A 144179-nucleotide genomic window follows, 5' to 3' on the forward strand; every position below is an offset into this window, starting at 1 on the left:
ATTTTAACTACCGCTTGGGAAACAGACCTTCTCCTAGGAGCTTGGCCAACCCCGCCCCGCCTCCCGCCCAGACCCGCCCCGCCTCCCGCCCAGGCCCGCCCCGCCTCCCGCCCAGGCCCGCCCCGCCTCCCGCCCAGGCCCGCCCCGCCTCCCGCCCAGGCCCGCCCCGCCTCCCGCCCAGGCCCGCCCCGCCTCCCGCCCAGGCCCGCCCCGCCTCCCGCCCAGACCCGCCCCGCCTCTTCAGCACTAGCCTCGGTCCCGCCTCTTCAGCACTAGCCTCGGTCCCGCCTCTTCCGCTAGGAGTTCCCGCCTCTCGGCCGCGCCTGGTCGGGGGGCGGGGCATCGGCCAGCCGTGACGTCACTGCCGGCTGGACGCCATCTTGCTGGTTTGCGGCCGGTGTTGGATGTGGCGGCAGTGGTGGTGAGGGCGTGGGGAAGGGTGGGGTGAGGGGGCGAGGCCGCGGCGGGGGCGGCGAAAGTCTCCTCCGCTCAGCCCCACCGCGTGGGACGGCGCAAACGCGGTGCCGGAGGGATGTCCGCTTTCTCCGAGGCGGCGCTGGAGAAGAAGCTGTCGGAGTTGAGCAACTCGCAGCAGAGCGTGCAGACCTTGTCCCTGTGGCTCATCCACCATCGCAAGCACTCGCGACCCATCGTCACCGTGTGGGAGCGGGAGCTGCGGAAAGGTGAGTCGGCCGCTCCTCGCCCCCCGGCCTTTTCCCTGGCGCCTCCGGGACCCCCCTCCCCGCGCTCCTTGGGATCCCCACTCCCCCAGCGACCCCAGCCCCCGGGTGCCCTGCACCGCCCCTACCCGGCGCCCCGGGCTCCCTGGCGTCGGTGGGCTGCCGGCGAGGAGGAGCGGCGTGCACCGCGCTTCCTGCGAAGCGATGTTTAGTAGGTGTTGTTGGATAAGATATAAAGGATTAGTGCTATGTTTAACGTGGAAACAGTAGCCAGGGGCTCAGGACTCCACTACTAATTACACTCAGAAATTTAGCAGTCAGGTTTTTTTTTTTTTTCATTGTGTACAGTCTAATGGAGGATAGGGGGAAGGGCAAAATTGGGAAGTATGGAAAGTAAAAGATTGTTATGGGGTTGGGAGATGATTTTATTTCTATAACACAAAACTATCTTGTAAAATCAAGACAGGAATCAGTTTTTAGACTGGGGGAGTCTAAAATAAGATGCATGATGTAATGGAAAGAATCCTGAATTTGTGGATTTTAGAGGACTGTAGATTCTAGGAGGACCTGGATTAGGGAGATTTCTTAATTTCTGGATTGCACGTGGCTCACCTGAAAATGTATTAGTTAAGTGATCTAAGGTACTTTCTTGGTCTATTATTACACGTCTTTAGGGTAGTGTCTTTATTTTACAAAGCATTCGATAGTGCTTCTGTAAGTGAAGTTAACTTTTTTCCAGCTGAAATCTGCTGTCACTAAAATATCTAGAAGAATCATTTCATTACTGCAGAGCAAATTTTTCCAGGAGAACCGACTGTATGATGGTGCGACTGAAAATTAAAATATTTGATCTGCTTAGTCTGGATTTATACCTTAATTTATTGGATAAAGAGAGTAGACTCTTTAATTATTGTTTCAGGCATCCGGATGTACCTGATATTATGAATTAAGCATTTTAGCTAACAGTTATTAATCAAATAAATGCTTGTGTACTGATCCATACGAAAGCCATATGTTGTATTAATACCCTATCCAAATTATTTATATAGAAAGGAGACAAGCTGTGATTTTCTTGTGTATTTGCTTGTTGTTAATTACTTAGAAAAAACTGATGTAGAGTCCTGTTTTTCACTTCATATGTTAAGTGTGTGTTTATTGGCCCTCATGGAGAAATTCACTTGTGAGTGGCCAAAAAGGTTTGAGAAACACAGACATAAATGTCTGGAAAATAGCTATGAACTTTGAGAAGGCAGGAATTATCTTTGCTTATCTACCTTATTAGATATGAAAATCAGCAACAGTTTTATATTGTTTATGTTGGAGGGGAGGGAGAAAGAGCAAAAGGATTGTTACCCAGACTATTCTTAAGAACTACCACAGATCAGTAGAAAAGTGGCCATTACTGTTAAAGGCATTTCACATAAGCAGAATCGTGAAAGACCAGTAAACGATACTCATCTTACTAATCAAGAAGACATAAATCAATGAAGTACTGCATTAGACCGTTTGGTTTGCAAAGTTTAAAAGTATGACAGAGAATTCCCTGATGATCCAGTGGTTAGGCCCCAAAGCTTTCACTGCGGGAAGTGGGGAGAGTACTGAGTTTGATCCCTAGTCAGGGAACTTAAGATCCTGCAAACGGAGGGAGAATGGCCCTGCAAAATGTATGACAGTGCCAAGGATTGGTGAGGAGGACAGGAAACAAGAACTCTCTTATACTGCTGCTAGTTGTGAAAAAGGAGATGAACTTAGTAACCTCTAATGAAGTTGAAGGCATATGTCCTTTGACCTACTAGTTCTATGACTATATCCTGGAAACTCAAGAAATTATTGTAGCCTGTTAATAAAAATAGATAAACAGTGTAGACATCTCATTAGAGTATGGACAACTGTGTTTTTACATTCATACAATATTAATATAATACAGTTTTCATGAATTAACTAGATCTACATGAAACAACATGACTGAATTAAAAAACAACAAACAAGGAAAATGTTGAGCTAAGAAAGCAAGGTGCAGACCATTATGCCATGTAGTGAAAGTCTGAAAACATGCTTGACCCCATAGGCCAAGATAGTGGGAGAGAGGAAATGAAAACAGATCTGTGTAGCACATAGTACATATATTTGAAACATGTATTGAAAATGATAAGATTCTCTGTTAGCTGAGTTTGGGAATGTTTTCATAGGTTTAAATATTCCATAAATAGAAAAAATTAAAGGCATGTAAATAGATGCTTTAGGGGAGAGAAGTGTTGGGTGTTGATGGTGAAGATAGAAATGATGGTAATTGTGGAGGTGATCACGCTGCTGCATTTTTCAGTGTGATGTGGGATTTTCTGCCAAGTGTTTCCTTTCCGTGACATGATTGTGCCTTTGTAGGGCACACATAACCTTTATGTCCTCCCCGTTCTCTGCAGTTTTGCTTATCAACTTTAGGATCCTTTGTTTTCTTTAGTATAATGATGATGACAGTAATTTACTGAGAACCAGGCATTATTTTAGACATCTTATTGTGATATCTTGAATCCTCACATTATCTCTGCAGAATAAGTATTTTACAAAGGATTGATCAAATTTGGAATGTCAAGAAATAAACTAAGGAAAATTAGTTGAACATTTTGTATTAAGCTTCGCATTTTTTAGTTTCTTGAAGTGGTTAAATGACATTGGTAGGGAAAAGTACTGATGAAAATGTAAGAACCAGTAGGTGAAATGCTATGTCAAATGCAGTTATGACGGTTTCCCCTGCTTGTCTGCTTATCTTTGTCTCCCTGAAAGAAAGATAATTTCTTTTTGGAGATATGTACCCCAGGGCCCCTAAGAAGAACAAAGTAGCTATATCCTTGATACATACAACACAGTGTAACCAAAAACAGAAGTGAGCATTTTCTTGTTTTGTAACAGCTCTGTTGAGATATAATTACCAAAATAATTAGAGCTCTATTGAGATACAATTACCTACCCTATAAGCATTCAGTTCAGTTCAGTTCAGTCGCCCAGTCGTGTCCGACTCTACGCGACCCCATGAATCACAGCATGCCAGGCCTCCCTGTCCATCACCAACTCCCAGAGTTCACTCAAACTTACGTCCATCGAGTTGGTGATGCCATCCAGCCATCTCATCCTCGGTCGTCCCCTTCTCCTCCTGCCCCCAATCCCTCCCAGGATCAGGGTCTTTTCCAGTGAGTCAACTCTTTGCATGAGGTGGCCAAAGGACTGGAGTTGCAGCTTTAGCATCATTCCTTCCAAAGAAATCCCAGGGCTGATCTCCTTCAGAATGGACTGGTTGGATCTCCTTGCAGTCCAAGGGACTCTCAAGAGTCTTCTCCAACATCACAGTTAAAAAGCATCAATTCATTGGCGCTCAGCTTTCTTCACAGTCCAACTCTCACATCCATACATGACTACTGGAAAAACCATAGCCTTGACTGGAAGGACCTTTGTTGGCAAAGTAATGTCTCTGCTTTTGAATATGCTCTCTAGGTTGGTCATAACTTTTCTTCCAAGGAGTAAGCATCTTTTAATTTCATGGCTGCTTACCATCTGCAGTGATTTTGGAGCTCCCCAAAATAAAGTCAGCCACTGTTTCCACTGTTTCCCCATCTATTTCCCATGAAGTGATGGGACCAGATGCCATGATCTTTGTTTTCTGAATGTTGAGCTTTAAGCCAACCTTTTCACTCTGCTCTTCACTTTCATCTTGAGGCTTTTTAGTTCCTCTTCACTTTCTGCCATAAGGGTGGTGTCATCTGCATATCTGAGGTTATTGATGTTTCTCCCGGCCCAGCATTTCTCACGATGTACTCCGCATATAAGTTAAATAAGCAGGGTGACAGTATACAGCCTTGACATAATCCTTTTCCTATTTGGAACCAGTCTGTTGTTACTAAGAACAAAGCCAGTGGAGGTGTTGGAATTCTAGCTGAGCTATTTCAAATCCTGAAAAATAATGCTGTGAAAGTGTTGCACTCAGTATGCCAGCAAATTTGGAAAGCCCAGCCGTGATCACAGGACTAGAAAGTGTCAGGTTTTCATTCTGATTCTGAGAAGGGCTATACCAAAGAATGTTCAAGCTACCATACAATTGCACTCATTTCACATGCTGGCAAGGTAAAGCTCAAAGTCCTTCCAGCTAGGCTTCAACAGTATGTAAACTAAGACCTTCAGATGTACAAGCTGAATTTAGAAAAGGCAGGGGAACCAGAGATCAAATTGCCAACATCCTTTGGATCATAGAAAAAGCAAGAGAATTCCAGAAAAACATCTATTTCTGCTTCATTGATTACAGTAAAGCTTTTGACTGTGTGGATCACAACAAACTGTGGAAAATTCCTAAAGAGATGGAAATGCCAGATCACCTTACTTGCCTCCCGAGAAACCTGTATGCAGGTCAAGAGGCAACAATTAGAACCAGACGTGAAACAAGGGACTGGTTCAAAATTGAGAAAGGAGTACATCAAGGCTGTTTATTGTCACCCTGCTCATTTAATTTATATGCAGAGTACATCATGTGAAATGCCAGGGTGGATGAAGCACAAGCTGGAATCAGGATTGTGGGGAGAAATATCAGTAACCTCAGATATGCACATACCACCACCCTTAATGGCAGAAGTGAAGAGAAACTAAAGAGCTTCTTGGTGAAAGTGAAAGAGGAGAGTGAAAAGGCTGGTTTAAAGCTCAGCATTCAGAAAACTAAGATCATGGCATCCAGTCCCATCACTTCATGGCAAATAGATGGGAAAAAAGTGGAAACAGTGGCAGATTTTATTTTCTTGAGTTCCAAAATCAGTGCAGATGGTGACTGCAGCCACAAAAGTAAAAGACGCTTACTCCTTGGAAGAAAAGCTATAAGAAACCTAGACAGTGTATTAAAAAGCAGAGATAATACTTTGCCAATAAAGGTTAGTATAGTCAAAGCTATGGTTTTTCCAGTAGTCTTATGTACAGATGTGAGAGTTGAACCATAAAGAAGGCTGAATGCCAAAAAATTGATGCTTTCAAATTGTGGTGCTGGAGAAAATTCTTGAGAATTCCACAGACATCAAGGAGATCAAACCAGTCAATCCTAAAGGAAATCAACACTGAATATTCATTGAAAGGACTGAAGCTGAAGCTCCCATACTTTGGCCACCTGTTTTGAAGACCCAACTCATTGGAAAAGACCCTGATGCTGGGAAAGACTGAAGGCAAAAAGAGAAGCATGGAGCAGAGGATGAGATGGTTAGATAGCATCACTGTCTTAATGGATATGAATCTGAGCAAACTCTGGGACGTGATGGAGGACAAAGGAGCCTGGCGTGCTGCAGTCCATGGGATCACAAAGAATTGGACTTAACTTGGTGACTGAACAACAGCAGCAATTGTTTTAGAATTTTTAAAAATACAGTTAATATGCTATAGCATGTAGAAAGCTTTTAATGATTAAGAATAATTTCACTTTATATATTTATAATTGATGCCTTAAAATATGTTTCCTGCCATCACTGTGCTGATGATTCAGTAATTTTTTTTTCTTTTTTAGCAGTCTAAATGCCACTGAATGGTATTTCTTGAGCACATCAAGCATGTACAAAACAACAGTTTATCGTCTTTTCCCCGCTCTTGTCCCGCTTCCCTGTTACTCTTCCTATATTTCGTATTTTAGTGAAAGGAATTACTGTCTACTAGTTGCCTAAACTCAGAACTTAAAGGTTGTCTTGACGCCTTTCTTCATACATGCCCCACCTGCAACTTTTTTTATTACTGTTCTAGCAGTATTTTTGTGTGTGTCCTATCCCACCCTACTGCCTAACTCCTCAACTTTTTTTGTTGTTGTTAATATTTATTTATTTGTCTTCATCGAGTCTTAGTAGTGGCATACAGAATCTTCTGTTGCAGGGCTGGGCTTCTCTCTGGTTACGATGGAAGGGCTCTAGAGCCCACAGGCCTGTTTGTTATGGTGCGTGGGCCTTAGTTGCCTCACGCCGTGTGGGATTTTAGGTCCCCCACCAGGAATCAAACCCATGCCCCTGCATTGGAAGGTGAATTCTTAACCAGTGGACCACCAGGGAAGTCCTGTCCACCTCTTTTACTAGCACTCTTGAGGTAATTTTACGTCTAGGTATGTATTCAGTAGAATTGAAAGCAGGTTTTCAGACGAATACTTTACAAGAATACTCACAGCGGTACAATTCACAATACCCAAAAGGTGAAAACAGCCTGACTGTCCATCAGTGCATGAGTAGATTCATGTGGTATATCCATGCCAAGAAACAGTATTCTGCCATGAAAAGGAATGAAATGCTGATTCATGTGCAGTGTGGGTGAACCTCAAAAACATGTGAAGTGAAATTTATATGAAATATCCAGAATAGATGAATCCACAAAGAGAGAAAGGCATTGCCAGAGACTCGGAGAGAAGAGGAATGGGAAATGAATGACTTGAATGGGTATGAGGTTGTCTTTGAGAGTGACAAAAGTGTTTTGGAATTAGATATAGGTGATGGCCGCACAACTGTATGATAAATGTCCCTGGGTTATATATATACTTTAACATTGTTAATTTAAACTTATATGAATTTCCTCTCAACTCAGAAAAGATACAGGGAATTCCCCAGCAGTCTAGTGGTTAAGACTGAACTTTAATTGTTGAAGGTCCAAGTTTGATCCCTGATTGGGGAACTAAGATCCCACAAGCTGCACAGTGTGGCCAAAATAAAATAAAAAGTAATAAAAAAGATTTAAAAAATTTAAAAAGATGATTTAACACCTTTTTGTATGTCTTTATGTTGTCTTCACAAACTGCATTTTGTATACATTGTGTGCCCATCATAAGATTTTTAGGAACTTCTGATGTGTTAAGGCCAATAATGAACTCCAGTTACAAACACTGACCTGTTTGAGGAAGACTTGGGAGAATTTCTAGCTTTTTCAGTCTGTCATATTGTTCTGCTCTTCCCATATTTATCCATTCTTAGAGAAGTGGTTCTGAAAATGTGGTCGCTAGATCCCCTTTGGTGGATCACCAAAACCCTTTTAGGAAGCATATGAGACAAGGTAAAAATTATTTTTCAAATACTACCAAGATATTCTCTCTCTCACAGCTCTTTTTGCTGTGTTGGTATGTTCTTTGATGGCGTAAAAGGAAAGGTGGGTGAAAACTGGTAGTGCCTAATAATTAATCAAGGCGGAGGCACCAGACTGTACCAGTAATCATTGTATTTTTCAAACTGCATGTTCACAGCTAAAAAAAGTCACTTTCCTGACTGCTGATCACAGTAGCTCAGCTTACTGATTTTGTTAAATCTTAACCCGTGTGTGTGTGTGTCTGTGTGTGTGCGTGGGCTTTTTCAATTATGGTAAAACATATGAAACATAAAATTTAACACTTTAACCTTTTTTCCCTCTTTATTTTAGTAAAATATACATAATGTTAATTTACCATTTTAACCATTTTTTAAGTGTACAGTTAAGTCAATTCGCACTGATTTGCAACTGTCATCACCATCCTCCTCCAGAACTTTTTTCATTTTCCCAAGCTGAAACTCCATTCCCATTAAACAGTAATTCCCTATTCTCTCCCACCCCTGGCAACCACCCATACTTCTGTGAGTATGAATTTGGCCACTCTGGGTTGGCTCGTTTAAGTGAAATCATGGAATTTATTCTTTTGGGAGTGGTTTATTTAACTTAACATAATTTTCCAGGTTCATCCATGCTGTAGCATGTGTCAGACGTTTTTCCCTTTTTAAGAGCTAAATAATAGTCTTGTATCTATATACCAGATTTTAGTTAATCATCTGTTGATGACAGTAGAGTTGCTTCCACTTTTTGGCTGTTGTGAGCAACACTGGTATGAACAAGATTGTACAAATATCTGTGTTTGAGTGCCTTCTTCAGTTCTTCTGAGTGTGTGCCCGGAAGTGAAGCTGGAAAATCCTGTGGTAATTCCGTGTCTGGTTTTGTGAGGAACAGCTGCACTGGTTTCCGCACTGACTGCGCCGTCTTATGTTGCCCCTTGCAGTGCGCCAGGACTCCAGTTTCTGCACATCTTCTTCAGTACACAGTGTTTTCTGTTGTTGTTGTTGTTTTTTGGTTTGTTTCGAGAAAAGACATTCTAATGATTATGGAGTAGTATCTGTGGTTTAATTTTCCTTTCCATAATAACCAGTGAAGACTATGTATGCAGGTGTTTGTTTGTGGGCTCTTTATTCTATCCTGTTGGTCTGTACATCTGTCCTTATGCCTATACTATACTATTCTGATTACTGTTGTTTTCTCTTAAGTACTGAAATCAGCAAATAGTCTTTTAACTTTAATTTTCTTTTTAAGATTCTTTTGGCTATTTAGGATCAGTTGGAAATCTATCTGAATTTTAGGATGGGTTTGGCATTTTGACAGGGATTCCATTTAATTTGTAGGTTAATTTGAATATGGTTATCTTAGTAGTATTAAATCTTCCAGTCCATGAAAATGAGATATATTCCAATTTATTTGTATCTTTTATTTCTTGTTATGGTTTTCAGTATACAAGTCTTATACCTGTTTGGTTAAATTTATTCCTAAATATTTTATTCTTTTTGATAAAATTATAAATAGAATTCTTAGTTTATTTTTTCTATTGTTCATTGTTAGTTTATAGAAATGCAGTTCATTTTTTAATGCTTTATATGCTGCACGTTTGCTGAATTCATTTATTAGCTCTAACAGTTTTTTGTGGACTCATTAGGGTTTTATTTACAACAAGTAACATTGATGATCACAGATAATTTTACTTCTTTGCTTCTAATTTGGATCTTATTTCTTTTTCTTGCCTGATTGCTCTCCCTAGAAGTTCTAGTAGTATGTTGAATAAAAGTGGTGAAAGTGAGCATTCTTCTCTTTTTCTGGATTGTAGGGGAAAAGCTCTCAGTGTTTGACTAGAGAATCGCATTAGATGTGATTACATGTCTTTTAAATAATCTGTGTAACAAAATGAGAAGTATACATGAAGTTCTGTATACTGCACATTCTGGAGGAAATACACCTGTGTGATTGCGTTCTGAGCTAAACCAGCTGCTTTTTCCATGGAATATCATTTTATTTGAAAAAACTGACTGATGAGAGAAACGGCGATTATTGAGACATGGATATTTGCCAGATGTTTTCTCAAAATGACTGTAATGAGTCTGTTTACTCAAGAAAGAAAACTGACAGTATTTGTTGCCCATTATACAATTTTCAAACAAAAACAAGAATTTTGGAAAATTTCACGTGCCGTCTTGAGCCCGACACCTCAGAGCTTTTAAACACTTTCCCAATGAAATCAGTAGTGATACTTTTGCAAAAGTAATTTTTAAAAATAATCACCTAATAAAATGTTGAGCTTTTGGAATGCTTTTGTAACTCAGTAAACCAGTGTTTATCAAGAAACTAATTTGTGATTTACAAAATGATAATGTAAGTCAAAGATCCATTCAAAGAGCATGATAGATTAAAGTATTTTAATGTAAGAGAGTTTTAGAAGTTCGCTGATAGGGTTTTAGATTCCATATTGCAATTTAGAATCTTTTAAAAAACTATGGCTTTTTGTATTTTGGTGTAGTTTCAAAGAATATCCGAAACTGTCTGTAACTGTTGAGACAGTTTGCTCTTACCAAGTTTATCTGGGTGTGGTCTGCTTTTTTTCATTGCTTTCAGTAAAACAATGTATTGTAGTATATTCTATAGGGAGACAGATAGGAGAATCCATCTATATTCTATTGAGGTGGAGATTTGCAAAAATGTAAAACAGTATGACTCACTTAAGATTTTTGGGGAGAAATGTATTTTTTAAACAAATGCTATTTGTATTAACATGTAACTTTAAAGATTATGTTAAGAATTCCTCTTTTAATTTTTAATAAGGTACATATTGATGGGTATAAGAACATGATGGGATTGAGACCAGAAAGTGTGAGAGCTGTTTTCAGATTAACAGAGACCATGAGTTCTTCACATCAATTTTATTTTAGCTCATCTTGCCTAATTCAGTGTAGTAATTGTTTTCATTTTTAAAACTCTAGCTTTTAGATTCTTTTGGAGTTAAGTAACTGAAATTGATATTAATGTCTATAAATAAATATGTAGAGTGAACACTAGATTTTCTTCTAACCACCCTCTTCTGGAAGTGCTGGTGTAGTGATTTTTTAGCCCCCAAACATGACATTTTTAAAAATAGTGTTTATTTTTCTATAATTATAGATTCACAGTCAGTTTTAAGAAATAATACAGAGAGATCCTGCTTACCTACTGCCAGCTTTCGCCAATGGTAGCATCACAGAAAACTAGTTTTTTTAAAAAAATCTGATATTATGGATCCTGCAAAACATCACAGCTATGGGATTGATATTGATATAGTCAAAATATGGAACATACCCATCACCACAAGCAACCCCTCGTGTTGCCTTTTAGCTACATCCACCTCAATCCCAACACACCACTGTTTAATCCTAGTTGATCAAATTTTTCTTTATAAATTATGTTTTATTAGACCTGTTTTTCCAAACAGTTTGTTGGAAAATATTTATAGTTTTGCATGTAATAGTTAATTTTTATATAAGGTGTAAAATTTAGATCAAGGTTTAAATGATCTAGTATCATTTGTTGAAAAAGCAGAGTATCTTTCCTTTATTGAATTGCTTTGCTCCGTTGTCAAAATGGACTTGAGCGTATTTGTGTGATTCTGTTTCTGGGTTCTCTGGCCTAGTCCATTGATCCACGTGTGTCTCCTTTCACCAGTGCCACAGGTGATCTTTATTACTCTGTTAGCTATATGACAAGTCTTGAAATTGGGTACGTTGATTCCTTACAGAATTGTTTTAGCTCTTCTGGTTCTTTTGCCTTTCTCAACAGATTTCAGAATAATCTGGTCTATATCAATAAAGATTATTTTGCTTAGAGTTTTTGATAAGAGTTGCATTAATCCAGTTTAGGGAGAATTGACACCTTAATTATGTCACTTCTAATCCAGGAATAGAGTATATTTCTCCATTTATTTATAATTTTTGATTTTTTTTATAACTGTCAAATAGCTTTCAGTACTCAAGTCTTGTGTTTTGTTATGTTTACATTTAAATATATCGATTATTTGGAGCAATTTTAAAGGATATTATATTTTTGATTTTACTGTTCACGTATTTATTGCTAATATATTGAAAAACATATTTCACTATGAAAGGCTGTATATTGTCACCCTGCTCATTTAACTTATATGCAGCGTACATCATGCAAAATGCCGGGCTGGATGAAGCTCAAGCTGGAATCAAGATTGCTGGGAGAAATATCAACCACCTCAGATATGCAGATGACACCACCTTTATGGCAGAAAGTGAAGAGGAACTAAAAAGCCTCTTGATGAAAGTGAAAGAGGAGACTGAAAAAGTTGGCTTAAAGCTCAACATTCAGAAAACGAAAATCATGGCATCTGGTCCTATCACTTCATGGGAAATAGATGGGGAAACAGTGGAAACAGTGTCAGACTTTATAACAGTGTCAGAAAAGTTATGACCAACCTAGATAGTGTGTTGAAAAGCAGAGATATTACTTTGCCGACTAAGGTCCGTCTAGTCAAGGCTATGGTTTTTCCAGTGCTCATGTATGGATGTGAGAGTTGGTCTGTGAAGAAAGCTGAGCGCTGAAGAATTGATGCTTTTGAACTGTGGTGTTGGAGAAGACTCTTGAGAGTCCCTTGGACTGCAAGGAGATCAGCCCTGGGATTTCTTTTGGAAGGAATGATGCTACAGCTGAAACTCCAGGACTTTGGCCACCTCATGCAAAGAGTTGACTCATTGGAAATGACTCTGATGCTGGGAGGGAGTCGGGGCAGGAGGAGAAGGGGACGACAGAGGATGAGATGGCTGGATGGCATCACTGACTTGATGGACGTGAGTCTGAGTGAACTCCGGGAGTTGGTGACGGACAGGGAGGCCTGGCATGCTGCAATTCATGGGTCGCAAAGAGTCGGACACGACTGCGCGACTGAACTGAACTGAACTGAGTGGTCTGGGGTGAAGTTTGAGCTTTGGAAGAGCGACTGAAGTGAACTGAATGTATAAAATGATGACTGTAATTAACATTGCTGTATGGTGGCTCAGGTGGTAAACCATCTGCCTGCAAAATGGGAGACCCAGTTTGATACCTGGGTTGGAAGATCTCCTGGAGAAGGGAATGGCTATTCTGGCCTGGAGAATTCCATGGACAGAGGAGCTGGCAGGCTACAGTCCATGGGGTGGCAGAGAGTTGGACACGACTGCGTGACTAACAGTTTAGTATGGTATATATGACAGTGTTAAGAAAGTAAAGCCCAAGAGGTCTCATCAGAAGGAGGAAAAAAGTTAAAAAAATTTTTTTTTCTTTTATTGCATCTATATGAGATGACAGATTTTAACTTAATTGTGGTAGTCAGTTCACGGTATATGTAAGCCACTGTGTTGTACTCCTTAAATGATATAGTGCTTTGTGTCAGTTGGATCTCAAAAAACCAGGGTGGGGAAAGCAGCTTTATTTTTGTGTATCACTTTCATTTTTTTCTGCTTCTACTTTTTTTTATTTCTCCTTATTACCTTGTTTTATGAATTTATTTTTATTTTGTTCTTATTGTAGGTTTTTGAGGTGAGAGCTTAGATTATTGACGTTAGACTTGTTCACCTTTTCTAGTCTGTGCATTTAGTGCTGCAAGTTTCTCTCAATACTGCTTCAGCTTTATTCCAGAAATTTTGAATTTTCAGCATATTTGCATATGCTAGTTGAAGCATTTATATGATGGCTGTCTTAAAATTTTTATCAATTCTCAAGTCTCTGTCATCTTTGTATTGGTATCTGTTGATTGTCTTTTTTTCGTTCAGTTTGAGATCTTGATGTTTGGTATGGTGGATTTTTTGCTTGATACATAAAAGAGCCGTTTAGACAAGGCTGTGGTTTTTCCAGTGGTCATGTATGGATGTGAGAGTTGGACTGGGAAGAAAGCTGAGTGCCGAAGAATTGATGCTTTTGAACTGTGATGTTGGAGAAGACTCTTGAACTACAAGGAGATCCAACCAGTCCATCCTAAAAGAGATAAGTTCTGGGTGTTCATTGGAAAGTGAAAGTGAAGTCACTCAGTCGTGTCCGACTCTTAGTGACCCCGTGGACTGCAGCCCACCAGGATCCTCCGTCCATGGGATTCTCCAGGCAAGAATACCGGAGTGCGTTCCCATTTCCTACTCCAAGGAATCTTCCCAACCCAGGGATCGAACCCAGGTCTTCTACATTGCAGGCAGACGCTTTAACCTCTGAGCCACCAGGGAAGCCCCGTTCATTGGAAGGATTGATTCTAAAGCTGAAACTCCAGTACTTTGGCCACCTCATGCGAAGAGTTGACTCATTGGAAAAGACTGATGCTGGGAAGGATTGGGGGCAGGAGGAGAAGGGGACGACAGAGGATGAGATGGTTGGATGGCATCACCAACTCGATGGACTTGAGTGTTAGGGAACTCCAGGAGTTGGTGATGGACAGGGAGGCCTGGCATGCTGCAGTTCATGGGGTCGCAGAGTCGGACACGACTGAGTAACTGAACTGAACTGACTGATGAGACTTTGGACCTTATCTAATTCTATTTTAGCCGGGTATCTCTGACACTACCCCGTCAGGAGAGGGAGGTCTTTTCCATTACTGTTGGGTGTGAGTGGGGGTTTTAGCTTCCCGTGAGACTCACCCTGCTCCCACAGACGTGTAGGAGTGAATGTGTGGGCCCAGTAGTGCTGGACCATGGTGGAGGTCCTGGCTTTCCCCTAGTCCTTCTGTGACACCACCCCGGTAAGGGGTGCCTCCCTGCTGCTGGGTGGGGTGGAAGCACAGGCTCTCTGCTTTGCCTTCTCTGACAACACTCTGGAGAGGTGTTACACTCCACATTACAGGCTTTGCTGCTGTGGGTGTGAGTGGGGCCACTGATTCTGTTTCCTTTTCCTTTCTGTAGTGTGTTTGGTTGGAGTAGGTAGGTTAGTTTCTAGAAGTTTTCTGTCTTCTTAGGCTGCCCTTTTCCTACTCTTTTGACTAAAGCGAGAAAGCTTTTGTTGGGGTTTTTTATATTTGCACCTGTTAGGACTTCTGGGTTGCTGGCCTTGTCAACTTTGAATCTGAGATATCTGAGGCAAAATGAAAACTCTGGGAACCCACCTTGTGTTGAACTCCCAAGGCCTCTAGCCAGTCTACCTTCTCTTTTTTTTCCTGTGTTTGATTTATTTATGATGTCCAGGATTTGTAGTTTTACTTTGAGGAGGACTAGAAAAACATGTCTGCTCTATCTTCTCAGAAGCTGAAGTCTCCTACAAATTGGTCTCTATATTGGAATTAGGACACATCATTTGTTACTGAGACTAGTGTTTTCCACCAGTGTTTTCTTGTCTTTGATATAATAGGATATTTTCAGGTTTATGTGTTGTGTTAAGTATTAACAAGTTTATTTTAATGTAGCTGTATGCCAGGCACTTGTGCTTTTTATTGCTTTAAAGCATGCCTTTATTGTATGTGTTTTAAAATACAATAGTAGGTAAAACTGCTAAGTAAATTTGATTGCAAAGACGTCAGTTACCCTCACATTAATCTGTAAGTTCAGAGCAGTCTGAGAAATTTAACTCTTAATTCTGTAAATCTTTGGAAAATATGAATGTGCAGGATGAGCTATGGCAGTTTTTGTCTTGAGAATTTTGACAGTTTTGACCGGAAAACAGTAATAGAAATAGTATGTCCTTCTTGGTATCCATGGAGACTGTAAAGACATGAAATGAGCCGAGTATGTTATTGGTACAGGAATAATAATATATATGGAAGACACAGAGTGGAGATTTGTGAGACCTATTTTATGTGGGCATTTGGCGAATTAGATGCTTGAAATTCATGGGATAAGAGATAGGAAGTGCTGTGTACTCAGCTGCTTCATGCTGTGTACTGAGTTGCTTCATTCACATCCAACTCTTTACGACCCTATGACTATAGCCTGGCATCTGTTCATGGGGATTCTTGAGGCAAGAATATGGAGTAGATTGCCATGCCCTCTTCCAGGGGAACTTCCTGACTGACCCAGGGATTAAACCTGCATCTCTTCAGTCTCCTGCATTGGCAGGCAGGTTCTTTACCACTAACATCACCTGGGAAGGCCAAAGAGGATATTGACAAGTAATTCTTAGATTCCTAACTAATATCATCTATGCAATTAATTCAGTTGAATTACAGATACAGCACTGAAAAGATTCAGCTATAGAGTCATATAAGAAAAAATATATATTTATAATTTCTAGTTTTGGATCATGAATAAAGTATAGGCCATGAGTCATATAGGAAATAAATAGATTTGGCCACATAAAATTATAAAATCCCCAAATGCAGAAAATACCAAGTTTTGGTTTTAAGCAACAGGTTCAGAGAAAATATTTGTACTACCTAAAATAGGAAAAAGCTAATATTTATAACATATAAAATGCTCTTGTGAGTTTTGATAAGAAAAAGCTCAGTAGAAAAATGAGGAATGTGATGTGAATAGGCAATTTACAAAAGAAGGAAAATAAATAAATCAGTTTTATTAGTATATAGGGAATTACAAATGAAAACACAATCATTTTACTCTGGGGAGATTGGCAGAGATCTTAAATATTAGTAGTAGTATCTTGATGATGTAGAGAAATGAACATTTTCATGTGGGAGAAATTCAAACAGTTGACCTCTTTGGTGGGCAGCCTGACAATGTCTGTCAAAATTTAAACAACATACCTTTTAACCTATTACCTCTGCCTGTTAGAATCTATCCTGTAGACATACTTGCTCAGGTTTACAAAGATAAAAGATATTAAAGATTTGAAACAACATATATATGTCTCATGTGACTACAGTTGAGTCACTCAGTCATGTCCAACTCTTTGCGACCTCATGGACTGCAGCACGCCACGCTTCCCTATCGCCAACTCCCAGAGTCTACTCAAACTTATGGCCATTGTGTCAGTCATGCCATCCAACCATCTTATCATCTGTCGTCTCTTTCTCCTCCTGCCTTCAATCTTTGCTAGCATCAGGTCTTTTCAAATGAGTCAGTTCTTCCCATCAGGTGGCTAAAATATTGGAGTTTCAGTCTCAGCATCAGTCCTTCCAATGAACACCCAGGACTGGTCTCCTTTAGGATGGACTGGTTGGATCTTCTTGTAGTCCAAGGGACTCTCAAGAGTCTTCTCCAACACCATAGTTTAAAAGCATCAACTCAGTAGTTATTAAAAGGAATGAGGCTCCTAAAGAGTTTGGTGACAGATCTGTTTATGAAGACAAAAATGCTTTGGATATTTGAAGTGTGAAAAAACTGCAAAACATTATGTATAGTGTGATCTTATTGAAGAAAAAAATCCTCTGTATGGGGTATCTGTGGACATGTGAATGAGTATATGGTATTTGCAAAGGCACAGTTAATGGTGTGGAAACTATACACTATAATAATGAGCTCATTCATGATAAGGGGGTGGAGATGAAAGGAGATTTCACTTTTTACACTCCAACTTAGATTTTTAACTGTTTATGATAGACAAAATTGTATACAGAAGTAGGAGACAGTAAGATTTTGAACTTCAGTGAACCCATCATCCAGCTTCAACATTATTTATGTAACATTATCTTTCTGATTTCATCTCCCTAAATCTTCCCTACCCTGATATTTTTTTCTGTGTTTTTTTAAAGCAAAACCTAGACTTCAGAGCATTTACATATATTTATAATTGATAAAGTAAGCTTTATGTTAAATTTTTAGTATAATTGTAAGAGCTCTGTCACACTTAACAAAGTTAACTTCGTTGACTTAAAAAAATTTTTTTTGAAACTAGTTCATGTTCAGTATCCTAGATTCCCTAAAAAAATGTCTCTTTGTAGTTAATGTTCAGAACAGAATCCAACAAGGTCCATTTATGACATTTGGTTAATAGGTCTCTTAAATTTGTGTCTCCCACACACACATTTTTTCATGCAGTTTATTTGTTGAGATTATCAGATGCACTATATAATTTCCCTCCTTAGGCATTTGACTGATTCAATCCCTATGGTGTCATTCTCAAAGAATACTTTCTTGCCTATTTTATGCACTTCTTGCTGCATCACATTAAGAGATCTCTAATGTCAAGTTTGTTTTCTTTTTAAAAGTGAGATTGTTCAGTGGATTTAGTTGTTGTCATTGTGACTCTGTTAAAAAGTCCCCTGTCACCTTTCAAAGGCTTCCCAGATGGGGCAGTGGTAAAGAATCCACCTGCCAGTGTAGGAGACTCAGGAGATGTGGACTCAATCCCTGGGTCGGAAGGATCCCCTGGAGGAAGAAATGGTAGCCCACTCCAGTATTCTTCCCATGGACAGAGGAGACTGGCAGGCTATAGTCCTTGGGACCGCAGAGCTCAAACGTGACTGGGCGCGCACACACATGCACCATCTCCTTTCACCACGTGGTTTTAGCAGCTTGTGATGGTGGTGGGTTAGACTCTTTATCAGGAGTTACAAAACTATGAATTTTTAATTATTTCATTCTTTCTGTGTTTATTATCCAGAGTTCTTTTCTAACAGTGGTTCTCAAAAACATGGGCCTCTGCAGAATCAGTATCATGTGAGTATTTGTTGAAAATGCAAATTCTTGGGTCCTGTCCCAGAAACTTTGTCAGTAGGAACCAGTTATCTGCGTATTAACAGGCCCTCTAAGTGATTCTGAGCATGCTGAAATTTCAGCATTTGTGTATAAGAACTTCCCTTCATCAACCATTGACTCTGGAATACAGTTCACACAGAAAAGGAGGCTAAATGGCTCATTTTCCCCGCTTTGTCAACTGAATCAGTTACTTAGCAACCACTTTTTAAAAGTATTTTTTATGAACTTACAGATTTTTAGATGATTATGTTTTAGATCACTGAGTCATCTTTTTGATCGTGGAGCATTGCCTATGTCCTCTGGATACAACTGTGGTAGTTTTTAAAATAGGTTTCTTACTTTCTATCACGACAAGATGTTACAGGCTTATCTTATGTAGTTCCTGGTCTTGTTAATAAAATATTATTTAGGGATTGTAGTAGGTGTTGATTGACTTTAGTGCATTTCTCTGAGTGCATTTAATTCAACACTTATTTCATTGGTAAATAGGGATAATTACTCTGTAGGATTGTTTTGAAGATTAAAAGAGATATATAATAAACTTCTAGAATAGTGCCTAGGTCTTAAGAAACTTAGTATTATTTTAAAGATATTATTTTTAATAGACCAAAAAAGTTTTAGTTTCAGTTCCACTCTGTATGCATAATGTGAACAAACAATGTGACATGTATTCTTGAGATCTTTTCCAGTTCGCATTGTCTTTTATAGTGGTATAGTGGTCTGGGGACATGGAACAACAGACTGGTTCCAAATAGGAAAAGGAGTACGTCAAGGCTGTATATTGTCACCCTGCTTATTTAACTTAAATGCAGAGTACATCATGAGAAACGCTGGACTGGAAGAAACACAAGCCGGAATCAAGATTGCCAGGAGAAATATCAATAACCTCAGATATGCAGATGACACCACCCTTATGGCAGAAAGTGAAGAGGAAGTAAAAAGCCTCTTGATGAAAGTGAAAGAGGAGACTGAAAAAGTTGGCCTAAAGCTCAACATTCAGAAAACGAAGATCTTGGCATCTGGTCCCATCACTTCATGGGAAATAGATGGGAAACAGTGGAAACAGTATCAGACTTTATTTTTTGGGGCTCCAAAATCACTGCAGATGGTGACTGCAGCCATGAACTTAAAGGACGCTTACTCCTTGGAAGAAGAGTTATGACCAACCTAGATAGCATATTCAAAAGCAGAGACATTACTTTGCCGACTAAGGTCCATCTAGTCAAGGCTGTGGTTTTTCCAGTGGTCATGGATGGATGTGAGAGTTGGACTGTGAAGAAGGCTGAGTGCCGAAGAATTGATGCTTTTGAACTGTGATGTTGGAGAAGACTCTTGAGAGTCCCTTGGACAGCAAGGAGATCCAACCAGTCCATTCTGAAGGAGATCAACCCTGGGATTCCTTTGGAAGGAATGATGCTAAACCTGAAACTCCAGTACTTTGGCCACCTCATGCGAAGAGTTGACTCATTGGAAAAGACTCTGATGCTGGGAGGGATTGGGGACAGGAGGAGAAGGGGACGACAGAGGATGAGATGGCTGGATGGCATCACTGACTCGATGGACGTGAGTCTGAGTGAACTCCAGGAGTTGGTGATGGACAGGGAGGCCTGGCATGCTGCAGTTCATGGGTCGCAAAGAGTCGGACACGACTGGGCGACTGAACTGAACTGAACTGAGTGGTCTGGGGTGAAGTTTGAGCTTTGGAAGAGCAGCAAGTCCACACTACCCAGGAGCCCTTTTCAGTACGTGGCTCACGTGCATCATTTAATATATAGCTCAAGTGTTCCCCTGTTATGACAGTTCTTTTTTGGTAATTCTGAATCCCCTTCAGATTCTTGATCTTCCCCCAAAGTAAAGCTATCTACTGTGTGTGTGGATATGTTTTAATTCAATAATATATCTTAGATATCTTTCTATATCTATATATAAATATATCCCACTTTTTAATAGCTATTCAGTTTAGTTCAGTCGCGCAGTCATGTCCGACTCTTTGAGACCCCATGAATTGCAGCATGCCAGGCCTCCCTGTCCATCACCAACTCCCGGAGTTCACTGACTCACGTCCATCGAGTCAGTGATACCATCCAACCATCTCATCCTCTGCCGTCCCCTTCTCCTCCTGCCCCCAATCCCTCCCAGCATCAGAGTCTTTTCCAATGAGTCAACTCTTCGCATGAGGTGGCCAAAGTACTGGAGTTTCAGGTTTAGCATCATTCCTTCCAAAGAAATCCCAGGGCTGATCTCCTTCAGAATGCACTGGTTGGATCTCCTTGCAGTCCAAGGGACTCTCAAGAGTCTTCTCCAACACCACAGTTCGAAAGCATCAATTCTTCGGCGCTCAGCCTTGTTCACAGTCCAACTCTCACATCCATACATGACTACTGGAAAAACCACAGCCTTGACTAGATGGACCTTAGTCGGCAAAGTAATGTCTCTGCTTTTGAATATACTATCTAGGTTGGTCATAACTTTTGTTCCAAGGAGTAAGCGTCTTTTAAGTTCATGGCTGCAGTCACCATCTGCAGTGATTGAGCTATAGAGTATGGATTATATGAATATATCATGATTTATCTAATTCTGTCTTTTGTGTTGTTTCGTGAATATCCTTTGTGGTTTTTTTGTGCATTTATGAGAAGATACCATAGGATAAACTCCTAAAAGGGAAATTTGCAGGGTGAAGGGATTCGTGTATTTACATTTTTCATAGGTATTGCAGAATTATTTTTGTAAAAAGTCACACTAATTTAAATTTTAATCATGTTTGGAGGTATCTAAAGAGGATAATCTTAACTCATACTCTTGCCAACTTTAGTGTCAGACTTGTCTTGATCAATCTAATAGGTAGAAATGGTAGTTGGCTTTAGTTGATTAACATTTGTAGTTCTTTGACCTTCCCATTCACACTGTTGGCTTATTCTTCTGTGGGGTTATGATTTGCGAGAACTCTAAAATGGAGGAGGGGGGAAAGGAAAATATTGGAAGTGAATACATTGAAAATAAAGAGTAGCTGTATCTGTAAGAAAGTTCGTCTTTTCGTAATGTGAATTTGAAGTGGAGGTTTCTGAGAGTAGTGTAATTGCATTCCCCTTTCAGCTGGGTGAGGTTAAGACCAGAAGCTAAGTTAGTAGAACAAATAATTACAGACATAAAGGTTTAGCGCAAATTTTATTGATTTAGTAAATGTTGAGTAAATTATGACTTAGCTGCTGGGCTTGATTCCATAGATTGGTGCATGAGCCTGGCAATTGTTACTTTCGATGGGATTTAGTTGGGAAGCACTAGATTAAATAAAAACAGTTAAATGGTTGGAATAAATGCTCCATAGGAAAAGTATGAGGTGGCATGAGAGCATATCAGGACTGCCTCACCAATGTGTGGTGGGTGGTCAGAGAAAAACCAGAGGAACCCGTTTCACTGAGGTCTAAAGTAGGCGTAGGAGTCCAGGAAGTTCGGGCTTGAAGAAAGAATAGTGTTGAGGTGGAGTTAGATCTTTCTGGGCCTTTGGTTGTGGTAAGGATTTAAAATGTTATCTGGAGAACAATAGAAAATCTTGGAAGGATTTTAAGCAAAGGATGGGCTACCAAAAGTCTGAAGCATCCCGGCAGTGATGCAGGAATACGCCGGCACTATCCATTTTCACCCACCTCACCTGTTAAGAAGCAGTCATCTGTGTTTGACTGAACTCTTTGTCCCATCTGGGATAGATAGAATCTATTCAAGAATCATCTGCTGGTTTTGTATTTTCTGTGGCAAAGAGTATTACTAAGAGGTTTCTGCTTACAGCCACCTCAGTCAGTCAGTTCAGTCGCTCAGTCGTGTCCGACTCTTTGCGACCCCATGAAGCACAGCACGCCAGGCCTCCCTGTCCATCACCAACTCCTGGAGTTCACTCAGACTCACGTCCATCAAGTCAGTGATGCCATCCAGCCATCTCATCCTCTGTCATCCCCTTCTCCTCCTGCCCCCAATCCCTCCCAGCATCAGAGTCTTTTCCAATGAGTCAACTCTTTGCATGAGGTGGCCAAAGTACTGGAGTTTCAGCTTTAGCATCATTCCTTCCAAAGAAATCCCAGGGTTGATCGCCTTCAGAATGGACTGGTTGGATCTCCTTGCTGTCCAAGGGACTCTCAAGAGTCTTCTCCAACTCCACAGTTCAAAAGCATCAATTCTTCGGTGCTCAGCTTTCTTTACAGTCCAACTCTCACATCCATACATGACTACTGGAAAAACCACAGACTTGACTAGATGGACCTTAGTCGGCAAAGTAATGTCTCTGCTTCTGAATATGCTGTCTAGGTTGGTCATAACTTTTCTTCCAAGGAGTAAGCGTCCTTTAATTTCATGGCTGCAGTCACCATCTGCAGTGATTTTGGAGCCCCCAAATATAAAGTCTGGCACTGTTTCCACTGTTTCCCCATCTATTTCCCATGAAGTGATGGGAGCAGATGCCATGATCTTCATTTTCTGAATGTTGAGCTTTAGGCCAACTTTTTCAGTCTCCTCTTTCACTTTCATCAAGAGGCTTTTTACTTCCTCTTCACTTTCTGCCATAAGGGTGGTGTCATCTGCATATCTGAGGTGATTGATATTTCTCCCGGCAATCTTGATTCCAGCTTGTGTTTCTTACAACCACCTAGCCATCCATATGAACATGTTTTCTGGTCTGTGAATCAGTTTATCATGGGAATAAGTGAGGCTGTCGGACAGTTAATAAATCTTTAGTAGATTTTTGTTTTCAAGATAATGGGTTTTCTTATTTCCTCCTGTAAGAATTGCACTGGTACTCATTATTTTGTGTGTGTATGTATACATGCATGTGTATGTAACATTTATTTATTTTTTTTTTTTTTTGCTGCTTCTCTATATAGAAGACGTCTCTTAGAAAGTTCTTAACATTTATAGATGACAAAAAATTTTTTTTAGCTATTTGTTGTATTTATCAGCATTATCATCTACTGTGGTTGTAAGTTTCAGTCTCCATAAAACACCGTGATTAAATTAGATTTTAATATTCCGTATATATCAAAGCAAGTAGGCCTGTGGTCTGAACAGTGTAAGAAAATAAGTAATGATATTACCATTATCCTATCTGATTATGAAGAAGTAAAATTAGATTTTGAATTCATTATGTGTTAGACTAGATGCCATTTCTGTAATTCTTTGAATAGGTTTGTTTCTTTTTCTTTATTTAATAGCCTGGTCTCATCTTTTTGAAGCTTTGTAACTGATCTTCTATTTGAATTATTTGTTGGTTTTTTTTTTTTAATGATTTTTAAAATTTAATTTTATCGGCTGTGCTGGGTCTTCATTGCTATACAGGCTTTTCTCTAATTGCAGCAAGCAGGGGCTACTCTGTAGTTGCTGTGCTTGGACTTCTCATTGTGGTGGCTTCTCGTTGCAGAGCATGGGCTCCCCGATAAGTGCTTCAGTAGGTGCAGCACTTGGGCCCAGGAGTAGTTGCGGCTCCCAGGCTCATAGCTGTGGTGCTCGGGCTTAGTTGCTTTGAGGCTTGTAGGATCTTCCTGGATCAGGTATCGAACCTGTGTCTCCTGCATTGACAGGTGCATTCTTTACCACTGAGCCACCAGGAAAGCCCTCTTTCTGAATTACTGTGTAACTATTTCTTACTTGTGTGATGAACTGAACTTGCTTTGCCCTTTTTTGAGGTGTATGCTCAACTTTTTAGGTAATACTATGTTTTCACAGATTAGCAGCTCTCAGAATTTAATTATTATTTGTTTTGATGTACCTGTTCATATACAAGGGCCCTGGACAAAGGGCTATGCTTAGTACCTGTGTGTCCGCATGTGCATGCTCAGTTGCATCCAACTCTCTGCACCCCATAGACTGTAGCCCACCAGGCTCCTCTGTCCTTGGGATTTTACAAGTAGAAATACTGGAGTGGGTTGCCATTTCCTTCTCCAAGGGATCTTTGTGGCCTAGTGATCGAACGCATGTCTCCTGCATCTCCATGAATTTTGACCACTGCGCCACCTGCATCATGGGGAATGCCAGGCAGGATGAAGCACAAGCTGGAATCAAGATTCCCCAGAGACATATCAGTAACTTCAGATATGCAGATGACACCACCCTAATGGCAGAAAGGGAAGAAGAACACTTTCTTGATGAAAGCGAAAGAGGAGAGTCAAAAAGTTGATTTAAAACTCAACATTTAAAAAACTTAAGATCATGGCATCCAGTCCCATCACTTCATGGCAAATAGATGGGGAAATAATGGAAACAGTGAGAGATTTTCTTTTTGGGGGCTCCAAAATCACTGCAGAGGTGACTGCAGCTATGAAATTAAAAGACTCCTGCTCCTTGGAAGAAAGGCTTTGACCAACCTAGACAGCATATTAAGAAGCAGAGACATTACTTTGCCAACAAAGGTCCACTAGTCAAGGCTATGGTTTTTCCAGTGGTCATGTATGGATGTGAGAGTTGGAGTATGAAGAAAGCTGAGCACCGAAGAATTGGTGCTTTTTAACTGTGATGTTGGAGAAGACTCTTGAGAGTCCCTTGGACTGCAAGGAGATCCAACCAGTCCATTCTAAAGGAGATCAGTCCTGGGTGTTCTTTGGAAGGAATGATGCTAAAGCTGAAACTCCAATACTTTGGCCACCTGATGCGAAGAACTGACTCATTTGAAAAGACCCTGATGGCTAGGAAAGATTGAAGGCAGGCGGAGAAGGGGACAACAGAGGATGAGATAGTTGGATGGCATCATTGACTTAATGGACATGAGTTTGGGCAAACTGCCAGAGTTGGTGATTGACAGGGAAACCTGGCATGCTACAGTCCATGGGATTGCCAAGAGTTGGACCCAACAGAGCAACTGAACTGAACTGTGCCACCTGAGAAGCTTTATGCTTAGTACCTACAGGAGCTTAAAATTTTGTTTGGTGAGGTGAGATATAAGAAAATGATTTCTCGCAATATGTTGACTGGTCCTTATTTGGCTTATACTTCACTGGTACAAACATGGTAGGGCACACACAGACTAAGTGAAGTGAGGTGAGAGTCACTCAGTCGTATCCGACTCTTTGTGACCCCATGGACTGTAGAGTCCATGGATTTCTCCAGGTCAGGATACTGGAGTGGGTAGGCTAACTGGGATATAATACTGAGTTTATGGTTGCTGTCAGTATTGGTGTCATATATCAGCAGAGAGAGAATTTAAAAAAAAAAAAGACTCACGTAGCTACATGACCTATCTTGTGCCAGTTTTTATGTTGCAAAGTCCTGATTGAACAGGACAGGTTATTTTTGGTCTGAACACAGCATGGCACACAGCAAATATTAAATAAACACGAGTTAAATTGAATGGAAGATTGGGAAAATTGGTGTCTTTACAGGGAGCCCTGTGAACAGTAAAAACATCGGAATTGATTAGGTCGGACCCATTATTTAGCCTTATATTCTGTTGCCAATAGAGTTATTTCTTTAAGAATTTATGAAATGGCTTGTTTGCTCTCGTTGTTAGCTTTGTGTGTTTTAGAAACAATTTATGGATCTGTTATTTACAAAAAAATTTATTTGAAAATAATGTGATTTCTTCTGGAATTGCTTGTTGTAATTTGTTCCATTAGTTTATTATTTGTTCTACACAAAGTTTTAAATGGCAGTACATTTTTTTCCCCTGAAAATCTGGAGAAGGGTATAATTTATGGCAGTTTCTAGGTATTTCTCATATTTTGCTGTGGTTTCCACAAGGGAAAAAATGAAAATAATGTCTTGGTATTTGGATCCCATACTATAAAGTTATGCTGCTGGTTCAGAGTTTATCCTTTGAAATATACTGGGAAATATATGTTGAAATCTTGTAAATTTTTTCTTTAGTGTACATTGCAGAAAATGATTCTGAATTATTTTCAAGAGGTTAGGCACTCACAAATTTTAAAAATTGTGAAATATATACTTTAAAATTTTTGTGGGAAAATAAACATAACATTGAACACTTTAATCATTTTTAAGTGTGAAGTTTTAGTGGTATTAAGTATATTTTTGCTCTTGTGCAACTGTCACTAACATACATCTTTAGAACTATTTTCCTGTTATGAAAGTGCAACTCTGTCCCCATTAAACAGTAATTCTCCGTATCTCCCTCTTCTTAGCCCCTGACAGCCACCGTTCTACTTTGTCTATGAATTTGACTATTCTAGGTACCTGATATGAATGCAGTCATACGGTGTATGTCTTTTTGTGGCAGGCTTGTTTACTTAACATAACATCCTCTGTGTGTGCTTAGTTGCTCAGTCGTGTCTGACTCTTTGCGACCCCATGGATGGTAGCCCACCAGGCTCCACTGTCCATGGGGATTCTCCGGGCAAGAATACTGGAGTGGGTTGCCATGCCCTCCTCCAGGGGATCGTCCCAACTCAGGGATGGAACCCAGGTCTCACGCGTTGCAGGCGAATTCTTTACCATCTGAGCATTGTAGCTTGTGTCAGAATGTTCTTTCTTTTTCAGACTGAGTAGTAGTCTGTTTGTATCTATATACCATGTTGTGCTTATTCATTCATCTATTGACAGACACTTGGATTATTTCACCGTTTAGCTGTTGTGAATAATACTGTTAACATTCTGAAACATTTTGGTTGAGCTGCTATTAAATCTTCTCAAAAGTCATACCCACTTGCATTTATGACAGGAGGCATAGTCCAGTTGTTAATGTTAAGAGGAAATCCTTTGCAGTTGGACTTTTGGGATTCAAATCATGACTGATCCCTTCCTGGCTATTTCACTGTGGGCAGATAACCTTTTTGATGTCTATTTTTGTTCAACTGCCAAATTCAAATAATAATGATACCTTACATTATTTGGATTAAATTAGGTTTTATATATATATAAAGTGCTAAGAACAAATTTGAGTATTTAAATTCTTTTTGATGTCAAGAATGCAAATACTTGGATTAATACTTTTAATATTTAGATTAAGGCCTTTTCTTTGTGTGAGGTTTTCTGTGGGCAAAGGTTAGGATGTTTTTTTTTAAAGATAAGGTTGAATACTGGAAATTTACTGTTATAATCTTCACAAGAAAGGATCTTGGTATCTTAATCAGTTGTCCTCTATGGTTTAGCTGACCAGACAAGAGCCAGAAGAATCAGAAGTTGGTCTCTGTTATTGCCATCTCTCCCTTTATCTTCATTCTGTGCCAGCAACTTTCAAAAGCCCAGTAATTGGTAGACTGCAACTTTAGACAGGCAAACCAGGTAATGTAGTCAATGGGCACTACAGGTTTGTAAGGTCTGATCAGTTGTGACTCAATATTTTACAGTCTCTAAAAGAAAAATGTGAACTCAAAAGTGGCTTGAATTTTAAATTAAATACTTGTATCTTGAGGACTAAATGCTGTCTGCCCAAATATTTGCCTTAAATCCAATAAACTGGCCCCGTGAATAGTACACTGGATTATCAGTCCTTAGAGTAAGCCCTTACGCCAGTGTAATGTGGATGTCACAAAGTATGCTGTTTGTGAATATAATTGTACAACTTTGAATGATTCCAATTCTAGTAAAATACTACTGTGAAAATAGTATAAAAGGTTGTGTTCAACTAATTTTTCCACATATATATATATATATAAATTTTAAGTCATGTTCAGTACTTTTATGCCACTTAACATTTAATGAGTAATAATGTATTCTGGTTAGATTATTGAAATCTTGTCTGCTCTTTTAGGAGGATAATTGTACCCACAGAATGTTGTGAGTATGGGGTGTATTTTTGTCGAGATGAATCAGTTATTTAAGGCCATGTAATCCAAAGTAGGGGGACATCTAAACTTTGTCCACTTGGTTTCTCTAACATTCACTCTGTTAGCTTGACAAATATTTATTTAGTAAGTGAAAAAATCTGTAATTGATCGAAGTAATGCCTCTTTCAACCTGTCTTACATTTTGTTCTCTTTTGTTTCATGGTAACTTAATGATTGATGTTTAAATGAATATATGTATTGTCAATAAAGTAGTCATAAATTCAGTTAAGATTTAAGGTACCATTTTAATAACATGACCAATCACCATCTTATTTTAAGTGAGGTTTTTCACTGTATTTTATGTAGTGTTTAATAGTTTTAATAAAATTTAGTACAGAATAGTCACAGAAATACATTTTTACACAGATGTGATGATTTCCATGTATAAAAATTTGTAACTAATGATAATACTACCCATCAAAGATAAGTGCTTTAGATGACTTAGTAAACCTGTAAGGAAATATGTTATTGGCTACCTCTGCCTCATGAATTCTCTTTTTTCTCTCATGTGAGTGATCTTCAGAAACAATAAAGTAGTTATCCTTTAAAGAATATTGACTTGCTTTGCTGAATTTAGCAGTAGAATGAGAAGCTAGGGTTGAACCTAATATACAAAGGCTAGTAAGTTTGTTGTAGTTCTCAAACTACTTAATTTCAGGTATTGAGAAAGTTTGTCTCAGTTAAGTTGAGGGTATTTTAATTAGATTTTTTTTTTTTTTCCAGCCAAACCGAACAGGAAGCTTACTTTTCTCTACCTAGCTAATGATGTCATTCAAAACAGCAAAAGGAAGGGGCCAGAGTTTACAAAAGATTTTGCACCTGTTATAGTGGAGGCTTTTAAGCATGTTTCCAGGTATGGTCATTGTTTTGGGTACTAGGTAATCTGTTATAAATGTCTAATATGTCCTTTTGCTAAAACTTGTCTTAAGACATTAAAATAAAAAAATAAGCTGTATTTCTTTGAAGTTTTCATTTGAGAAGACTTACCAATGATGGCATTTATAAATATGTTAAATACTTGTATGAGGAAAAGGTTTTGCTCAGGTGGACATTTGGAGTTCACCTGTTTCTTAAGTGACCAAAAGCAACTGCCATATTGAAATGAAGTTTATTAAGAATTAATAAGTGTGTTGAATTGAAAATTTGTGTGCTTATAATGATCAATCTTCCAACTAATATTTCTGGAAAAACTTACCCCTTTCTGTCATATTGCATATAATAATTTTAATGTTTTCTGGTGTGTGGGTATATGTCACAACATTTTTAAATGCTTTGATAATACAGAATATTTAAAATAATCACAAGCCTGTTGAAAATTTTGCTATAGAAAATTTCTGAAGGTAGAAGTCTGTGCTTTTAAAATGCTTATTTCCAAATATTATGTGCAAATATTTGGTAGATTACTTTGTAAACATTGGGGTAGGCAATTACATCAGTCTAATTTGTAGAATTCAGTGGTGAATGATGATCTGTGTTGAATGAATGATTTAAGGATGAAAATATACTCACCACATGCCCTGAAGTTTAGTCACAGCAGATGTATTTTTTAAAAGAATTACAGAGTGTGAAACACTGCTGTATGTTGCTTTCTTAAATTAATATTATTTATCCTTCAATTTAGATACTGTCTATTACCATCTTTTCAGGTGCTGGTGTTTCTTAGAATTCAGTCCAAGGCCTCCTGGTGTCATATTCTTTACTAGTCCTCTGGGTGATTTCATACATTTCATATGTTTAGTTATTATCCACACCCTAAAAGCTGATAATCTTTGCTCCAGTGCAGTGTTTTTCCTTTCAGTTTTGTAGGTATATCCAATTGCGTATTGATTTCTAGTTGTATGCTTCCACACATCTGAGACTTAAATATGTAATTGAATTCACAGTATCCTTCCTCCCTGTCAAACTTGCTCCTTCTCTAGGTTCACTTTCTTGATGAATGGCAACTTCATCTATCCTGATGCCCCTGTGAGAAATTAGGTGTTGCTGTGAACTCTCTGTGATACCGTGATTTATAATATATGCACTGTCCTTTCTCCTTGACTCGCTGTATCCCATATAGTACATAGAGTTCTATTGGTTCTTAGACTTCCTGTCATTCCAGTTACCATAATGTCATTTCTGTATAATTGCAGTAGCCTCCAGTATTGTTTAATCCATCTAGGAAACTGTAGCCATAGCTGTAGAACTGACTAAACAGTCTTCTGTCTTTGAGTGGTTCTCGTTTCTCTAGAGATCAGGTCTGAAGTGCTGAGTAAAGCTTCAGGTGTTCCTCCCTGGCCCAGTGTACTTCTTCAGACTCCTGCTCACATTTCTCCACCTCCTCAACCCCTCTCCTCCCCCATGCACACTATAGTTTATGTGGTTTAAGTTAACTGGTTAACTTATGGTTATGTGGTTAAGTTATTTAGTTCTTTCTGGCTTGGGCTTTTTTAATTTATTGCCTCTTCCTAAAATTCCATAAAATATTTATTGGCCATCTACTTTGTGCTGGGCAGTGAGGATACCATAATGGATGAACTATAAAGTTCTGTTCTAGTGGAGCTTAAATTTCAGTGGATAACAGAATAATACAACTGAATATATCTAAAAATGTCAAAAAAAAAAGAGATAAGTACTACGAAGAAACATAAAGCAGGGAAGGAGCTAGAGAGTGTGATGACACTCAGTTATTTCATGAGGTGAGGATTGACAGTTTGGGGGAGCAGAGACTGAAGGGAGGGATAAAACAGGCCATTTGACTATCTAGCGGGAAAGGGTCCTGGGTAGAGAAAACTCGAGGTAGACACAGGGAGATACCATGTGCTGGGCATATTTGAGGATCAGCAAGATTTGCATTTAGGAAATGTGGTCTAAGAGGTAGCCAGGAAGTAGAACATGCCCAGTTTGTGGCCCAGGGTAAAGTCTTTGCTTTTATCCTTGGTATAATTGGTGGTTCTTTCATACTGAGAGCAGTATGAAGTGGTTTACATTAGTAGAGAATAGGATGAAGGAGTAGAGCCTGGGAACCCAGTGAAAAGGCTGTTGCAGAAATCCAGGCAAGAGATCGTGGTGGTTCAGTCTGCAGCGGGAGTGGTGAAGGTGGTGGGAAGTGTTGGGAGTAGGCTGTTTCCCACTTCTGTGTGTCCAGATAAGCATATCATTTCTTCAAATACTGTTCCTCCCATACCTTTCCTGATCTCTCTTGAAGTGGGCCATGTCTCTGTGAAACCCATCTCTAATGCTCTGTTCTCTTCTGTGGCTCTTACAAATAACAGCTGCCACAAAGCTCCGTCTTATCTCCAGTGTTGGAGATCGTACATTGGTCAGGAAATATCTGTGAAATAAGCTTCAGAGTCACCTGTTAGCAGTCTTCCTTAGCTTTATGTTCCGCCCCCCATGAGGCTAGAGGCACTTTCTTGATGACCCCTTGTCACCAGTCCTAGCGCTGTCATCCTTCTTTGGTGGTTTTTTGCTTACTAGTGTGTCTCTAAGTTCTTTAAGGGAAGCAGAGAGTATGTCTGTCTTGGTCACTTCACCCTTGAACTGCTGGTCACATAGTGAAACTCAGTGAACAGTTGGGCAGCTTTTTTCAGGGAGTGGGTAACCATTGTATTTAAAATCACCAGTATCTTTGCAATGGCACTGTGCATTTTACTGTTAATGTTTTTATCTTCTCTTTAGTGAAACTGATGAAAGTTGTAAGAAGCACCTTGGAAGAGTGCTGTCTATTTGGGAAGAAAGGTCTGTGTATGAAAATGATGTATTAGAACAACTTAAGCAAGCTCTGTGTAAGTATATAATCTTTTATCATTATCTCTTCATTGAAAGGTGTTCTTTCATTAAAAGTTAAATGTTCTTTCAACTCAGATGGTGACAAGAAGCCCAGGAAGCGAACGTATGAGCAGATAAAGGTGGATGAGAATGAAAACTGTTCCTCTCTAGGATCTCCAAGTGAACCACCACAGGTAGCAGTTTTTCTCTCTTGAGAGAGTTATATTTCTAGTATTTCATGTAGCCACCAAGCTTTACTAATTTTGCTGTTTTATTTCTGTAAATTGACTTATTATAATTCTGGGTATAGGAAACAAGCTATGTGAATAAGTCTTATTTTCTGATTAACCACTTAATGTTTAATGTGTGTTGTATACTAGGCAATTTTATTTCACATAAAAAGTATTTGATTGCCAGGTATGATAAGATCTGGTGAGATATCTACCATTTCAACAGTTTGTTTTTTTTTAAATAAAATGTAGACTATTATATTGTTTAAGTATGCAAAAAATTCCATGCCTAGAGATAAACAATCTTCTTAAGTATTTTCGCTTTTAAACATGTAAAAATGCATGTTAGAGTTAACAAGTACGTATTCATATAGTTCTATGGAACCATATGGAACCATGTAGTTCCATGGTAAAAACAGATTAATTAGAATCATTATCTTAATACTCCATGTCCTCCCAGGTTGGTACAGTATAGCATTTTCTAACCATCAGATGATTCCAAAAAGACATTTTAACCTTAATTATGTGGGCATTGAGTCTTAAAGCTTCCTCCTTCTATGTTTCAAACATATAGGAGGGACAGATAGAATTTTAAAGGAGAAAATGAAGACATAGCCATACTCTTAAAACAAGGTAAATATCTTCATGGGCTACAAATGGTACAGAAACGTAACTCAGTGTGTGAGCCAGAATGTGGTCCCTGCTGAGCTTTGTCTGGAAGCAGATGTGGTTTGCAGGAATTAGTATCCTGTAGAGTAATAAGAACTTAAGTGCTCCATGGACTTGGAGACCTGGACTGAAACTCACTCCAAGAACAGTATTTTACTCCAGTTTTAATTAAAGGGTCTGACCCTTTCCTATTCTCCCTGATGAGAGAGTAACCTAAGTTGTACTTCTAGGAGTTTCTGACGTGACTCCTCCCTAGCACTTGTTGTATACAATGCAATTGCTTTTGGCTTTATAATGACCATTTTCTGGTTAGTTGTGTTGCTTAATTCTCAATGGTTCAGAATGGCAAAGATTTCTCTTCATAGGACCTAATCATTTCATTCTCCTCTGTCAGGAGGTTGTTTCCGCTTGCTTTCTTCATGTAGGAGTGTGAAGGTGTAATGAGAGTAGTTTGTAATTAAAGCATGCATACATTGTCAAAACCATAAAGCCAGGTTTCTTGTTAGTAATCCAGAAAATTTTAGAACTTTCTAAGTCTGATTAAAAAATAATAATAATGTAAGTTATTTGGGGCATCATGAGAAACAAGCTTCCTTGTCATGTCATTGCTGTTAAGCTCACTTTCATTGTAGTGGTGAAATATAACAAAATAACTTTTTTTTGTAATACTTGGATTTTAAAAACAGTAGTGAATTAAAAGCACACTGGGGATAGTATATTTCTAACTAGGTTCCATTCATTCTAATCTTTGATTATTTGCTATATGCTAGACCCCAGTAATAACATTTTTTGTAAGGGGATAGCTTAAAGAAAAATTCGAAACTGGCTGGCAGTGTCATCTAAATATATACAGAGTTAATAATATCCTACACTTTTCATGTATGTGTGTAATTTCTTAGTGTTCCAGAATCTAGGCTTAGAGATGTAAAAAAGAAAACAAGTGAAAAAGATGTGGATGGGAATGGAGACTAGGAAAAAGAAAATTTACTCAGTTTTCTTTGGAATAATTTAGGGATGTTATGAATTATGAAATTATCAGCAAATACTTGCCCATCCCTCCTAATTATAGCTGGTATGAAAACAGTGCAATGAAAATATTGATGTTAAAATGCTGATTAAGCATTATATAAATATAAGTCACCAGATATATGGAACTTTGTAACATTTTAATGATCTTAGTAACAAACCATAGAATAATTGAAGGTATCATATGTGAACATACATATTCCAAAAGTACATTTCTCTTATGCTTTAATTACTTCATTGGGAGATGGAATTTGGGGGGCTCTTCTGTGTTATGATAGATGATGATTTATGTTTTCTACCCCCCAATATCTAATTTAATACTAGAAATTCTTCTTATATATTAGTATAATGATTCTACAATGAATATGTCATTCATAAAACTTGTATTCTCCAGGTTGAAGTTATAGCCTGCCTTCCGTCTTCAGTTCAGTTCAGATCAGTTGCTCAGTCGTGTCCGACTCTTTGCGACCCCTTACCACTGTATATGTTTGGCTTACAAATGAATCACATCATTTTAATAGTCGAATAGTCAGATTAAGGAATATGAATGAATTTTAGGTCTTTTATATTTGTTTAAGCTTCACTACTTTTGGTTCTAAAGTTGTCTAACTTTTTAGACTCTAGATCTCGTTAGAGCATTGCAAGATCTAGAAAATGCAGCTTCTGGTGATGCAGCAGTTCATCAAAGGATAGCTTCTTTGCCTGTTGAAGTTCAAGAAGTGTCCCTTCTAGATAAAATAACAGGTAAGAAGAGCAAGTCTGATCTGAACTTTTCAGGGGGACAGGGTAAGGAAACAGCATATGACATTGTTTTTGTTGTGTAATACTTGTGTTATCCTGTGCTTTTCTTAGATAAAGAGTCTGGAGAAAGACTTTCTAAAATGGTAGAGGATGCTTGTATGTTGCTGGCAGACTACAACGGCAGATTGGCGGCTGAAATAGATGATAGGAAGCAGCTCACTCGAATGTTAGCAGATTTTCTTCGTTGTCAAAAGGAAGCCCTTGCAGAGAAAGAGCATAAATTGGAAGTGCGTAACCTTTTCCTTATTTAGTGCTTGTTTATTAAATTTATTTTTGGTAGGAACCTTAAAATAGCTTAATATTCCTGCACGTTTTGCTCTTTTTGAACATAGAGCCCTTTAGACAATGGCCCAGGTAAGCTACTCCAATTAAGCTACATTAATTGGTTTTTTACTTGAACCAACTCAGTCTGCCTAAGAAAATTTAGAGATTTTGAATGAGTAAAAATTGGTTGTGTTTTTAAATTACTCATGTGAAATTCCAGTAACAGTAATTCATCTTATGCGTTTAGACCCTTATCCTCAATAACAAAAATAATGGGAAAATAGCAGTTAGTATAAAGTCTTGTCTTAGCTATAGTAAATTATGGTTGGACTTAATTCCTGTTCTGAGTACATGCAGTCTTTTGGGTATACAATTAAGAAATAAAGACTTTTTGTTACGGGTATACTGGTTCCCAGTTTCCCTGTCCCTGAGCAGTTTATCAGTTTTGCTTAGGAAGGTAGTTGTCAGGTTACTTCATTATTCCATTCTTGAATTTTAACATATTTCTACTCCACTCTTGGGTTGGACACCCCCTTAAGTAGAAGGTTATTGCTTCTTTAAATTGAATGATGATTGATACTGTTGACAAGAAGTCTGGAGCTACAGGGGTTAAAAGAAGAAACTCAAATTTCCTTTGAGCAGAGTAGCCATTGTCAGGGGTAGGGAATGAACCAGACTTCATTTTATTTAACAGAATCTTTAATTTGATTAGTTCTTGTTAAAATTGTTTGCTGCTATAGTAATTTCTTGTTCTAATAATACATAGAATTTCTAAAGTCTGGATCCCTTTTTTAAGAGAGTCCTCTTTAAATTTCTAGGTATGTTATGATGCTGCATCTGTTAAGTTGCTTCTATTTATTAGAGTTTAGTTCTTGTTTCAGCAGTCCCTGATTGTGCCAAAGATGATTACCATTGCTACCTGTGAATGCAGTTGACTAAGTACCAGCATCAGAGCTCTCCCACCCCGTATTGTCAGCACTGTGTAGCATTACCCCTTTTCAGTCCTCCCCTCCTCTGCTCACACATACACACTCAAAGCATAGTTGTTGGCATTTTGCTCACCTTTAGAGAGGTTGCCCAGTTTTACATATAACAGAATTTTCTAAAAAATAAGTTTGATAATTAACTTACTGGTTTTTGATCTTGTGATGGAACCTCAGTCTTAAACACACTGTTACTTGTTTTACTGTTAGCAGAATTAAGGGTAAGTAATGCCATGTAATTTTTGTCTCTAGTCCTTGGTATGCTTTCTTTAACTTCTGTTGAGCTTCTGTTGCAGGTATTGGACATGGGCGTATCTTCTAATGATGTCATCAACCTTAGCATATTCTTCCTGCTAAAAATAAATATCAAACTCCAAAGCCTGAATTGTCTCATGTTTTTGAAAACTGAAGACTGAAACCTCATTATTCCACTTCATACTGCTTTCCCACTTAAACTGGTTATATATCACTGGTTACAAAAACAGCGTTTATGTTTGAAATGTATAGAAAAATGATCAGATACCATCCAACCTAACCCCCTCTTATCCCAGTGTCTTCCAGGAAGGCAGATTTCATGACAGTTACAGGTAGTGAGGCTGATGATAATAATGGCAGTGAAATTTACCATATGTCAGGTACTATTCTAAGCGCTTCACGCATATCAACTAATTTAATCCTATGTAGCAGGAAACATACGAATTTTATAAATAGAGGAAATGGAAGGAGATTAAATAATTTGTTTAAGGTTGTAAAGAGGTAGTGACTTGTTTAGAACCCAAGCAATCTGCCTCCAAAATGAAAATTTTGCTTCCAGTTTTTGCATCAGTGTAAGATTATAGCAGCAGCTGGTAGTCACTTTTCTCAAAATAAGGTGTTCTAGGAACTTTTTTGTTGTGTTTTAGAATAACTAGATTTTTGTTATCATAAACCACCTAAACTATGTCAGATGTTTCTTAGAAGTAAAAAATATTTAGATTTCTAATAAACTAGGAAGTTGTTTCGTAGCACTCTTTGTAAATATCATTTATAACTAGGTGATTCTGTTTTCAGAAGATGTGAAAATAATTTGAGTTTTTTAGACATGTTTTGTGCCAAATAGATGGCATCCCTTTGAAGTTGAGACTGAGTGGTCAGGATTTAGACCATATCAGCATCACATAGTTTTTACTTGTCAGGCATCCTTGAACATTAAGTGTGATTGACCAGGTATTGACATGTCCGTAATTGCTCTTAAGAAGAAGAGGGGATATAATGGCTGTTTCATATTTCTTAAGGAAGCCAGTATTAAAACATTTGTAATGAATGAAAACATGAAGTGTTTAAAAAATTTTTTGGAAATTATGAATCGTTTTTTAAACTTGTAACTGTAGCTGGTTATTAAAGCAGGTGACTTTTCATGATACAGATGGTATTTAAAAAAATAGGCTTTTATGAAGTACGTATTTACCTCATGCAACATTGATCAGTTTTAAATTGGTAGACTTCCATAGAAAACTGGAAATCATGGTTTGATGGCTCTTAAAAGGAGAAATCAAATCACAGTTCCAAGTTTTAGAAGTCAGGGTGGGAAAGCTGTCAGAGAGGATAGTGTTTATCCTTTGCAGTCCTTTATCAGTATATTCAGATTTACCTAATTTTTTAAAATGAGGGAATAATATTCATGGTATGACTATTGTTTGTTTGTTTAAGTCTTTCCCTTATGGTGTCAGATTGTACCCATTGAGGTGCTTTTATTAGTTTTGTGCATTACAGCTATATTACAGAGGACATCCTGTTAATGCAGGTTTGTTTAGTAGTGCTAGTATATATCTATAGGATTGAGTCTCAGAAGTAGAATAGAATAGCTAGGTCAAGAATGACTGGTTAAATGTTGATTTTGCTTTTTTCAACTCCTTGAAGTATGAGTGCATCTTTTCCTGCACAACATCATCCAGTACTGAAGTCAGTGATCTTTAAAATTTTTGTATATCTGGTACAAAATCAGATGGTCCAGTGGTTAAGATTTAGGAAACTTAGGATCTCACATGCCTCCTGGCCAAAAAACCAAAACAGAAAACAGAAAAAATATTGCAACAAATTCAATAAAAACTTTAAAAATGAAACACATAAAAATATTAAAAATTTTTGTATATTTTATAGGTTAAAAATATTTTTTTTGTTTGCTTAGGTTGGTCATTTTAAAATATTTGTTAGCCACTTCACTTCTGCTGATTTCCTGTATCTCTTTAACTTTGGTTCTAGGTATATGGTTCAATGACAAATTGTCTTTGCCTTTATAAATTCTAGGCTTTTTGGATATAGTTAGGATTGCCTTCTCAATTTTCATAACTATAAAAATACTATACAAGTTCTCTGTAGTTTTTTTCCTAATAATTTTATCCTATAGGACTTTTTGTTCATGATATATATGATATAGGGATATAACTATTTGAAAGTGATAGTAAATGTCCCCTTGTCATTGATTAATGATTAGTCATTTAATGTTAGTCTATTTTGCTATATTGTAAAGTATAATTTTGATCATATTTATTTCTGTATACATGTATATTTGTGAATGTAGTCATTTTTCTATCCTGCTGGCCTGTTTGTTTTACACATATTTAATTACGCGGTAGATTTTTGTTTTTTATTACTTTTTGTTATTTTTGTCTAATTTTTTCTAATGATTATTGTGCTTATGAATTCTTTTTCCCTCTTACTATCTTATTTGTATTTGCCTCTATTTATAATTAATATTTTAAATGACATCTTCCTAAGTAGACATTTCTTAATTTACTTGGCGTTTTCAAGAGTGCTTGCTTTTATAAAATTTTTTGCTTTCCAAAAAGTTTAATTTCCATTTTTAAAAAGTGCATAAAGGTAAATTTTGTTTTGCATGAAACATTTAGTGATTAGAAACACATATATCTCTCAATATAGGAAATAAGAATATTTTAAATATATAGCACTGAAGATGCAGAATTAAACATTTTAAAATGCTAAAAGTGTTTGCATGTAGCTTTTTGATTGTTATTTACTGATTTATCAAATTACAAGTATCATTCAAGGGCATATTAGTAAGAGTATGGAGAACTGCTTATGGAATCTTTAGTTATTTCTTTATACTTTGTCTTTCCATTGAAATCATACTGATTTCATTTAAATTTAAAATTAATAAGATGGAGCTATATGAATTTTTTTTAAAGAAGCAAATGTTACTAGTGTCTTAATTAGATTATTTTTTGAGATCAAAATATCATTAAGTTTAAAACTTTGTTATGGTTAATATGTCCATTTTTCAAGGATTATGTAATCTTTTAATTATTTTTGATAACTACTCCAGTAAGCTGTTTTCATCATGGGAAAAAAGCTACATAAGCAAAGGCTTATTAGCCGTATGTATTGGGTCCATGTATTTTGTGTGTTACCCTTTTCATGTGATATATGCATCTTATCATGTGACTATTTTCTTTTTTAATGTATGGATATTTCTGTTCTTTATGACTAATTGTTTCCATTTGTTTGATACTATAAACAGTATTGCAGTGGACATTTTTTTTTCTGGCCATACTGCAAGGCCTGTGGGATCTTAGTTCCCTGACCAGGGATTGAACCCAGGCCCTCAGCAATGAAAGCACTGAGTCCCAGCCACTGGACTTTCAGGGAAAGTAAACATCTCTTTTATTAACTCCCTACTCACCTCTTGTGATAAATTCCTAAAGATGAACTTGCTCATTCATGTTAAAGACTTTCAGTAAGATCCTATTAGGTCATTGCCTTTGATGATCCTCAAATAATCGTTAATCTGTATAGGTCTTCTCTTCTGGGCCATGGCTTTTCTCTAGACAAAATGGTTCACATTTGCTCAGTAGCTAACATAGGACGTCTTTGTTCAGAGCAGGGCCTCATTCTTATCTGTGTGACTCGTATCTTCAGAAGCAGGTCTTTGGCTTTGTTTCTTATCCCTCATCTGTTGGCTCTATGAGATGAGTTTTAACAGATTGATGGAAAGATGTATGTATTTGGTCTTCATTGTCAAAACAAGGCCCACCATTACATTTCAAGGAGCTTGGTGCCTCAGAGTCCTCAGAACGTCCAGAATTCCTCAGGATGAATTACATTACCCTTGGTCATTATCCCTTGTTTCATTTTTTTCTCTTTTCTAAAACTTCCAGGACATCTGTATACTGTGGTTCCTTCTTTTTCGTGGTGGGCTTCTGCCTTGATAACTTGTTTTATTATTTTAGTGACTTTTGGGGAGGAAGTGGAGTTCAGTTTGTTATGTAAATGGAAGACCTTTTGTGTCTAATTAAATAGAAGTAATAATATATGTTTCATAACTCCTGCCAGACCACACTGATGTCTGTTGCCTCTATTGTTTTAACAGCTGAGGTTCCTGCGCCCTCTGTTAACTCTCTGCATCACAGGAGCTAGATTGGTCTTTTAAGAGGAAAACAGATCTCATCAGACCCCTGTGTAAAACTTTCCAATGCTTCCTATTACACTTTTGGATCTTAGACGCCGTACATGGCCTGTGAGATGACTAGTCTCGAGTCTCTGTTAACTTCATCTTGTAACCGTCTCAGAGGCATCAATTTAAGCAGATGAAGCAAGTTTTCACACCAGGGCTTTTGCTTTGCCAATTGCTAACAAAGTGGCTGCAATGCTGTCTCCTAATCTTTACTTCCGTGCTAAGTTGCTTCAGTTGTGTCAGACTCTGTGCGACACTATGGACTGCAGCCTGCTAGGCTCCTCCGTTCATGGGATTCTCCAGGCAAGAATACTGGAGTGGCTTGCCATGCCCTCCTCCAGGGGGTCTTCCCAGTCAAGAGATCAAACCTGCATCTCATGTCTAACCTGCATTGGCAGGTAGATTCTTTACCACTAGCACCACCTGGGAACTTGGTTCCTTTTTCTTCATTCCTGTATCACCTCCTTAGAACCCTTGTCTCATTAAATTCCACCTACCCTTCTCCTGATTACATTGCTGATATATTGTTTTTTCTTCATGGAACTTAAACCACTGTTTGAAATTTAAAACCTTATTATATACTTATATCTGTACCTGACTGGAATGTGAGTACCAAGAGAGGAAGAACTTTATTTTTCATGTTTATTGCTGTATCTTAAGGGTTTGGAGCAATAGTTTTTCTCCTAGTAGGTAGGTGTTTCTGTTGAGTGAGTAAAATGATAGTTGGCTATCAAATGATGAATGAATGAATGAATGAATACTGCTGCTGCTAAGTCGCTTCAGTCGTGTCCGACTCTGTGCGACCCCATGGATAGCAGCCCACCAGGCTCCCCTGTCCCTGGGATTCTCCAGGCAAGAACACTGGAGTGGGTTGCCATTTCCTTCTCCAATGCATGAAAGTAAAAAGTTAAAGGGAAGTTGCTCAGTCGTGTCTGACTCTTCGCGACCCCATGGACCACAGCCCACCAGGCTCCTCTGTCCGTGGGATTTTCCAGGCAAGAGTACTGGAGTGTGGTGCCATCGCCTTCTCTGGAATGAATGCTAGTACGAATGTAGTTTGCAAGAAATAAGTAATCTTTGTATTTTAAATTTGTGATTTCTTCTGTAATTAAATCAGAAAGAATGATGCTTTGATAAAATGATTAAAGATACTTGAGGTTTTTGAAGAAAATTATATTCAGCAGAAAATAAGTTAATTTTTAAGTCATATTAGTATAAGCCCAGTACTTTTTCAAAAAGGGATTTTGTGTTAAAGGACTGGATTCTAGAACTGCAGCTGAGAATTTTGAACAAAAAATGAAAGACCGTTTTGGAATTTTAAAATTATTTTACGTGTTTACTTTTTGTCTTTAGTAGAATAACACTTCAATGATAGATTAGAAAACATGAATAACGAGCAGTAATACTCAGCAATCCATAAGGGCTGAATTTATAAGCATCACAGTGCTACCTGGTAGAAGAACTGTAGCTACCAATGAAATCAGTCCTCGTCTACATTTGTTCACTTAGGTAAAAAGAGGAATTAAACTCTATTTGCTCCTCTGCTTGTTAACTCCTTTGTGGAATAGAACTCATACTAGTAATACCCTTCAGGAGAAGCATTGTGATTATGGAATTTATACATATAAAGCAGTTAGCACCCTGTGTGTAGTAAAGTGCTCAACAACTGACAGCTGCTACAATTATTGGTTGTTACTGTAGCAGCTGAGAATTAGGAGTGAGATGAGATTGAAAAGTAGGTTGGAATCAAATTGTGACGGGCACTGAATGGCTGGCTGAGCAGATGGTTGGTTATAACAGCCCAGAGGCCAGAGAGGACTTGTAGCATTAGCAGTGTTTGGAAACCCGGTTGCAGTTGCCAAATGGATTAGAATGGCAAGAGATTTGCGATAGGGAGACCAGATAGGACTTTACTGGAAATTTTATATTATGGGTAATGAAGGCCTAAACCATAGTTGATGATAGCAGTGAGAAAATAAAGGGATGGGCAGGTGAGGGGAACAATTGAATCACCATAATTTGTTAATTGGATCAGAAGAGTAAGAGGAATCAGTGATAAATGAGATTGAAAACCGTGGTGGGAATGATTCTGACATTGAGTAAAAGGATATTAAACTAGAGAACTAGCTTGAGGGGTCAATAAATATTAGTTCTTTAAAAAAAGATTTTATGAGTAATACATGCTTCTCATAGTTTAGAAACTGTTGGTAAGCACAGATATCACCTAAAGTCTCATTCCTCCTGAAATAACCCTTGACAAGATTTGGAAGATGGGGTCAGTCATTGTATTAGCACGGATGACATTTTTATACATTGCCCTTTTTACACGTGTACTGTAAACATTTTCCTGTGATTACAGAGATTCTCATTTTAATATCTAGATCATATTCTGTTTTAAAGAAGTATTTCTATAGCCAGCTGCCTGCTGTTTAGCGGTTATTTTTTCCAGTTTAAGAATATGCTTATCTGTAATCATGGTTTCATAAATTCTTAGAAGTAGGGGGAAAATGAAAAAGTAGTAAATGATATGATTTTCATGCTCATCTTAGCTACAAGTTTAAGGAAAGGAAATGGCATCCTGTGCAATGGCAAGGGAAGATGGGAGTGGGTCTCTTACACTGTTGATGTAAATTCATGTATCACTCATTCTTTGTGAAAGACAGTTGGCAATAAATACCAAAAGCCATTATTTTACATAATTTTTGTTTTTTTTTGCTTTTGCCCTACTGCCAGATCCTTTAAATTGCATAATACCCAGAAAAATCTTAAGTGGGACAAATTCTGGGAGCAGTTAAAGTCATGGTATAGTTTTTTTTTTCTTTTACACTTAAAAAAATTGTAAGATAAATATACAGTTGACATCTTAACCATTTTTAAAAGTGTGCAGTTCAGTACTGTTCGGTATATTCATGATGTTTTGTAGCCAGCCTGCAGAATTGTTTTCATGTAGCAGAACTGAAACTATACCCATTAATCAACTCCCCATTCCCTACCACCCCTGACAAACTGACTCTATGAGTAAGTCTATGCTGGATATATAATATAAGTAACCATGCAATATTTGTCTTTTTGACGGCAAGGGCTTCCCAGGTGCCTTAGATGGTAAAAGAATTCTCCTGCAGTGCAGGAGACTCAGGTTTAATCCCTGGGATGGGAAGATCCCCTAGAGAAGGGCATGGCAACCCACCCCAGTATTCTTGCCTGGAGGATCCCATGGGCAGAGAGGCTGCCAGGCTCCAGTTCATGGGTTCACACAGAGTCGGACACGACTGAACAACTACCACTTTCACTTTCATTCACTTAGCATTATATTCTCTAGGTTCGTCCATGTTATAGGCCAGAATTCTTTTTTTTTTTTTTTTTTTTAATTTTGTCTGTGCTGAGTGTTCATTGCTGCTTGAGGGCTTTTTCTAGTTGCAGTGAGTGGGGCTTGTCATTTCAGTGGCTTCTCTTGTTGCAGAGCACAGGCTCTAGGGCACATGAACTTCAGTAGTTGTGCACAGAATTAGTTGTCTCGCAGTGTGTGGGATCTTCCCAGACCAGGGATTGAACCTATGTCCCCTGCATTGGCAGGTGGTCTCAACCACTGGACCACCAATTGTCTATCAGTGAACACTGTAGTAGCTTCTGCCTTTTAGCTATTGTGAATAATGCTGCTGTGAACATGGGTTCATAGCAAGTATCTCTTTGAGTCCCTGATTTCACATCTCCTGGGTATATACCCGGGAGTGGGATTGCTGAATCGTGTGGTAATTCTGTTTTCCATTATTCTGAGAAATTACCATACTATCCCATCTATAATGGCCACAACTATTTTGCATCCTACCAACAATGCACAGAGCTCCCCTTTCTCCACATCCCTTGTCAACATTTGTTTCTGTTTTTGTTGCTCAATAGCCATTCTAATGAGCATGAAATGGTATCTCATTGTGGTTTTGCTTTGTGTTTTCCTGATAGTCATATTGAGCATCTTTTCATATGCTTGTCTGTGATTTATTTGTCTTCTTTGGAGAAGTCCTTTGTGCATTTTTTTAATTTGAGTTTTTGCTTTGAAAAATGGTAGTTGTAGTAATAGATTGATGTTTGGTTTGGAGATCATCTAATTTACCCAGTGCTGGAAATTATTTTAGCACACTTCTCAAAAGATAGCCTATGTTTGAATAATGTTTCTGATGTGAAGGGAGCACATGGTTTTGAGACTAGTAATCTCCATTTTCTGAACAGTAGCTAGAAATTTACTATATACTTTTGTTAAGGAAATTTCACAAAAGTTTTTGTTCATTTATGTGTTTATATATTTGTGTGTGTATGTGTGTGTGTATACATTCACATACATTCCTGGGGAAAATGTAGATTATACCCAAAATCCAGAATTATAAGTAAAAACCACAACCTACTATTGATATTGAAATTACTTATTCTGAAAGAATAGCTCTCTATTTAGTTTTCTCCCTCTTTGCTCTTTACCGACCAGTGTCTTTTCAGTGGTCTGTAGAAAATCATATTTTTCTTATTTTTTAATTTTATTACATTGTTTGTATATTATTTGTCATTTAAAAATTTACTTGAAAAGCTGTTCCAGTCAACTATGTCAAAAAAAGGACAAAGATGTGGAAGTCTTGACGAATAGCAAAATTAGTGCAAGTCTTGGTATGTCTGTGAGTGGCTTTCCTTTCTGCTCTCATATGAGTGCTTGGCTGAATGTAGAATTCTTGGGTCACTTTCTTTTTTCATTTGGCCTACTTACCGTGGTTTTTTTTCTCTTCTCCTACACATTTAACACTTTGACTATCACATATTTAGGATATTGGCCTTTTATTAATTTGGCTTGACATTACTGTGCCCTTTTATCAGAAAAATGTATGTTGCCATTTATTTTTGTTAATTTTTTATTAACGTGTTGTTTAGTCGTGCCCAACTCTCTGTGACCCCATGGACCCTGCCAGGCTCCTCTGTCCCTGCGATTCTCTAGGCAAGAATACTGGAATGGGTTGCCATGCCCTCCTCCAGGGGATCTTCCCCACCTGGGGATTGAACCTGCATCTCCTGCATTGCAGGCAGATTCTTTACCATCTGAGCTGCCATGCTGCTGTTGCTGCTGCTGAGTCGCTCAGTCGTGTCCGACTCTGTGCAACCCCATGGACTGCAGCCCACCAGGCTTCTCCACCCATGGGATTTTCCAGGCAAGAGTACTGGAGTGGGGTGCCATTGCCTTCTCCATAGTTTCTCCTTAAATTCCCTGTTACATATATTGATTCTCTTGAATCTTTATGCCACACTGTTTATCTTTTCTCATCGTTTTTCCTCATTTCTGTTTTCCTTTAATTGTCCCGTGGGTTTTTGTTGATGTTGCTATTTCTGTTGTACTTGTTCTCCCTCACAGCATGGTTCTCTAATGGGGGGAGTGGAGAGTTTTGTCAGTGTTTTATTGATCTCTGTTGAAAAAAAGAGATTTAATACTGGCTTTTAGTTGGCCAGTTCACAGATGCTACAACCCTGGGGCAGGTGGATAGGGAATTGGCATCCGAAGAGATGTTAGCACCAAGAGTTCTGCGAGTTTGCCCAGTCGGCCCAGACCTGACTGGAGCGTTGCCTCTGCTTTCCCAGCACAGGAGCCACGCCACCCTAGGACCCCTTTAGTTACGGTGGTCCTTGGACCCTCCCTGTGCTGCCAGGAGTCGCCACAGGCACAGGTTGCTTGCTAAAGTGACACACAGGAGAATCTGCATTATAAATGTCTAATAACTGGAAAACAGTCCTCCCCATAGAGCTTGGTGAAATGTATAGGAGTATTTGGACCTATTTAATGTAAATGTTAAATACCGCTTAATCTGCTACTGTCTGCTTTTTAAAGAAACTTTCATATGTGTTCTTTGTAGGTTAGCTTCTTACATGTTTTATTGCTTACAGTTAGTGTTTAAAGCATTTTCTCTCTGCTTTTAGATTATTTTTCCTAATCTGTGGGTTTAGGAATTGTACAAATAAATAGGTATTTGAAAGTACATGTTTGATGAAAGTAATGAGCTCTGAGAAAAGATCACTTCAGTAAGCAAAGTAAATAATTAGATTTCTTTTTTTTTATTCTCTAAAGAATGTTGAAGTTAATTCCAATAAATAAAATATTATTTTAGCATAAATAATTTAGAGCTTTTTTGAGTGATAATTGCTCAGTCATACCTGACCCTTTGCAACCCATGGACTGTAGCCTGCCAGGCTCCTCTGTTCATGGAATTCTCCAGGCAAGATTACTGGAGTGGGTTGCCATTTCCTTCTCCAGGGATCTTCCCGACCCAGGGATCCTGCATTGCAGGAGAGTCTTTACCGTCTGAGCCACCAGGGAAGCCTACTATTAAGAGACATTTCTAAATATAAAGACAGGTCAACTTAAAAAGTATCAGCAGATACATGCTTGATTTTATCTTATAATCTATAAACAATACATTAGAATATGTAATGAATCCATACACCTTTTCCAAAGGAATACCCAGATGGAAGTAGCAATAAAGTTATAAATGCAGCAATAAAGTTATAAATGACAGTCATCAGTCAGAAATAGATGAAGCTTTTCTCTCTCGAAGAGATGGGGACTGGGCAAGTGGTCAGGAAGGAAATACAATGTGCTTTTAACTTTGTATGAAAAATAATGTTCAGTTCCACATTGCTGAACATAGTTCTGTTTTTGCCAAATAAATCCTCTACTTCAAGTTACTGTCCAAATGCTTTATTAAAACTCTGCTTCTGGCCTTTGTTTTGGAATCTGTTACTTTTGTTGCCACCTCCTGATTGCTGTCCTCTGAAGCTTCTACTTCTTTCCCACTGTCCCCTGACACTTCGGTTGCCCTCGCGCTGTCCCCTGAAGCTTCGATTGCCTTCCCACTGTCCTCGGAAGTTGCGATATCCTTCCCGTGGACCCTCTAGCTCTGGTTGCTCTGTGGCCACAGAAAGCTGCCAGCTGCGAATCATGCCACTTTTCCTGTACTTCTGTTACTGATGCAGCAGGGATATCAAAGCAAACACCCTGCTTTCCTTTGAGAAAGACCATTCCGTTCACTTTGGAGCTTTTTTGGCTACATATAAACTTCGAGCTCTGAGGGTTTTTTTTTTTTTTTTCAGTGGAGTATATTTTTGACAGTGTAGCTCTGGCATTTTTTTGCTCATGCTAATTTGGGGACTGTTTCAAACTTTTTTTTTTGAACATCAGCCAATGTTGTTAATCTTGGAGTTGTTTGTCAGATTCTTATGTAATTAGTTTTTAAAATACATGTGTCTGTATTATCTTACTGAGTCAGGGTTTCAGTCTGTAAGAGTTTTTCTTAAAAACACTTTGTTACTTCTTGTTTTGGCTTTTGTTTCTTCTGCAGATTTCTTAAGAATATATTTAAAATTACAAATAAAAGTATTTTTATCTGTTTGAGAGATAAGGCTAGGCTAGAAACATATGCCTGTGATTAGATGTTTTCCCCAGTTAATCAGCTTGGTCTTGTATCAGTGAACACATAGCCAGGCACTTTAACTCTGTGCTGAAGAGTAGGAACTCTGGAACCGGATTACCTTAGTTAAGAATCTGGCTTCACCACCCACTAGCTGAGTGGCAAATGGCAAGTCATTTGATCTTTCTCTACCTCATTTTCCTTGTCTATAAAGTAGAGATAATAATTATACCTGCTTTATATGATTATTACGGGATTTAAACGAGTAGGGGTGCTTAAACTGCTTAGCATATAGTAAGTGCCCCAGAAGTTTCAGCCTCAAAACAAAGAGACTTGGAGGTTTTCTAGATAGTTTACATCTGTTTTAACTCATTTAATTCATTTAACCAGTGAATTTATGTTTTATTTATTGGGATACTGTAAAAAGAGTATACGGTGTCTGCATGTTTTTGTATCTGTAGTGTGAGCTCTCAAAAAGCAAGTGTTTATATTCCTAGTTATATTCTTAGCATCTCAGTGATTGCAGCTGGATTCCTAGGTTCTTTTAAATAATATATTCAATCTTTCTTTGAGATTTGGACTTACCTGCCCCATACTTAACTTCTCTGTTGTTTTTAGAGTCTGGTCAAGTCAAGTGAAGTCGTTCAGTCCGACTCTTTGCGACCCCATGGACTGTAGCCTGCCAGGCTTCTCTGTCCATGGGATTTTCTAGGCAAGAATACTGGAGTGGGTTGCCCTTCCTTCTCCAGGGTTAACCTTTTTTCAAAATTAGGTACAATAATGCTGGCGTGCACCCTGTTGGTAGTTCTTTGTGATATCTGAGATGTAATTGTCTCAGAAATGAAGTTGGTCTGGGATATAATTGATTCTTTTAGGAGACTTGGGTGTAATTAAAGTGTGATATTCACATTATTTCTTGCCTGATTTAGATTTTCACTCTCTTCTGTAGAGAAAATAAAAGCAGAGTAGATTTCTTTTTTTTAACGATGTTAGACTGAGTGGCAGCTTTTCCCACCTCCTAGAACTTATAGAAAAGTTAATATATATTAAAGTAAAAGGAATTATTAAACCTAGCATGGTCTATCTTTATGATATAATAAAGATGTATATGTATATATATTACACAAATATAAAGGTAGATACAGTGAAGAGGGGGATGAAATGAAATTTGAGGAAGAAAAATGAATTGGAGACACACATGGAGTTGAGGTGAAATGTAAAGAGATAAGGAGCTGCACTACCCAGTAGCCACTAGCCACAGTGATATTTAATTACAATTGAATAAAATTTTAAGTTATCAGTATTAGCCATATTTCAGATGATTAGTAGCCACCTGTGGCTCTTTGGTACTCTGTTGGATAGTGCAGATATAGAACATTTCTATTGCAACAGAAAATCCTATTTATAGTGACTGATAAAGATTGCTTAAAAGATACAGATAGATACAGTGCAGAAGTTATATTTATTAAATATGTATATGATAGTTCCACTCTAATAAGATAAATGATATGGGTGCCCTCCCCCCTCAAATGGCAGTCTACTTTGAAGGTGGATCACTGATAGGAATTGAAGAAATACACCACATCTTGGCATGTGCCCTCCGCAAGATGAGAGCGTTTGCTCAAATATTCTAAGCTCCGAAGTGGAAGCAGGAGGTTGGAACAACACACAGTGACTAAGGGTGCTGCCGTGGAAACAGGAAGGTCACTTCCCCCACTCCCTGGGCCAGGTAGCAGCGGTGAGGCATTCGTGTCTGTATCGGAGCTTGGAGCAGAGGGAAAGGGCAGTGTTTCCTCCAAGCTGGTGAGGCCCAGGAGTAATGGGGATCACCTGTTTCTGGAAAATCATTCACTGGGATAATTGATGTTGGGTCTTGTCCACTTTAGTGACAACCCAAGTAAGTTGTACATAACAGTCTAGTCACAAAGACAGTAACATCACTGGAATCACCAGGCATTCCTTGAAGGGCAATACATAAAACAGCAGATTCAGACAGAAGAATTTTCCCCTAAGAAATAGTTAACAGAAAAGTCCAACATAGTGATGTAAACTACTGAAAATGCCTACACATGTGGAGATCCTACCCCATCCCTACTTAGTATCCATCAGAAAATAGGTTGTCTTCACAGCCTCTAAGAGCTTATTAGTTTTTATTTAGATTACCAAAATCTTTGGCCTCTTGCATGAAATATCCCAATCCTGAATAAAGGAAACATTTTCCATTACATGGGTGAAAAATGACCAGTGTCTAACCTGAAACCTGATACTACAGTTAAACACCATTCTAAGGAGACAATTTATAATTTTATTATAAAATAATAACGAATACTTAGCATTTACTCTTTGTGAAGGTGCAGTTCTAGGTACTGATCCTATCTTTATTTGTGACTATATGAGGTGGATACTGTTTTATGAATGAGAACACTGAAGCACTGAAGTATTAGTTAATATTCAAAGGAAATTTGAAAAATATATTAAAATAATTACATTAAAATGAATATATTAAAACTACTTAGCTCCTGATAACATTTCAGTGTACTTTCTTATAAAAATCACAGATTAAAAATACCATTGTAAGCATAAGTACAAAAATGTTAAAAGAGTTACAGCTATACTCAATGTACAGATTTACATCCAACTTGGATATTTATCTTGATTAGCCTTCAGTGAGTATGAAGTTTGGATTAGAATAATGAACCAGAGAGTTATGGGTTTTAGAACTTTTGGTTTGAAGTTGTGTAATATAAACCTCTTTTCCCCCTCATCTTCAAAATGCAGATATCAAACCTAATGATCTATGAGATCTGTTTAAACTCTTAAAATTCAGTGCTTTTAACTTTGCCCCCATTCTTCATCATGGAAACTTCTAAGTAAGTTTGTATGCAGAGTTAAAAGTTTTTCCTTACCTTTTATTCCTAAAATGCTTTCCCATCATAAAAACAATAAATGTTTATTATAGAAAATTTGGAAAGTACCGAAAAAATTCCAGCTTCAAGAGTTCATATCAGCCTCTCTGAAAAGAATGATTTTTAATATTTCAGTGTATTTCACTCCACTGTTTTGTTTTGAATAGTTGCATATATTCAGTCTCATCTTCTAAAAAGTGTTTATGATAGTGACTTTTTAAAACAACATTATAGGTGGCCAACATTTATTGTCAGAGAAAGCAATGGCACCCCACTCCAGTACTCTTGCCTGGAAAATCCCATGGATGGAGGAGCCTGATAGGCTGCAGTCCATGGGGTTGCTAAGAGTCGGACACGACTGAGGGACTTCACTTTAACTTTTCACTTTCATGCATTGGAGAAGGAAATGGCGACCCACTCCAGTGTTCTTGCCTGGAGAATCCCAGGGACGGGGGAGCTTGGTGGGCTGCCGTCTATGGGGTTGCACAGAGTTGGACACGACTGAAGCAATTTAGCAGCAGCATTTATTGTATCTTTTGTTTCCTTTATTAAAAAGACAGCTGAAGCCTTAGGAAAGAGGTCCATTTATCCATGTAGGATATATAAGTTGTGGATCTATTGGAAGACCTAGGTCCATGTGAGATACTGGCTGGGGGAGATATTTACTATCAAAAATACTAGAAGTTAATCTGTTTAATACAAGTCCTCACTGCCTCTCTCAGCTCAGTCCTTCAATGCACCATTGTAATTTATTGGGGAAGTGGTATTTTTGGTAACTATACCTTCTAATTTATTTGTCCACTCCTTTTTGAAGTAAGATTCATGTTAGAATTTGTCTTGCTAATTTTGATACCATTGCACATACCATTTTTGTTAAAGTAAAATATGAACTTCTTAGGTAATGAAAATTTTAAAGAGAGCCTTATGTCATTCATACTAATATAATCCCACAGAAAGAATTTGTCTGGCATAGCTTCCTAAAGCAAAATTTCTTTGTAAAACATGTCAAATTTGGTCATGCTTACTTAGATCAGGTTCTGAAGAAAGGCGCTGCTTCAAAGCAAAGCCAATTTCATTCTTGGAAGCTTTCTAATATACAGTGATATTATTCCATCATAAAGTAGTATTCTTGGGTGTTTTTTAGGACTAATACTTAGTGCATTTTAAAATTGAGATAATTTTACATATAATGAAATACACATATTAATGAGGCAGATCATTATCAGTAAATTTGATAAATTTTATAACTTATTGGATGCTGAATACATTATGCTACAGTAATGTGTTCTGTGTTCTAAAGCCTAATGAGATTTCAGTTACTTTTTAACTTTTGGGACCATAGATAAATGTGTTCAGTTGTCTTTGATTAAAGAAAAAGTGTTTAGGACATCCCTGGTTCCCATCTGGGATTAAAACTGTGCTTCCACTGTAGGGGGCGCTGTTCTGGCAACTAAGACCTCATATGCTGTGTGTCCCCCCCCCAACCCCCCCAAAAAATTTGTTCATGAAATATCAGATTATAGAATATGAGAGCATTGTCATTTTTAAATTTTCTGAGTGGCCAAAAGTTTTGAAAAATGCACATTGCCCAGATTTGTTCACAACTTTAGTTGAATTAAAGCTGCCTCTAATATGCATCTGTAGCTCACAGTTTAATAACCATTGGTCCATAACCAGTGCAGATTGAATGGGGAATCCCTGACTCTTGCATTGCCTTCATTATCACTTAAAAATTTCCGCTGTCAGTTCCTGCATTTAGATTTCTCTCAGCTAACTGCATCAGTATGGCTTGGCATCATTTCTTGAGAAAACAGGGGTCATGTAGCTGTTAGCGTGGTGATAAAGCTGTAGTAACATAAACAGTGTTAAGCTACACTAAATGTTCAGAATATGAAAAATAAGTTCTGTTTCATTGCATGCTTGTTAAACTACAGCTGGATTTATGTATTTAACTTGGGCTGGATTCTACATTAGCAAAGGGAATTACCACAGTGTATTCAGAGGCAGGGGTCAGGATGGCAAAGGAAATAAAGACAAAGTACATTGGGGACAGTTGAACAAATGGGGATATCAGAGATCAGACTTAAGGACAGGCATAATTTATGTGCTACTTGTCTTCAGATGCTTTGAAAGCCATTGGGAGAGAAGAGTTTGATTTATATAAGAAGGCCGAATTAGGACCAGTGGATGTATTCCAAATGACAAGACCATTCTTCCAATTAGACCTGGCCTAATGTGAAAGGACTATGAAAGTAATGTGTTTCAAAAAGCCTCAGCTATCTACATCTGCAGCAAACCTTCAATACAGCCCAAATCCTGGCCAGACCAATGTAAAACCTCTATTTACCTCAGTTTTTTATTGTCTGGCTTTTGAAAAATTGCAAAACATGCCAAAAGGCAAGGAACAGCCTAAAGAGACAAAACAAGAAGTCAGAAATAGATTCTTGTATGACACAAATTTTAGAATCACCAGTTCAGGAATGTAATTGATTAATATGTTAACAACTCTAATGAAGAATAGACACCATGCAAGAACAGATATAAGTAGAGGTGTATGCTTAAAGAATCAAATTTTAAATGCTAGGAATAAACACTGACATGAGTGCTTCTGATGATCACCTCAGTAGACTGGACACTGCTGAGGGAAAAAAATATATGGGCTTGATAACCATCAGTAGAGATTTTCTCAACTTAGATGCAAAAAGAAAATAGAACAACAGCAACAACCTTTTCTCCAAAAACCAAACCTAGAACATTCAGTAATTGTGGGCAGTTTGGAAAAGTGTAACATAACATTTGCTTGGGATATCAGAAGGAGAACAAATGAAGCAGAAGAAATTCTGAAATTAATAACAAGACATCAAACTGACTGATCCAGGAACCTGAGAGGACAAATACTTGACAGGATACAAAAAATGTAGCTTGCACTTAGGCGTGTTGGGGCTTCCCAGGTGGTTCAGACAGTGAAGAATCTACCTGTGATTTGAGAGACCCCAGTTTGATCCCTGGGTCAGGAAGATCCCCTGGAGAAGAAAATGGCTACCCACTCCAGTGTTCTGACCTGGAAAATTTCATGCATTGTATAGTCCGTGGGGTTGCAAAGAGTTGGACATGACTGAGCGACTAACTCTTTCAGTTTTCGTGTCATATTCAGATTGCAGAAAATGAAATGCAAAGAGAAAACCTTGGGAAAAGTTGAAAAAAAAAAATTCTTACCTGTAGGAAAAGAATTACAGCAGAACCACGCCAAGAAGAGTGGAGTGAAAAGTGTTGGGAGAAATTCCATCCTAGAATTCTGTATCCAGTGAAACTGTTCTTTAAAAGTAAAAGAGAATGCAATGTTTGCTGTTGCTGAAGGCGGTCAAGAAGAGATTGAATGACAAGAACAAGAGAAATGTTGGCTCTAATGTTTGCCTGTGTTATGTATGTCAGTGTTTTTGAGGAATGTTACAAACCAGAATCTCTTCTGAAGCTTCATTCTGGACATGAGCACGTTGGAGACGGGAGTAGGGATGTCACAAAGAAGCGGTATGTGCTCTTGAACAGCCTAGAATCCCTGGTTTATGGCCTGCCTGTTAAAAGCCTTGTGTAGCAATATTCTGCAGGACACCCAATTTCAGTTCAGTTCAGTCACTCAGTTGGATCTAACTCTTTGCAACCCCATGGACTGCAGCATGCCAGGCTTCCCTGTCCATCACCAACTCCCAGACCATACTCAAACTCCGGTCCATCGAATCGCTGATGCCATCCAACCATCTCATCCTCTGTCATCCCCTTCTCCCACCTTTAATCTTTCCCAGCGTCAGGGTCTTTTCCAATGAGTCAGTTCTTCGCATCAGGTGGCCAAAGTATTGGAGATTCAGCTTCAGCATCAGTCCGTCCAATGAATATTCAAGATTGACTGGTTGGATCTCCTTGCAGTCCAAGGGACTCTCAAGAGTCTTCTCCAACACCATGGTTCAAAAGCATCAATTCTTCGGTGCTCAGCTTTCTTTGTAGTTCAACTCTCACATCCATACATGACATACTGGAAAACCTACTGGACACCCAATTTGGGAAATACCGAATTAGCTGACCTCCATGACACTGAGATAGTGTGATTCTTTAGTAACTGGATAACATTTTCTTAGGGAGTGAGACTAAAAGGCACACAGGAGATGAAAATAATTTCAAGAAAGCGTGATTAAGTCTACTTCCTAGGGTAAATATAAGATGAGTAGAAAAATTAATGTGTTACATCTCACTTCCTTAAATTCCTTCTTTCCATTTGATTTTGAAATTACTCAGAGAAGTGGCCTGTAGGCTCCTGGCTCATGCTCCCCTTCCAATGTCAAAAGTGATAATTGGCAATAGGTTCAACTTCCCTGAAATGTTGGTCATCATTGCTGATTGGACTGGCCCTTTACCTTTTCTTGTTTCTTTTCTCTTGTGTCTCTGTGTTGCTGCTATTACTATCATTGGTCCCCTTCCCTACCCCCCCCCTTTTTTTTTAAATCTTTAAGCCCATATGCTGTTACTCATGTGAAAATGACATCTCTCCACTACTGGAAATTCCAGAGGTGTTTTAATGAAGGGATAGACTACCTACTATAAGTCACAATTTGTTTCCTTAATGTGTTGGGTTTTGAGTTTTAGGGACCTGTTGGTCCTGTAATTGTGGTAATCCTGTATTCGATGTAAGGTAGATTTCAGCTGGATAACACTTCTTCAGAATACCCATACCAGTAACAATTCTAGATATGAGAGGTAAGATAGAATAATGGTTAAGTATGAAGACTCTGAAGCCAGATTGTCGGTTTGCAGCCTTTGTTGACTTTAGAGGAAGTTTCTTAACAAGTGGGTAATTGTGCTCTGGACTTCCCTGGTGGTTCAGTGGTAGAGAATCTGCCTGCCAAGCAGGAGATGCAGGTTTGATCCTTGGGTCGGGAAGATTCCCTGGAGAAGGAAATACACTCCAGTATTCTTGCCTGGGAAATCCCATGGACAGAGGAGCCTGGCGGACTGCAGTCCATGGGGTCATAAAGAATTGGACATGACTGAGCGGCTGAACAGCAGCAGCAGCGGTTGTGCTTTAGTTTTATTATCTGTGAAAGTCACTCAGTCCTGTCCAATTCTTTGTGACCCCATGGACTATACTGTCCATGGAATTCTCCAGGCCAGAATACTGGAGTGGGTAGCCATTCCCATTTCCAGGGGATCTTTCCAACCCAGGGAGTGAACCCAGGTCTCTGGCATTGCAGGCAGATTCCTTACCAGCTGAACCACCAGGGAAGCCCTGTAATGCATGGATGATAATAATCTCTGCCTATGAAGATTAAATGGGCCACTTAGAACCGTGTTTGACATTTAGTCAGCACATCAAAATTTTAATTAGGATCATACTTGATGAATCTAGAAATGTATAAAGCTTATTTGTAACAGTATCTACCCTCATTATAATTTAGCATTACTGACTTTTTAAAAACCCAGCTGATAGCCAGGTAGGCATTGGGTTCCCTGCAGAAATCTTAGTCCCTGAGTAAATATTGAATCTTTTTTCTACTTGTTAATCCAGAAAGCTAATGATCCTTTGTGCTAGTAGAATCATAACTTATTAACAGGTGGGAATTACCTTTTTCAAGGATATTTTAAGGTAAAATCTGCTTTTAGAATGCTTAAGAAAATGATAGTGAGCCCTCAAAGGAGCTGAATGATGTAAGACAGTGTTAGATAACATTCATTTATGCTAAAGTATTTCGCACTAAAAGGTAGAACTTTTCTGCAGATGGTCAAGGAAAAATGGGCCCATCAGAGACAAATAGGATACTGTGAAAATAAAATAGAAAGGATTTGATATTTTTAAAATATTTTAATTATTATAATTTTGAAAAATTTCAGGACTGTATACCAAACTAAATTTGGGTATTTGTTTTCTAGATGACAGGTTAGGGCAAACTACTGAGATCTTTACCTGCTTTATACTCTGTTCCCTGGAAACGACACAGACTTGATTAATTTTCTTGACACTGTGGAATTTCTTGGCCTTGTTTCGAAAAAAAGTGGTAATAAAAAAATCTTGATTGATATTAAATTCTTTGGTTAACTTTTCCTGTCTAACCTAGCAAAGAGTCCCGACACCAGGAAAAACAAAATGAAGTAAATTATGGTGGATTCTCAAAAGTGAGAATTGGAGCTTCTATTAATAGTTATTTGAAGAAAGTCGTGTAAGAAAGACTTCATAACATCTAGAGAGAGGCAAAAGACATATACATATCAAAGAACAAAGCCATTTAGAGTTCTGCAGAAGAACAATAAAAGGAACCAGGATTGTGAGCATTATCATCAGCCTAAGGGGTTCTTATAATATGTTCTGAAGATTATGTCTTGATACTGTTTGGAATGAAGATGACTAGCTCTACCTTTAACATTAATCCATTGTAACCCAAGATTCTCAAGTATGTTACTATCAAATTTCAACTAAGGATACATACAGTCATAAAGGGAGAAATTAAATTGCTTAGGTGTTTACATAGGTACACCTAAGAACACTATATAAATAAGATGTCATGTGGAAACATTACTGACTTCATCTTTAAGAAGTAACTGTTGTGGGGAAAGTCTTTAATAACCCCCACATGCTAGGATGTCCATGTTTTCTTGACTAAAAATATATCCTAGTATGTATGTCTTTTAAAACTGGTTGTTACCTGGCCCAGTCATATTTTATACTTGAAGGGGATGCTGAAGATTGATTCCACAGATGAAAGAATGATTTGTCAAAACCTTGTGTTCAGAGTATTCTGGAACCTGGATTACACTCAGACTCGGTTCCTAGAGAAGCTACACAGCTTACTCACTAGAATCAGGACTGGGCTTCCTAACTTGGTGTTTTCCTTTTCTGCTGCAGCAGCTGTCCCTCAGGAAGTAGGTAGGAAGGAAGGGCTGGAGCATGGTAGGCATGATGCTTGAAATTGTTGACCACAGCCTTTATTGGCTATTAACGATCTTCACCTGGACACAATTGAAATTCTCTTTAAGTTTTTTTTTTTTTTTTTTTAAGTCATAGTCATGTATGAAAGAAGAGAGCAGACTACTTAGTGGCATCTGCAAGAAAAAGTTTGCCCTTATATATACATTTAAATTCAGAAATAGTGAAGACATTTATTTTAAGAACTGGAATGTTAGAACAACTGTATCTGGGTCAGCCCTAAAGTGACTAAAATCCGCATTTCAGGACATTTATTCTCTTGGCTGTTCTTGGTGCACAATGGTTCTGATGCCATCTCAGAATGATGACTACAGTCATATGACACTTCATAGTTTGAAAACTTCCAAAATTAACTTATTTAGGCCTCACAGCCCAATAAAATAGATACCCATATTGTATAAAGGAAGCAACTGAGGCTTAGATAATCTTAGGGCATGTTGCCTAAGATTATAGGTAATAAATGGAGGAAGCAGTTCAGTTCAGTCACTCAGCTGTGTCTGACCCAGCGACCCCATGGACTGCAGCACGCCGAGCTTCCCTGTCCATCACCAGCTCCCCGAGCTTGCTCAAATTCGTGTTCACCGAATCGGTGACCCCCATCTCGTTCTCTGTCGTCCCATTCTCCTGCCTTCAAATTTTCCCAGCATCAGGGTTTTTTCCAAAGAGTCGTTCTTTATATCAGGTGGCTAAAGTATTGGAGATTCAGCTTCAGCATCAGTCTCTCCAATGAATATTCAGAACTGATTGCCTTTACGATCAGCTGGTTGGATTTCCTTGTTGTCCAAGGGACTCTCAAGTATCTTCTCCAACACTACAGTTCAAAAGCATCAATTCTTTGGCGCTCAGCTTTTTTATGGTCCAGCTCTCGCATTCATACATGACTGCTGGAAAGACCATAGCTTTGACTAAACAGACCTTTGTCAGCAAAGTAATGTCTCTGCTTTTTAATATGCTGTCTAGGTTGGCCATAGCTTTTCTTCCAAGGAGCAAGCGTCTTTTAGTTTCATGGCTGCAGTCACCATCCTCAGTGATTGGAGCCCAAGAAAATAAACTCAGTATTTCCATTGTTTCCCCTTTTTTTCGGCCATGAAGTGATGGGACCAGATGCCGTGATCTTAGTTTTTTGAATGTTGAGTTTTAAGCCAGCTTTTTCACTCCTCTCTCACTTCATCAAGAGGCTCTTCAGTTCCTCTTTGCTTTCTGCAATAAGGCTGGTGTCATCTGCATTTCTGAGGTTATTGATATTTTTCCCAGCAGTCGTGATTCCAGCTTGTGCTTCATCCACCATGGCATTTCACATGTTGTACTCTGCATATAAGTTAAATAAGCAAGGTGACAATATACAGCCTTGACGTACTCCTTTCCCAATTTGGAACCAGTGCATTGTTCCATGTATGATTCTAACTGTTGCTTCTTGACCTGCAAACTGGTTTCTCAGAAGGCAGGTAAGGTGGTCAAGTATTTCCGTCTCTAAGAATTTTCCAGTTTGTTGTGATCCATACAAAGGCTTAAGCATGGTCAGTGAAGCAGAAGTAGATGTTTTTCTGGAATTCTCTTGCTTTTTCTATGATCCAGCGGATGCTGGCAATTCGATCTCTGGTTCCTCTGCCTTTTCTATATCCAGCGTGAACATCTAGAAGTTCTTGGTTCATGTACTGTTGAAGCCCGGCTTGGAGAATTTTGAGCATTACTTTGCTAGCGTGTGAGATGAGTGCATTTGTGCAGTAGTTTGAACCTTCTTTGGCATTGGAATGAAAACTGACCTTTCCAGTCCTGTGGCCACTGCTGAGTTTTCCAAATTTACTGGCATATTGAGTGCAGCATTTTCACAGCAGTACTTGTATCCAGATCTTTTGACTTAATTTCCAGGAGAATCCACGGGGGACCTACTTGTTCATACCCTGTGCTCTGCTGGACACTATAAGGAATACAGATAGACACGAAGTGTGTTTTCCCCAGTTATGGATATAAAAACCAGAGAACAGAACAGTAGTATTTAGGTTCAGAACTAACTTGAATAGTAGCAGGTGTGAAACCACCGTAGGAAAAGCTTGTGGCAAAGATTGATCTTAAAATAGGTCGTATGAAATGAGAAAATTTGGACACAACATGAGATACTCAATATTAGCTGTAAAGTGTTTCTAGTGGTTCAAATTTCAACCTAGCTCTACCCCACTTTCACTGCACACAAGATAGATTGCACCTGCTGATTGATTGATATTGAAATATACATGAGCATTGCTGTTTGAGTGTGGTGCTGGTGGAGATCTGGCAAGTAAATTAAGAATAAAAATAGAGGCCTTGTTGAATGAGTGGGGAATAACAAGGGAGAAGTAAAATAACTCGTATCAACAGTTGGCAGGAAATGAGGTAAAACATTGGTTCAAAAAATGGCAGCTGATTTTTTTAGCAGAAACTGCAGGCCAGAAATGAGTGAAATGGAAAAGCCTACAACCAAGAATACGTTACCCACAAGACTCTCCTTCAGATTTGATGGATAATCAAAAGCTTTTATAGAGAAGTAACAGGTAGAAGAATTCAGCACCACCAGACCAGCTTTACAAAAAAATGTTTAAGGAACTTCTCTAGCTGAAAAAGAAAAGGCCACAACTAGAGACAGGCTAAGAGATGAAAAAGCTCACAGGTAAAAGAAAACATTAAGGAAATCACCCACACACAAAGCTAGAAAGATTAAAAGACAAAAGTAGTAAAATCACACCTGTGTCCACAGTAAGCAGTTAAAGGATATACAGAGCAATTAGATGTAAAATACGTTATCAAAATGTAACCTAGAGAGAAGGAGAGTATAAATGGCAGGGTATTTAAAATGTGTTTGAAATGGAAAGATCAGTGACTTACAACACGCGTGTTTATATAGACGACTATACCAAAACCTCAGGGTAATCGCAAACCCCAAAATGTATAGTAGATATAAACAAGAAGTAATCCAAAAAAGTACTGAAGATAGTGAACAAATCACAGACGAGAACAAAAGAAAAAAGAGACCAAAGGGGGAAAGGCTGGAAGGGATAGACTGGAATTTGAGATGAACAGATACAGACTACTGTATCTAAAGTAGATGACAAGGATGTACTGGATAGCAGAGGGAACTATATTCAGCATCTTAACCTGTAATGGGAAGGGATCTGAGAAAGAATATAGATACATTCTTTTATGTATGTTCTATATAACTTAATCATTTTTGTTGTACACTAGAGGGTTTACAATAACTATAAATCAACTGTATTTCAGTTAAAAAATAAAAATTTAAAAAAGACAAACTAGAACACTGTACTTTTGCAGTGAAGGGTGTATATATCAGTTCAGTATTTATTACTGAGGGAAAGGGCCTGATTTTTTAATGCTTTGGCTTTTCAGCATTTTTTTTTTTTTTAAACTTTGGAATTCAGATCCTCTTTGTTACTGGAACAGAGCTAAACTCTTGCAGGAAAAAGAAGCTCTTTAGGTTAAAATACAAAAATTTTGAAAGCCGTTTTTGCAAAATGCAGGTTTAGTTAGAAAAGAATGAGAAAACTAAAAGGGACTTAGCTGTAGTGGCCTTTTTTATTTACTAAGAATAAAAAGAGATGTTTCTTTGCCCCCAACTTCAGCTGCATTGAGGTGAAACTGTCACATAAAATTGTGTATATTTACAGAGAATGGTGGGATGATTTGACAGAAGTATTCTTTGTAAAATAATTACTAACAATCAGGTTAATTAATATATTCCTCACTACACAGCATTACTTTTTCTCTCTTTCCTTTTTGGTGATGAGAACATAAGGTCTACTCTCAGCAGATACCAGGTGTACTCAGTATTATTGACTATAATCAGCATCTCGACATTAGATCTCCAGAGCATATTGGTTTTATAACTGAAGGCTTCTACCATTGACTGGCGTCTTCCCATCTCCCCCCACCCAGCACCCCAGTCCCTGGTCAGCATCACTCTTACTCTGTTTCTGTAAGTTCATCTTTTTTTTTAAGGGTCCACATGTAAGTGAGATTACATAGTATTTGTCTTTGGCTAATTTTTTTATTCAGTGGTAAAGAATCCACCTGCAATGCCGAAGACTTGGGTTCAATCCCTGTGTTGGGAAGATCCCCTGGAAAAGGAAACGACAACCCACTCCAGTATTCTTGCCTGGAGAATCCCATGGACCAAGGAGTCTGGCGGGCTACAGTTCATGGGGTCACAAAAGTGTCGAACCCAGCTTAGTGACCATAAACAACAGCAGTGTCTTCTAGGTTTGTCCAGGTTGTTGCAAATGACAGAATTGCCTTCATTCTCATGGCTGAGTGCTCCATTGTACATACGTACCACATCTTTATGCGTTCATCTGTTGGCAGAGACTTAGGTTGTTTCCGTGTCTTGGCTATTGTGAACAATGCTGCGATGAACATGGGAGTGCAGGAATCTCTTCCAGATACTGATTTTGTTTTGAGGTCAGTTAGATATTTGTTCCGACCCCAGGAGGGCGCTGTTTTATTGCCTGTTTCTTTCCTCCTGTAAAGTCTGAGAGTCGGGACTGTGGAACTATGGGTGGAGACGATGGCAGGCTTTTCTCTAAATGCTCCCCCTGCTGTAGGACCTGAACTTTAGGTGGAGGGGAGGGGTGCAGCAGCCTGTGTTCCTCTCAGCTGCTTGTGAAGACTGCTATCTCCTGAACGGCGGGGGAATGGGGCGTTGGGGTGGGTAGGGGCGGTGGGCAGGGGTTATCAGTGCCCCAGTATTCTCAACCTCCACGTCTGAGGTAGACCTCAGTTTCAGAACAACACACACCTCTTACTGTAAGCATCGTTGCCATAGGAAACCAGCCTGTGGAGTCCAGTGAGGCAATTTAAGACCTTTAGAACTGTGGCCTGGGTCATAGAATTGGGTAATCAGGTTTCTTCTGGTTTTTTCTTCAGGCTAACATCAGATGGTTAACTACAACTTCTTAAATCTTCTGTCTTTCAGATGAAAGTCTGATTCTGACAGTAGAAAAAAATTTTTGGTTACTACTTTTGTTCCTAATTGAAGAAAGCCTGATTTTTACTGTTTGTGAGGGATAGTCAGTCTTCTCACAGGATTACTGAGAGGATGAAATGGGCTCTTTTTTTAATGCCTGCTGTATCAGTGGACATCCAGTAAAGGGCAGCGTTTGCTTATGTTTACCACTTTTTTGTATGCAATGTCACCAGTTGGTGAAGGGCTTTTAATTGCCGTAGATCCTTTGAATCGAAGGATTAAGATAAATCTCAGTAACAAGAACAGCCTGTGTGGTTGCTAGAAACTTGAAATTAGGATGGGCAGTAATGATCACTAAAAGCACATGAGACTTCTCAGGACATCTAGCCTCAAGAGGAGCAGAGAAATTACTTCTGTGCATGTTTGAACAGCATCTGAATCTATCGTGCTAACCTCGGAGTACTTGAGGTGTTATTTATTAAAGAATGATTTAGTACAAACAGGGACAAATGGGGGCTTCCCTGGTAGCTCAGTGGTAAAGAATCTGCCTGCTATGCAGGAGACGTAGGAGCCATGGGTTCTATCCCTGGGTGAGGAAGATCTGGAGGAGGCCATGGCAACCCACTCCAGTATTCTTGCTGGGAAATCCCATGGACAGGAGCGTGCCATGGGGTTGCAGAGTCAGAGACAGCTGAAGCCCCTGAGCATGCACACAGACGGGACAGATGGAGGTATGTGTTTGCCCCCGCCCCTACCAGAGTATTCTGAGGAAGTGTGCTAAGGGTGGAGATGTGTATGGACTGAAAAGTGTGTATCTAGAATGAACACCTAGCTGCTCTGCTGTGTGCCACTTGGAGCTGCTGTACTGAAACCTACCTGCTGTGCCAGAGTGTCACCGGCAAAGGGAAAAAGGGAACAGGAAAGTCGTAACCTTGAGGTTTTAGATCCCTGTTAAACTCCCTTACTCAACCTCGACCTTCATGATGGATTAAAAGTGCAAGGACAGGCAGACAGGGCAAGAATCGACACCTTTCTCACGTGTCCAAAGCTGTCCTACAGCGTGCCCAGCTTTCAACCTCGTTGGCTTTGTCTGCCTGGGTGCTCACTTCCCCAGTGTGCTTCAGAAACCCTCTTTCCCACATTGCCTTAGAGTGGTCGGGATATAGTAATTCTGACTGACTCCTTTCCCCAGGCATATTAATGGTTGTTCTTTAAAAGAGGGAACTCAGTAATACAGAGAAGCTTCCCTGATTTCATTTTTAGACAAAAACTATAGAGAAGTGGCTCGTATATTAGCATCCTTTGGGGGAGCTTTTACAAAATTCAAGAGCTCTGAACCTGCTTCCAGAGGTTCTCATTTAATTGATGGTCAGTGAGGCTGGTGTTCTTCTGAGAATTCTGAGTTTCTCCAGAAATTTCCTAGGAGATTCAGTCAGAGTTGAGAAACAAAAAGGGGCTCCTTGTGGGTAGGCCTTCTGCCCCAGATGAAAACTTCTTACTCACCTGCTCTGTCTCGGGGAGCTTAACCCTTGGTCAGAGGGTGGAAAAGTTTCTAGTCTTTACAGAGGAAATAATAGTCAACTTTTTGATTCCCCTCTTCACACCCTGCCTCTACTAGGTGATGGAGTAAAGAAGGTTCCTCTCTTCTGGTTGAAGTCTGAAAACTTCCGTTATTAATAAAAGATATTTCTGCTGCAGAGAGTGGCCTGTTCCCCCTAAGCCAGACATGATCTTTATTGGTTTCTAGTCCGACACCTTAGTCTGCTGATTGCAGGGTTTCCTAAGTTTTTTTCCTTTTGTGCCATTGAGATCCTTCGGTGAGCCTATGAAGCCTTGGACCCCTTCTCAAGTTAAATATTTTAAATGTAGAAAATAAAATGCATAACATTACAATAGGAAAAAGTTATATTGAAATAGTTATTGAAGTAATAAAACTTGTACACTAATACATGGTTCTTTACTGATAAGTAATACTAGCAGTTGGTCTGATCATTTCAAAGTAGTGATAAATGTGAAAAATGATATAATAATGAAGCATCTGGTTTCTATTCGAGATAAACTCAAAGATACTGATAATACTCCTGTGGTTTTTTGCCAGCATTTATAGTCAAAAACACTGCTAAATTTTATTTTAAGCTTGTGGAAGTAAATATATACTTTTTATTATCCTTGCCCCGGTATACCTGAGAATCCTATATGCTTCAGTTAAATATTGATACATTAATATGTTAATCTTTTTTTTACAGGTGTGAAGCAGCAATTTAAGATTGTAGTTTTTCCTAAGAATGAGTTTCTCTACTTGAGTATTTCCCAAATCCCTCTCTTGATCCTAAGGCTCACATAATCTTGTTTTTCAGCATAAACTGAGTGCTTTATCAGATTTTCTGCAGAGCATTAGCTGGATAAGCTAGATAGGTCCTCTCTGAACTCCCACAGTGCTAATGAGAGTGGTTTGATGTTACAGGAATACAAGCGCAAGTTAGCCAGAGTTTCCCTGGTGCGCAAAGAACTCAGGTCCCGGATCCAGAGCCTGCCGGACTTATCTCGATTGCCCAATGTCACTGGCAGCCACATGCACCTGCCCTTTGCGGGGGATATCTACAGTGAAGATTGATGACCAGTCTCTTTCCAGGGCCCAGGACTTTGCAAGAGATGGAGACAGGTTAGGTGGATAGTGCTGTAGTGTTATTTTTGTATATTGTTGAGAGTGACATTAACAAAAAGAAATGACAGGTAATTTATAAAATTGTTTAAAATGTTGGTTTGTTTACTATTTTATTGGTAAGTTAACATGACTTAGTTTAAACAAAGTGAATCTCTATGTGTATTAAGCTCACAAGTAGTGATTATTTTCAAAAGATCTTTTTGTAAATTTTTTTGATCCAGGGCCTTGTGAGAAATTTCCATGTTTCTATTTCTTCATGTATTTTCAAATGTTTTTCTTTATTTTCTTCAGTATCTAATCAGTGTATAGTATGTGATTCCTAAAGGGTAAGAACTAATCAGGTTGGTTGAGACTTTATTATGGTATAGTTAGGACTTGATTGTAGAAGGGACTAGGTGTTCCAACTTGATTTTCACCCTTCTCCTCAACCAAAACATCAGTTCTGTGCCTCTCAACACCTTAGATTCCTTATTCCCCAGAGGTCGGTCATTTAATACTAAACATGGATGTTGTTTTGAGGGTCAGATCAGAACCTGGAGAACCTTTCCACAACAGGGGTTCTGTCCAACAGCCACAGTGTAGGATAAAAGGAGTGTTATATAGGGACCCCTTGATTAAAAGCTGTTTAGAGTTATTTAGGTAGATAGCTATGAAAATGCTTTTGGAAATGTTTAAAAAAAATTTGACATTGTACCAAGAGAACAACTCTGATTCTGGAATCTCTGTTTGTCAAATCAAGCTCCTTTTAACATAATTGATCCCTTTAACATAAAAAGCCATCTGTGGGATTAAAAGAAGAGTAAAATAATGGTACCTTAATATTCTCTTAGCCATTTAACTTTAAAAAACAGTAGTATTTTTAGCTCTAATATCTCATGAACTCAATATTCATTAATGTTCAGTAAAGTAGCCTGGAACATTTTTAATGTTTCCTTAAGGTTTTTGAATTACGTATATTTGGGAATTAAGCAGTCCTACACTACAGGGTAGATATGGTAAATATTATATTTGTATATTTAGAATTACCAAAAACAAATGTACTTTTACCTTTTATTTCTAACCCTGTGTTAGAGCAATTGCATGCTCTCCTGCTTTCTCTTTAAATCACACTGTTAAGCTGTGGATTTTGTACTCAGTGATTATTTAGGATAAACATTTTTTTCCGTTGATTACATATTAAGACATTTTTCTTTTTGTTGTAAGAAGATTCATCTTAGTCAATAAAACAGCTTTTTAAATCCCACAGGTCAGTTATGTCTCACTAGTCTGAATGGCTTCACTCTTTCTCAGTATTAGAAATTATAGTTAAAGTGAATTTACTATATGTGAAGGAGAAAGCCAGTATTTCATTTTAGCAGCCAGTAGTTTTCAGAACAGTGCTCTGAACGGTTTGGCCTCTCCAAAACAGACACACTTAGTAGTAGTTCCCACCCATACATAGCTTATATCCCAAAGGTTTTTAGTCAACTTTTGGGACTCGGGGCACATTTTCCACAGGAACAGTAGTAATTAGGTTCCCTGTGAACACTCCCACAGAGAGCTCACCCAGGAACCTAATCCACTTAACCATGAATGTACTGAACGTGTAATGTGGTTGACAGATTACGAGTAGTAGATCCTGACCAGCATTGGTAACATCACTCTGCACTAAGGAAATGGTGTGTAGCAGCTGGACTTACGCACTGGGGCGTCTCTCTGTCTTGTGTAGCTCTGTCCCTAGGTGTAGGGTACGTAAGGAAAGGATTCAGCGTGGGGGTGGAGGGTGTGACGAATGCACAGTTATTGAAACCTGGTCATACCTGTTACAAAAGTATGCCACTTTGTTAAAGTGAAAGCGAAAACTTGTGTATTAACTTGTTTTGTAGCATCTTGACCTTATTTATGATCTACTAAAGTGGTGAGTTATTCAAAATACATTTTTTTTCCATTTAATACTAATTTATAAACTATGTACTCCTGGGAAGATTTGAAACCTACTAGAAGTTTGTTGAAATATTTTCACCATTTAAGAAAGACTTCTGACTTAGATACTGATTTTAATGCCAGTATCTGCTCTAAATATTTATTATAAAAATGCTTTTTTTTTAAAGAGCTTGATGCAATTTGTGGTAAGTGATCGTACTCAACCTGAATCCTACCCCCAGTTTCGCCCTTTGACCAAGTCTTCATAAGCCTTCAGTTGTTGGTTAATTCACTGACCATGAACACAAATGATATGGTCTAGTTTAGAAGTCTTGATAGTTAATGTGGTAAGCCTTAGCTGTAAATAGCCTTCCTTTCTAAAAGGGGGACTAAACTTTCTCAAGAAACTTTAGCTGGGTTAGCTGGGGGTACTCTAATACCAAATTCTAAATCATGAACATTTTCTTCACTGTGTACGTGAGGCAAATCATGCATTTTGAGTGCAGCTTGGCCTGGCCCCTCAAGGAAAAAGCATGTCACCATACTTGCAGTAGGCATGTTTGGTTTGAATGGATACCATCACTCTTTTCTCCACAAACAGTGCAGAGAGCTGTCTGGAGTGGCAATTTGAACAGATTCCCTGGTGTTCCCTCTGCTCCTTCCATCAATACAGTAAGTAAAAGAACCACATGGGGGAGCCTGGGAGTCTGGGAAAATCAGCTGTGCTCAATAGCCAACCTCCCCTTCTAGGAAAACCAGTCCAGGTGCAGCTGTTTTGGTGCCTCATCTCACATGCACTCTGAATCAGGGTTTTTCTATAAGAACTCTTTCAGGATCAGCAAAAGCTGAGATGACCTGGTCATCTTGATTTGCAAAATTAAAACCAGGTTGTTGGTTGTCATTGTAGATGAGCAACTCATCTATTATTATTGAACTGGTTCTGAGAAATCTTCAGAAAGAAAGCTCTCAAAAGTACAAATTAATTAGGAAAGTTAGACTGTCCTTTCTTAATTTTCCATTCAAAAAATTTGTATGAAATAACAAAAAGCTACTAAACAGCTTTGTATTCTATTAAGAAGTAGCTTCTAAGCGGCAGTCTTAATAGTTGTTGCACTATATCACAGCTTTTAAAAGTGTAAACTCAGTTCTTCTCTGTATAGAAAGGGAGCATTGTGTTACTTACTGAATTTATTTATACAGAGCATTTGTTGCTATCTGTAATTCCAGCCATCCACACATGAGTCTGTTCTGAGGTGGCAATAGCACATGGGAAGATGAAGTCTCCCTATTTCTTTACCCCCTTTTCTTTGGTTGTATCTGATGACAATATAAGATGTTCTTAATAAAGTTTTACGTTCTTTTTGAGATGTGCAGATCATTTTTGTGTATTTGCTCAGGTGGATATGGGGTGAGGAGGGGAGATGAGGATGGACTGGGAGGGAAGGAAAGTGCTGGAAGTATTCAGCAGTGGTATGGTGGAGAAACTGCCAAAGGAAATTCCAGTTGCTTGGTCAGTGAGAACCAAACTTGAGCGAACATCAGTAGCACCTGGAGGGCTTATTAAACTACAGATTGCGGGGCTCCACCCTCAGAGGTACTGGGGTAAGGCCTGATTACATTCCTAACAATTTTATGCTGATGCCACTGAGTTTGACAACCACTGCTCTAGACCAGCTTTAAAGTCTGTGACTTGCTTGATGACTTAAAATTCCAGGCAATTCCAAGTGATAATAAGAGTATGGGTTTTACAGTTCATTATGTAGCAAGTTCTTTGGGCAGAGAATGAAACTGCATCTTCTTTTATGACCTGCTGCACTGTCTTAAGTGCCTTTGAATCGGCAGATTCACTTACAGTACCTTGAACTCCCTGCAGTACAGGTCCTCTCACCACATTTAAAGCAGAGCTGGAAAATACTAGAAATCTAAGGAATCTCTAGGGCACTGTTTGCTAAACTTTCATAAGTCTCTCTTGGTACATTTGCAGGAAGGGCACATACCTCGTGGATCAGAATTCTCTGTGATTTTACCATCTAGAAAGTTCGAGAGAGCTAGTCCTTAGGCCAGTGCCCCTGGTTCCCCACCCCTGGATGGCCTCTGGTCACTTTATCTGAATTCGGGGGCTTCCCATTGCCATTCCACTATTTCCCGCTGTGGCAGTAGGTTTTCTATAGGGGAACTTCTATCCAGAGATTCTGTTTGGAAGATTTGGGATAGACCTGGAAATCGGCATTTTAAATGAGCTACCTGATGATTCTGAGCAGGATATTCTTGACTGCACTTTGGGAAATAGTGCCCTACTGAGCAGATTATGGTCTATAACATACCGATGGTAGGTCTCACATATATGTTGCTTCCCCGGTGGCGCAGAGGTTAAAGCGTCTGCCTGGAATGCAGGAGACCCGGCTTCGATCCCTGGGTTGGGAAGATCCCCTGAAGAAGGAAATGGCAACCCACTCCAGTACTCTTGCCTGGAGAATCCCATGGAGGGAGGAGCCTGGTAGGCTACAGTCCATGGGGTCACAAAGAGTCGGACACGACTGAGCGACTCTACTTACTTACTTTATACACCAGGACTGCTGTAAGCACTTCACATAACTTTTGTGATAGATGGCTCTGATTACTCCAGTCTTACCTATGGAGAAGCTAACCTGAGTGCAGGTTGCTCAGTCGTGCCTGACTCTTTACAACCCCATGGACTGTACAGTCCATGGAATTTCTCTCCAGGCCAGAATACTGGAATGGGTAGCTGTTCCCTTCTCCAGGAGATCTGCCTAACCCAGGGATCGAACCCAGGTCTCCTGCATTGCAGGTGGCTTCTTTACCAGTTGAGTCATAAGAGAAGCCCAAGAATACTGGAGTGCATAGCCTATCCCTTCTCCAGTGGACCTTCCCGACCCAGGGATTGAACCCAGGTCTCCTGCATTGCAGGTGGATTCTTTACCAGCTACCAGGGAGCTACCAGGGAAGCCCATGGAGAAGCCTTAGATACCCTGAACAAGTCAAATGGTGAAGCTGGGATTCAGACCCAGCTCCAAGTTTGACACTGGGCCTGTGCTTCTGAACCACCACACGATGCTGCCTGTTAAGTTGATATGTTGTGTAGCAGCTCCACCATCACCATATCACATTTTGTGTAATGTGAAGTTATGATGCAAACATTCAAATTAAAAAGAAACATCTTAACTGGAAGCATTGCTGAAGAATGGGGGCTTATGAAAAGCTATGACACCCAGTTGCCTTGTGTTGTTTTCAAATGTAACATAAAATTCACCATTTTAAAGTGTGCTCTGGCAGTAAATACATTGATGAGTAACATTATTCTGCAGCCATCCCTACCACCCACCTTTAAAACATCTTCAAAGACTTCTGCATATAAAACTCTACCCGTTAAGCTAGAAGTCAGTCCTTGCAGCCATTTTACTTTCTGTCTCTATGAATCTGACTTCCCCAGATATATAAGTGGAATTATAAAATATTCGTTCTTTTGTGCCTACCTCATTAAACTTAGCATAATTCACTCTAGGTTCATTCATGTTGTATCACGTCTCAGAATTTCCTTCTTCTTAATGCTCAGTATTAACGGATACACCAAATTTTGTTTATTCATTCATCTGTCAGTGGACCCTGGATTGTTTCCACCTTATGTATTTATTATTTACTTTTTATTTTTTGGCTGTGCTGCACAGCATGTGAGATTGCTTCTATCTTTTGACTATTGTGAATAGTACAGCTATAAGCATGGGTGTGCAAATATCTGTGCAAGTCCCTACTTTGATTTCCAATTGCTTTTTTCAAAGCAGTTATTTGTATTCATATCAACAAAGTAGAGTTAGAATGAGCTGTTGCTAGGGATACTCTTAGACAACATTTCAGTAAATACCTACTGTGTTTAAGGTATTAAATCTTTTGAGATATACAGAGATTATTCAACTGCATGGCTGTTCTCAAAAGGTTTACAGTCTAGTGGGAATGGAATATGATAACACTTTAGAATTGACCAAAGTGTGCTTTTATTTTTAAACTACCATATTTCTTCCAAGCCAGTGGTTCCATAGGCCAGCAGTATTAGCCTCAGCTGGGAACTTCTTTACAATGCTGAAGTCTCAATCTCCAGACCTACTGAATTGGAAAATCGGAGGTTGCAGACCAGCAGTGTATCCTTCACACAAGCCCTCTGGGCAGTCCTGATGCACGCTGAAGTTCCAGGTTTGTTTTGTGTACCACTGTCCTAGACAGTCGACAGCTTACCTCAGCAATTTATCGTCAAGTGTGGAAAAGCTTTAGAGGGAATAAAAGGACTTGGTGCAACAAACGCAGTTGTAAAGTAATACGCTTTTCTGGCAAGCCAAGAAATGCTTTTCATCTGCATTATTTCTACATTTTGGAAACCGCCTGTCTCCACCCTGGAAAATTTCTCAGGTGAGAAAATATGAAAATATTTTCTTATTTCATTTCTCTGTCCAGTGCATCTCTTATCCTTCTTCTGAGGGTGGTAGAGTGAAGGAGAAACAGCGATCCAGTCTGGAGTCCAACCGTCATCTGCCTTATCGAAAAGGCTGACTAGCCCTTTGTATGTTTATAACACCACAGGTTTAGCCATTTGAATTGCTGAAATCCCTGTGATTTTATTTTCAACTTGCTGGATGCCGTCAAAGGTGAAAAACTCCATTTTCCTCCCCGCACCCCTTTTTCTTGGCTGCACAGGGTCTTTCTGTTGCAGCACACAGGCTCCAGAACACGCTGACTCAGAAGCTGTGGCTCGTAGGCTTTCTTGCCCCGTGGCATGTGGGATCTTAGCTTCCCAACCAGGGATCCAACCCACATCTCCCGCATCGCAATGCACGTTCTTAACCACTGGATCACCAGGGAAGTCCCTTTATTGCCCTTTTTATAAATGGATCACTGATTAAAATGGAATGACTGAAGTGAATTTCTGAAGTAACGTGTTTTACATTTGAATTCTCTGCATCATGGAAAAGGTACGAAATTGAAATTTTGATTTAAGGGAAATTGCTATGCAGAGCCATTGGCTTATTATTCAGATATAATTTAGAAAAATTCAGTTGCACTGTTTAGTTAGATTTATCATCTTAAAGTCATATTGCAAATATACAAAGAAATATTTATTGTTTTAAATAAAACTTGTGTTTACTTATGGAAATACAAGTTAAACAAGAAATTTTAAGAAGTTTAAATCATATATTAATACATGGCTTTTTCAAAATATCACATTAGTAGTGTCTCCTTTTTCCAGCTCTTGATACTTGTGTTGTAAAATCTTGTAGTACTTTTATGGGGTCAGGTTACTAGCAGAGAGCTCACAAGCTGTTTGGTTGTTAAGGTATTTGTATAATTTGGTGATAAACTGCCATAAGGTGGTTGTGGTTTTGTGATTTGAGCTGTTAGACTGCAGCTCAAGTGAGGGAAATTTAAGTGAGGGAAATTTAGTTTTCATAGTTCTTTTGAGTTGGTATTTGAGCTCCCTAGGTGGCGCTAGTGGTAAAGAATCTGCCTGACAGTGCAGGACATGTTAAAGAGACGAGGGTTCGATCCCTGAGTCAGGAAGATCCCCTGGAGGAGAGCATGGCAACCCACTCCAATATTCTTGCCTGGAGCATTCTATGGACAGAGAAGCCTGGTAGGCTATTATCAATGGGGGATGCAAAGAGTCGGACATGACTGAGCAAGTAACACTTTGACTTTTGAGCTCTGCAGCACTTCAGACGTGCTTCATGTCCAGTTCTTTTTACCTTTATCTAATTGATAGTGCATGACACCATAGCCTAGTCATTAGTGCTCAGCATTCTCCCTGTTAGAATTGCTAGTCTTTCCCTGTCTTAGAAAGCATGAGGAAGAAAGACTAACTTCTTTCTAGTTCTATTTTCTTTTCTTTCTTGCTTTTATGTCCATTGATGAGCCCAGCAGTTACAATTATGATGAAGTTCTATATAAGTGGCATAAAGCTCTTTTTCTAGTTGGGTGTAATTTTCCCACCAGGAACCAATAAAAATTGAACTGCTAATAAAAATTGAACAGCTGATTGGTTCAAATATTATTTTTTCCTACCCAGGTTTTATAACATGGCTTAGATCTTTTTTTAAGGCTAGTGTGTTTTTTTGAAACAAATGACTTAGAAATAGTATACAGAAAACTTAATTATTTTAATATAGAAGTTTTCTAAGTGTTTTTTAAAAAGCTCCATATTATTAATTTAAAAATTCTTGTAGTTATATAATGTAACAGTAATTCAAATAACCCAGGGCAATAGGTGAGGAATTTTATTTTCAGATGTTATATAATCATAGTCATATATGAATTCAAATATTCATTAGATATATATTTTGCAGCTTAATAATTACCTTTGAATAATTAGGTTAGATACAATGAAGAGATCCCCCAAGTGCTTATTTACTGTCATTTTAGAAATTCTAAATAGTTGCTTTCACTATAAAAAGTTAAGAGTCAGTGTTAAGCATTATTTGGTTAAAATATTCAGTTCAGTTCAGTCTCTCAGTCATGTCCAACTCTTTGCGACCCCATGAACCCCAGCATGCCAGGCCTCCCTGTCCATCACCATCTCCCGGAGTTCACTCAGAATCACGTCCATTGAGTCCGTGATGCCATCCAGCCATCTCATCCCCTGTCGTCCCCTTCTCCTCCTGCCCTCAATCTTTCCCAGCATCAGGGTCTTTTCAAATGAGTAGTTCTTCACATCAGGTGGCCAAAGTACTGGAGTTTCAGCTTTAGCATTAGTCCTTCCAGTGAATATTCAGGAGTGATCTCCTTTAGAATGGACTGGTTGGATCTCCTTGCAGTCCAAGGGACTCTCAAGAGTCTTCTCCAACACCACAGTTCAAAAGCATCAATTTTTTGGTGCTCAGCTTTCTTTATAGTCCAACTCTCATATCCATACATGACCACTGGAAAACCATAGCCTTGACTAGATGGACCTTTGTTGACAAAGTAATGTCTCTGCTTTTGAATATGCTATCTAGGTTGGTCATAACTTTCCTTCCAAGGAGTAAGTGTCTTTTAATTTCATGGCTGCAGTCACCATCTGCAGTGATTTTGGAGCCCGGAAAAATAGAGTCAGCCACTGTTTCCACTGTTTCCCTGTCGATTTGCCATGAAAGTGATGGGACCAGATGCCATGATCTTTGTTTTCTGAATGTTGAGCTTTAAGCCAACTTTTTGACTCTCCTCTTTCACTTCCATCAAGAGGCTCTTTAGTTTTTCTTCACTTTCTGCCATAAGGGTGGTGTCATCTGCATATCTGAGGTTATTGGTATTTCTCCTGGCAATCTTGATTCCAGCTTGTGCTTCCTCCAGCCCAGCGTTTCTCATGATGTATTCTGCATAGAAGTTAAATAAACAGGGTGACAGTGTACAGCCTTGACGTACTCCTTTTCCTATCTGGAACCAGTCTGTTGTTAAATGTCCAGTTCTAACTGTTGCTTCCTGACCTGCATATAGGTTTCTGAAGAGGCAGGTCAGGTAGTCTGGTATTCCCATCTCTCTCAGAATTTTCCACAGTTTATTGTGATCCACACAGTCAAAGGCTTTGGCATAGTCAATAAGGCAGAAATAGATGTTTTTCTGGAACTCTCTTGCTTTTTTGATGATCCAGTGGATGTTGGCAATTTATTACTCTTCCATATTTGCATTTATTTTTGACCATGCTGCACAGCTTGTGGGACTTTATTATAATAGTTCCCCAACCAGGTATCGAACTCATGCCCCACTCAGTGGAAGCGCAGAGTCTTAACCACTGGACTGACAGGGAAGCCTTTCATTTTTGTTTATGAACATTGATTTGGTTTCCATTTTTGTTATATTACTCAGTGCATTACGTGCATACGATAGCAGTGTGTAGAGTTTTTTGGTACTGTACTAGAAATCTTATTTATTGATATACTATTAAGGATATATAGACTTCTTTCATTGTATGCTACTTAATGAAATTGTGATTTGTATTTTATGTCGTCCTAGAATGCTTCTGCACATTGTACTTTTCTAAAGGATGAAACTGTTAAGTAGTTATTTGCAGAGGTCTTCAGATAAAAAAGATCAAGCACTTTCTAGAAAGACATAGCATCAAGAGCCAACAAAATTCAGCTGTGAAGTCAAAATTGTATCATCAGTTCTTCTCAGGCTGGAGAGTAGTTCTGAACTGTAGTGACCAGAAAGAGGAAGATAGTCTCAGAGTTTGTAGTTTCCCAAGAAAACCGTAGCTTCTTGGGAAGGATATATAGACTTCTTTCATTGTATGCTACCTAATGAAATTAAATATTCCAGAATTCCCATTTCAGGTTTTCAAGATTGTATTGACCTAAGCTGTCAGAAGCCCAATTAATAGTGGTGCATGGTATTGGGAAGATCCCCTGGGAAGGACATGGCAACCCACTGCAGTATTCTTGCCCGAGAAATCCCATGGACAGAGGAGCTTGGTGGTCTTGTCCATGGGGTCACAAAGAGTCAGACATGACTGAGTGACTAGATGCACACATGGTGTCTGAGTAAATACCTCCCTTCCATTTCATACAGCAAATGTAGTTTCTGTTGTTTTTTAATGAATATGTTGAGCCTTTAATATGTAGTAGTTACTGTACCGGAAGCTGAGAGAATTCAAGCATGAGTGAGCTACACCTCTGTCCTTTACAGTTCTAATGTGGGAAGCAGATACTGACTATATTATAATGTCATCAGTTCTATGCAAGTGGTATGAAAAAATGTGCAACACTGAGGAAAGAATGGTTTCCATGTCTATGGGGAACAGTTGGATAGAGCTTTGTTTTCTTTTTGGCCACTTAATTTTTTAATTGAAGGATAATTGCTTTACAGAATTTTGTTGTCTTCTGTCAAACATCAACACGAATCAGCCATAGGTGCACCCATGTCCCCGCCCTCCCGAACCTCCCTCCCATCTCCCTCCCCATCTCCCCCTTCTTGTCACAGAGCCCCTGTTTGAGTTTCCTGAGTCACATAGCAAATTCCCACTGGCTATCTATTTTACATATGGTACTGTAAACTTCCATGTTACTCTCCCCATACATCTCACCCTCTCCCTCCCCCCCTCCCACCATGTCCTTAGGTCTGTTATTATGTCTGTTTCTCCACTGCTGCCCTGAAAATAAACTCATCAGTGTCATCTTTCTGGATTCCACGTATATGCGTCAGTATATGATGTTTATATTTCTCTTTCTGCTTTATTTCACGTGTCCACCTCATTAGAACTGACTCGAGTGCATTCCTTTTTATGACTGAGTAATATTCCATTGTATACATGTGCCACAGCTTCTTTATCCATTGATCTAGGCTAGAGCTTTAGAAAGTTATTTTATTTTATTTTATTTTTGGCTGTGCTGGGTCTCCATTGCTGCCTGTGGGTTTTCTCTAGCTGCGCCGAGCGGGGACCACTCCTCAGCTGTGCTGTGCGGGCTTCTCGTGGTGGCTTCTCCTGTTGCAGAGCATGGGCTCTGGAGTGTGCAGACTCGGTAGTTGTGGCACGTGGGCTTAGTTGCCCCACAGCATGTGGGATCTTAGATCCTGGGCCAGGGGTTACATCTGTGTATCCTGCACTGGCAGGCAGATTCTTAACGACTGGACCGCCAGGGAAGTCCCTGGAGAGAGCACTATAGAAAAGAGGAATGGCGTTTGACTTTATCTCTGCCAACTCACCATGGATCAAACAAGCAATGAAAAAGATTTTTTTTAATGTGTTCTTGACCTGTGTCTCAACAACACTGATGGATTAAATGAAAATTAAATGAAATACTGTATATAAACATACTTTTTGCTCAGTGGAAATCTGAAGGCATTAAATGTTGCTCCTATTGAATAATATGACTAACTTTACAGTAGGTCTGTTGAAAAGAAGGGTAAGGTTTAAAGGAAAAACCTGATTTCAGGCATGTGCTACACGCTGCATGGGCCAGACAGCACAAGCTGTTTTGAGAATTGTTCCTTGCCCCTCGCCACTACCCCATGCCACAGCTGTGTGTATGTATGTGTGTGTACACGTTTCTCTTCTCTGTGGCAAAAAAGTGATGCATTTTTTTATTCTACTCATGTTGTTGGAAATGCAATGGTTAGAACATGATGTTTAGCTTCATAAAACCTGACGCTGTATCTGAACTCACTTGCAACAATTGTTAAGACTATGGACCAGTAAAATAAAGATCCTAGCAGATAAAAATGAAACGTGGAGTACAGTCTGATTTCTTTCACTCTATCGTCATCATGACTGACATTGACTGTCTGACGGGGAGAGATGGTCAGACTGCAGACCAGGGACCGTGCTACTCATTCTTGCTGCTCACTAGCTAGATTTAGTCTTTGGTAAATGCAGCAGCTAGTTTGTTTAACCACATAATTTGAGGAATGTCATTCCTGACTGTAAAGATTTGAGGCAACAGCGAGAACTATGTACTGACTAAGGGTAAAATATATGAATCCTCCTCGGAAGAGCATCCGTCACCCAGCTTTGGCTGTGTCTCTCAGACCTGGACCTGTAAAATACACCCTCAAGTGAGGGTTCTGTTCCTAGCTTAACCTACGCACTAATTTGTGGGAATGTACTATATTTTCCTGCTTTTATTGACGTTTAACGATTCCCCTACAAGAGCTTAATGGCTTACATATATAATTGAGGTTATGGGGCTTCCTTGGTGATGCAATGTGGAAGTCCCAGGTTCGATCCCTGGGTGCAGGAAAATCCTCTGGAGAAGGAACTGGCAACCCACTCCAGCACTCTGGCCTGGAGGATCGCATGGACAGAGGAGCCTGGTGGGCTACAGTCCATGGGATCTTAAAGAATCATGACTGAGCGACTAACACACATAGACACACACATCTGGTGGTTCAGTGGTTAAGGATCCGCCTGCCAGTGCAGGAGACACGCGTTCAGTCCCTGACCTGGAAAGATCCCACATGCCATGGAGCAGCTCACCGCATACACCCAGCTGTTGAGCCTGTGCCCTAGAGCCTGGGAGCCGCAGCTACTGAGCCTGTGTGCTGCAGCTACTGAAGCCCGTACTCCCTAGAACCCATGTTCCATAGCAAGAGAAGCACCGTGCCTAGGGAGCAGCCCCTCTGCAACTAGAGAAAAGCCTAGGCAGCGACAAAGACCCAGCAAAGCCAAATAAGTAATATTACCAAGATCATGAAACTTCCCCGGGTTGGATAACCTCAGGTTTCAGAGGCTTACTGGTCTAAGTGTTTTTCTCTTGTCAGAATTTAGGTACTGTAGTTTTCCAGAAAGCGCCTAGAGACAGTATTAGTATAGTTGATGTGCTTGTATGAGACTATGGTTAGAGACTTTATAAATTCTTTAGAATAGAATTGGTGTGCCAGCAATATTTTAGATAGACCATAATCTCTAATGAAGCCTATTATCCTAGACAAGATACTGCTGCACCTTAGAGATACTGGAAGCTCAGGGAAATGTAATTCTTAATTGATATGAGGAAATAACACAACACTTCCTGGAATCTTAGTGGAGGAGTGTAAACTCCCCAAAACTCAAAAGTCCAAATTAGGTTTTATTTTTTGGCCATGCCACATGACTTGCAGGATCTCAGTTCCTCGACCAGGGATTAAATTTGGGTCATGACAGCACTAGGCCACAAGGGAACTTCTTTCTCTAAGTTATATGTTTAAATAGTCCTGCTTTTGACCACAAAATTAAAAAGCTAAATATTAGACCTACCTAAACAACTTTTATTTCTCTTTTTATTTATATACAGTTATATTTAAATGCCAGGAATCCTGCCTGATGTTTGCGTGCATGCTAAGTCACTTCAGTTGTGTCCAACTCTTTACGACCCTGTGGACTGTAGCCCTCTAGGCTCCTCTGTCCATGCAATTTTCCAGGCAAGAATACTGGAGTGAGTTGTCGTGCCCTACTCAGGATCTTCCTGAACCAGGGATCGAACCCGTCTCTTAAGTCTCCTTGATTGGCAGGTGGGTTTTTTACCTCTAGCACCACCTGGGAAGCCCAGTGTTTCCCTGAGGGTATATGAGAAAAAGTAGCGGGTACTACAGCTAGCTAGTAATTGCAGGGAGAATTATTTAGGTATACACACTCTTAATTCCAAGATATTGAAGCCAAAACCCCAAATACAAATATTTAATACCCAAGTTCAGACTGAAATTTTGGGATAACCTGAAATGAATAAGGGTTTCCCTGGTGGCTCAGATGGTAAAGAATCTCTGGCAATGCATGAGACCCAGGTTTGATCCCTGGGTGGGGAAGATCCCCTGGAGAAGGAAATGGCAACCCACTACAGTACTCTTGCCTGGAGAATCCCATGGACAGAGGAGCCTGGCGGGCTGCAGTCCATGGGGTCACAAAGAGTAGGACATGACTAAGTGACTAACACTTTCGCTTTAAGCTACAACTGGTGATTTTACATTCTTAAAAGTTAAGAAAGGATTCAAAGACATAGTTTAAATAGTATAAATTATATATATTTGCTGTGTGTGTATAGTTGCATATTAAAATTAGTAAGAAAATGTTCTCTAAAATGCTAATAGGTGTGAAAAGATAAATTTTAAGTATTTCATATCAAAACAAGGTTGAAAAGACAGGTTGAATTGAATATATCAAAAGCTATATGAACACCTGTACCACTCTTTTGTCTGTTAACTTTAATGACAATTGCTAGTTGTACTCAAGATTTATAACTAATATTTTGGGATGCCCGGTTGACGAAAGAATATGTTGCTTCCACACATGTTGCTGCAATTTCTGTCCTTGAGAAAAGTAAAAGATGTTTTGGAATTATTCCAGAGAGGCTTGTGTGTATAGATCTTGTATTTGCAACTGTGGATAGAGCCATTACAGGAAGACCCAGCTGAGGCCAGAAGGACCTCTTGGACATAACTTCCGGAGACTGAACCACTTGGATTTTCTGCACTTCATGAAATGAATGCATAGATCAGACTTTGCTTAACCTCCATTATCTACATGCCACCTCAAGACAGGAGTCACCAAAGTCAGTCTGTCACTTGTTAGAAAACCACATTGCCTTACTGAACTTAGACTGAAGATTTATTAGACAAGTGATGATACTGTTAAAGAAAAATAATTATTTAACACTTGTTTAAAGGGAAGGGAAGCCTTTATTTATTCAGGACATTTGTTACAGGTATTGAAATTATTGCAATAGGGGAGAAAGTTGGGGCTCAACTCTATGCCAAAGGCAGCTGGACTTTATGGCCATGGAGCAGCAAATGAGAGGGTCAGTGGATGGAAAATTACTAAAGTCAGATGTTGAGGGTGGGGGAATTCTTGCTAAACTGACTTAGCAGGATTTTCACTAAAACTGGTCTAGGCAGGCCAAATACAAAGCCCAAGGATGAGGCCTAGTCAAAAAGGGGCTCAGAGAAGAAGTTTAGACAAGAAGTGTGTCTTTGTCCATATAATTAAAAACAATTTGCCTATATCCATCATTAGTGAGACACATTCAAAGGGCAACCACCATAGTGTAATAGTTGATCTTGTTATTCATCTAGCTATTTTATTGGTGGTCATATTAAGATTTTTTGATCAACTATGATAATAGCACAAATTGCTTGAGCACTTTTAATATTCCATCCATCTTCTAGGTACCATCTCATGGAGTCCTCACAGCACCTTTATGAGGTAAGTATTATTATCCTCGTTTTAGAAATAATGAAACAGAGAAATTTAAGAATTTGCCAAAGATCACAGTCAGTAAATGACACAGGCTGGTTCTGTAGGGCAAGACCACAAAGACAGTCTTAACCAGAAGACTGTACTTGTTTTTAAGAGCACACAAGTAGGGGCTTCCCTGGTGGCTTAGTGGTGGTACATCTGCCTGCCAGTGCAGAGTATCTACACTGGCCTCCCAGGTGGCTTGTCAGCAGTAAAGAATCTGGCCTGCCAAGCAGGAGATGCAGGTTTGATCCCTAGGTCAGGAAGATCCCTTGGAGAAGGAAATGGCAACTTACTCCAGTATTCTTGCCTGGGAGACCCCATGGATAGAGGGGCCTGGCGGGCTACAGTCCATGGGGTTGCAAAAGAGTTGGACATGACTTAGCGACTAACAACAATCTACACTGTAATATTAAAAAAAATTTTATTGAAATATACTTGATATACAGTATTGTTTCAGATGTTAAACATAGTTTTTCAGTATTTTTGCAGATACACTCCATTATAGGTTATTACAAGATTCATGGGTATAATTCCCTGTGATAGCTTATTGCTAATCCATTTTATATATAATAATTTGTCTTAATCCCATATCCCTTATTTGTCCTTTGCCCCTTTCCTCTCCCCTTTGGTCACGTTTATTTTCTATAAGTCTGTTTGCTTTACATTCATTTATATTAGTTTTTAGATTTTGCACATGTGATATACATCATTTGTCTGACATTTCATGAAGCATATTCTCTAGGTCCATACACATTGCTGCAAATAACAGTGCATGTACACGTGCTAAGTCGTTTCAGCCATGTCTGACTCTGTGTGACCCTATGGATTACAGCCTGGCAAGCTCCTTTATCCATGGGATTCTCCAGGCAAGAATATTGGAGTGGGTTGCCATGCCCTCCTCCAAGCAATCTTTTTGTTCTTTTTCAGGACTAATATTCCATCATATGTATCTGTATGTGTATGTATATCTTATTAATCCAGTCATCTCTTAATGGGCATTTAGGTTGCTTTCATGTCTTGGCTATTGTAAATAGCGCTATAGTGAACATTGGGGAGCATGTATCTTTTCGAATTAGTGTTTTCAGTTTTTCCAGATAGATAGCCAGGAGTGGGATTCCTGGATCATATGGTAGTTCTGTTTCTAGTTTTTTTTAGGAACCTACGTATCCTTTTCTATACTAGCAATTTACATTGCTGCCAACATACACTGTAATATTTTTAGGTAATGTTTATTTTCATTTTTTAAATAACAGCTTTAATGAGATAATTACATGTTATAATCACCCTTTTAAAGTGTAGAATTCAGTGGGTTTTAGTATATTCAGTAGTTTTTAGTTACCCAATAATTACTACTAATTCCAGAATATTTAGGGAGCTTCCCTGGTAGCTCCACTGGTAAAGAATCTGCCTGCAGTGCAGGAGACCCCGGTTTGGGAAGATCTGCTGGAGAAGGGATAGGCTACCCACTCCATTCAGTGCTCTTAGGCTTCCCTGGTGGCTCAGCTGGTAAAGAATCTGTCTGCAATGTGGGAGACCTGGGTTTGATCCCTGGGTTGGAAAGATCCCCTCGAGAAGGGAATATCCACTGCAATATTCTGGCCTGGAGAATTCCATAGTCCATGGGGTCACAGAGAGTTGGACATGACTGAGTGACTTTCACTCTCTTTAAGAAAATTTTTTTTAATTGAAGGATAATTGCTTTACAGAATTTTGTTTTCTGTCAAACCTCAACATGAATCAGCCATAGGTATACATATATCCCCTCCCTTTTGAACCCCTCTCCCATCTCCCTCCCCATCCTACCTCTCTAGATTGATACAGAGCCCCTGTTTTGAGCTTCCTGAGCCATACAGCAAATTCTTGTTAACTTTCCAGAATATTTGCATCACTGTGAAAAATAATCCTATTCTCATTTATCAGTCCACTCCGCATTCCCCCGCCCTTCCCCTCAGCAACCATTAATCTATTCCTATTATAGGTATTTTCCTATTCTGAGCATTCCATGTGAATCATGCATAGTAGTATTCATTGTATATATGTAACACCTTTTTGAATCTTCACCTGTTGATGAGCACTTAGGTTGTTTCCATATCTTGGCTATTATAAATAATGCCACGATGAACATGGGGGTACAGATAACTTCTCAGATTTGTGTCTTTGTATTCTCCGGACAAATAGCAAGGAGTGGGATAACTGGATCTTATGATAGTTCTATCCTTAATTTTTAGAGAAATCTCCATCTTCCAGTGTCTACACCAATTAATATTTCTAACAGTGTACATGGGCTTCCTTTTCTCCACATCCTTGCCAACAGTTGGCTTTTTTGATCCTGGCTGTTCTGATAGGTGTGAAGTGATATTTCATTGTGATTTTAATTCACATTTCCCTAATTAGTGAAGTTGAACATCTTTTCATGTGTCTGTTGGCTATCTGTATATCTTCTTTGGAAACATGTCCATCAGCTTCTCTGCCCACTTTTTTTTTTTTTTTTTTCCCGTCTTTGCAGATTTATTAGAACTGGTATAGAGCTGGTTCATAGATTTTTTTTTTGGCAAAAGCCCTTAAACTTTTATATCCCATCATAATGGTAAATGAAGTCCAGCAAACAGTTTAAATAATTCTTGATTACATGATCTTTCCCTGCTGCCTGTTCCAAGCCTCTACCCCTCCGGCTGGGCTAAGCCCATAAGGGGAGGCATCTCCAGGCCCCAAGGCAGTCTGCCCACTTTTTAACAGGTTATTTTTATTGTTGTTGAGTTATATGAGTTTATCAACTCCTTATCAGCTATATTATTTGCAGCTATCTTCTCCCATTCAGTAGGTTTTCATTTTATTGGTTTCCTTTGCTGTATGGAAGCTTTTTAATTTGATGTAATCCCATTTATTTTTGGTTCTATTTCCCTTGCCTGAAGAGACATACCTAGAAAGATAATGCAAAGATGATGTTAAAGAGCATATTGCCTATGATTTCTTCTAGGAGTTTTATAGTTTCAGGTCTTAACATTCAAGTCTTTAATTCACTATGAGTTAATTTTAATTTTTATGTATGGTGTGAGATAATAGTAGTTTCATTTTTTTCCATGTAGCTGTTCAGTTTTCCTAGTACGATTTACTAAAGAGATTATCCTTTCTTCACTGTATGTTCTTAAGAAATTTAAGTTTTAAACTTTTAAGTAGCAAAGAGGCTTGGAAACAGATTATAAAGTAAATTACTTAAAGAGCTTTTAAAACACAGGTTGAATATAATCCTAGCCTATCATTTTAAAAAAAGCATATCTATGTTCCAGGAAATATTAAGATAGCTAAACTAAGACAGCTATCTTAACTAAGCTAAGATAGTTACTGTGTTATGTTCCAATATAAATTTTAGACCTAATAGTAGGTATTCACCAGAGCAAATGAAATGCCACTTACAGTGAAACATTATAGTGTACACTTTTTCTGAATTAACAGTAAGGCCACAGACAGCTAGAAAGGAAGTAGAGCTCTTATAATGGTCTCAATTTCCTTATGAAAGAAAAGGACATAAATCATGAAAACTTAGGGGAGGAGAAAATCATAATATAACCACTCACTGTCCGTATTTATCTTTACTACTTACCTTTCATATATTTTTGATCCTTGCAATCACTCTGTGAGGCAGGCATGGTTAATTTTTTCATTCCAAGGAGCTATTTTCTCCACAAACACTGAAGAATGCCAAGAAAAGTTTGCTCTTGGACCTGAGTTTCCATTTATTTTAAGAATAAGTAACTTTTTTAAAAAGCAGTTTTTCTAACTTAGTTTCAGAAATTGCATTAAACATTTATTTTCATAATCTATCTTTTACAAAGAAGATAAGAAATTTCTAAAGTCCATCTTTGGATTCTTTTTGGATTCACTCTGACTAAGCAACATTTTTAGTCGAGAGAAGTGTTTCTTTGTTTTGCTTGCATGCTTTGAGGAACAAATGGATGTTGACTGTCCAGATGCAGGTGTTCTGAAAAAAAAAAAAAACATAAAGCCACACTTAGATATACAGACAGAGAGCAGTTCCTCCTACTTAGCCTAGATACCTACTACTATAATCATTCTCTACCCTTCTGTAATAATTACGGCCATACATGAGCAGTAGCTGTACCCAGCAAAGTCATTCCCAGTTTGTTAAAAAAAAAATCTCACTAAACAAGCTAATGGCAACATTTAGGAGATATAAGGGGTGTGTCTAGAAGCTTCTTTCATACCTGAAAGAGGAAGCTAAAGGCAAAGTCTCATTAGGACTGAGTTCCTTGTAAGACTGACATCAAAATTCATAATTCTAAGCAAGGACTGCAAAAACATTTTTTAGTTCACAGCTCAAGACCACTTTCTTTCTCAAAAGTGAAAAATCTCAACCTATGCATACAGGTACCATTCTGTTGTATTTTCACCCTTATACAAGGTGAGCTCTAGAGGGCAGATATTTTGTATGGCTAACTGTATATTCCAGTGCTTTTTAGCAGAGCCAAGCACAGAGGGTACTCTCTATAAATTTCACTGAATAAACAATTCCCCTTCTGGTATGTGTGTATTTATGCCTCCTTCCACTTCATTCTCTCCAAGTGTGTTCAACCCCCAAATAATATTTGGGGTTTGTCAATCTCATCCCTTTTCTGACTCCCCAACCATGATAAACATGATAACTTTCTCTTTCCTGCATATACCTATTATGCAGTCTGGTCTAAATGCAAGTGAATTATTTTAAATATTCCAAATTTTCTTTTATCTGCATATATCCTGTAAGTAGAAACTTTCACGATGAATTCCTATCATATCAAACACCAAAATAATCAGGAATACAGAGAAAACTGACTTGAAATTTTAAATGTCAATCCTCATATAAAAACCTCAATTTTAATAAGCAGAAATAATCTAGTCCTTGCTGAATTTTGTTATTTAATTTCAAGAAGCTACCAGACTCTTCTGTAATAAAAATGTTTAAAATTCCTTTCACAGTTAGTACAGAGTTAAATTTGTTCATCAGCATAATGAATAGAGTATTGAGGATTACTGAAAATAAAACATGTGCCCAGTCACATAGTTAACTTCACATCATTTCACAAATCCCTACTCTGTTGAGTTTCTGACAGGGGAAACTGCAGAAAATAAAGGTTTAGAGCAGGAAAGTCAACCCTGACTGGTTGTCTTGGTGACACAAAGGATGAATTAAGGCAAGTGATAGGCAGACAGATTGGTGCCAGGTAGTGGGGGCTGAAACCCATGCCACTATGGGTTTATGTCTTTCATATGCACAGAGTGAGGTACCACAGGCTTCTAATCAGAACTGTGTTTTTCTAATCAGAACTGTGTTTTTCAATAAATATTGGACTAGAAGGGTTTGAAACTAGAAGCAGGAAGACTCAGGGAATTATTGTAGTAATTGTGGCAAAGGATGAATAATGACCTGAACAGACAGCAGCAGCACGGAGGAAAAGGAGAGGACAGGTGCAAACACCTTGGGGGCAGGATGGATAGAAACCGGTGACTGGGCCCAGACAGAGGCAGCAGGACTGTCAACTGCACCGACCATTTCAGGTCAGAATGTCTAGAAGGGCATGTTCATTTACAGATTAAGGAAACTTAGGAGGAGGGGCAGGTTTGAGTGGTTACCTCTAGCGACATGCAGGGGTGGGAAGTGGATATATTTAAGAGGCAGCTGGGAACGGGCCCAGGGAGAGGTTGGATGTAGAGGAACACACCTGGAAGTCAGTGCAGTGATGACTTCCTCAACTGCATGGCAGTTTCAGGGAGTGTTTCTTATACAGAGAAATTAGAACTCAGGGGTTAGCAATGGCTATTTATATAGCTTAATGGATTAACATACCTGAAAATCAATGCTGGGCTCTTGCCTTTGGAACCAGACATATGATTTAGGTTTGCAGAACTTGGAGTCTTTCTCTCTGGGGTCTTCAGGCTGAGTTTACTCATAGGAGTGGTAGGATTGCTCTTCACTGCTGACAAAAAGCTTCTGCTTTTCCCATGATGTTTAACTGTTCTGTTGCATGTTTTACAAGTAATCAACTGCCACAAAAAGAAGAAACAGTGAGTCTTATTTCTCCTTATAATTTAATCCAATAAACTGTATATTCATTAAATTCTTATATGTAAGGCACCCTTTAGTATCTGGGCATTTATACCTTTATAACATTTTGCAACTTTTTTTTGGCAGAAAAATTCCAAGCCTTTTCCCAATAAAATATGGCAAAATATCACTGAAAATAATTGACTCCTTCAGACCCTTAGTGAATCTATATATAAATACAAGTCTAAAGTAATTTATAAAACCAGGCACAGGAATTCTCACATTCTCATCCTTCTTCACTTCATTAGGAATAGAGGTTGACTTTCTTTTCAGGATTCATTGTTCAAGACATGGTCCATTTTATAGCTAAATGCTCTTCTACACATCTGACTCACAAGGCACCAGATTCGGCCCAGGCCTCAACAAAATTAACAAACTAGTTTATGAGAAGTACTCTAATGTTCATGAGCAGGTAAAAATGCATTCACAGAGGTTTAAGTTGCTTTATGAAAATGCACTTACCTGTCCAACAATGGTAATCTCCTAAATATGGCAGTTCCAATCCAAGTTGTTAGGTCTTAGGCCAGACCTAATCTGTCACAGTGTCCACCGTGCCCAGCACAGTGCCTAGTAACCAGGCACTGGAATAGTTGATAAATGTTTAACACAGAACATGCACATAAAGTGTATCTAATACTGGTTGCTACATAGTAAACCATAAGTAATTTAATTTGGTTGTTTTATTCTACTTTACATCTCCAATATATAACACTGTTTGGCATAATGTAAGATTCTCAATAAATGTTTGATGAATGAACATAAGACACACTTATCTCTGTTGGACATAAACCTAAATACATACTCTGACATGGAGGGGGTGACTGAAGAAATGACACTGGTACCTAATACTTTACGCTCTTTCCTTATGTGTACCTAATACAGTTTACTGTGTCTGAAGAAAAGGACCATTAGCTGAAAATATTTAGTGGTAACTGCAGTTCGGATGATGTCACACTGGTGAGCTCAAGAAATCCTCAAATTTGTGAAAATAATTGTGCTCAACAGTAAGATCTGGGCATTGAGAGTTCATTATGTTTGGTTTTAGGTAACACTGAAAAACAAAACTAAGCTGTACTCTTGATGAAACAGTAATCACTAGAAAAAAATCTTATATATATATTTTGACAATCTAAATATACTACTACAAACCTCTGAGTTATATTCAGGCTAATTCTTAACCTTATCATAAGTGAAAGAAAAGTCTAGTTTACTTATACATAATGGAATTGAAATCTTACCAGCACACTTTTGGAGTCTTTGTACTTTTTCAGAATTTTTGCTTCTTTAAAACTGAGTGTATAATTTCTTGCTTCTCTATTCAGAAGTTTCTGTATCCTCGGTGTCAGTTTGGGCTTGGGTTTGAGGCGCACTCGAGATTTATCCTGAACAAGCAACTGGAAACAGTATGGACATGTTCCTTCAAAAGTGCTTTTATCATCTAAAATTACACAAGTAAAACCCAAAAGTCAGCAAATCAGAGTATTCTGTTACCACAAACTATCAATATTATAAATGCAAAAGAGTATATTATTTAATATGAGCAAATACAAATTTTCCTTAAGCAAAACTCAAAATATAAGAATCTACAAAGATAAATCGGCAATAATTTATTTTACAAAACAATATAGTTCTATCGAGTCACTCTTTTTAGCAACAGATAAGTTAAGTCCCCACCCTTTTTCACATCATGCGAAATGCCAGGCTGGATAAAGCACAAGCTGGAATCAAGATTGCCAGAAGAAATATCAATAATCTCAGTTATGCAGATGATACCATCTTTATGGCAGAAAGCAAACAAGAACTAAAGAGTCTCTTGATGAAAGAAGAAAGTGAAAAAAGTGGCTTAAAACTCAACATTCAGAAAACTAAGATCATGGCATCCAGTCCCATCACTTCATGGCAAATAGATGGGGAAACAGTGACAGACTTTATTTTTTGAGGCTCCAAAATCACTGCAAATGGTGACTGCAGCCATGAAATTAAAAGATGCTCGCTCCTTGGAAGAAAATCTGACCAACCTAGACAGCATATTAAAAAGCAGACATTACTTTGCCAAAAGAGGTCCATCTGGTATTTCCAGTAGTCATGTATGGATGTGAGAGTTGGACTATAAAGAAAGCTGAGTGCCAAAGAATTGATACTTTCGAACTGTGGTGTTGGAGAAGATTCTTGAGAGTCCCTTGGACTGCAAGGAGATTAAACCAGTCAATCATAAAGGAAATGAATCATGAACATTCACTGGAAAGACTGATGCTGAAGCTGAAACTCCAAAACTTTGGCCACCTGATGTGAAGAACTGACTCATCTGAAAAGACCCTGATGCTGATGTGAAAATAATTGTGCTCAACAGTAAGATGTGAAGGGGAAAGAAGGGGACAAGAGAGGATGAGATGATTGGATGGCATCACTGACTCGATGGACATGAGTTTGAGCAAGCTCTGGGAGGTGGTGATGGACAGGGAAACCTGGCGTGCTGCAGTCCATGGGGTTGCAGAGTCAGACACAACTGAGCGGCTGAACTGAGCCACTCTTTGCTATGTTGTTCATTATTGCTACCAAGTGAAAAAAGGCTGTAAGTCTCACAAATTTTACAAACACATTTATCATGAAATAACAATATTGTGACTTTTCTTTTTTAAACAATCAGCACAGTTTTGTGGTTGTGAGCTGGGCTTTGTCTGCAGTACAAGGTAACAGGACAACAGACTTGCCCCAGGCCCTTTATGCAATCAAGAAAGCATTCACTGACCATCTACCATGCTAGGCTGGAGACATAAATATGGAAGAAAAGGAGTTGCTATCTTTATAGAATTCATGTTCATGGGGAGCCCTAGGGAAATGAAGGTAAGACTGGTAAGAACTGTAACAGAATATGATTAAAATGCCCTGAAAATTATTAAACTCTATATAGACTAGCTAGAAACATTTCAAAGAGGCTTGATAAAGGTCATTGTAGATGAGTATAAACTCTTAACTGTATTTGGAAAAGGCATCTGTTATTGGTAAAGGGCTTTTGAGTACAACCACAGTGAAAAAAGCAAGCATGGTTATTTAGGGAAAGGTGAAGTGTGAAGGTAATGTTGCTAAAAAGGAAGGTGGGTACACCCTAAATATTTAGGGGTAAGTCCTGTGTTAAGTGCTAGGAATAGCACTATTGAAAAGCTAAGGACAATGCTTGTAACTTAGCTCTGAAAAGTGTAAAATTCATTCACACTGAGAGACTGTTATATGCCAAGCACTGGTTGTGGGAGATACCATGGTGAACAGAGCACAATTCATGGAGAGAGACAGTGAACACAATGCCAAATGTTAAGTGCTTGGGAGAAAAAAGACGAAAGGAGAATGTGGATTGCTGATATAGCTGCTATTATCTTAAATAGGGAAGCCACGGAAGGCTTTGTGGGGTGACATTTTCAAGAGACCAGAAGGAAATGAGGAAGGAATCCAAGTAGGTAAGGTAAGACTTAGGTGAGGTAAGACTTCCAGGTACTGGAAGGGCAGTTGCAAAGGCCATGACACAACATGGGCGCCTGGCAGTGGTTGAAGTTCAGTGAAAAAAAGGGAGAGCAGCTCAAAGAGGTAATGCGACCTATGACATAGGTACACCTGTGGACTCATAAGGATCTTCACTTTTACTGAGGTGGACAGTCATTTCAGAGTTTGTAGCAGAGAACTGACATGAATCTAGCTTAGGTTTCTGTTAGGCTCACACTGACTGCTGGATTGAGTCTGGACTGCAGAGATGCATGGGAGCTGTTGGCAATAATTCAGGAGAGAAACTGATGGCTTGGACAGGGTGGTAAGAGGGATGTGGAAAGACGTGGCTAGATGTTGGATACATTTTAAAGCCAACAGGATTTGCTGGCATATTGTCCTGGGGAGGAAGGCTGTTAGTGAGACAAGAGTGGCTCCTAGATTTTTGGGCTAAATGAATCTTAAGGATGAGGTTCAGTTCAGTTCAGTCGCTCAGTCATGTCCGACTGTTTGTGACCCCATGAATTGCAGCACGCCAGGCCTCCCTGTCCATCACCAACTCCCAGAGTTCACTCAGACTCAAGTCCATCGAGTCCGTGATGCCATCCAGCCATCTCATCCTCTGTCGTCCCCTTCTCCTCCTGCCCCCAATCCCTCCCAGCATCAGAGTCTTTTCCAGTGAGTCAACTCTTCACATGAGGTGGCCAAAGTCCTGGAGTTTCAGCTGTAGCATCATTCCTTCCAAAGAAATCCCAGGGCTGATCTCCTTCAGAATGGACTGGTTGGATCTCCTTGCAGTCCAAGGGACTCTCAAGAGTCTTCTCCAACATCACAGTTCAAAAGCATCAATTCTTCAGCGCTCAGCCTTCTTCACAGTCCAACTCTCACATCCATACATGACCACTGGAAAAACCACAGCCTTGACTAGACGGACCTTAGTCGGCAAAGTAATGTCTCCGCTTTTGAATATGCTATCTAGGTTGGTCATAACTTTTCTTCCAAGGAGTAAACGTCTTTTAATTTCATGGCTGCAATCACCACCTGCAGTGATTTTGGAGCCCCCCCCCCCCAAAAAAAAAGTCTGTCACTGTTTCCACTGTTTCCCATCTATTTCCCATGAAGTGATGGGATGAGATGCCATGATCTTCGTTTTCTGAATGTTGAGCTTTAAGCCAACATTTTCACTCTCCACTTTCACTTTGGTTACTAAAATGGGAAGAACTGGGGAAGGGGGGTTGTCCTGTTGGGAGATAAACCTCGAGTTTTCGCCTAATGTGACATTCAAAAAAAGTTGTCAAGGCATCTGGATGAGTCTAGGATTCAGGGGAGCAGTCTGAACTGGGATATAAGTTTGGAAGTCCTCAGTACGAAGAATTTAAAACCCGTAAGACTGCATGAAAAACTATCATCAAGGAATTGGGCGTAGGTAGAAAAGACGTCCAAGGGCTGAGTCCTGGGACACTCCATCATTTGGAGGGTGGAGAAGGAGGCGCCAATAAAGCAGATCAAGAAGTACTGGCTAAAGAGGCAGGAGCTGAACTCGGTGAAGATCTGGAAGCCAAGTGAAGAAACTATTTCGAGTAGATTGATGAATTGTGTCAAATGCCAATAAAAGGTCAGACAAGGTAAGGCATGTTAAGGCATTCCTTTTTTTTACGGAACTAAGAAGCCTCTGGAGGGGGGTTTATAATGGCTGTGGGTCGATCACATTTCTCTGGATCATCTGGTTCGTTGTGCGGAAGGGAGGGAGCGGGGCCACTAGAGCCCGACCCACAACCAACGGGCGTCCTCCTTACCGTGTGACGAGCTGTAGGCCCAGCTGCAAAAGAGACAGACACTCGTAAGGGACGGGACACACCCGCTTGCCGCTCGCCTCCCGCTTCCCCTCCCTCCTCTCTTACAGGAGGTAGCGGGCCTGGCCCGGGCAGCTGTCTCGTAGTTTCCACGCCGCGGCCTCAAGGTAGTGCTTCTGCCTCATTCCCGCCGATATCCCACGCCGCAGAGACCCGGTTGCAAAAATGAGACTCCGGAAGCCGGCTTCCTAAAGCGGCGTACTTTGACATCCGGATCCGACCGTCCTCCGGAGCCAGGCACCCTCGGCTGAAGGGTTCCGGTCCCTCCGCGTCCGGGCTAGCGTCCGGGGGCCGACCCTTCCGCCGCCGTTGGCCCCGCCCCTGGGTTCCGCCTGGTCCCCGAGGGCTGGAAGTCAAGTGAAAGCGTTAATCGCTCAGTCGCGTCCCACTGTTTGAGAGACTATGGACTGTAGCCCACCAGGTTCCTCTGTCCATGCAATGGGTTGCCATTCCCTTCTCCAGGGGATCTTCCCGACACAGGGATCGAAGCTGGGTCTCCGGAATGGCAGGCAGATATTTCAGTCTGAGGATCACATCACATGGGAGCCTGAGCCGAGTAACTTGACTGGGCTGGGTTGGCAGTGTCGGGAGCCGAGGGTGCGCCCGCCTCCAGCACCGTCGTCTCTAGACTTGGGAGCCCGGGTCCTGACCTGGGCCGCGGCGGGCGGATGCGGGGCCAACAAGGGGGCCGCTGGGGTCTCCAGTTCAGCCTGCTCTTGGCAGGGGCGCTAACGAGCTTATCTTTATTATTATTATTATTATTATTTTGTTTTTAATTGAAGTGAAATTCACCTAACTCGTTGGCCATTTTAAGGCTAACTACACAGCTCAGTGATGTGTAGTACGATTGCAATGTTGCACTGTTACTAGTTTGGAAACAGTTGTATCAGCGTAGGGGAAGCTAGGAGGTTATTCCCCGTTGTCCCCTCCCTCTCGGCCCCTGGCAACCGCTGATAACGCTTTTTAAAATTTGTTTTATTTTTCGCGGTGCTGGGTCCTCATTGCTGCATACGCTTTTCTCTAGTTGCAGGGAGTGGGGAAGTGGAGGGTGCGGCTCTCTGCTTCCCATGCTCTTGCTTCTCGTTGCGGTGACTTCTCTTGTTGCCAAGCATGGGCTCTAGGTTCTGTCCACTTCAGGTGAGGCAGATGAGCTCAGTAATTGTGATGCTGGGGCTTGGTTGCTCCACAGCATGTGAGATCTTTCCGCTCCGGGGATGGAACCCATGTCCCCTACATTAGCAGGCAGATTCTTTATCACTGAGCCACCAACCTCAAGTAAATGGAATCATACATGAGATCTTTCAGGTGAGGCTTCTTCCATTTAGTATAGTGTTTTTGAGGTTCATACACTTTGTATTATATATCAGAACTTCATTCCTTCTTATAGCTGAGTAGTGAATGTCCCTTGGACTACAAGGAGATCCAACCAGTCCATTCTAAAGGAGATCAGCCCTGGGTATTCTTTGGAAGGAATGATGCTAAAGCTGAAACTCCAGTACTTTGGCCACCTCATGCAAAGAGCTGACTCATTGGAAAAGACTCTGATGCTGGGAGGGATTTGGGGCAGGAGGAAAAGGGGACGACAGAGGATGAGATGGCTGGATGGCATCACCGACTCAGAGGAGCCTGGAGGGCCACAGTCCATGGAATCGCAAAGAGTCAGACACGACTGAGCATGCCATTCCATACCATACCTTTCAGTGAATAAAGAAATTGAGGCAGTGAAAGATAAGTTGTTTGCCTGAGGATGCATGGCTGATAAGTGATAAACGTGAGTTTGAGTGAACTCCGGGAGATGGTGATGGACAGGGAGGCCTGGCGTGCTGTGATTCATGGGGTCGCAGAGAGTCAGACACCACTGAATGACTGAACTGAACAGAACTGAAGTGTATATATGTTGTCACCAAGTCGTGTCCGACTCTTTGCTACCCCATGGACTGCAGCACACCAGGGCTCCCTGTCCTTCACCATCTCCCAGAGTTTGCCCAAGTGCATGTCCATTGATTCATTGATACCATCCAACCATCTCATCCTCTCGCATCCCCTTCTCCTGCCTTCAATCTTTCCCAACATCAAGGTCTTTTCCAATGAGTTGGCTGTTCACATCAGGTGGCCGAAATATTGCAACTTCAGCATCAGTCCTTCCAATGAACATTCAGGGTTGATTTCCTTTAGGATTGGCACCTATTTTATCTCTTCAGTCATTGATGGACATGTGAGCTATTTCTGCTTTTTGGCTATTGTGAATACTGCTGCTGTGAACTTGAAGGTGTGTTAGTTTCTATTCTTTTGGATTTATACCTAGCAGTGTAATTGTTGGGTCATACTGTAATCCCATTTTTAACAAGGATTCCAACGTCTCCACATCTTCACCAACAAGTGTGAAGTGACATCTCTTTGTGGGTTTGATTTGCATAATGATGTTAAGCATCGTTTCATGTGTTGATGGCAATTTGTATATCTTTGAAGAAATGTCTGTTCCAGTTCTTTGTCCAGTTTTTAATTGGATTGTTTGCTTTTTGTTGTTGAGTTGTTGCAGTTTTAAAAAATGTGTTCTGGATGCATGCGTGTGTGCTAAGTTGCTTCAACTAGCCCTCTCTTTGCAAACATATGGACTGTAGCCCACCAGGCTCTTCTGTCTATGGGATTCTACCGGCAAGAATACTACAGTGGGCTGCCATGACCAGCCACCAGTATCCATATTCTGGATATTAGACTCTTATTTATCCTTCGTTTTTAAGTTCAGAAAGAAGTCACATGATGCAAAAGTTTGTAAAGAGAAAGTATCTATTTAACACCAGATTTTAATTTTTCAGAAGAAAAGTTATTACATATGCTCTTCCCACATTTCCACCCTATTTCTGTGAGATGATCAACACTGGCAGTTGAGTCTCTTCTCCTGTGCCATTACACACACAAGCACATGTATGAATACATGCATGCATGCTAAGTCACTTCAGTCATGTCTGACTCTTTGTGACCCTATGGACTATAGCCCACCAGCCTCCTCTGTCCATGGGATTCTCCAGGCAAGAGTACTGGAGGGGGTTGTCATGCCCTCCCCCAGGGCGTCTTCCTAACTCAGGGGTCAAAACTGCTTCTTTGTTATGTCTCCTGCGTTGGCAGGTGGGTTCTTTACCACTAGTGCCACCTGGAATGCCCATATGAATATATAAATATCCCCAAACACCATTACCACATACCCAGCAACAACAAAACAAGACATATACAAAAAGCAAAAACCAAAAGTAGAATATTAGTCCTTTACCACATTACTTGTCTTTTTCCTTAACAACAAGTCATACACATCTCTCCAGTATGCTGAAGAGATATATATATGCATATATATATACACACACATACTCGCATGTGCTTTTAATAGCTGACAATATGACAAAATGTAATGAACCATAATTTATTTAACCATTTTCCTATTGATGAACATTCAGTTTTTTTCAGTGCTTTACTAGCTCTGATAGTGCAGCAGCAAATATCTTGTATATGCTAATGCTTTTTATTTCCTTTGTCTGAATTCCTAAAAGAGAAATTACTGAGTGGAATAATATCCATATTTTAATTTCCTAGATCATCCAAGAAAGATTGTAGCAATTCACACTCTCAGCATCAATATCTGAGAAAGCTGGGTCAAATTGAATAGGTGAAAAGGTGAAGGTTATTAGCTTACTTAAATACCACTGAAATAAAGCCTCTTTTCATTCATTTCTTGATGGTTTGCATTTTCTTTTGTGGAAAGAAATCTTCAGTGAGTTGTTTATTAGTTTCTGGGAATCTTTGTATTTTGGTGAAATTCATCCTCTGCTTGTCATTTATGATGCAATGTTTCCTTACTTTTTTTTTCTTGTATAAAAGATTAAATTTATTGGTATTTTTGGGGAATTTGATGCATCATCGGTGTATTACAAGTGAGCCATTAATCTTCTAGCTTCATCAACATTAACTGGTACGTTTTCATGACACTGCTGAGATATCAGTTGTTTCTGTAGGGGATCAAGGGAAAGGCCTTTTGAGAAGTTTGCCAGTTCCTTTTGTACATCTATAAAAGCTTTATTCACTCTGTTAACTTTTTCATCATTCACAATGTTTATCTTCTTAAGGTTAGTGGTAACTGGTTTTACTTTATTTTTAACCTTAAAGCTTTTTTGGCTGGCTATGTGGAATACATTTCTGGACTTCTCCCCTCTTAGTTTGTTCTTGGCTATTGTCAGGCCTCCGATACCCTTGTGCAGCTTCTCAAATTCCAGGTGATGCCATCTGTACGCGCAAGATCCAGCTCCTTACTTAACTTTTATCCTTGGAAGGTTTATAGCATTTTTCCCCCAAGATTTTTTATGTGGTTAGACTCTTCATGAGTCAGTCTGGGTTTTCTGTATAGCTTTAAAGTGAAAGTGAAAGTGAAATTGAAGTCGCTCAGTCGTGTCCGACTCTTTGCGACCCCGTGGACTGTAGCCTGCTAGGTTCCTCTGTCCATGGAATTCTTCAGGCAAGAATAGTGGAGTGGGTTGCCATTTCTTTCTCCAACAGTATGTATTCAGTTCAGTTCAGTTCAGTTCAGTCACTCAGTTGTGTCCGACTCTTTGTGACCCCATGAATCACAGCATGCCAGGCTTCCTGTCCATCACCAACTCCCGGAGTTCACCCAAACTCATGTCCGTCGAGTCGGTGATGCCATTCAGCCATCTCATTCTCTGTTGTCCCCTTCTTCTCCTGCCCTCAATCCTTCCAAGCATCAGGGTCTTTTCCAATGAGTCAACTCTTCGCGTGAGGTGGCCAAAGTACTGGAGCTCCAGCATCGGTCCCTCCAATGAACACCCAGGACTGGTCTCCTTTAGGATGGACTGGTTGGATCTCCTTGCAGTCCAAGCGACTCTCAAGAGTCTTCTCCAACACCACAGTTCCAAAGCATCAATTCTTCGGTGCTCAGCTTTCTTCACAGTCCAACTCTCACATCCATGCATGACCACTGGAAAAACCATAGGCCTCCTTTATCATGCTGAAGCTAGACAACTGACTATTCATCCAAATGTTTTTCTCATACTTGTCTAGCTTGATTTCTTCCATGTGCATCTTTAATCCATATGAAATATATTTTTGCGTAAGTATGAGGTAGAGCATCTAACTGAATTGTTTTCCAGATGGACAAAGATCCCAGATATGCAAAGATTCCTTACTGGCTAGTCTTTTTCTTCTGGAATTGAAGCTTAAAAAAATATGCAGTGAACACTGAATATGTGCCAGGCGCTTTTTAAAGCATCTTATTTCTGTGAATTCATGTAATCCTCACCACTCCATGGCATAGGTGAAATGACAGTTTCTCTGTATGAGTTATTTATTTATTTATTTATTTTTAAAATTTTTATTTTTACTTTATTTTACTTTACAATACTGTATTGGTTTTGCCATACATTGACTTGAATCCACCACGGGTGTACATGAGTTCCCAAACATAAGCCCCCCTCCCACTTCCCTCCCCATAACATCATGTAAGAATCGAATCGCCAGTCTATGTCCGACACAGGATACAGCATGCTTGGGGCTGGTGCACGGTGATGACCCAGAGAGATGTATGAATTTTTTAAAATAAAGTTGCAGCTACTTCTAGATTCTTTTATCTGTTTAATGCTCCGTGCTTGGTCGCTCAGTGGTGTCCAACTCTTTGCGACTCCAGGGACTATAGCCCTTCAGGCTCCTCTGTCTGTAGGGTTCTCCAGGCAAGAGTACTGGAGTGGGTTGCCATTCCCTTCTCTTCCTGACCCAGTGATCCAACCCCTCCCCTGGGTCAGGGTCCTTTCATCTCTTTCACTAGCCAGGGAGGCAGAAGAGGAGGACCACGCTCTACGTGCATGTGCATGCGTTCTTCTGGCCCGCAGCGCACTGTCTTTCAGCTGTTCCTCTGTCTGCTCTGAGCACTGCACTCCTGTATCCCAGTCCTTCAGGCAGGACCTTTACTTGCATCACAACTTGTCTTCTCAGGCGTCATGGGGCCCAGAGGCACCCTTGGCTTCCCCCACAACCGGCCCTCCCGCCCAGTCTCCTTCCTTCTCGGCCCCACCAAGAACCTGCTTCCTCTTCCCAACCCCTGTAGTGGCTCCCCATGCTCCACAAATCCCAACACTGCACACCTCTCCCCACACCTTGGCCACCCTCTCTTCTTTTGTTTGCACTCCTACCTTGGCCCCCAACATTCTTTTCCTGCTTCCTTTCTCCCAGTCCATTCTTCACCTGGCAGTGACCTTCTTAAACTGTAAATCATTTGGGGGGACCTGGAGTGTCCTCTGCAAGCTCCTCATTGCACTTGGAACTGGCATCCTCTCCAGGGCCCACGTGGCTGGTCAGTGCCCCACCTCAGACCTCACCTCGTCTCACCTGTGCTGTGCTTAGGTGCTCAGTCGTGTCGGACTCTGCGACTCCATGGACTGTAGCCCACTAGGTTCCTCTGACCACGGGATTCTCCAGACGAGAACACTGGAGTGGGTTGCCATGCCCTCTTCCAGGGAATCTTCCCAACCCAGGGATCGAACCCAGGTCTCCCACACTGCAGGCGGATTCTCTACCATCTGAGCCATCAGGGAAGCCCTTGAATACTGGAGTGGGTAGCCTATCTCTTCTCCAGTGTATCTTCCTGACCCAGGAATCAAACCAGAGTCTCCTGCATTTCTGGGGGATTCTTTACCAGCTGAGCTACCAGGGACTCAGTACTGCTCCTGCCATGCCAGCTTTCTCTCTATCACTTAACATGGTCTGCTCAGATCCACCCCAGTCCCTTGGCTTTGAATGAGGATCCTCCCCACAGCTACTTTTCCTCCTCATTCAATTTCGTCTCAGACATCACTCTCTCAGAAAGGCATTCTTTGACCACCCCAAAAGAGAGCTGCTTCTGGACCACCCATCAAGTCACTCTCTGCCATTACTAGTTTTTACTGTCATAGTAACCTCACTATCTGAAATTGCTTTATTCATTCATGGGTTACCTGGCCTCTTCCTGAATACCTTGACAGCAGGACTCGGTCTGTCCTTTCTGTTGCTGTTTGTGCAGACCCCAGTGTAGACCCTGGCAACAGAGCAGGGCCTCAGTATGGATTTGCTGCAAAATCATACTGGAAGGAAACGAAATTGAAGGGGGTTGAAGATGGGCCATGAGTTGACAATTGTGGGCAGTGAGTTTGTTATGTTTATTTATTGATTTAAATTTTTTATCATGAAAAATCTCAATCTTATACAAAATAATCACCATAATATAATGAACCTTCATACTTCCATTACACAGCAACTCTCAGCATTCTTGTGCCATCTCTGCCTTTCTCTACCCCCTTCAATTATAGTAATTTTAAACATTCTTAAAGGCATGTTGAAATGTATAAATCTTACATGTACAACTTAAAATGAATATTCTCCCATCAAGATATAGAATGTTTCCAGCCCCTTGGAAGATGAATCACAGACTATCAAGATTTCCAGCATCCCAGGAGTCCCCCTAGTCCCCCAAGTGATCTTTCCCTGTCAGTTGCCCCTCAAAGAGGCCACCACTTTCCTTCTCCTTGAAGTGAAGTTAAAATCACTCAGCTGTGTCCAACTCTTTGTGACCCCATGGACTATAGTCCATGGAATTCTCCAGGCCAGAAAACTGGAGTGCGTAGTCTTTCCCTTCTCCAGGGGATCTTCCCAACCCAGGAATTGAACCAGGATCTCCTGCATTGCAGGCAGATTCTTTACCAACTGAGCTATGAGGGAAGCCCTTCCTTCTTCTCCCTCCCATTTCCCTTCCCCTCCCTCTCCTTCTTCTTCTTACCATATTTTAATTTTACCTTTCCAGAATTTCATACAATAACAAACACTTTCATACAATAATAAACACTTTTCACATAGATTAGTTATGACTTTCTAAAACTTCACATTAATGGAAAGAAATAGTATGTACTTCTTTTATTGCTTTTTTTGCTGGGTTATATTCCATTTTATAGTTACACTGCACTTTTTTATTCATTCACCTGTTGATAGACATTGGACTGTTTCCAGTTTTTGTCTATCAAAAATAGAGCTGTAATTAACATTCTTATACAAGTCTTTTTGTAGCCAATGTTTTCACTTTTCCTACAATAAAAAAGAGCAGAATTTCAAACAGCCTGTTTAACTTTATAAGAATGGCCCAAATGTTTTTCCAAGGTATTTGCACCATTTTGAATTCTCATCAAGAGTGTATGAGAGTTCGATACAGTTTGCTAATATTTGGTATTGTCAGTCTTTTAACTTTTGAACCACTGTAATGGACGTAGATTAGTATCTCTTTGTGTCTTCAGGATTCACTTGAGTGGTGAATAATGATATTGAATACTTTTCATGTGCTTACTGGCCATAGGTATGACTACCATTGTGAAGTATCTTTTCACATCTTGCCCACTTGAAAAGTTGTCTTCATTTTTGTTATCAAATTGTATGAGTTTATTATATATTCTTAATAAAAATCTTAACTAAGTATTTTCTTAATGATGTCTTTTAATGAACAGAAGTTTTAATTTGGATGAAACCTAATTTGTTAATTTTTGTGTTTCTTTGTATGGTTATTGCTCATCTAGCCCTAAATCGTAAGATATTCTCCTATATTTTCTTCTAAACAGTTGGTAATTTCATTTTGATGTTTAGGTCAATGAGCCATCTCAAATTAATTTTTGTGTAGTATAAGGGAGGGGTGGTAGTAGTTTCAGCAACATTCGTTGTAAAGACTTGCCTTCCTGCACTGACTTTATCTAATACCGTTGTCAAAACCAATTGATCATTAGCTGTTGGTATATTTCTAGACTTTCTAGTCTGTTGTATGGATCTATTTGTCTACCCTTGTGGAGATACCATACTGTCTTTTAATTTAATAGAACACATAGCGTATTTATTTATCTTTGTTTATGTATGTATTTATTTAATAATTTTTGGCTGTGCTGGGTCTCTGTCACTGCGCCTGGGCTTTCTCTCATTGCCGTGAGCAGGGGCTACTCTTCGTTGTGGTTCACGGGCTTCTCATTGCAGTGGCTTCTCTTGTTGCAGAGTAAAGGCTCTAAGTGCACACTTCAGTAGTTGCAGCTGGCAGGCTCAGTAGTTGTGGCACACAGGCTTAGTTGCTCAGCAGCATGTGGGATCTTCCTGGACCGGGGATTGAACCCATGTCCCCTGCATTGGCAGACGGATTCTTATCCACTGTACCACCAGAGAAGTCCACCATACTGTCATAGTTTCTATAATTCTATAATAAACTGAAGTTAGGGAGTGTAAGCGCTCCAGGTTTGTCCCACTTTTCCAGCTTTGTCTATTGCAAATTCTTGTCTTTTCCACATACATTTTAGAATTGTCCTGCCAATTTCTATAAGAAGCCTTTTTACATTGAGTTGTAGGAAGATCATTGTGGGGAGAATTAATATCTTAGCAATATTGAATTTAAATCCATAAATGTAGTCTATAGCTCCATTTATTTAGGTCTTTAATTTATTTTTGCAATGTTTAGTTGTTTTCACTGTATAGGGCTTACATGTCTTTTATGAAATTTATTCCAAATATTTTATGCTTTTGATGGTATTGTAAATGAGACTATTTTTAAATTCACTTTCCCAATATTTGTTGTTAGTATGTTAGTATGACTTAGTTAAACTCACACATTAATTTTTGAGAATCAGAGTTAGACTCATAAATTAGATCTAGGTTGTTTTTTGTAGTTGATTCATTAGTTTTTTCTGTACAAATGATCACGCCACCTGAGAATAAGGGTATATATACGTTCTTCCTTTTCAACTTATATGCCTTGTGTTTATTTTTCTTCCCTTATTGAACTGACAAAGACCTCCAATACAATAGAAGTGGCAAGAGCAGAAAAACGTACTTTCTTTGCAATATTAGGGAAAATATGTATAGTGTTTTACTATTAAGAATTAAGTAGTTGTAAATTTTTTACAGATACATGCAATAAAATTAAGCAAATTCTCCTTTGTTCCTCGTATGCTGAGGGTTACAAACTTTTTTTTTCGTAATGAATGGGCATTGAATGTTGTCAGATGCTTTCTTTGCATCAGTTGAGATAGTCTTTTTTTTCTTTACTACCTGGATATGGTGGGTTATACTGATTGGTCTTTGAATTGTTAACAAACTTTGTATTCCTGGGATTAAACCATAGGTTTTCATGATTTATTTATGTATAGTTTAACTTGATTTATATTCATATAGAGTCTTTGGCATTAGGGTTATGCTGGTTTCATAAAACAAGTTGGAACTGTGCCTTTAGCCTTTGTGTTCTGAAAAAGTTTGTGTAAGATTGATATTATTTCTTTCTTAAATGTTTGATAGAATTTACTAATGAAATCATCTTATGCTGAGGTTTTCTCTGGGAGTTTTTGATAATAAATTCAATTAATTAATAAATATAAAGCTACTCCCAATACTCTACTTCTTTTTGTAAGTTGGTATTAATTTTGGTAAATTGTATTTTAAACTATAATTTGTTAAAGGGTCTTTTTTAAGTAAAAAAGAAAAGGCCATAGTATAAAAAAGAAAAAAAAAATGAAAAAACAAACCTCACTGGTAAAGGTAAAAAAAATAGTAAAGGGAGTGGACTAGCCACTTAAAAAGCCAGTATGAAGGTTGAATGACAAGAGCAATAAAGTCAGCTATAACTACAGTAAGTAGTTAAGGGGTTCTCAAAGCTAAAGATGTAAAATAAGGCATCAAAAACATAAGATGTGGTGGTAGAGTAAAGATTTATGGTGCTTTTAGAATGCACTCAAAGTTAAGGACTATCAGCTTATATATATATATCAATATTTAAGAACTTTATGGTAACTACAAGTCAAAAACCTTTAGCAGATACACAAAAGTAAAGAGAAAGGAACCCAAAACTAACACTAAAGAAAATCATCAAATCACCAAGGAGGAGATCAAGAGAAGAAAAGGACAAAAAAGAGCTACAAAACTACCAGAAAATAATTAACAAGATGGTAATAAGCACATGCCTAACAATAATCACTGTGAATGTAAATGGACTGAATGCTCCAATCAAAAGACATAGGATGGCTGAATGTATAAAAAAGACAAGACCCACCTAAATGCTGCCTGCAAGAGGCTGTCTTCATATCTAAAGACACACAGAGACTGAAAGTGAGGACCTGGAAAAAGATATTCCATGCAATTAGAAATGAATGGAAAGTTGAAATAGCAATACTCATTTCAGACAAAGTAGACTTTAATATAAAGTCTATAATAAAAGACAAAGAAGGACATTATATAATAATAAAGGGATAAATATAAGGGGATATAGTAGTCACAAACATATGAGCACCTAATACAGGAACACCTATATATAAAGCAGATGTTAACAAACATAAAGGGAGAAATTGACAATAATATGATAATAGTAGGGGACTTTCACACCCCACTTACATCAGTTGAGAGATCATCTACTCATCCAATAGGGAAAACTGTCCTTAAATGACACATTATACTAGACAGAATATGTAGAATTTCTATCCCCAAGCTACAGAGTACACATTCTTTTCAAGTGTACATGAAATGTTCTCATGGATAGAACACATGTTGGGCCACAAAACAAGTCTCAACAAATTTAAGAAGATTGAAATCATATCAACCATCTTTTCTGACCACAATGATATGAAACTGGAAATCATTTAAAAGAAGAAAACCCAAAAATATGTGGAGACTAAATAACATCCTACTAAACAACCAATGAGTCAATGAAGAAATCAAAGGGGAAATTTAAAAATACTTTGAAAATGGGAACAACTTTCTAAGATCTATGAGACACAGCAAAAACAGTTCTCAGACGGAAGTTCCTAGTGTTACAGACCCACGTCAAGAAACAAGAAAAATCTCTAGTAAACAATCAGATTTTACACCTAAAGGAACTAGAAAAGAAAGAATAAATAAAGCCCCCAAATTAGTAGAATGAAGGAAATAGTAAAGATCAGAAGTAGAGATTTTAAAAGTAATAGAAAAGAACAGTGAAACCAAGAGCTGGTTCTTTGAAAAAGATTTTTTTAAATAGATAAACTTTTAGACACACTTATGAGAGAGAGAGAGGACTTAAATAAAATCAGAACATAAAGAGGAGAAATTATAACTGATACCACAGAAATCCAAAGAATCATGGCACTACTATGAACACCTGTCAACAAATTGGACAACCTAGAAGAAAGATAAATTCCTAGAAACATACAGTTTTCAAGACTGAATCAGGGAGTAACTGAAAATCTGAACAGACCAATTACTAGTAATGAAACTGAATCAGCAATTTAAAAAATTTCCCAACAAACTGAAGTCCAGGACCAGATGGCTTCACAGGTAGATTCTACTAAACATTTAAAGAAGAGTCAACACCTATCTTTCTGAAACTACTGCAAGAAAATTAAAAAGGAAGGAATGCGTCTGAACTCATTCCACAAGGCCAGCATGCCAAAATCTGACAAAGACACTAAAAAAAAAAAAAAAAAAGGGCAACATCCCTAATGAACATAGATGCACAAATCCCTAACAAAAGATTAGGAAGCTGAATTCAATAATATATTAAGATAATCATACACCATGATCAAGTGGGATTTAGTCCAATGATGCAAGGATGACCCAATATCCACAAATCACTCAACATGATACACCAATTAACAAAATGATAAAAAGTAAATGATTATTTCAATAGATGCAGAAAAGTCTTTTGACAAAATTCAACACCCACTTATGATAAACTCTCAATCCAGTGGTATAGAGGAAACACTTATGACAAACCCATAGAACAATCATACTTAGTGGTAAAAAACTGAAAGCATTTCCTCTAAGGTCAGGATCAAGTCAAGGAAGCCCACTCTTGCAACTTTTATTCAACTAATAAGTGCTAGCCAAGCAATCATAGAAGAAAAAGACATAAAAGGCATCCAAATTGGAAAAAAGAAATAAAATTGTCACTGTTTGCAGATGAAGATATGTAGAAAACCCTGAAGACTCCACCAAAAACTATTAGAAATATTAAATTACTTCAGTGAAGTTGCAGCATACAAAATTAACATACAAAAAAAACCCAAAAAAACAAAAATTAACATACAGTCTGTTACATTTCTATACTAATAATGAACTATCAGAAGGAGAAATTTAAAAAATAATTCCATTTACAATTGTACTAAAAAGAACAAGATACCTACCCAGAGTGGTAAACACATGTGCTCAGAAAGCTATAAGACACTGATGAAAGAAATTGAAGATGACACAGATGGAAAGATATGAGACTCATGCATTGGAAGCACTATATTATTAAAATGATCATACTGCCCAACACATCAATAGATGCAATACAATTCCTATCAAGATACCAAAAACGTATTTCAACAGATGTAGATGAAATAATCCTAAAATTTGTATATAACTGAGTTCAGTTCAGTCGCTCAGTCGTGTCCGACTCTTTGCGACCCCATGAATCGCAGCACACCAGGCCTCCTCTGTCCATCACCAACTCCTGGAGTTCACTCAGACTCACATCCATCAAGTCAGTGATGCCATCCAGCCATCTCATCCAGTCCCTTCTCCTCCTGCCCCCAACCCCTCCCAGCATCAGAGTCTTTTGCAATGAGTTAACTCTTCACATGAGGTGGCCAAAGGACTGGAGTTTCAGCTTTAGCATCATTCCTTCCAAAGAAATCCCAGGGCTGATCTCCTTCAGAATGGACTGGTTGGATCTCCTTGCAGTCCAAGGGACTCTCAAGAGTCTTCTCCAACACCACAGTTCAAACGCATGAATTCTTTGGCGCTCAGCCTTCTTCACAGTCCAACTCGCACATCCATACATGACCACAGGAAAAACCATAGCCTTGACTAGATGGACCTTAGTTGGCAAAGTAATGTCTCTGCTTTTGAATATGCTATCTAGGTTGGTCATAACTTTTCTTCCAAGGAGTAAGCGTCTTTTAATTTCATGGCTGCAGTCACCATCTGCAGTGATTTTGGAGCCCCCAAAATTAAAGTCTGACACTGTTTCCACTGTTTCCCCATCTATTTCCCATGAAGTGATGGGACCAGATGCCGTGATATTCGTTTTCTGAATGTTGAGCTTTAGGCCAACTTTTCACTCTCCACTTTCATTTTCATCAAGAGGCTTTTAGTTCCTCTTCACTTTCTGCCATAAGGGTGGTGTCATCTGCATATCTGAGGTTATAGATATTTCTCCCGGCAATCTTGATTCCAGCTTGTGTTTCTTCCAGTCCAGCGTTTCTCATGATGTACTCTGCATATAAGTTAAATAAGCAGGGTGACAATATACAGCCTTGACATACTCCTTTTCCTATTTGGAACCAGGCTGTTGTTCCATGTCCAGTTCTAACTGCTGCTTCCTGACCTGCATACAGGTTTCTGAATTGGCAGGTCAGGTGGTCTGGTATTCCCATCTCTCTCAGAATTTTCCACAGTTCATTGTGAGCCACACAGTCAAAGGCTTTGGCATAGCCAATAAAGCAGAAATAAATGTTTTTCTGGAACTCTCTTGCTTTTTCCATGATCCAGCGGATGTTGGCAATTTGATCTCTGGTTCCTCTGCCTTTTCTAAAACCAGCTTGAACATCTGGAAGTTCACGGTTCACGTATTGCTGAAGCCTGGCTCAGAGAATTTTGAGCATTACTTTACAGGCATGTGAGATGAGTGCAATTGTGCAGTAGTTTGAGCATTCTTTGGCATTGCCTTTCTTTGGGATTGGAATGAAAACTGACCTTTTCCAGTCCTGTGGCCACTGCTGAGTTTTCCAAATGTGCTGGCATATTGAGTGCAGCGCTTTAACAGCATCATCTTTCAGAATTTGAAATAGCTCTACTGGAATTCCATCACCTCCACTAGCTTTGTTCGTAGCGATGCTTTCCAAGGCCCACTTGACTTCACATTCCAGGATGTCTGGCTCTAGATTAGTGATCACACCATCGTGATTATCTGGGTCGTGAAGATCTTTTTTGTACAGTTCTTCTGTGTATTCTTGCCACCTCTTCTTAATATCTTCTGCTTCTGTTAGGCCATACCATTTCTGTCCTTTATTGAGCCCACCTTTGCATGAAATGTTCCCTTGCTATCTCTAATTTTCTTGAAGAGATCTCTAGTCTTTCCCATTTTGTTCTTTTCTTCTATTTCTTTGCATTGATCGCTGAAGAAGGCTTCTTATCTCTTCTTGCTATTCTCTGGAACTCTGCATGCAGATGCTTTTATCTTTCCTTTTCTCCTTTGCTTTTCGCTTCTCTTCTTTTCACAGCTATTTGTAAGGCCATCCCAGACAGCCATTTTGCCTTTTTGCATTTCTTTTCAGTGGGGATGGTCTTGATCCCTGTGTCCTGTCCAATGTCACGAACCTCATTCCATAGTTCATCAGGCACTCTATCAGAACTAGGCCCTTAAATCTATTTCTCACTTCCACTGTATAATCATAAGGGATTTGATTTAGGTCATACCTGAATGGTCTAGAGGTTTTCCCTACTTTCTTCAATTTAAGTCTGAATTTGGCAATAAGGAGTTCATGATCTGAGCCACAGTCAGCTCCTGGTCTTGTTTTTGCTGACTGTATAGAGCTTCTCCATCTTTGGCTGCAAAGAATATAATCAATCTGATTTTGGTGTTGACCATCTGGTGATGTCCATGTGTAAAGTCTTCTCTTGTGTTGTTGGAAGAGGGTGTTTGCTATGACCAGTGGCTTTTCTTGGCAAAACTCTATTACTCTTTGCCCTGCTTCATTCTGCATCCCAAGGCCAAATTTGCCTGTTACTCCAGGTGTTTCTTGATTTCCTTCTTTTGCATTCCAGTCCCCTATAATGAAAAGGACATCTTTTTTGGGTGTTAGTTCTAAAATGTCTTGTATGTCTTCATAAAACCGTTCAACTTCAGCTTCTTCAGCCTTACTGGTTGGAGCATAGACTTGGATTACCATGATATTGAATGGTTTGCCTTGGAGACGAACAGGGATCATTCTGTCGTTTTTGAGATTGCATCCAAGTACTGCATTTTGGACTCTTTTGTTGACCATGATGGCTACTCCATTTCTTCTGAGGGAGTCCTGCCCACAGTAGTAGATATAATGGTGATCTGAGTTAAATTCACCCATTCCAGTCCATTTTAGTTCTCTGATTCCTAGAATGTTGACGTTCACTCTAGCCATCTCTTGTTTGACCACTTCTAATTTGCCTTGATTCATGGACCTGACATTCCAGGTTCCTATGCAATATTGCTCTTTACAGCATTGGACCTTGCTTCTATCTTCAGTCACATCCACAGCTGGGTATTGTTTTTGCTTTGGCTTCATCCCTTCATTCTTTCTGGAGTTATTTCTCCACTGATCTCCAGTAGCATATTGGGCACCTACTGACCTGGGGAGTTCCTCTTTCAGTATTCTATCATTGTGCCTTTTCATACTGTTCATGGGGTTCTCAAGGCAAGAATACCGAAGTGGTTTGCCATTCCCTTCTCCAGTGGACCACATTCTGTCAAACATATAACTCAAACAGACCCTAAATAGCCAAGGCAACCTTGAGAAAGAAAAATAAAGCTGCAAGTATCACACTTCCTGATTTCAAACTATACTACCAAGCTATAGTAATAAAAAAATATGGGATGGCCCAAAAACAGGCACATTCATCAGTGAAATAGAATAGAGAGTCCAGAAATGAACCCATGCTTATATAGCCAATGCAAAGAGTTGGACACGACTGAAGTGACTTAGCAAGCATGCATGCAAGCTACAATGCAGGGGACAAGAATATAAAATGGAGAAAATACAGTCTCTTCACTAAATGGTATGGGAAAACTGGACAATTTCATGTTGGAGAGTGGAACTAGACCACTTTCATCATATATAAAAAGTTAATTCTGCTTCTCTATTCTACACCTGCCTCTCTATTCTTGCCCTGCAAATAGGTTCATCTGTACCATTTTTCTAGGTTACAGATAGATGGGTGAGATGTGGGGTTGGGAGGGAGGTCCAAGTGAAACGGATAGATGTGTACATTTGGCTGATTTGCTTCATTGTACAGCAGAAACTAATACAACACTGTAAGGCAACTATATCCCAACAAAGCAAAACAAAGTGAGACATAGAACTTCATTTTACATAGAAGCAACTTTGAATTTAATATATTTGAGAGCCATGTGCTAACAGAATGACTGGTTCTTCTTCTGGAAAAAAAAATCAAAATGATTAAAGACTTGAATATAAGACCTGAAACCATAAAATTTCTGGAAGATTATATGGGTAGTGTGCTCTTTGAAATCAGTCTTAGCAATATTTTTTGATACGTCTCCTCAGGCAATGGCAACAAAAGCAAAATTAAGCAAATAGGATTACATCAAACCAAAAAGCTTTTGTATATGAAGGAAACTGTCAACAAAACAAAATGGCAACATACTGAATGGGAAAAAATATTTCCAAATGATATGTCTGATAAGGGGTTAATATCCAAAATACATTAAGAAAATAACCTCACACAACTCAACAACAATAAAAACCTAATTTAAAAGTGGGCAGAGGCTCTGAATAGACATATTTCCAAAGGAGACATACAGATAGCTAACAGTATATGAAAAGATGCTCAAAAAGTGACTAATCTCTAGTCACTGGGCAAATGCAAATAAAAACCACAATGAGATATCACCTCACGCCTCTCAGAATGACCCCTGAAAAATATAAGTAACAAATAAGAATGTGGAGAAAAGGGAACACTTGTACACTGTTGGTAGTAATGCGATTTGGTACATTCACTGTTGAAAAATATGGAGTTTACTCAAAAAATTAAAAAGAGAACTACTATATGATCCAGCAATTCCACTTCTGGATATTTATTCAAAGCAAATAAAAACACTGATTGGAAAAAATACATGAACCCCAAAGTTCATTGTAGCATTATTTACAATAGCCAAGATATGCAAGCAAACTAAGCATCCATCAATAGATTAATGGATAAAGAAGATGTGGTGTACACACAGACAGACAGACAGACACATATACACAGTGGGACACTGAAGTCAAAAGTCGCTCAGTCGTGCCCAACTCTTTGTGGCCCCATGGACTGTAGATTACTCAGCCATAAAAAGAATGAAATCTTGCCATTTGTGACAACATGGAAGGACCTAGAGGGCATTATGTAAATGAAATGTCAGACAGAGAAAAGCCAGTACTGTATGATTTCACTTATATGGACTCTATAAAGCAAAACAATTGAACAAATATAAAACAGAACAGACTCACAAGCTACAGAGAACAAACTAGTGGTTGCAGGAGGGACGGAGTGGGGAGATGGGTGAAATAGGGCAAAGGGTTCTAAGAGAGATGCAAACTTCCAGTTGTAAAACCAATAAATCATGGGCATGTGATGTACAGCGTAAGGAATACAGTTGAGAATATTGTGACTACTTTGGTGACAGATGGTAATTAGACTTTTAGTGGTGATCTTTTTGTAATGCATAAAAATATGGAATCACTATGTTGTACACGTGAAGCTAATATAATGTTGAAAGTAAATTATACTTCAAGAAAAGATATATAAAGCTATTCCGAGATTCCATTTCCTGTTGTGTTACTTTTGGTAAGTTTTCTCTTAAGCAATTTGTCTATTTCATCTAAATTGCTGAATTTATTGGCATAAATTATTTAAAGTAGTATGTCTAATTTCATGTCTGTAAAATCCGTGGTGATATCCTCTCTTTAATCTTTGCTATTGTGGCTCTTGTTTTGGGTAAGGATCGAGCAAGCACACTCCATTCTGTCCCTCCACTGAATGTTACTATAAACCTAGACAGAATGCATAGAGCACCTATAGGAAGACTGAAAGGGAATGGGCATGCGTGCTCAGTCACTAAGTCATGTCCAACTCTTGGCAACCCCATAGACTAGTAGCAGCTAAATGGAGAAGACGACTTGAAGCCCAGTGCACTAGATGTGAGTTTACCGTCTGTGTTCCTTTGTTATTTATTAGCCCGAATGTACTCCTGGAATGTAGTCTGGGATGCACGTGGAGAGAGCTCCAGGGAAGCACTTCAGTTCTGGCTGATTATCAGGAAACCTCCCACACCCAGAGAGACAGAATGTGGAATTCTCTCTGTTTTGTTTCTTCTCCTCATTTCCTTGAGCCCCAGCCCTGAAGCCTTCCTGTGGTGACAACAGCAAAGGCCAGGGCAAGAACCAGCAGGAGCTAAAACTCTGGGGAAAGGGAACATTCCTCCCCAGTTTGACCAATCCCTATAGCTTGTCTTCTGCCACTTGACCAAAGATGGGAGCAGGCATAGAAGTACACAGAGTGAGGTCACTTTCTGGCCATAAAATAAAAGGGGAAACCCTAGGGAACTGGAAAATACGGCGGAGAGTGTGGAGAGAGGAGGCACTCTTTCTTAATTTTATAGGAAAATCCCATAAAGTTGTATATGAAATTCTGGGTTCACCACTGGGCTGTATGTTCATGGGTCTGTTCAGTGTACCTGTGACTTTGAGAACTGAACTAATATACAATCGACCAGGGTCCAGATGACCTCTGAATGGTACATAATCAGGATCTATCCAAATGCGACTGCAAGGGCTTTGCAAACTGAATTTACATTTGAACTACAACCCATGGAAGGCAGAGTGAACTTGAACCCCAAACCTAAGCAAGCCTTTGGCCTAAGACAAAAATATGTCTATTCTCCATAGAATTTGAATAAGATCTAGAGACTCATTACATAATATTAAAATATTCCAGGAGACAATAACAAATTACTTGATATATTAAAAAACCAGGAAAATCTCAATTCACAAGGCAGAAAAGATCAACAGATTTCAAAACTGAGATTGACATAGATGTTGGAATGATCTGAAGACAATTTTAAAGCACCTATCGTACAAATGTTCCAAGAAGCAATCATGAACACTCTAGAAAAGTAAGAAGTTAGCAAAATTTCCTGTGAAACGCTAGGTAGTAAATATTTTTAGGTTTTTCAAGCCATTTGGATTTGTTCCATCTACTCAGTTCTAGGAAAACAGCCATAGAAAGCCATAAACTGTACATAAACAAATGGATGTAGCTATTTTCCAATAAAACTTCATTCATGGGATTTGGTCATAGACCATAGTTCACCAATCCCTGGACTATAGTATTTTAAAGATATTCTATATATTTACTGAGTTTTTGCATCCAGTTCAATCAATTATCAACAGCAGATTCTTAAAATCTTTCACTGTGATTGCAGGTTTGCTTATTTCTCCCTTCAGTTCTGTTAGTTTTGCTTGAGGTTATTTTGAAGCTCTGATATTAGGTGCATAAAAACTTGTAATTAGAACAACAGGTAAGACCAACCAGAGCCTGTGCATCCTGGTGTCCAATACCTACATCTCGCTGCTGTTGCCACTATGCCCAAGAGAAAGGCTGAAGAGGATGCTAGAGAAGACAAAGCCAAGGTGAAGGATGACCCACGAGAAGATCTGCAAGGTTATTCGCTAAACCTACTCCTCCAAAGCCAGAGCCTAAGCCTAAAAAGGACCCTGCAAGGAAGGGACCCAAAGTGAAAAAGCAGAAAGCTGGAAAGGATGGGAATCAGTTCAGTTCAGTCACTCAGCCGTGTCCAACTCTGTGACCCCATGGACTGCAGCACGCCAGCTGCAGTGTCCTATCTTTTTGCCTTTCCATACTGTTCATGGGGTTCTCAAGGCAAGAATACTGGAGTGGTTTGCCATTCCCTTCTCCAGTGGACCACATTTCGTCAGAACTCCTCACCATGACCCGTCCGTCTTGGGTGGCCCTACATGGCATGGCTCATAGTTTCATTGAGTTAGACAAGGCTGTGGTCCATGTGATCAGTTTGATTAGTTTTCTGTGACTGTGGTTTTCATTCTGTCTGCCCTCTGAAGGATAAGGATAAGAGGCTTATGGATGCTCCCTGAAGGGAGAGACTGACTGTAGGAAAAACTGGGTTTTGTTCTGGTGTGTGCGGCCATGCTCAATAAATCTTTAATCCAATTTTCTGTTGATGGGCAGGGCTCTGTTGCCTTCCTGTTGTTTGGCCTGAGACCAAACTATGATGGAGGTAGTGAAGAAAATGCCAACCTCCTGTAAAAGGTCTTGTGGGTGCACTGCCACACTCAGTATCACCGACCCTGCAGCATGCCACCGCCGACCCACGCCTCCACTGGAGACTCCTGGACACTCACAGGCAAGTCTGGGTCAGTCTTTTGTGGGGTCACTGCTCCTTTCTCCTGGGTTTTGGTGAGCACAAGGTTTTGTTTGTGCCCTCCAAGAGTCTGTAGAAGTTCTGTAACCAAATCCCACTGGCCTCCAAAGTCAAATTCCCTGGGGGTTCTCAGTCCCTCTGCCAGATCCCCAGGTTGGGAAATCTGTTGTGGGTCTTAGAACTTTCTTAACAGTGTGATAATTTCTTTGGTATAATTGTTCTACAGTTTGTGGGTTGTTTGCTCCGCGACTCTATGGTGGGGTTAATGGTGACCTCCTCCAAGCGTGCTTACACCTCAGGCTGTGTGACCCAGAGCTCTGCCCCCAGATCCCCTGCCCCTGCGGCAGGCCACTGCAGTCCTGCATCTCCACAGGAAACTCAAACAGAGTTCTGGCTCAGTCTCTGTGGGGTCTCTGGGTCCTGGTGCGCACAAGGTTTTGTTTGAGCCCTCCGAGCGTCTCTGGCAGGTATGGGGTTTGATTCTAAATGCTATTTCTCCCCTCCTACCATCTTGCTGGGGCTTCTCCTTTGCCCTTGGACGTGGGGCATCTTCTTTGGCGGGATCCAACATTTTCTTGTCGATGGTTTTTCAGCAGCGATTGTAATTTTGGAGTTCTCACAGGAGAAGATGAGCACGTGTCCTTCGACTCCACCATCCTGCCCATGTTCTAGGATGGGAATAAGCCTGCAGACAGTGGAGATGCCCAAATAGACCAGGCATGGAAAGCTGATGGTGCTGGAGATGCCCGGGGAAGTGTGTGCGTTTCTGATAACTGTGTACTTCTGCTGACTGTACAGCTTGAAATGCTATTTTTGAAATCAAGTTTTATAAAAATGCAGAATTTTATTTTACTTTTTTTAAAACTAGGTTGTTAGCACACAGGACACTCCATTGGTTCTTTCTGGGGAAGAGCACATGTCACTAACAGAAGCTGGATTGACATGGGCAAAAAAGAAACCTTTCCCATCTAGTTTTGGGAGACTTCCTCTTGGTTCCCAGGAAGGAGCGATTCCTTGATGTTGACACACATTTGCCACCTTGGTATGAAGACTTTGTGGTGTGGAAAATTTACATTAGTTTTTATGTCCTCTTCTCCCTCTCCACGTATAGCACAGACTTTACTCCCCTAAACCCAGAGACCTATCGGAGTCCGACCCCTCCCCAAGCTTGTTAACAGTATGCCAGGCAGTCTGGACTTTTCAGTGGCACCACTGAGATGGCATCACTTGAAAGGGCAGTGGTTCCTTTTTTAGATTATGGATCCTCAGATTGATACGTTAGCCATTTTCATTCCCATTTCCTGAAAGTCAGGGTCAGCTTGTGAAAAGTTGTGAAACAACATGCTCGATGTAAAATGTCAACCCTCACTCTAAACTCTCCCTGTTCAGAGCATCAGATGAAGACTTCATTGGGTTTTATAGTGGCTTTCTGATTTTGGTAGTCCACTGCAAAAGGGAGTTTGAAAGTTGTTGTATACTGTTAGCAATTGTCTGCCTATATCCTGTTTGAAAGACTGTGATTGTTAATGAAAAGTATCTTTAAGCTGGACACAGTTTGGCTTAGGAAAATAAACTTATAGTTGTTATATTGTTCTGGTGGATTGACCGCTTTTTAAAATGGAGATATAGTTGAGGTACAACATTATATAAGTGACAGGGATACAATATAGTGATTTGCAATTTTTAAAGGTTACACTCCCTTTATCGTTATATTGGCTATATTCCCTGTGTTGTACAATATTTCTTTTTTGCTTATTTTATACATAATAGTTTGTGCCCCTTGAAAATGAAAGTGAATGTCACTCAGTCATGTCCAACTCTTTACAACCCCATGGACTATACAATCGATGGAATTCTCCAGACCAGAAAACTGGGGTGGGTAGTCTTTCCCTTCTCCAGGGGATCTTCCCAACCCAGGGATCGAACCCAGGTCTCCCACATTGCAGGAGAGTTCTTTACCAGCTGAGCCACAAGGGAAGCCCAAGAATACTGGAGTGGGTAGCCTATCCCTTCTCCAGCAGATCTTCCCAACCCAGGAATCAAACTGGGGTCTCCTGCATTGCAGGCGGATTCTTTACCAACTGAGCTATGAGGGAAGCCCCTTGTACCCCTGCATTACCCCTCCCCTTTCCCTCTCCCTGATTATTACCACTAGTTCTCTATATCTGTGAATCTGGTTTTTTTTTCGTTACATTCACAAATTTGCTATATTTTTTAGGTTCCACATACAAGTGATATCATACAGTATTTGTCTTCCATCTTCCTCTGTCTGGATTGAACTTTCTATTATTATGAAATTTCCCTCTTTATCTCTAATAATATTCTGTCTTAAAGTCTATTTTGTCAAACATTAATATAGATACTTATGATTTCTTGTTTTTGGAAGGGTGGGTTCAAAAACCCATAACATTAAATTTATCATCTTAACAGCTTATAAATTCAATAGTGTTAAAGCAGAGATATTACTTTGCCGACTAAGGTCCGTCTAGTCAAGGCTATGGTTTTTCCAGTGCTCATGTATGGATGTGAGAGTTGGACTGTGAAGAAGGCTGAGCACCAAAGAATTCATGCGTTTGAACTGTGGTGTGGGAGAAGACTCTTGAGAGTCCCTTGGACTGCAAGGAGATCCAACCAGTCCATTCTGAAGGAGATCAGCCCTGGGATTTCTTTGGAAGGAATGATGCTAAAGCTGAAACTCCAGTACTTTGGCCACCTCATGCGAAGAGTTGACTCATTGGAAAAGACTCTGATGCTGGGAGGGATTGGGGGCAGGAGGAGAAGGGGATGACAGAATGAGATGGCTGGATGGCATCACGGACTCGATAGATGTGAGTCTGTGGGAACTCCAGAAGTTGGTGATGGACAGGGAGGCCTGGCGTGCTGTGATTCATGGGGTCGCAAAGAGTCAGACACGACTGAGCAACTGAACTGAACTGAACTGAAGTATATTCACATTGTGCTACAGAGCTGTAGAACTGTTTCATCTTGCAAAATCGAAACTCTACACACATTAAACACTAGTTTCCCCTCCCCTTTCTCCTTTGCCGTTGGAAACTTTCTACTCCTTGTTTCTATGATTTTTGACTACTTTAGATATTTTAATGATTGCAGGTATACAGTATTTTGCCCTCTTGTTACTGGCTTATTTCAGTTAGCCTAATGTCCTTAGGGTTCATCCATGTGATGGTATGTTACAGGATTTCCTTTTTTAAGGCTGCATAATATTCCACCATGCAAACCACATCAGGTTTTCTCTTTTTTATTATTAATTTATTCATTTTAATTGGAGGCTAATTACTTTACAATATTGTGGTGGTTTTTGCCATACATTGACGTGAGTCAGCCATGGATGTACATGTGTCCCCATCCTGAACTCCCCTCCCTCCTCCCTCCCCATCCCATCCCTCAGGGTCATCCCAGTGCAGCAGCCCTGAGTGCCCTGTCTCATGCATCGAACCTGGACTGGCGATCTGTTTCACATATGATAAAATACATGTTTCAGTGCTATTCTCTTAAATCATCCCACCCTTGCCTTCTCCCAGAGTCCAAAAGTCTGCTCCTTACATCTGTATCTCTTTTGCTGTCTCACATACAGGGTCAACGTTACCATCTTTCAAAATTCCATATATATGTGTTAATATACTGTGTTGGTGTTTTTCTTTCTGACTTACTTCACTGTGTATAATAGGCTCCAGTTTCATCCACCTCATTAGAACTGATTCAAATGCTGCATAATATTCCGCATGTAAACCACACCAGGTTTTCTTTATCTATTTGTCTGTTGATGGACACTTGGGTTGCTTTCACCTCTTGACTATTTTAAATAATCCTGCACTGGACATGGGTATGCAAATCTCTCTGAGGTTTTGCTCTGAAATCTTCTGGATATGCACTGAGAAGGGGGATTGCTGAATCATATCATAATGCTAGTTTTAGTGTTTTGAGGAACCTCCATACTGTTTTCCAATATAATTGCACCATTTTGTAGTTCCAACAACAGTGCACGAAGGTTCAAATTTCTCCACATGTTCACCGACACTTGTCTTTGTCTGTTTTGGTGTGTTTGTTTGCTTTTTAATAATGACCATCCTACTGGATGTGAGATGATACCTCACTGTGATTTTGACTTTCATATGTCTTATGATTAGGGATATTGAGCATCTTTTCACATGCTTGTTGGCCACTTCAGATTTCTTATTCCTTCTGTTTGCATAGTGTATCTTTCCATCCTTTTACTTTTTTATTATTTATTTATTTTTGGCTGTATTGGGTCCTTTTTATTTTCCCTGCATGGGCTTTTTCTAGGTGCGGCAAGCAAGGGCTACTCCTCGTTACGGTGCTCAGGCTTCTCACTGCAGTGGTGTCTCTTGTTGTGGAGCATGGGGTCTAGAGTGCCTGGGCTCCAGTAATTGCAGCACCAGGGCTCAGTATTGTGGCTCCTGGGGTCTAGAGCACAGGCTTAGTAGTTGCGGTGCATGAGCTTTGTTGCTCCGAGGCATGGGGGATCCTCCTGGACCAGGGATTAAACCCATGTTTCCTGCATCAGTAGGCGAATTCTTGACCACTGAGCCACCAGGGAAGCCCCATCCTTTTACTTTGAAACTATTTCTTTGTAAAGTTCTTTTTCATTTGGTAGTGAAAGTAATAATCACTCAGTCATGTCCGACTCTTTGCAACTCCATGGACTGTAGCCTGCCAGGTTCCTCTGTCCATAGGATTTCTCAGGCAAGCACACTGAAGTCAGTAACCATTTCCTTTTCCAAGGAATCTTCTTGACCCAGGGATCAAACCTGGGTCTCCTGAATTGCAGGCAGACTCTTTACTGTCTGAGTACACAATTTGGTCTCATTTTCTTTAGTTTTTAATCCAATCTGACAATCTCTGTCATTTAATTGGCATGCCTAGTGTATTTATATTTAATGTGATTATTGATATTAAGAAGAGCCATCTTTGAAGAATTAGAGGGCAGACTGTCCTAGGCAGCATAATGGCCCCTTGAAGATGTCCATGCTCCGATCTCCAGAACATGTCCATATGTTACTTATGGCAAGAGGGATTTCACTGATGGGATTAAGCTTACAATGGGAAAATTATCCTGGATAATCTGGGTGTGCCCAATCCAGCTACACTGTGAAGAGTGTGAAGGGGATTGAACTTGGAGCTGCAGGCTTTGAAGAGGGAAGAAGGCAGCTGCAGGCCAATGAACGTGGCATGGAACTGGGAATGACTCTCAGCTTACAGCCAGTGGCAAGGTGGGAGCCTGTCCTACAACTGCAAGGAACTTAATTCTGTCAAAAACCTGAATGATGTGGAAGTAGATACTCCCCCACATCCTCTAGGAAGGAATGCAGCCTGTCAATACATCGATTTTGGTCCAGTGAGACCTGCACAGGACATCTGACCTCCAGAACTGGAAGATAATAAATCTATGTTGTTTTTAAGTCACTAAGCTTGTGGTAATTTGTTGTGGCAGCAATAGAAAACTAATATGACACATATTTTGGAGTCCATCCTCTCCAGGATTCCTTTCTGCATTCCCCCCGTAACCTTCCAATTCTTCTACTGGCCTCAAACTCTGTTTTGCGTCTCCTTCAAGCCAGTCAAGCAGCAGCATTCTTTAGCTGGAGTTGCTCATGGGTTGCGGGTTTTGCCCTCAGGTTAAAAATTCACATCCTCACGAATTTCAACAACTTCTATTCATCTTTCAAGCGTACTCTCCTCTCCAGCTTCTACTTTCTTTTGGTCAATCCCTAAGGCCTTCAAATAATTTTTAAAAACCTTTCGCTCAGATTTTAGAAATTTTATCTTCAGGAAGATTAGTCCACCATTACCTAAAGCCAGAACCACATTGTGCTCTTCTGCATCTTTTTAAGCTTACAATTTGCTATTATTAGAAAAAAAGGACACAAAAGGATTGCATGGAATATCTTAATTTTTCTTATTTGCATTAATTCGAAGGTCAAAAATTATTTGCCTTCCCTTAAAATGGCACTTAAAATACAATAAAATTAATAAAAAGGAAAGTTTTCAAAAGTTTTTATATGGCAGGGGTGGGAGCTGGGGAAGAACAATGATCTTCATTCCTATCTCATAGAAGAAAATGCAAAACTACTGCACAATTGCCCTCATTTCACATGCTAGCAAAGTAATGCCCAAAATTCTCCAAGCAAGGCTTACACAGTACATGAACCTAGAACTTCCAGATGCACAAGCTGGATTCACAAAAGGCAGAGGAACCAGAGATCAAATTGCCAGCGTCCATTGGATCATAGAAAAAGCGAAAGAATTCCAGTAAAATATCTACTTCTGCTTCATTGACCATGCTAAATAAAGCCTTTGACTGTGTGGATCACAACAAGCTGTGGAAAATTCTTAAAGAGATGGAAATACGAGAGCACCTTACCTGCCTCTGAGAAACCTGTATGCAGGTCAAGAAGTAACAGAACCAGACACAGAACAACGAACTGGTTCCAAATTGGGAAAGGAGTACGACAAGGCTGTATATTGTCACCTTGTTTATTTAACTTCTATGCAGAGTACATCAAGCAAAATGTTGGGCTGGATGAATCACAAGCTGGAATCATGATTGCCAGGAGAAATATCAACAACCACAGATATGCAGAGGATATGACTCTAATGGCAGAAAGCAAAGAGAAACTAAAGAGCTTCTTGATGAGGGTGAAGAAGGAGAGTGAAAAAGCTGGCTTAAAATTCAGCATTCAAAACACTAAGATGATAGCATCTGGTCCCATCACTTCATTGGCAAATAGATGGGGAAACAGTGGAAACACTGACAGATTTTCTTGAGCTGCATTCCTTCCAAAATCACAAAGGATGGTGACCGCAGCCATGAAATTAAAAAATGTTTGCTCCTTGGAAGAAAAGCTATGACAACCTAGAAAACATATTAAAAAGCAGAGACATTACTATGTTGATAAAGGTCCATATAGTCAAAGCCATGTAGTCATGTATGGATGTGAGAGTTGGACCATAAAGCAGATGACTAATCACGGAAGAGTGTCTAAGAATTGATGCTTTTGAACTGTGATGTTGGAGAAGGCTCTTGAGAGTCCTTTGGACAGCAAGGAGATCAAACCAGTCAATCCTAAAGGAAATCAGTCCTGAATATTCACTGGAAGGACTGAAGCTGAAGCTTCAATACTTTGGCCACCTGATGCGAAGAGCCAACTCACTGGAAAAGACCCTGATGCTGGGAAAGATTGAGGGCAGGAGGAGGACGACAGAGGATGTGATGGTTGGACGGCATCACAGACTTCATGGGCATGAGTTTGAGCAAGCTCTGGGAGATAGTGAAGGACAGGGGAGCCTGGAGTGCAGCAGTCCATGGAGTCGCAGAGTCGGAGACGACTGAACAAGCAGGGAAGAAAACCTTGTTTATGGGTTTAATCTACCACATGCAGTTCCCCACAGTCACCAGCAGGGGGAAAAAGTAGTTTCCTTTTTCCGATGGATCCGGGCTCCTCGAGGCTAATTCCTTAACCAAAGGGAAAGAAGGGAAGAGCGCCGGGCAGAGCTCGGTCAGTGCACGGAGGGGACTGGCCTAGAGCGGTCACTCGAAAGGCGAGGACCCGCGAAACCGAGTATGCATATTCCCAGCAGCTCTGTCTTTCCAGACACGCGGAGTAAGTTGGCTGGAACTCCCCGTGACCGCTCAGCCGGGCGTGCAGGGCTGCAGCGGCGCAAAGCCTGTTCCAGAGCGGCCGCAGCGGCGCGGGCAGGAGGGGTACCCAGGTGGGGCCACGCGCCCTCCGCGGGGGGACAGGTGAGCCCGCCCCCGAGTCCGAGAGGGAGCCAGGTGAGCGTCCGCCCGGATCCGCCGGTGACCAGGTGAGCCCACGTCCAGGGACTCTGGGGTCTCGGTCAGAGTCGGGTTGTAGGACTCAAGCAGCCAGTAGGCAAAATGGGTTGAAACGGAGAGCGAAGCCGGCTGGTGATTCGAGATACCTGCCTGGGCAAAGTTGTATCTTGCAGGGCGGGGGTCAGAGGGTCGGAAAGGACAGTCTTCTGCCAAGTGGGCTCACCGTATTAGCCTTAAAAATAAACTCTGCACCTGAGAGGATGTGTCAAAGGGATCTGAGAGTGGTCATTTTATTAGCGCTGCACGTTAAGCATGTCCTGCCCTCCAGGACCTTGGCTAAAGTGTGTCTTTGGTGACCAGTTGTAGAGCCTGTGTCTGTGCTCCAAAATAACCGCGTGGGCAGGTGATGAGCTGCGGCCGAAAGGAAACAGCCTCACTTTAGGGGTCTTTAAGATTGAAAGTCAGAGGGTGCTGAAGCAGCGAGAGAGATTGGAGACGGAAAGCAAAGATGAGCAAACAGAAAGATGAGCAAAGATGTGGGTAGGCAAGAAAAGGAACCGCGTGGAAACAGCCCGGTGGACCCCCCAGCTCGGTGAGGCGCGCGGGTTAGCCGCAGGAGTGTGTCAGGATTGACATGTGTCTGTCGAGAGCCTGACCCTGGACAGACGATTGGAGTCAGAGGAAGGAGGTCTTTGGTTAAGAACTCACTGGTTATCGCTGGTTATCGTGGTAGGAATGGAAACCTGTGCACCTTGTCAGCTGCAAGTTTTCTTCTGACAGATATTCAAATGTACAGAATTAATTGGATTAGGAGATAAACTGCCAGGTGCTGTGTGTTTCTACACCCGGATGAACATTCAAAGAGGACTCTCTGGAAATGCTTTTCATGTAAATAATAATTAGAATTCAAGATTAAAGTGTTGCAGAACAACATAAAAATTTTTTTATTACTGTCTTAATAATATTGCATGTAGCAGCAGTAGTACTCTAATTATATTTTAAAATATTTCAAGAATGTGTTCTTTTTAAGATAGCTAATTACAAGTTTAAAATAGACAGGATTCTAAAATATTCCAATCCTTAATATATGCAAAAAGTCAAACAAAACATTTGCCAAGCTCTACAAGAAAATGAGTGAAATCATAACATAGCCAAGTTCAGCTACTTTTCAGAAGAGATGTATTGTGCTACAATGCAGCCATTTCCCCTGTCCTTGTATTTGAGGGTTGAGGGTTCTATTTGTTACTGCAAATTTGATCAGTGTGCCCCAGTCAGGCCTGAGATACCTGTCTATCCTTCCCACTTCTCAATTTACTAGTCCTAGGGTCCTCCTATGCACAGTTGTTAAAACAAAACCAAACCAAACCAATCCTGTGTTTTAAAACTTGCCTGTTTGCTTGGCATTTAAGAAAATTTGAAACGGGGAGGAAAGGCTCATGAATCAACCTCAATTATTGGCGAAGGGATTGTTTGACTGAAATTGCAGGCTTGGAGAAGGATGTGGTGACCCTGTTCGAACTTTATATACTCTTTTCTTCCTAAATGCTGAGGAATTCAGGATAGGCTCTCAAGCATCGTTCTGGCTGAAAAGCATTAAAATCTTTTCCTCGGGAATGGTTTACATGGAAGTATTGATATCAAAGAATCTCTTAGCACTTTCTCATAAGCCCCAGTGAGTGATGTCTAGTTGCTTTGAGGCACAAAGTGTTTGTCACCAAACATTTACCTTGAATCTTGCCTGAGTATGTTTTATATGACTATAATGGAATTTGGGCTTTCCTAGTAGCTCAGTCGGTAAAGAATCTGCCTGCAGCACAGGAGACCTGAGTTTGATCCCTGGGTCAGGAAGATCCCCTGCAGAAGCAAATGGCAACCCACTCCAGTATTCTCACCTGGAGAGTCGCATGAACAGAGGAGCCTGGTGGGCTAAAGCCCGTGGGGTTGCAAGAGTCAGACACGACTTAGTGACTAAACCACAATAATGGAATTTAGTGATTAATTAGATTATATGCTATTAGTTATATAAAAAAATAAGAAATATTGTGTTGTGGACTCTGTGATTTCTTCTGTTGGTTGTTCCCACTGAGCCTGTGTCACTGAAAAAGACAAATAATCATTGCTTAGGTAAGATAGAGGTCTATCTATTTTTTAATGTGTAAATATTCTGGAAGTCGGCAGTGTTTGGTTGTTGTAGCAGCTCTGCTGTCTCACCAGGGACTTAATGTCCTTTCTTTCTGTTATCCTCAGTGTGTAGCTTGCATTTGCCAGGTTGCCTCATGGTTGCAAGATGACTGCTAAAGTTCCTGTTGTCACATCCACCTTCTAAGAAGGAGCAAAGAGGAAAGGGAGAAGGGCACACGGCACCTGGCAGCTAAGATTCAACAACTTCCGCTATTTAGTGACAAGTGTCTTGCCTGTCTATATTTTGTGGTATCTTGTCCACAAAGACGGCTGCCAGTAATTCTGATATGCTCATGTCACCAGGTGGTCCAGATGGCAAAGAATCTGCCTGCAATGCAGGAGGCCCAGATCCGATCCCAAGGTCACGAAGATCCCCTGGAGAAGGAAATGGGCAACCCACTCCAGTATTCTTGACTGAGAAATTCCATGGACTGAGGAGCCTGGCAGGCTACATATAGTACCTGGGGTCCCAAAGAGTCGGACGCAAGCTAGTGACTAACAGTTTCAGTTCTATGTCACTTTGCCCATCAAGGAGTGGAGTCTGTTTCCTTTCTCCTTGTGTGAGGGTTGGCCCTGGACTTGCTTTGACCAATAGAATGCATTGAAAGGCCTTACTAGGCCTTGCTGTTTCTTGGGATCCAGCTGCTGTGTAAAGAGACTTGGACTACACAACTAAATGATGAGCAATCACTCGAAAGGAGGCCCAGCCAGTCCCCAGTTATTCTCCCTACCCCAGCTGAGGTATCAGTCATGTGCATTAAGCCATCTTAGTTGTACCAGCACCGGCTTAACTCTAGCAGATACCACGTGTAACACAAGAACCATTCAGCTAAGCCCTGCCAACCCACAGAACTGTGAGAAATAATAATCACTGCTGAATTGTGCAGAGACACAATTAGCTGGCCTCCTATCTGCAAATTCCAGGATGGCCAAGAAGTGAGGTTCCTTAGTTGGGTCCTGGGCTGCACTGAACATGGTGGAAGTCTGTTATCATAGAGGAAGGGGATGGCTAGCAGAATAGTTGTCCACAGTCACCAGTCGCCTGGTGGCAGCTTGGAACAGAAAAGCCACCAATGGGATCTCAAGAGCAAGGTCCTATGGGATCATTACTCGAAGACTTTGGCATAAATGGGATTGAACCACCCAGGTGGGCTCTGCCCCTGTGTTTGGCCTTGACCCTCTTTCTCTGGTCTAAAACTTCTGTCCTGAATGGTGTCAGGCTGCCCCAACCCCTGCTCTCTACACACTGTGAGCTGGCAGCTCCCCTCTGCTGGCAGACTGCCTGGCTCCTATTCTCAGAGAGAAGGTCTGACTGAACCAGATCTCCATCCAGCGAGGCCGCTGCACAGTCCCTGCCATGCTCTGAGTTCGCTGCCCATCCCTTGCTCCAATCTCCCTCTCCCTTACCCAGTCAGCTTTGTCAGGAGAGGGCCATGGCCCTTGAGTTCTGGAAGAACTGGGTCAAGTCCTGGCTACACCCTTTTCTGGCTGTGTGATCCTGTGCAGGCTTTATTGCTCTACCTCAGTTTTCTCATCTGTGAAATGGGGTTAACGGTACCTGCTTTTTAGGGTTATTGTGAAAATCAGAGAGAGTGCATGTGAAAACTAATGTGTGCTCAGTAAATGGCAGGCATTATTGTTGTCTTAACTTACATAAGCTACTGTGTGCTCCCTGTGTGGAATCGATGATCTTAAAAAATTAGCTATTGATCAAACGATACCATCCCATAGATGTCTGTAATAAAATGAGAATCATTTTCCACTGAAAAGTTTATTTTTAATGCTGTTACTACATTAAAAAACTTCTTTGCAAAACTTTTTTCAAAGTCATGGATTGAGAGGCTGCTGCTGCTAAGTCGCTTCAGTTGTGTCCGACTCTGTGCGACCCCATAGACGGCAGCCTACCAGGCTCCCTCGTCCCTGGGATTCTCCAGGCAAGAACACTGGAGTGGGTTGCCATTTCCTTCTCCAATGCGTGAAAGTGAAAAGTGAAAGTGAAGTTGCTCAGTCGTGTCTGACTCTTAGCGACCCGATGGACTGCAGCCTACCAGGCTCCTCCATCCATGGGATTTTCCAGGCAATTTACATACCAAAGTTAGCCCCAAGTCTCCCCGAATGTGTTGTCTGTGCCTGGTTTCGCTCTGGTGGGAGTAGATGGAGAGGTTGGCGTGTGGGGTGTTTGTTCCTCTGTGCTCTGTGACACGTGATCCCCCAGAGCAGCTTTCAGGTGGGGCTTGGATTGCCCCCCTGGGGACAAAGGCAGCTTGAGGGAAAAATACAGTGACATCTGGGTGCTCTTGAAAACACACTTTGAATTTGTTGAAGTTGTGCCTTAACCAAAGGTTAGTTGTGATCTTCCATGTGGGGAGGGTCTTAAAAATATAGTAGAGTGGATTTTCTCATAATTGCTTATGTAACAGCCATGGGCAGGGATGCTGCAGGTTGTTGATGCGTGTTTTGATTTTTTTTGTAGCCGTTTATAGTGAGGACAGCCTTGCCAGTCTGCTTCTGATGGACCTTTAAAATTACTGCTTGCATTATATATTACTTCCATAAAGACGAATTCCTCACAGAGGACTTTTTGCCCTTCCTAGATTGTAAAACACTATATAAATGTAAGTATCACTATAATTCTTTAAGTTAGACACACCTTTACTTGGTTATGACATTTCTTTTTATAACACCTGAGGGTCAGGTGGTACCACACGTAGAAACTAATGAGTAATTTTGTGAGCTTGAGGCTAATGTGGGCTCTACAGCCGCTAGGCAGGGTGTCCATTCACACCTTAGTGCAGTATATTGGTGTGAGGCAAGGAAAGCAGTTGCTTTTCCTAAAACAGTTTTTAACTTGTTTATAATCTAATCTACTCTTATAAGGTTCAGACAGCTCAGGAGGGTATAAGACCTCCCCCCTAATACTGCCCCCCACCGCCCATCAGAGATAGGCAACTGCTAAGAGTCTCATTCTCCAATTAGCTATTTTCTGTGTATTAACAAACATACACACACATGATTTATTTCTATTTTAACACAAATGGTGTCATGCTGTATGTATTGTTTTGTCATCTTTTTCTTATCTCTAGGCCTGAAATGTGTTTTTACTGCAGCATACCTAGCTCCATTTCATTCTTTGTAACTGCTCCCTGGCATCCCCTTGAATGTCAGGACCAGGACATATCAATCCTATATGATAGGCATTTCCAAATAGGCTGAATCTAAAACTAAATACTAAACTAGACTTTTTAGAATGTTGTTAAAACAATTTTTACTAGACTTTGTTTTTTATAGCAGTCTTAGAGTCATAGCAAAATTGAGCTGAAAGTGCAGGAATTTCCCTTATAACTCTGTCCTTCCCTCCTCCCTCTAATGCCCCCATTATCAACAGCCCTCACCAGAGTGGCACGTTTATTACAATTGATGAACCTGCATTGAAACATCCTTATCGCCTGAAGTTTGTAGTTTGCATTAAGGTTCATTTTTGGTTTTGTATGTGATGTGGGTTTTCACAAATACATAATGATATGTATCCACCACTGTACTGTCATTCAGAATAGTTTCCCTGCCCCTAGAATCCTGTCCTCTGCCTAGTCATTTCCCCTACCCTTCAGTTCCTGACCACTACTGATTTTTTTCCTGTCTTTATCGTTTTTCCTTTTCCACAATGTCATATACAACAGTCTTCCTTATCAGAGGGAGATACATTCCAAGACCCCCTCCCTCAACCCACCCACCCCCCGCCCCCCACCCAGTGCATACCTGAAACCTCAAAGAATATCAAGCCTATACTAAGTTTCCTCCTGCACTGATGGACTGGTCCCGCATGCAGTGTGGGTACACTAGTCCAAGGGTGATTCTCGTCCCAGGAGGACAGAGCAGGAAGACATAAGGTCTCGTCACGCTACTCAAATGGCACACAGTTTAAAACTTCACCTCATTTGGGTAAAATAACAAGGAGTGCTAGGTCATTCGGTAAGGGTATGTTTGGTTTGGTAAAATAACTGCCAAACTATCTTCCAAAGTGTCTCTACCACTTTGCATTCCCACAGCAATGGATGAAAGTTCCTATTGCTCCACACCCTTCCTAAAATTTCTTATCGACAGTGTTTTGGATTTTGGCCTTCTAATGAGCACGTGAGCTTCCCTGGCAGCTCAGTGGTAAAGAATCTGCCTGCCAATGCAGGAAACTCAGGTGTGATCCCTGGGTCATGAAGATCCCCCAGAGAAGGGCATGGAAACCCACTCCAGTATTCTTGCCTGGGAAATCCCATAGACAGAGGAGCCTGGCGGGCTACAGTCCATGGGGTTGCAAAGGAGTCAGACACAACTGAGCGACTAAACAATACCGCCGCCAACATGAGTATGGCGTGGTATCTCATTGATTCCATTTGCAATTCCCTAACGACATATGCCATTGAGCATCATTTCATATGCTTAATTTCCATCTCAATAACTTCCTTGGTGAATTATCTGACCATATCTTTTGCTTATTTTTTAATCAGGTCATTTATTCTTTTATTGTTGAGTGTTCCCGTTAACAGTTTGATACCAGATAATATCTCTGGCAAATATTTTCTCCCTGTCTGTGACTTGTCTTCTCATTTTCTTGACTAGAATTTTTTTAACTACTGAAAAAATCATGTCCATTGTACCAAGTGTTACAAAGCAGAGACATATTCAGAAAAACTCAATAATCATCCCTGTCTCTAATTGTACCATTGGCAGTGACTAATCTGAACAGTTTCATTTGTAACCTTCTGCACCTTTCTCTTTGCTCAAATGTGTTCGTGTGTCTGTGTTTATGGAAATGTATGTGGGTTTCCCCTATATTTTTGTTCAAGAATAAGCCTCTTCTCTATACATTTCTCCACCAGTTCAGTTCAGTTCAATTGCTCAGTCGTGTCCGACTCTTGGCGACCCCATGAATCGCAGCACGCCAGGCCTCCCTGTCCATCACCAACTCCCAGAGTTCACTCAGACTCGCGTTCATCGAGTCAGTGATGCCATCCAGACATCTCATCCTCGGTCGTCCCCTTCTTCTCCTGCCCCCAACCCCTCCCAGCATCAGAGTCTTTTCCAATGAGTCAACTCTTCACATGAGGTGGCCAAAGTACTGGAGTTTCAGCTTTAGCATCATTCCTTCCAAAAGAAATCCCAGGGCTGATCTCCTTCGGAAGGGACTGGTTGGATCTCCTTGCAGTCCAAGGGACTCTCAAGAATCTTCTCCAACACCACAGTTCAAAAGCATCAATTCTTCAGCGCTCAGCCTTCTTCACAGTTCAACTCTCACATCCATACATGACTACTGGAAAAACCATAGCCTTGACTAGACGGACCTTAGTCAGCAAAGTAATGTCTCTGCTTTTGAATATGCTATCTAGGTTGGTCATAACTTTTCTTCCAAGGAGTAAGCATCTTTTAATTTCATGGGTGCAGTCACCATCTGCAGTGATTTTGGAGCCCCCCAAAATAAAGTCTGACACTGTTTCCATTGTTTCTCCATCTATTTCCCATGAAGTGATGGGACCGGATGCCATGATCTTCGTTTTCTGAATGTTAACATTTTCGCTCTCCTCTTTCACTTTCATCAAGAGGCTTTTTAGCTCCTCTTTCTGCCATAAGGGTGGAGTCATCTGCATATCTGAGGTTATTGATATTTCTCCCGGCAATCTTGATTCCAGCTTGTGTGTCTTCCAGTCCAGCATTTCTCATGATGTACTCTGCATAGAAGTTAAATAAGCAAGGTGACAATATACAGCCTTGATGTACTCCGTTTCCTATTTGGAACCAGTCTGTTATTCCATGTCCAGTTCTAACTGTTGCTTCCTGACCTGCATACAGATTTCTCAAGAGACAGGTCAGGTGGTCTGGTATTCCCATCTCATGAAGAATTTTCCACAGTTTATTGTGATCCACAGTCAAAGGCTTTGGCACAGTCAATAAAGCGGAAATAGATGTTTTTCTGGAACTCTCTTACTGTTTCCATGATCCAGCGGATGTTGGCAATTTGATCTCTGGTTCCTCTGCCTTTTCTAAAACCAGCTTGAACATCAGGAAGTTCACGGTTCATGTATTGCTGAAGCCTAGCTTGGAGAATTTTGAGCATTACTTTACTAGCATGTGAGATGAGTGCAATTGTGCAGTAGTTTGTACATTTCTCCATAATTTTCTTTTATCCCTTCCTGCTAAACAATTTACCACTGGTATGTTTCTTGGCGAATATGTATAAATTTAACATTCTTTTTCACGACTCTGCAATATTCATTGGTACAGACATAGCAATGTAGTCAGCCATTCCTCTAGTATGGATATTGAGGATGTTTCCAGTTTTATTTTTTTTTCCATTATAAACAATGTTGGCACTTTTATTTTTGTAGGATAAATTCCCAAAAGTGTGTCTCCTGGGTCAAAGGTGATTTGTATTTCTAATTTTATTGGATATTGCCAGAGAACTATCCAAATGATTGTAAGGATCTATACCCTCATCAACAATGTGTAAGAAGTGCATTCCCCCACATCCTCGGTGCTGGATGTTAGCAGTCTTTAAAAATTTACCCATTTGTTGGTGTTGCTTTAATTTACATTATTTTTATAATTAGTGGCCCTGGGTAGCTCAGGGCAGGTGTGTGGGTGGGTTGTTCACATCCTTTGCACATGTGGTTAATAGGCTTTAATGTTGTTGCTGTTGTTCAGCTGCTCTGTTGTATTCCATTCTTTGTGACCCCATGGACTGCAGCATGCCAGGCTTCTCTGTCCTTCAGCATCTCCTGGAATTTTCTCAAACTCATGTCCATTGAGTCGGTGATGCCATCCAACCATCTCATCCTCTGTCGTCCCCTTCTCCTCCTGCCTTCAATCTTTCCCAGCATCAAGGTCTTTCCTAAAGAGTCAGCACTTTGCATCAGGTAGCCAAAGGATTGTAGCTTCAGCATCAGTCCTTCCCATGAATATTCAGGATTGATTTCCTTTAGGATGGACTGGTTGGATTTCCTTACAGTCCAAGGGACTCTCAAGAGTCTTCTCCAACACCATAGTTCAAAAGCATCAGTTCTTCCATGCTCAGCCTTCTTTATGGTCCAGCTCTCACATCCACACATGACTACTGCAAAAACCATAGCTTTGACTATACAGACCTTTGTGGGCAAAGTAATCTCTGCTTTTTAATGTACTGTCTAGGTTTGAAATAGCTTTTCTTCTAAGGAGCAAGTGTATTTTAATTTCATGGCTACAGTCACTGTCCATAGTGATTTTGGAGCCCAAGAAAAGTGGCCTTTAAAAGGCTGGAGTAGGACAGAGTAGAACAGAGCAGGCAGCGCAGGCACCAGATCTGAGGTGTCAAAGGGCAGAACCACATCCTCTGGGCAGCCGCCATTATCACAGTAGGATGGTGATGCCCACTGTTAGCACCTCCTCCAAAACGTCCGTCTAGTCAAAGCTGTGGTTTTTCCAATAGTCACGTATGGATGTGAGAGTTGGATCATAAAGAAGCTTGAGCACTGAAGAATTGATGCCTTTGAATTATGGTGCTGGAGAAGACTCTTGAGAGTTCCTTGGTTTACAGGCAGATTAAACCAATCAATCCTAAAGGAAATCAACCCTGAATATTCATTGGAAGGACTGATGCTCAAGCTGAAGCTCCAATACTTTGGCCACCTGATGTGAAGAGCTGACTCGCTGTAAAATACCCTGATTCTGGAAAAGATTGAGGACTGGAGGAGAAGGGGGCGGCAGAAGATGGGATGGTTAGATAGCATCACTGATTCAATGGACATGAATTTGAGCAAACTCTGGGAGATAGTGAAGGACAGGAAAGCCTGGTGTGCTGCAGTCTACAGGGTTGCAAAGAGTTGGACACAACAGAGTGACTGATCAACAATAACAACAACAACTGCCACCTACCTGTGTGTCCCTGGGTCACCTCTAGGGCTTCTGGGTGGCACAGCTCCAGGGTCCATGTTCACCTGGTGAATGGAGCACTGGGGGGAGTAAGAGTCCCCCAGGCTGCCAGGATTGTGCCCCTGAGCTGTGCATTGCCAGCACTCGAGAGGTGCACCATGACCTCCGTCTGATGGTTGGTTTGCCATCTTTTCAGACTCCATGCTTACAAAACTTTGATCCTCAAAGCCTAGTATACTGCCTGGTACATAATGGGGCCTAATTGAAAGTGCCAGCTGATGGAGTGAATAAAAGTGTCTGCAAGAGCTGACAGGCCCCAGAAAGTGCTAGGCGAAGGTGATGGCTTGTGAGTGTGCATCTGTACATGAACATCAGGCATGAGGGCTGGCCTTTGGTAGGGACTGCTGCTCGGAAGCTCAGCCTGGACATGGAGGAGAGGCGCTCCACAGGCCAGAGGACTCTCCCCTCTTCCTGCCGCCCCCCCCGCACCCCGCTATTTTACTCACTTCTGTCTAAGATGTATGTGTGGTTAGTCACCCAGTTGTGTCCAATTCTTTGGAATTCTCCAGGCAAGAATACTGGAGTGGGTTGCCAGTCCCTTTTCCAGGGAATCTTCCTTACTCAGGGATCGAATCTGGTCTCTCCCACATTGTAGGCAGATTCTTTACCAGCTGAGCTACCAGGGAAGACCCCATCTAAGACAGTGGCCCTTAAGACCCCTCTCTGTTGTTCTCTCTCTTTCTGACTTTCTGTAGGAGTCACTCTCCTTTCCTGAGAATACCTTCCCACCCACAGCTCGAGGGCTTTTTGTACACAAGGTCAAGGATTGCGTTACAGGAAGCCAATTATTCTCCAGAGTATTTCTCCCAGGGACTGTGGGTGTGCAGACCAGCCATTGACTTATGTGTGGTTTGAAGGGAACTGGCTGAACCCCAAAGACCGAGTTCAGAACAATCACGATAAACTATTACGGGAAAAGGAGCTAAGTGTGTATAGGTGGGTGGGAGAAGTGCGAGGTGAGTGGGTGGGGGTGGGGATTAGAAGTTGAATGGACAACAAAAGCCATTGAATTCACTTGTTAATTTTCTCCCACTAATTCACGCAACGGATTTTAAACATGTTCAGGATTCTCAATCTTTTGGAGGTCAGGAAATTCTCTCGGAATTGGGTGAAAACTATTGACTTCTCTCTTGAAAGCACCCCCTATATACACAAAAGGCTTATATACAATTTGCTGGGGGTGAGGTGGCTTCATCAATTGCTAGAGACCTGTAAGTTCCTTGGTTCTTTGCCTCTGGTCTCAAAGGAGGAAAGTTATCCTAGAGGTATCTGACTTCTTAAAGGACTATTACCACATTATAATTACTTTTCTTCCCCCAAAGCTAATTAAAGCTCCCACAAAGCATTGAAATTTATTGAGTTGAGTCACGATGGAACCGTAAGGAGGCAGGGGATAGAAGTGTCTGTTGCCAGAAGCATATGAATGCCAGGTGAAGATTAGAAAAATCTTATAAGAAAGATAAAAGGCAGAGTTTTCACTTTGAACTTGAAAAACATCCACCCTGCACAGAAGTAAGTGGCCAGTCAAACCTGACGAAAACAGAGTTCAGAACTATAATCGCAGGCATTTCGAGCTGTGGGGGCTTCTCGTGAGGTGAATGATCCATTTACCCTCAGGGCATTCTTGTACATTTATTCCATGCTTTTGTCATAGTTTCCTGTCCTGAGCCTCAAGATCCTCTTTATCGTCATTTGATAGGAGAAGACTTTGCAGGGCACCTGTCCCCAGAGGCCAGGAACCCCTCTTGTGAAGGAAGTGAGCCTGAGGCTGGTACAACCACGAGGCCAGGAAAGGAGGCTGGGAGGTTGGGGTAGGGTCTTCCTCTCCATGGAGGGGCCTTAGTTTCCATCCTGAGGTTTTCAAAGAGTCCTCCCACTCGCAGGCCTTGACCATGAGTGTGACTCTTCTCACAGAGGTCATTTCCCGAGGATTTGTTTTTCTTTTCTCAACTGTCAGTAACACCTTGGATATCCAGGGTCTCCCAACATGAGTTTCCTAGATTAACAAAGTGAATCCTTTACATCCATGGATTCTCTGCCTTTGAACAGAAATCATTCCAGAAACACAACACATGTTCTCTCCTTACTCAGCTGAATGGACTGTCTTGTTTTGAGGGGATGGAGAGTGACCCCGGCAACTGCTGTCTGTTAATTCCCTGGGAAGGAGCTCAGGTGGGCTTAGAAGAGTTCAAGAAGTGGCCTCCTTGCCACGTTGCCTCCTCACCGAAGAGCAAACACAGGTGTGGGGCTGCAGACCTGGAGGCAATTTAATGCGCCTGCTCTCTTCAAACGGAGAAGGCAATGGCACCCCACTCCAGTACTCTCGCCTGGAAAATCCCATGGATGGAGAAGCCTGGTGGGCTGCAGTCCATGGGGTCACTAAGAGTCGGACTCGACTGAGCAACTTCACTTTCACTTTTCAGTTTCATGCACTGGAGGAGGAAATGGCAACCCACTCCAGTGTTCTTGCTTGGAGAATCCCAGAGACGGGGGAGCCTGGTGGGCTGCCGTGTGTGGGGTCGCACAGAGTCGGACACGACTGAAGCGACTTAGCAGCAGCAGCAGTAGCAGCTCTCTTCAAAAAGTGATGTGCCTGTTCTCTTCAAAAAGGCAAAAGCAGTCTTTCCCTGCAATGAACAACACTTTTTTTTTTTTTTTCAGTTCCCCAACCAGGGATTGAACCCCAGACCCTGGCAGTGAGAGCACAGAGTCCTAACCACTGGACCACCAGGGAATTCCCAAGAGCACTTTCTTCAGTACCAGAAAACTGCGCCTTTTCCTTTTTCTCTGCCATTATCTATGACCTTAGATTTTCCACTGGTACCCCTGTTTCTTGTTTATGCCTCTACCACAGCGCAGCTCTTCAGCCCACCTCACTCCTATTGAAGTGGCTAAAATATGCAGGATAGGCATCCCTCACAGTCTTCAGGTTTTATCCAAACCTCACCTTCTGAGCGGAGTGCACTTTTGCCCACATACACGAGACTACAGGTCTTCCACAGCTTCCTCCATATTTTTTTTTTCCCCACTGCATTCCAAGCATAGGAAATATTAGAAATTGGGGCTTTAGCATTCTGAGGCTGAAAGTCTCATGGAGTGCTGTGTCAGTCATTAAGTTGTGGTCTCGCAGCTGCAAACCCATGCTGCGCTGGATGCTGGGGCAGGGACCCTGAAAGCTGCATTCTAGCTTTTCCTGCAGACACCCAGTTCAGCTCAGTTCAGTTTAGTCGCTCAGTCGTGTCCGACTCTTTGTGACCCCATGAATCGCAGCACGCCAGGATTCCCTGTCCATCACCAACTCCCGGAGCTTGCTCAAACTCATGTCCATCAAGTCGGTGTTGCCATCCAACCATCTCATCCTCTGTCATCCCCTTCTCCTCCTGCCTTCAATCTTCCCCAGCATCAGGGTCTTTTCCAATGAGTCAGTTCTTCACATCAGGTGGCCAAAGTATTGGAGTTTCAGCATAACATCAGTCCTTCCAATGAATATTCAGGACTGATTTCCTTTAGGATGGACTGATTGGATCTCCTTGAAGTCCAAAGGACTTGAGTCTTCTCCAACACCACAGTTCAAAAGCATCAATTCTTTGGTGCTCAGCTTTCTTTATAGTCCAACTCTCACATCCATTCATGACTACTGGAAAAACCAGTTTGGACTAGATGGACCTTTGTCCACAAAGTAGTGCCTCTGCTTTTTAATATGCTGTCTGGATTGGTCATAGCTTTTCTTCCAAGGAGCAAGCATCTTTTAATTTCATGGCTGCAGTCACCATCTGAAGTAATTTTGGAGCACCCCCCCCCCAAATAAAGTCTATCATTGTTTCCATTGTTTCCCCATCTATTTGCCATAAAGTGATGGGACTAGATGCCATGATCTTAGTTTTTTGAATGTTGAGTCTTAAGCCAGCTTTTTCACTCTCCTCTTTCACTTTCATCAAGAGGCTCTTTAGTTCTTCTTTGCTTTTTCTTTAAAGGGTGGTGTCATCTGCATATCTGAGGTTATTGATATTTCTCCTGGCAATCTTGATTCCAGTTTGTGCTTCATCCAGCCCAGCATTTTGCATGATGTATTGTGCATAGAAGTTAAATAAGCAGGGTGACAATATACAGTATTGATGTAGTCCTTTCTCAATTTGGAACCAGTCTGTTATTCCATGTCCAGTTCTAACTGTTGCTCCTTAACCTCCATACGGATTTCTCAGGAGGCAGGTAAGGTGGTCTAGTATTCCCACCTCTTTAAGAATTTTCCACATTTTGGTGTGATCCACACAGTCATAGGCTTTGGTGTAGTCATAAGGCGGAAGTAGATGTTTTTCTAGGACTGTCTTGCTTTTTCGGTGATCCAATGGATGTTGGCAATTTGATCTCTGGTTCCTCTGCCTTTTCTAAACTCAGCTTGAACATCTAGAAGTTCAGGGTTCAGGTACTTTTGAAGCCTGGCTTGGAGTTAGGCTCTGCCAATAGGGGGCGCTAGATGGAAAGGGCAAGGCTGCAGGAGGAAGGGGCTTGCTCCAGCCCCTTTCTCTTTGTTTGTGGTTCCTGTGAACCTCACTCCAACAATGGTTGGTCACCCTGGCGGTTACAGTTCCTTCGAATGAGGATCTTGTTTGATCCTGTTGGTAGTTTTTCCAACACTTGCAAAGACAGACTCATCATTCCCCTTGGCAAGATTCCAGCACCAGTGTCTCCTCCAGAAATCTGAGTTCCAGGGACACTGGGCCTCCATCCAAGCACAAAGCCTCCAGCACCAACTGATCAGAGCTCTCTTTTCAGAGTTTTGGGTCCCAGCTCTGGATCTTATTCTTCTCTGAGCAGCTCAGAAACACCAGTATCAGTGGAAGCAACTTGCCCTCTTGTGTCTGAGGAAACTAGTCTTCCCTTTCTGGAGAACTTATTCTTTAATAGCACTTTATTTTCTGAATAATGGTTTGGACCATGATTTTCACTGAGGTAGGAGTGATGGATTAGTGAAAGTTGGTCAGTCGTGTCCGACTCTTTGCAACCCCATAGACTATACAGTCCATGGAATTCTCCGGGCCAGAATACTGGAGTGGGTAGTCTTTCCCAGGGGATCTTCCCAACCCAGGGATCGAACCAAGGTCTCCCGCATTGCAGGCAGATTCTTTACCAGCTGAGCTGCAAGAAAGAGTAATGGATAGGGAGAATAAAAGCTTAGACCCTTTTCTTGCTCAGGGGGAGACTCATGTCTCTTCTAGCAGTAGACTTCTTTGCTGTCTTCAGACAGACTCCTGGTTCTGCGGTGACCATTGGATGCAATAGCATAAATTGAATGCAGTCATGAAAAGTCTCTTTCTCAGTGCATTGGTTCAGGCTTTGCAAAATGTGACACTTTTGAGAACCTGGAGAAGGTTAGATTTCTTCCCAGGCACCAACATTTTTCTTTCTTCTTCTTTTTTTAAAATGAATGCCCGTAGCACTAAAATATGCAAAAAAGAGTCAATGTGTCCATTCTTTTCGGCTTCAGATCAGGGGCACACACTCCACTTATGAGGAAACTGGCAAGTGACACTACAAAGATCCGTTTTATCATCCTTGTACAACTGCCCACTAGAAAGAGTACTTTGAAATGCATTTATCTGAGAACACCTCACATTGTCCACTGACTCCATGGTCTGATGATTCCTGTCACGACTCACTTTGAAATGGACAAGTCAATCTTCAGAAAATATATAGTGTAGTCAGACATACTTGTCCATTGAAATCTTTGCCTTTGGCTGTGCACTGAGCCGATCCATCCCTGAAAACCTCTCTCTCCCGAGCAGGGCAGTGGTCAATGGCTCTCACTGTGAGAGGCTGGACCTGTGAAGAATCTGATGCACTGTCCTTTCCAATCTTTGATGCCTTCTTCTCTTGCTTAAGTTTGCTGTTTAGCAGAGTCTGAGACAAAGACTTTGCTGCAGACAGTCGATTTGGGAGGTGATTCTGGGAGAGGAGAGAGTGAGTCAGAGAGGAGTAGGGGCTCTCTCTGGGTAGAGGGCTCAGTTCTGTCTCAGTGCCCTTCGGAGCTGTCTGTGAGGGCCAGATCCCAGAACATTTCTCCACTGGCTCTCGTTGCCCAGTGGTTGAAGGCTCCCTAGCCTCTTCTCTGTCTTGCACCTCTGGGTTCCAGGTAGAGTGGAATGGTGTGAGGAAGTGGAAAGGTGTGGCATAAGCCAGAGGGCTTGTCACAGCTTACTTGAAGCTGTCCCCTGCAGCTGCAGCTCCAGTTAGAGGGGCTGGATGCAATGGACATGCTCACCAGAGGTGAGAGGCTGTCTTTGCAGCCAGAACCCCTCAGATCAGATTCCCAACTCCAGCACTTATTAGCTGTGGGATTTTGGTCAAAAAGCCGAACATCACTTTCATCATCAGATGTTCTTGTCCCCTTGGAGATAATAATAGTATTGTTACTGAATGCAAGTTCACATGCCCAACACACAGTGAGGCCAACAAAACTGAAACATAGGAGTTTGGAGCAGAGAAAGGTTTATTGTAAGGCCATGCAAGGAGAATGGGTGACTCGTGCCCCCAGAAAACCCCAGTCTCCTAGAAGGGTTTCAGCAAAGCATTTTAACGGCAAAATGAGAAAGGGTCGTGGTTGGTGATTGCAACCTTCTTGGTGTTGGAATCCTTGGTTCTTGCAGCTGTCCTCATAGCTCAGGTCCAGATGTTCCTGTAAACTTCTAACAAGACAAATATTTTGCAACTGTTTTGCAACTTTTTATCTATATGAATAGGAAAGGTCTCTGAATGACCTTTATGACCTTAAAGGTCAGAGCCTTGAGAATGGGCTTGCCTGTATATTACAGGTTATAGACACTATTCTTAACTCCAAGCAAAGGCAATAAGAATATAAAGTTAAAGTAGAAGAAGCTGATCTAATATGGAGTGAGGTTTGTTCTTCCCTGTTACAATGCTTTACCTCATGGAATGTTGTGCTCAATAAAGATTAGCTATAGTTACCCAAAAACAGTCTCCTAGTCTAAATTGTGTCCAGAGTTCCCGTTTCTCTTTTCTCACCTTGAAGGTGAGCACAGCCTCTCTGTGCTTCCGTATTTTTCTTGAGAACTGTGGAGCCCTGTGTCAGCACAAACTGACGAAGGACACCTTCTGTCTCATGCCGCATACCTCAGGGTCTTGCAGCTTAACTGTGTCTCCAAAGACTCCCTCATGACCTCCCTTCTGAAGCTTTCCCATCCCTCTGCTTCTCCACCTTACTGCCAAGTTCCTTTGTCTGGATACAGACGGGCCTCTGAGCTCAAGCCCTCCATGTGCCCGCCTGCTGCTGTTGGCTGCACCCCTGTAGGGCTGATGTTACATTATAATTTCTTCAAAAATTCCCTGCAACTCCCTGTACTTTCTTGCAAGTGCTGATATAAACCTTTCTCTGCCAGAATCTGGTAACATTCTAATACTGCCAGAACTTAGATTAGTGTCGACACTTTTGTTGACCTTCTAAGACAGATAAGCTGAAGTGGTTCAGCTAATGTCAGCTTTCAGGGGCCTAAACTTTCCAGATTGACTCCACTACTCTAGAGTTTACTTACTGCTAGGAAAAAATGTCCTATCTTCTGGCAAATGGTAAAGTTTTTTCAGATGGTAAGAGTTATGTAAAATTAAGCTACCATTTTATTTTTACTTTGTTTGCCAGGATGCTCTGAGTTTAATTGTTTGTTCCAGTGTAACAATTATACTTCATTGCTGTTTTCCGATATATCCGTATTTTCCCCTGGATATTTGATTCTTGTTTTAATTGTTCTTATAGGTCTTTGTATTGTAAGCTGACTCAAATCCTGTTAGAAGCAGTGTGTAAGTAGAAAGTGATGCATGAATTGTTAGAATTGTCCCCATTAAAATATACAGTCACTATTGGTTGTTTGGTCTTCCTGCATATAGACCTTTCAAAACCAGGATTTCTAAAGTCTGTTACACAAGATGTGGTAGTTTCCATTCTATCAATTGTTTAATAATTCAGAAGACACATGACGTTTTTTGCAGGTTATCCCATCTAATGCACAGGCTCAAGCATCAAGAGGAGATTCAGTGAGTCTGGTCACTCAGGTGCCTGTTGAGTTTCTGGGGGGATTTGATCAGAGTTCTGCTGATGGCTCTATTTCTGCTAGCTGGTACACCTCTGTGTTGGCTTTTACTCGAGGCTGGCTTCCTTCAGCAGGGGTAGAGGCTGCCGGTTGCCTCTAATTGGGCCCTGTGCTTTACTCTGCTTGGGCCACACCCTGAGGGAGCCTGTTCCTAAACCAGAGAACAAGGATATTCTAAGTGGGCTGGACTAGTCAGACCCTGCCTGTAGCTGTGACCCCCCACAAAATCCACAGGAGCTGCACAGTAAGGTGGAGGTGGAGTGGAAGACAGAGAGGGAGCTTTATTGTTTATTCCATCTGACGGCCAGTGAAAAGAGAACAGGAGAAGGACATTTACCTACTGTGAGGAGAGCTACAATAAAACTGTGCACACATGAGTTTATCTGGGATGAACAATGCCAGATTGTACCTTGACAGATCTTGTAAGCTCTATCAAAACTCTCTCACGTTTGTTGGCCTCCAGAAAAAATTTGTCTTGAGATGCCTTTAGAATGGGGCACGTGGAAAACTTCCTGCAAGTATATTTCTTACACATATCATTTCTCTACCAGACATTTGCCGTTTTGTAGGATCCATCAACCAGTTGATAGTGGGTTTGAGATGTAAGTTTAGTGCATCAGAGAAAGAGAAATGGGTTCCATGTGCCCTGGGAACTGACTTGTGCTTGGCTCAATGTGTCCACCAATTGCTTTACAGGAGAAAGACTCTTAGAGGAATTAATATATTTCTGCAAAGAGGGTTCAAAAGGGTTCTGGAGACTTTTCCTTTTAATTGATCAAGCAAAGAATATTCCACTTCTTTTTGGAAATAACCATTTTCTCTCCCAGTTCCTATATTTTCTTGTATCTGGTTATAATTTGTGTCTGAAGTAAGCAATTCATAGAGGACCATCAGAATTTACGGGAAAGAAGAAAGGCTGTGATCGCACACACAAGTACTCACACACCCTGACCCGCAGGCGACTTTCCTTTACATCAAGCATCTTTTTCATTGCTGGACTATGGGTAAGACAATGGCCTCCGTTAAAGGCCTTTTCCTGGAGAAGCGCTGTGACTTTCGAGTTCCCTTGGCCATACGCTGCAGCATACTCACATGTGCTTTGGGGTTTGACAGTAAAATGGCTTGAGGGTAGAGCGATGGGCAGATTGGCTGGGGGAGGATGGAACAAGCTGTGCCATTTCTTTACCCAGATGCCCTGAGAACCTGTTCACTGCTGGGTGAGGCCAGGGGCTTGGAGGGAAGTACAAGTCTTGGTGGCTTTGTCCTCAGCAAGGAAAACCAGGCCAAGGTGGCCTGAGGTTCTCTCTATAACAGGATCGGTGTGTGTATTTCTAGGTGTTGCTGTCATCCCTTCAGTAATTACTGTCAACTGCTTAACACCTCTTCCCACCTGTCTTCACTTCGACCTCAAAAAGCAGAAATGAGAAACTTGAAAAGGCCATTTGTTGAATCCAGTGTGTTTCGGGTGATGACACGAGGGAACAGGACTGTTTCTTGCCTTGAGAAGCACTGGTGCAGGCCCGTGTCAATGACAAAGGCAAATCTCCATTCAGATGGAGCCGGTTGGTGGAGCTGTGCGCAGGCAATTACGTGAGTTTACCAAGGGTGGTGCCAAGGAAGATAAGGGGAGGACTAGGAAGGGCAGGCTGGGGCTGGGGGTCCAGACGCATAGAGGCCTCACTCTCAAAGGGAGTAGTCAACCATTCATACGACAAGGTGCCAAGTATTGTGCGTAGCTCTGGATTGACTGGGCTGGAACATGACCTGAATCTTGGTTGAAGCTCCGGTTCTTGGAACCCAGCCCCAAATCAGGGCCTTGTTTGTTTGGTTTCTTTAATATTTATTTTAATTATTTATTTATTTGGCTGCACCGGGTCTTACTTGTGGCATGCAGAATCTTTGGTCTTCATTGCAGGATGTGGGTCTGTAGTTGTGGCATGCAAACTCTTTAATTGCGGCATATGGGATTAACTTCCCTGACCAGGGATTGAACCCTGGTCCCCTGCATTGGGAGCGCAGAGTCTTAGCTACTGGACCACCAGGGAAGTCCCCAGGGCCTTGTTGATCAGGGCCCTGAGGCAGACGCTTCATCATTAGAATATTGTGACTACTAGAATTTCTAGAAAGACCTTCGGGTAGGGAGAGCTGCCTGGGAGAGGAGTTTTAAACTTAGCACAGTCTGGTCTTTAGCAAAAGCCTGGAAGATTACTCAAAGGCTGTGGAGTACACCCACAGCTCCACCTGCCAGGGATTAAACTGGGAATGTGGGGATGCTGGTCCTCAGACCCAGACTGGCCCAGCATCCTGCAGCGTTGCTTTCACTTGACTGTAGCCTCAAGGTCGGGCTATCACCCTGATGTTGATGAGGGCATTCACAGCCCTTGCTGTACAGGCACCCTCAGGAGGAATCTGACTTACTTGAAGAACAGGGAACTGGCACTTCTCAGCATGAGACTTATTTTTGTCTTAAGGACACTGTGAATCAGGTAAGCTTCTTGCAGTGTGGGAAGTTTCTTAAAGCTAAATGTGAGTATTCAACCTGTGTCTACGGCTCTGTAGTATACATTTTCATGTTTACTAATTCCTGGCTCCGTTTTACTCCTTTATCCTTGTTTCATTACTTCTTTTTCACCTACTTTTGCTTATGTTTCTTTGATGCATTTTATGTACACTTTTACGTTGCCTTCCAGTGATGTGCCAGAACCTTTGTGGTTGTTAAATATTTGGGGATTTTATGAGCCACAGCTGATAGCTTGAAATTAGCCATAGTGGGAATATTTACACCATGGATATAGGCAGACACTACAAATAGGCCTTTCTTTGCCTCCAGGGAACTAGTTTACCAGCATACTACTGTTTATATCTCATCTAGAAATGGTGGGATCTTAATAAATGTGTGTTTTAGGACCTAGAGATGGTCATACTAAGTGGAGTGTCAGACGAAGACAAATATTGTATGATATTGCTTATGTGTGGCATCTAAAAAAATGTAACAGATGAACTTATTTACAGAACAGAAACAGATTCACAGATCCAGAAAACAAACTTATGGTTAGCAAAGGGGAGAGGAGGGGAGGGATAAATTATGGGTTGGGGATTAGCAATATATAATAAAATATATAGCAAGTATATTTTATATACTACTGTAAATAAAAAAGATAAACAACAGGGTTCTACTGTATAGCACTGGGAACTAAATTCAATATCTTGTAATAAACTATAATGGAAAAGAATCTGAAAAAGAATAGGTACGTATAACTGAATCACTTTGCCATGCACCAGAAACTAATACAACCTTGTAATCAACTATTTTTCAATTAAAACATTTACTGTGTTTTTAAAAAGTACTATGAAATTATCTATCATATTTAAATATTGCATATGTTGGGACTTCCCTGGTGGTCTAGTGGTTAAGACTTTATCTGTGCGTCCACAACTGGGGGCATGGGTTTGATCCCTGGTGGTGGAACTAAGATTCCTCATGCTACACAGCACAGCCAAAAACGAAATAAATTTTTAAAAATATTGCTTATAATTTTAAATCTTAAGAACAATGGCAATGTTTTGGGTCCAAAAATGTTTCTAGAGTAAATAAATTTATGAGGTTGTTTTTTATTGATGGTGAGGGAAAAATGGGATTCATCCAAAACGTGCCTTCTAGTCAACTTGCCTGTGGTGCAGCTGTTCTGTAAAGGAGGATATTTCTGTATGTGGATGTGGTGACAGCTGTTTACATTTCTGTTTGTCACATTTTGAGTTGTACTCTGGTAGAGCTAAGGTTTTGGTAAATCTAGCAGCATTAGAAGCAAGTTGATATCCCATTCAATGTGCAATGGTTGCTAAGGGACCATTCAATGCAAATTAGAAGTAATAATAGCTCTGGTTTAAAAGGGCAAAGAATTAGGGCTGGGAAGGGAAAATGACTCCCTACAGAGGACAAGGGTTTTGCAGTGACAAACGTTGGCTGCTTGATCAGGCCAGGAACAGAGAGCCAAGGAGTGGGGACAGAGCAGGGATGGGGACAGCTGCATCACTCCTGGCAGGTCCCAGGCTCCTCTGGTCTCAGCTTGCCTCGAGTAAGTGCAAATAGCTGCAGAAAGCATGTTTGTTATGCAGAGTTGGCACCCCAGCAATTGCAAACCTCAGTAACAGCATGAAAGATAAGTTCTCTGACAGTAAGATGGCAATTCCTGGGCCACAAACAATGCCACTGGAAAACACCCCCAAAGCTGAAGCTCTCCCAAAAGCATTGCAGCAGGACCATTCATTGACCACGGTAGAGCTAACGATGTCTGCACGCTGACTGCCAGGTATAGGACCTTGCTGGTAACACTTCCTTGTATAGCCCATTCTTACAACAGACAAAGAAACTGGTGCATAGGTGGCTGAAGTCACTTGCCCAAGGTGCTCGGTGACCAAGAGAAGGAGCCAGGATTTGAGTGTCTGCTTTCAACTGCTCAGATCAAACAGAAAGAAAGATTTGCGTGAATAGTGATGGTCTGAAATGTGGTGATCAGGGCACAGGGAGCAGGTTAGTGAAGAGGGAGCGTGTAAGAAAGGTAAAAGAGAGAGGCCAGTGGCAGACTGAAGGATGGAGACAAGACTGGGCCCAGTTCCCAGCTCAGGAGACCTAGAGCTTTGAATCAGAAGGAGACGGAACCCACATAGAAAACCTAGACGGATCTGCTCTCTACTGGCCAAACAGCACCATTTATCAGACTGTTGCTGAGTCTATATACG

At 40.4% G+C, this 144179-nt stretch overlaps 3 protein-coding genes across 5 annotated transcripts; 1 reads left to right on the forward strand and 2 right to left on the reverse strand.

Moving 5' to 3' along the window:
• The first annotated feature begins 377 nt into the window (after positions 1 to 377).
• On the forward strand, positions 378 to 68436 carry RPRD1A (regulation of nuclear pre-mRNA domain containing 1A). 2 transcript variants are annotated; one of them, XM_004020428.6, is made up of 7 exons: positions 378 to 683; positions 28801 to 28930; positions 31738 to 31844; positions 31924 to 32021; positions 34370 to 34496; positions 34605 to 34780; positions 64969 to 68436. In XM_004020428.6, the coding sequence occupies exons 1-7, from the start codon at positions 533 to 535 to the stop codon at positions 65116 to 65118; spliced, it is 939 nt and encodes a 312-aa protein (XP_004020477.1). In that variant the 5' UTR covers positions 378 to 532; the 3' UTR covers positions 65119 to 68436. The 2 variants fall into 2 exon arrangements, with proteins under 2 accessions (XP_004020477.1, XP_011958728.1); XM_012103338.5 differs by lacking the exon at positions 64969 to 68436 and adding an exon at positions 36097 to 38784.
• A 12720-nt stretch (positions 68437 to 81156) lies between these two features.
• C23H18orf21 (chromosome 23 C18orf21 homolog) lies at positions 81157 to 92340 on the reverse strand. Of its 2 annotated transcripts, XR_009598193.1 has the most exons (6): positions 92228 to 92340; positions 92123 to 92145; positions 88091 to 88290; positions 86595 to 86791; positions 84354 to 84731; positions 81157 to 83672 (listed from the first exon to the last, which is right to left on the reverse strand). XR_009598193.1 is itself a non-coding variant. In XM_060405333.1 (5 exons), the coding sequence occupies exons 1-5, from the start codon at positions 92302 to 92304 to the stop codon at positions 84578 to 84580; spliced, it is 651 nt and encodes a 216-aa protein (XP_060261316.1). In that variant the 5' UTR covers positions 92305 to 92340; the 3' UTR covers positions 81157 to 84577. The 2 variants fall into 2 exon arrangements, 1 of the variants encoding a protein (XP_060261316.1); XM_060405333.1 differs by having other exon boundaries at positions 81157 to 84731.
• Positions 92341 to 92414: 74 nt separating this feature from the next.
• LOC101115843 (ribosomal biogenesis factor-like) lies at positions 92415 to 97264 on the reverse strand. Its single transcript, XM_027960702.3, has 2 exons — positions 97236 to 97264; positions 92415 to 96451 (listed from the first exon to the last, which is right to left on the reverse strand). The coding sequence occupies exons 1-2, from the start codon at positions 97262 to 97264 to the stop codon at positions 96097 to 96099; spliced, it is 384 nt and encodes a 127-aa protein (XP_027816503.1). The 3' UTR covers positions 92415 to 96096.
• Between the last annotated feature and the right edge of the window lie 46915 nt (positions 97265 to 144179).

This window comes from Ovis aries, chromosome 23, assembly GCF_016772045.2.
Source record: "Ovis aries strain OAR_USU_Benz2616 breed Rambouillet chromosome 23, ARS-UI_Ramb_v3.0, whole genome shotgun sequence".
Taxonomy (NCBI): Eukaryota; Metazoa; Chordata; class Mammalia; order Artiodactyla; family Bovidae; genus Ovis; species Ovis aries.

What these genes read in the sequence shown, in the direction of transcription:
- C23H18orf21 (XM_060405333.1), bottom strand. Translation starts at nt 92,304, where the DNA reads ATGAGGCAGAAGCACTACCTTGAGGCCGCGGCGTGGAAACTACGAGAC. An exon ending in GGCCAGGCCCGCTACCTCCT is followed by an intron (nt 92,146 to 92,227) that starts GTAAGAGAGGAG and finishes TCTCTTTTGCAG; the next exon opens with CTGGGCCTACAGCTCGTCAC. An exon ending in AGCCCAGCATTGATTTTCAG is followed by an intron (nt 84,732 to 86,594) that starts GTATGTTAATCC and finishes TTTTTTTTTCAG; the next exon opens with AACACCTGCATCTGGACAGT.
- RPRD1A (XM_004020428.6), top strand. Translation starts at nt 533, where the DNA reads ATGTCCGCTTTCTCCGAGGCGGCGCTGGAGAAGAAGCTGTCGGAGTTG. An exon ending in ACAACTTAAGCAAGCTCTGT is followed by an intron (nt 31,845 to 31,923) that starts GTAAGTATATAA and finishes CTTTCAACTCAG; the next exon opens with ATGGTGACAAGAAGCCCAGG. An exon ending in CCTTCTAGATAAAATAACAG is followed by an intron (nt 34,497 to 34,604) that starts GTAAGAAGAGCA and finishes TGCTTTTCTTAG; the next exon opens with ATAAAGAGTCTGGAGAAAGA.
- LOC101115843 (XM_027960702.3), bottom strand. Translation starts at nt 97,264, where the DNA reads ATGCACATGGAAGAAATCAAGCTAGACAA. An exon ending in GAAGAAATCAAGCTAGACAA is followed by an intron (nt 96,452 to 97,235) that starts GTATGAGAAAAA and finishes TTGCGCGTACAG; the next exon opens with ATGGCATCACCTGGAATTTG.